The sequence below is a fragment of the Medicago truncatula genome, chromosome 3, assembly GCF_003473485.1.
Source record: "Medicago truncatula cultivar Jemalong A17 chromosome 3, MtrunA17r5.0-ANR, whole genome shotgun sequence".
Taxonomy (NCBI): domain Eukaryota; kingdom Viridiplantae; phylum Streptophyta; class Magnoliopsida; order Fabales; family Fabaceae; genus Medicago; species Medicago truncatula.
In genome coordinates, this window is record NC_053044.1 from 44,071,389 (window position 1) to 44,198,566 (window position 127,178).

General features: G+C 32.1%; 19 protein-coding genes, 1 non-coding gene and 1 pseudogene across 25 annotated transcripts; 14 read left to right on the forward strand and 7 right to left on the reverse strand.

The window, feature by feature from the left end:
* The first annotated feature begins 692 nt into the window (after positions 1–692).
* On the forward strand, positions 693–3,931 carry LOC25489732 (magnesium dechelatase SGRL, chloroplastic). The gene is made up of 5 exons (XM_013605887.3): positions 693–1,090; positions 1,542–1,718; positions 1,941–2,096; positions 2,852–2,998; positions 3,569–3,931. The coding sequence occupies exons 1-5, from the start codon at positions 926–928 to the stop codon at positions 3,731–3,733; spliced, it is 810 nt and encodes a 269-aa protein (XP_013461341.1). The 5' UTR covers positions 693–925; the 3' UTR covers positions 3,734–3,931.
* A 2,506-nt stretch (positions 3,932–6,437) lies between these two features.
* On the reverse strand, positions 6,438–12,583 carry LOC25489734 (TOM1-like protein 3). The gene is made up of 10 exons (XM_013605889.3): positions 12,397–12,583; positions 11,989–12,131; positions 10,955–11,033; positions 10,466–10,564; positions 10,235–10,348; positions 9,685–9,830; positions 8,589–8,670; positions 7,696–7,781; positions 7,426–7,617; positions 6,438–7,293 (listed from the first exon to the last, which is right to left on the reverse strand). Exons 2-10 carry the CDS (start codon positions 12,096–12,098, stop codon positions 6,678–6,680), a joined length of 1,524 nt encoding a protein of 507 aa, XP_013461343.1. The 5' UTR covers positions 12,099–12,131; positions 12,397–12,583; the 3' UTR covers positions 6,438–6,677.
* A 4,267-nt stretch (positions 12,584–16,850) lies between these two features.
* LOC25489735 (pentatricopeptide repeat-containing protein At3g61520, mitochondrial-like) lies at positions 16,851–17,698 on the forward strand. The gene is made up of 2 exons (XM_024778996.1): positions 16,851–17,087; positions 17,207–17,698. The coding sequence occupies exons 1-2, from the start codon at positions 16,851–16,853 to the stop codon at positions 17,696–17,698; spliced, it is 729 nt and encodes a 242-aa protein (XP_024634764.1).
* Positions 17,699–17,712: 14 nt separating this feature from the next.
* On the forward strand, positions 17,713–18,768 carry LOC112420245 (pentatricopeptide repeat-containing protein At5g28460). The gene has a single exon (XM_024778998.1). It carries the CDS (start codon positions 17,713–17,715, stop codon positions 18,766–18,768), a length of 1,056 nt encoding a protein of 351 aa, XP_024634766.1.
* A 1,729-nt stretch (positions 18,769–20,497) lies between these two features.
* LOC25489736 (uncharacterized) lies at positions 20,498–22,199 on the reverse strand. The gene is made up of 2 exons (XM_024779276.2): positions 21,375–22,199; positions 20,498–20,998 (listed from the first exon to the last, which is right to left on the reverse strand). Exons 1-2 carry the CDS (start codon positions 22,190–22,192, stop codon positions 20,932–20,934), a joined length of 885 nt encoding a protein of 294 aa, XP_024635044.1. The 5' UTR covers positions 22,193–22,199; the 3' UTR covers positions 20,498–20,931.
* Positions 22,200–31,250: 9,051 nt separating this feature from the next.
* LOC25489737 (pentatricopeptide repeat-containing protein At3g26540) lies at positions 31,251–33,844 on the forward strand. The gene has a single exon (XM_013605892.3). It carries the CDS (start codon positions 31,342–31,344, stop codon positions 33,478–33,480), a length of 2,139 nt encoding a protein of 712 aa, XP_013461346.2. The 5' UTR covers positions 31,251–31,341; the 3' UTR covers positions 33,481–33,844.
* Positions 33,845–36,045: 2,201 nt separating this feature from the next.
* LOC25489738 (putative pentatricopeptide repeat-containing protein At1g77010, mitochondrial) lies at positions 36,046–38,072 on the forward strand (annotated as a pseudogene).
* Positions 38,073–40,439: 2,367 nt separating this feature from the next.
* Positions 40,440–42,785, forward strand: LOC25489739 (pentatricopeptide repeat-containing protein At1g43980, mitochondrial). Its single transcript, XM_013605894.3, has one exon. The coding sequence runs from the start codon at positions 40,619–40,621 to the stop codon at positions 42,506–42,508; it is 1,890 nt and encodes a 629-aa protein (XP_013461348.1). The 5' UTR covers positions 40,440–40,618; the 3' UTR covers positions 42,509–42,785.
* Positions 42,786–45,075: 2,290 nt separating this feature from the next.
* On the forward strand, positions 45,076–50,167 carry LOC25489740 (2-oxoisovalerate dehydrogenase subunit alpha 1, mitochondrial). The gene is made up of 9 exons (XM_013605895.3): positions 45,076–45,440; positions 47,875–48,012; positions 48,093–48,275; positions 48,617–48,774; positions 48,878–48,977; positions 49,076–49,187; positions 49,365–49,504; positions 49,600–49,785; positions 49,898–50,167. Exons 1-9 carry the CDS (start codon positions 45,219–45,221, stop codon positions 50,063–50,065), a joined length of 1,407 nt encoding a protein of 468 aa, XP_013461349.1. The 5' UTR covers positions 45,076–45,218; the 3' UTR covers positions 50,066–50,167.
* Positions 50,168–51,571: 1,404 nt separating this feature from the next.
* Positions 51,572–53,726, forward strand: LOC25489741 (inactive protein kinase SELMODRAFT_444075). Its single transcript, XM_039832088.1, has 7 exons — positions 51,572–51,743; positions 51,954–52,090; positions 52,190–52,287; positions 52,378–52,706; positions 52,819–52,905; positions 53,016–53,468; positions 53,554–53,726. The coding sequence occupies exons 1-7, from the start codon at positions 51,572–51,574 to the stop codon at positions 53,724–53,726; spliced, it is 1,449 nt and encodes a 482-aa protein (XP_039688022.1).
* A 131-nt stretch (positions 53,727–53,857) lies between these two features.
* On the forward strand, positions 53,858–64,147 carry LOC25489743 (probable cyclic nucleotide-gated ion channel 16). Its single transcript, XM_039831655.1, is given in 7 exon segments — positions 53,858–53,900; positions 60,719–61,072; positions 61,641–61,849; positions 61,937–62,250; positions 62,635–62,746; positions 62,890–63,126; positions 63,350–64,147. Coding segments are annotated over 7 exon segments (2,019 nt in total). The 3' UTR covers positions 64,100–64,147.
* Positions 55,575–58,570, reverse strand: LOC25489742 (ribosome biogenesis protein NSA2 homolog). The gene is made up of 9 exons (XM_013605899.3): positions 58,346–58,570; positions 58,098–58,217; positions 57,932–57,999; positions 57,355–57,463; positions 57,198–57,266; positions 56,975–57,032; positions 56,337–56,572; positions 56,106–56,157; positions 55,575–56,011 (listed from the first exon to the last, which is right to left on the reverse strand). The coding sequence occupies exons 1-9, from the start codon at positions 58,346–58,348 to the stop codon at positions 55,944–55,946; spliced, it is 783 nt and encodes a 260-aa protein (XP_013461353.1). The 5' UTR covers positions 58,349–58,570; the 3' UTR covers positions 55,575–55,943.
* A 1,961-nt stretch (positions 64,148–66,108) lies between the features above and the next one.
* On the forward strand, positions 66,109–70,651 carry LOC25489744 (ACT domain-containing protein ACR3). 6 transcript variants are annotated; one of them, XM_024777934.2, is made up of 9 exons: positions 66,109–66,316; positions 66,421–66,524; positions 67,009–67,132; positions 67,519–67,564; positions 67,868–67,982; positions 68,528–68,595; positions 68,789–69,409; positions 69,785–69,889; positions 70,022–70,651. In XM_024777934.2, exons 3-9 carry the CDS (start codon positions 67,062–67,064, stop codon positions 70,340–70,342), a joined length of 1,347 nt encoding a protein of 448 aa, XP_024633702.1. In that variant the 5' UTR covers positions 66,109–66,316; positions 66,421–66,524; positions 67,009–67,061; the 3' UTR covers positions 70,343–70,651. The 6 variants fall into 6 exon arrangements, with proteins under 6 accessions (XP_024633702.1, XP_013461355.1, XP_024633701.1 ...); XM_013605901.3 differs by having other exon boundaries at positions 67,015–67,132; XM_024777933.2 differs by having other exon boundaries at positions 66,457–66,524.
* Positions 70,652–77,753: 7,102 nt separating this feature from the next.
* Positions 77,754–81,189, forward strand: LOC25489745 (F-box protein SKP2A). Its single transcript, XM_013605902.3, has 5 exons — positions 77,754–77,905; positions 78,507–78,795; positions 79,752–80,100; positions 80,204–80,345; positions 80,502–81,189. The coding sequence occupies exons 2-5, from the start codon at positions 78,545–78,547 to the stop codon at positions 80,864–80,866; spliced, it is 1,107 nt and encodes a 368-aa protein (XP_013461356.1). The 5' UTR covers positions 77,754–77,905; positions 78,507–78,544; the 3' UTR covers positions 80,867–81,189.
* Positions 81,190–82,369: 1,180 nt separating this feature from the next.
* Positions 82,370–82,441, reverse strand: TRNAQ-UUG (transfer RNA glutamine (anticodon UUG)). The gene has a single exon. It is a non-coding gene; the product is annotated as a tRNA-Gln (tRNA).
* Positions 82,442–90,304: 7,863 nt separating this feature from the next.
* Positions 90,305–92,477, forward strand: LOC25489747 (probable indole-3-pyruvate monooxygenase YUCCA10). The gene is made up of 4 exons (XM_013605903.2): positions 90,305–90,944; positions 91,281–91,514; positions 91,821–91,946; positions 92,049–92,477. The coding sequence occupies exons 1-4, from the start codon at positions 90,330–90,332 to the stop codon at positions 92,268–92,270; spliced, it is 1,197 nt and encodes a 398-aa protein (XP_013461357.2). The 5' UTR covers positions 90,305–90,329; the 3' UTR covers positions 92,271–92,477.
* A 4,689-nt stretch (positions 92,478–97,166) lies between these two features.
* LOC25489748 (probable indole-3-pyruvate monooxygenase YUCCA10) lies at positions 97,167–98,707 on the forward strand. The gene is made up of 3 exons (XM_039832089.1): positions 97,167–97,789; positions 98,189–98,422; positions 98,690–98,707. Exons 1-3 carry the CDS (start codon positions 97,175–97,177, stop codon positions 98,705–98,707), a joined length of 867 nt encoding a protein of 288 aa, XP_039688023.1. The 5' UTR covers positions 97,167–97,174.
* Positions 98,708–105,657: 6,950 nt separating this feature from the next.
* Positions 105,658–107,793, forward strand: LOC25489749 (probable indole-3-pyruvate monooxygenase YUCCA10). The gene is made up of 4 exons (XM_013605905.2): positions 105,658–106,307; positions 106,624–106,857; positions 107,130–107,255; positions 107,365–107,793. The coding sequence occupies exons 1-4, from the start codon at positions 105,693–105,695 to the stop codon at positions 107,584–107,586; spliced, it is 1,197 nt and encodes a 398-aa protein (XP_013461359.1). The 5' UTR covers positions 105,658–105,692; the 3' UTR covers positions 107,587–107,793.
* Positions 107,794–109,688: 1,895 nt separating this feature from the next.
* On the reverse strand, positions 109,689–110,789 carry LOC25489750 (uncharacterized). Its single transcript, XM_013605906.3, has one exon. It carries the CDS (start codon positions 110,732–110,734, stop codon positions 109,751–109,753), a length of 984 nt encoding a protein of 327 aa, XP_013461360.1. The 5' UTR covers positions 110,735–110,789; the 3' UTR covers positions 109,689–109,750.
* A 2,390-nt stretch (positions 110,790–113,179) lies between these two features.
* Positions 113,180–114,409, reverse strand: LOC25489751 (uncharacterized). The gene has a single exon (XM_013605907.3). The coding sequence runs from the start codon at positions 114,334–114,336 to the stop codon at positions 113,338–113,340; it is 999 nt and encodes a 332-aa protein (XP_013461361.1). The 5' UTR covers positions 114,337–114,409; the 3' UTR covers positions 113,180–113,337.
* Positions 114,410–123,671: 9,262 nt separating this feature from the next.
* LOC25489753 (basic blue protein) lies at positions 123,672–124,817 on the reverse strand. Its single transcript, XM_013605909.3, has 2 exons — positions 124,550–124,817; positions 123,672–124,159 (listed from the first exon to the last, which is right to left on the reverse strand). The coding sequence occupies exons 1-2, from the start codon at positions 124,728–124,730 to the stop codon at positions 123,960–123,962; spliced, it is 381 nt and encodes a 126-aa protein (XP_013461363.1). The 5' UTR covers positions 124,731–124,817; the 3' UTR covers positions 123,672–123,959.
* Between the last annotated feature and the right edge of the window lie 2,361 nt (positions 124,818–127,178).

The window sequence follows — 127,178 nt, forward strand, 5'->3', positions numbered from 1 at the left end:
AAAGATACTTATAAGATACTTCATAGATACGTATCTTAGAAAAGATGAAAGGTAAAAAAGTGAGACAATATTGTAAAAATTCATTAGAGATGTATATGGTTCAATTTTAGATATACATCATTAGAGTTGTTTCTCGATGAACCACTTAAATTTATTTACTGTGGATGAAAGTAATGAGAGAGAAGTGATCCAATTAATCAACATTATATAAAATTTGTGTTGCGTTCTTTTAATGATGTTTATCTCAATATTCCATATGAAAATATAATATGGTTTATATGAAAACTTTACATTTTTCTCAAAAAAAAAAAAAAACTTTAAGTTTATATTTTATTTTGATCACAAGTATTATTTTTAAGAAATTGCGACTTTTATAATAATATAATAATAATGAGTAATTAATGCTTAATTATTTTTTTAAAGTATTTTTCACTCATATGAATTTTAGTATAAGAAATTTGTCAACGTATCTTAGTTATATCGTATCCTCGTACCCGTATCGGTAGCCGGGCTTCATAAAAAAAAACACTTTAAGCATGTCCGGGCGGGTTGGGTGATTCGGAATCTGAAGTGCCGACCCAAGTGAAGCCACGTCATTACATTATCCATCCAAATGGTATTGTTGGATCAATCCGAAGTATGTTTTGGTGTGTGTGTTCAGATTCTAATTTGTACAATTTGAAATTAGAATAAAAGAGAGAGAAAGAAAATGTGTGGAAGAAATTGATTGATTGAGATTTTTGTAGTATTGTGGTTTGTGAAGCGAATGACACAGTCCACATGAACAAACCAAAACTAAGAACACTAAAATTCCACATCACATTTCTTTCTCTCAACAGAAGAAGGATAGAAGACAATGGTTGTGACCTGTGAAACATGAAAAAGAAGAGTGTATTATTATTATTATCATTATTATGCATCTTCAATGGCATCATCATTATGTTATAATGTTTACAATGCCTTTTCATTTTCACCAACAACTAGAGTATTCCCTTTTATGTTAAAGCCATCATCATCTTTCAGATGCTCCTCCTCTTCCTCCATCACTACTACTAATTCCACTCCATCCTACAATTCCCTTGTTTATGAGGTTTCTTCCCCCTTTCTCTGAATATGATGCTAGATTTATCATTTTCTTTCCTTACAGTAAAACAATATGCACCTATATGTGAGATTTGTCTTGTTTTAGAAAGGTTAAATTTTTACTTTTTTATTTAGAATTTCATGAATAAATATGCAAATCTGTGCTCAACTACTAAGACCCACCATTGTGCATAAGAAAGTCCATGTTTCCTCATATGTGAATGTATAGAACGAGTTATTCTTCCTCTATTTTATTAGATGATCTGTAGAGATATTATACTGTCCAAGATTTTCACTTTTGTTGGCTTGTTATAATTGCATTCTTTGAACTTTTGATGCATTGAAGTTATCACTGAACTAGGGATAATCAGCTTACTATGTGTGACTGGCGTCTGCAATTCAGTACGTTCTGAGAATCGTTAATATTCATTTTACAAGTTTACATTTTTGTATGTTAGACTGTTAGGCTCTTGGGTCCTCCAGCAAAATTTGAAGCTACAAAACTGAAGGTTGTTCTATTGGAAGATCAGATTAACAGATATGCAAGTATTATTCCAAGAACCTACATTCTATCCCACTGTGACTTAACAGCTAATCTCACTTTAGCTGTTTCCAATGTCATCAAATTAGAGCAGGTTTGTTTCTTTAGTCTTTTCCTTTTTCCTACTTGGTATTGAAACTAGTATTAACACATATTTTAAATGACCATGAATTGCATTAAAAATGCACAATTCATATGATACTAGGGTTCCTTAACCACTTAAGGTGTTCATTAGTAAGATCCTTTGCACAAAAATATATGTTTTCTCCTAATTTGTACATATTTGATGTCTTCCATTTCTTCTGTGAAATGGCAGTTGAGAGGGTGGTATGAGAAGGATGATGTTGTAGCTGAATGGAAGAAAGTGAAAAATGAAATGTGCCTGCATGTTCATTGCTTTGTCAGTGGTCCCACCTTCCTGGATCTAGCTGCTGAATTTCGATATCACATATTCTCCAAGGAAATGACTTTGGTATGTTCGCGTTTAATTTAATATTATCCCTTTAATGCATCCTATTCCTATCAATACAGAATTCATATGAAAACTAGGACTGATCTAAGAGGTACTCCTGTGGACTCAGAATAGGCTTTGTCCGAAACTTTTACTTAAGCCTCTTATGAAATGCTATATCTGATATATGTGTACATTGGTTTTCTAATTTCAAATTAGAGCATCCACATTGGTAGCTTCATTTCCCAAACCCGTTACGTACCCAGCTTATGAGGTACTTGGAGAGTGATGGAAAGGAGTACTATTGGGAATAAAGCCTTGCACCTACTGTCTCTTTTCTCTCTTGTGGGCTCCAGATAGTATCGGTGTGTTATAATTGGATTTATGGTTATTAGTGGTTCATTTAATAAGCCTTTTTGGAGGGTTTTACGTTGAAGAGATGTGGTGTTTATTAGATACCAAATTATAAAAAGTAAAAACGAGTAATATGTACACGCGAAGATTTGTTTGGTCTGTTAGGCCAAAGATTTGGTCACATCCACTTAAGTACTATAAAATGGGTTGCTGCATTGAGAGGATGCTCTTTGTAGTGAATTCTGAATGAGGTTTTGTTTCCTGAAGATAAATTCTAAATCACTCTTTAAAATTTTTGGCTTATTTTGTTCTTATATAAATTGCAATGATGAGTCTCTCGCAATTTCTTTGTTCTTGTAAAAATAAAGTTGTGCCTAAATGTATTATGACACGTGGTTGGGTTCTTGTTTTGAGCATGCCAGGTACTCAAAGCAATTCAATATGGAGATTCTGTACTTTTCCAAGAGCATCCAGAATTGCTGGATTCTATAGTCCGAGTATATTTCCATTCTAGCTCAAAAAAATACAATAGAATGGAATGTTGGGGGCCTCTAAAGGATGCAATGGAGGTAATATTAGGAAGTGCTGAAATGAGTAATTTCACTTTCTTTTTGACATAAGATTAGTAATTTTACTTGTTTGCTCAAACACAACTTTTTGCTGCTTTTCGCCTTTCATTTAGTCATTTTTGTGAAAATATATTGATAACATGTACTCTCTCTGTTCCATATCTCTTACTGTTTAAGATTATACAGTACACAGATCAGTAAATACTATTGCATTTGTGTAAAATTAGACTAAAATAGACTCCTTTCACTTTTGTCATCATGGTCAATGTCTCTTACAATAACATCCTCGTGAAACATCTTTGATTTCTAAAACATCTGAAGTTTTTGAAATATACTTCGTCTGATCTCAAATATAAGCGACAAAAAACCAAGTTGTTTCTTCAAAAAAACAAAAAAACCAAGTTGTTGAGGAACAAGCTAGTTCATGACACTCTTGTTGGTTATATAGTAAAATCTTAACTAATCTGACCCTGTTAAATTGGTGATTATAATGAATCTTTACTTTGCATTGTTTACCTTTGCTTGCCTTTTTTGTTTACTCAATTCTGATTAAGTTTCTTCTGTTTTCAGGGAAAACGAGCGGATCAGTTACAAGGGTTGATAAACAGAGATCGTCCTCCTGAAAAGTTGGGAAGCCCAATGTCCAACTTCCAGGCTCTTTTTGCTTTTCTTCTTTCAAATGTATTACTGGTAACTTGGTTGATTTGTTTATATCCCGATTCTTTCCTCAGCTAGAACTTTGGGTGGTTTAGACAAAGCAAAAGTCTGCTTGCAAGAATGACTCCAAGAGGACAGTGTAAAATTGCAAAAAAGCATATTTCTTGTGCACAAAGGAAATTTGCTTATTATGAGTTATGTAATTATCAAGTAAATGTTTTAACAGGTTCGATTAAATCCCACTCAATGATATGAGTTATCAAATTTGATCCTTAATTTTTAGTTTTTTAGTTTATTTTCTATAATCAATTTTGTTCTAAATATATGAATCCAATTTGGTCTAATATAATCAAAGAATTTTGGATGAAACAGTGTTTAGTTTATTTTAATTAAATAATAAACAAAATTAAATTTATTTATTCATAGTATCTGATATAGTCGATTTGGTCCTTGAATATGTAATGACTAGTCACAATAGTCTTCAAATGTATGAAAATTTTAAAATAATCCTTGATTGTGCAATTTGTTAGTCAAAATAGTATCTGATATTAAGTCACAATAGTCTCCAAATGTATAAAAATTCAAAATAATCCTTGACTGTGCAATTTGTTAGTCAAAAATAGTCTCTGTTATTAAATGATTTCATTAATATTGTCATGTTAACTTTTCAATATACTTTTCTTACATATTGTAGTCCTTATATGAAAATAGTTAATGTAAGCATTGAGAAATAATTTTAGCGTCAAAGACTATTTTGAATAACATAGTGCACAATCAGAGACTATTTTAAAATTTTGATACATTGAGGGATTAATATGACTACTCATTACACATTCAAGGATCAAAGTAACTATTATCCAAGAGATAATATAATAATCTATTGTCGTGTAGAATTCATTGCATGTTTTATTCCTCATTTATGATGGATATTATGAGTCTTATATTGGATTGAATGATATATGGTATGAACATATGTTTATAAATGTGCCAGTTTTACAAGTCAATTTTATAAGGTTGAGTTAGGTTCAACCTAAATTTTAAAATGACTTCAGAGTTTATAAGTGGGTCACTTGCTATCATATCACCATTATTATTAGGTCATGCTCTAGATGTTCAGTTTTGAGTACGATTTTTTTTTTTTTGAAGGACAGTTTTGAGTACGATGGAATGTGTTAAAAGTCTTATATTCGGTAAAATATGACCGGGCATATCTAACAAACTAGTTTTGTAAAGTTAAGTTAGGTTAAAATCAAATTAAGAATGGAGGTGACTCTGGCAAAAGGAAAAAAAAAAAAAAAAAAGGAAACATTTTTTTATCAATAACAGACTCACATGTTGCCTCCAAGAATCAAATATAAGCTAGGTACGTTTTTTGCATGGGGTAAACTTAATTTACCTTAGAAGTTGGAACCCTCACTCTCATGCACCACCAATAAATTTAGCTAGTACGGAAAATAGTTAGGTTTGCATGAACCTAGCAATATTGTCGTCAGCTGTTTGTAGGAACTAATTGCAAATTGTTAGAGATGATAGCACAAACACACGAAGGTTCCTACTCTAACTTTATACTTCACACACAGATCTTATTTTCCTATATAATGAATGTATATATATACACTACCTCGTAAATTATTATGCAATCTCACTACTCATCATCACATTAATTCTATCATCAGATCAAGCAAAACCCTCATTTGATCTTGATTGATCATGGAAAAGAAAACGGGAATGGGAATGGAAATGGCGCACCAATCTAAGTCAGCAGCAGACAAGAACTTCAGAAAATTTAGCTCATTCCCTCCGGTTAGAGGAAGCATCAAGAGGAGAATGTTCATGTCCATGTTTGGAAAAATAAAGTACACCCTCTGCCACCCCATCCTGTTCAGAAGTTAGGCATCCTCCTGATTTATTTATAAATTAATAACGATATGCCACATATATAAATTATGGTGTATCTATATATATCTATATGAAAAATAATAATATAGTGTACTAATTAGTAAATTTAACTACCTTCTGTTTTTTAGTCTTATGTAACAGATCCTCAAGAAAGATGTAATATTGTTGTTACTTATTAAATAAAGTTATGAATTATCAAAAATAAATAACAGTTACGATGCTTTTCATGTATTTTGAATTAGATTAGAAGTAATATACCTTCCTTCACATACATACCTTTTATGTTCATTGCAGTTAGCTTTTGTCGCCACTCATATTGTATCTTATATTATTGAAAAGCCTGCAACGAGACAGACAGTAAATTTTAATTTAATTTAGTTGTTTTTGTCACCACTTATGTGAAAGCATGGACTTCGACAGTACAGCAGACAAAGAAGTTTCCCTGCATCGTTGTGCAAGTGATTGAGATGCAAGGTACCTTCCATTCCCTAGGGCATGATTGGGTTAAATTGAAAAATAATTGAATGTTACAGAAATTAGAATTGAGGATGAGCCATGAAGAGACATGGGATGCGACACGGGTATTCAACTTCATGTTGTCTAGAGGTAGCACCAATTGTAGCTTCTTCAGTGAGTACAGCCTTCTGGGTGAGGAGGTAGACACTGATAAATGCATAATCCTGGTCCGGCAATCGTTGCAACTGGTTATCTTCCATTAATACTGACGGTTGAGCAACTTGCTACTCTTAGGCATGAACAGCCGTTCTAATTTGTTGATCAGCACACACTCTGAGTAGTTGAACCATAGAGCTATGCAAGAGCTGAAATTTTCCACGAGTAAAATCCACTCCCTGTTTGCAACCAGATTATTTGAAGAAAACACTGATGCTTAAGAGATAGGATATTATTGAAAACACAAGTCAATAAAATAGGTATGAACCATATACATATGGGTATATGCAATATATCTAACAGCGTTTTAAATGTGAACTAAGTACACACATGGATGGACATGTCCGAATGCTTCCTAAACACAACCACAAAATGGACGCCTCAAGCTAAACCAAATGAACATTCACAATTCATAAACTCCAACATAAGCAACAAGAAAAGGGTATTTATCTCAATATGACCTATTATTGGGTTTGGAGGATGAAGAGGTTTTCGATTTTGCAAAATCAACTAGATCTTTGAAAAGGGCATCTTCTGGCTTCTGTTCTTTGGTTGGGGTGGATGAATTCAGAGAGAGATTTTGAGTTTGTCCCAGCAAGCTGTCAGTAGACGAACTTGATCCATTACTTGAATGAGATGAACCTTGTTGCTCAAAAAACTGTTGTCTTTGATTATACTTTGAAGGTGGGGGTGGAATCACGACAGGAGCTTGTGTATCCCAGGGAGCTGGAGGCAGCGGTTCAGAAGTCTTCATGGGAGATGGCTCATCATATATAGGCTGTCTGCTATAAATTGGTGATGAGGTAGTAGTGGCATGAGGATGGGTTGAAGACTCTGTAGGAATAGCAGATGAGGTAGGATTAGGGCTAGAATGAAGAGGAGCTGCAAATGAAGTTGGTTCTGAGTTTTCAAGGGATCCTTCTGCCTTGTATGCATCACCACTAAGATAGTCAACCATGCTAGTACCAGAGTAGACTGGCATCCTTGATGCTGGTGGTGGGGGAATAAGCGAGTTCATCCTCACTGACTCTGGTTTCCGATTCTGTGTATGAGTATCTCGTGAAGACCTGAAATTACAGTATTGAAATCATTACAACTACTGTAAAATCGCTAAAGCTACGAAACCAAGAAGAAATAGCAAGATGAAGCAACAATAAACAGCATTTATTTTAATATAACACGAGAACTTTTGGGTTCACCTATGGGCTAATTGACCAAAATCATCTTCTGACTCATCATCTTCATGGTTTACATGTACAAGTGGCAAAACTGGAGTATCTACTTCTCTTGCACCTGAATTAGCAGTTCCTTTCGCAATATTGTCATGTTGAAGGAGTACTCGCTGAAGGCTGTCATTCAGTGCCAATCCCAGACCTAAAAGCTCCTCATCCCTAAAATAAAGCAACTCAATCAACCATTACTGGTGTTATTAATTACAAAGTATAGACTTTAGTCATTAAAAAACTTACGCAGTACTGTTCACAAGAAGCATGACACGTTTCTGGTAAGAACGGCACTGGTCAACAAGATCAACAATCACTTCCTCCTTCACGCCCTGACATATTTTGTCCAGAATATTGAGAAACAGCAACTTACAGTGACAGTTTTGTACTGGATAAAAACATTTAATATCAAGTTTGTATATATACTCATATCTTAGTCCTGCATTTTGCAAGGAACGTTTTCATAGATCGAATATTGTATTACGGGAAGATTGAAGGAACAGAATTTTACTAGAGAACTCCTTCATGTGTAGGAGCCAACAGGCATTAAGGGAAAGATTGAAGCAACATAATTTTATTAAAGAACTCCTTTGTGTGCAACTTTATCAAGATTCGAGAGTGGCCAACCTCTCCTAACAATTCTGAGTCACATAATTACATACTGATTACTTTAATTCCTAATTATAGACCTCACCTCCTAACCCCTTCACTTACTAAGGGTATGTTTAGGAGTTGGATTTTAGAGAGAACGACTTCGGAGAGAAGTCCTGACTAAAAAACAATCACTGAAACAAATAATTAAAGGCATATCTATCAAGAAACTCAAAGGAATCTAACCAAAAAGACACATTTCAGCAGAGCCAGCATAGAAAGAAAAAAAACATGATTCTTAAACTATTAACTAGAATCTCTCCAATCTCACACCAACCAGCTTACATTAATTTTGCTAAAATGGGATAAATCCCAGATCCAGAATTCCATAATGCACTGCACAACACATTGACTGGCAGAAAATGAAAACATGGATGCCAAACTACAGCAGCTTTAAAGTTCAAACATAAATTCCCTATAAACAATAAAAACTAAACTGAGGTATGCGATTGAACATAAATGGAACAATAATGAAAAGATGATATCACCTCGGGGTCTTTCGGATTCAAAGCACTGAGCATTTCCGTCAAAACATCAGCCAGCCCTTGAGCATTTTTAATCTCTAGTACACTGATAATAAAAGAAATAGTGTGAGAGAGACAGAGAGAGAGAGAGAGAGAGAGATAAAGTAAAACTGGTGGATCTTTTTTACAAATGAATAACTTCGACAGGAGGAAGAAGAGTACAAAAAACAAACTGGAAAAAAAATAACAAAGACAACATTAGCAAGCGCAAGGAAATTCCAAAAACCCTGTGCTAAATGAACCCTTAAGGTGGACCAATAACAAGGGGATTTAACACTGCTAAATGCACCATGCCGATATGAGGGTTGAACCCTTAAGATTACCCCATGTGGAACCTAAACACCCTTACTGTTCAACACATGAATCCAAAGAAGAAGAAGAAAAAACAATAACCACCATCACATGCCTAAGTAATTAATATGAACATTTTCTGGTTAGATCTTACTTTGAATTGATTAAAAAAAGCTTAGCTCCAAAATATCATTCTATTATTAGACAGGAGAAATATTGAAAGGCAGACACTCATAATTATGGAGGAAATGAAACATGGACATCATAATCAATCAAATATACAACAAATATGCTGCCTGTAGACAATTGTGAGAAATTCCAACTCTTCGAAGAAAAAATCAATTATGCTCTCCATTCAATATTTAACTTGGTAGGAAAACTTAAAAACAAAACAAAAAAGTAAAGGCAAAGAGATACATAATTGTAAACAATGTCTGATAAAATTCTATATGATTAAATACTGCAGATAAGCATGTAAACATGTAGGTTGTAACCGCTATGGAATCTGCATATTATATCTCATAGTAAATGGAAAATATGAAAACAAACAATTTAGAGAAACTAATGTTACAAAGCAGAGAACATGTGCAAGGACATGTAAGTGGAAAATATAAAAACCAACAGTTGATTATATCTGAGTTTTATAAAATGGGGGTCCTTAAATACCCTGTTATTATCAATATATAATGTGACATGCACAATAACACCATTAGCCCCACACAACAAACACAAAAATTTGAACAAGTGTATGATGGAGTGCAAAGAGCACCTAAGGTCAGATGCATCTGACTGAAGAGAAGCCTGAATAGCAGCATCATCAAATTCTGCAGCAGAATTAACAATCGGCTGAGTTTGAGGAGGTGTGAAGAATGGCACACTATTTTCTTCTCTTGGTGGAAATTCAACTCCAGCGGCCTGTTAATCCAAAAAGCAACAAATCAATGAGATGTCAGTTTTGAGTAGTAAATTTTCTATATTGTGTTTGGGGGGAAGGTTCGATTGTCATTTACCAAAAAGTCAATAATGCAAGTACACAATTGTATGCACTTGTACAATTAATGGTTAACCAGCTTACTAAAAATACCAGAAATACACAATGATGACCACAGGCTAAGCTGGTGATGGATAAATGCAATGCAACAAATACAAAAATCTGCTTCAGACTGGTAGAAAGTATTAACTTGACCAGTATGTAAACAGCAACATTTATCACAGGATAAATATACATCAATAGAAATGTCAGTGCAAATCATTTAAGAATATGATCAATGCATGTAAGTAATCTTAGAAAATAAATTAATGTAGATATGAGCCATCACCTTTAGTTCATTATATGCTGCATAGTATTGGGGGAAAACTCCGCTTGGGCCACCAAAAGCTTCTTGCCATGCATCAATTAAAATCAGTATCTTTTCCCTCACACTTAAGTCCGGCTGAGCAATTAGATTAAAATATTGCAGCGGTGATTAAGAAATTATTCCTCCTCAAAAATTTAGTTGCAGAAAGGCATTGGTGAAAATAAATATCTAGTGTCAAAAATCAATACATACCCGCTTCTTCACTATCTTAACCATTTCATGTAATATATCACGCTCAATGATCTGCTGAAATACACTTTCACCACAATTTTTAGTAAGGGTCTCCAGTACCTACATAAAATACGAAGTATACATGTCAGGTAATCACTATTTTTCAATACCTCCTGCACGAATATTTCCAAATTCACCTAATATTATTTATTAACCATTGAACAGTAAAAAAAATTACTATGAGGATTTTTAATAACACATGAATAAACCCAAGAGTAATTCTAGTAGTAGTAATACATCCTTCATTATTAGTTTATTCTCTAAAAATTCATTTTAGTTGCCTCGTAAAAAGATAATTTTTTAAAGAGTATTTTAACTTTGTAGAGAATGGACCAGTAATATAAAGTGTGTTAAAAGAGTAAATGTTTCTATTATTTCTCTTTAACCCATTATATCCAAATAGATGAAATATTTGATAATTATCCAAGATTAAAAGAATATAACACTGACAAAAAGAGCCAGCAGCTGTATTTTGGGATTTTTACTGCCTAAGCGCTTCTTAATTATCTTCAATGCATCCTTTGCTTGCCTGCAAATATAATTAGATCAGAAGAGATGATTAGGAAAATTTTGATAATTGAATACCCATGAGAAATATTAAAACAAGGATAAATCACATCAACATTACTTGAGATCCAAAACTACAAAGAAAAAAAAGAATAAATTCAAAAATGGTTTCATTTTACGTCTAGTCTTCCTATTTTCATAAAATTTAGGTTTTAGTCTCCCTATTTCTAAATGCAACAATATTATGTCCATAGTATTAAAATTGATGGAATTAAATTCCTCATCTACTGCTGACATGACTATTGGTGTTCAAGTGACATTACTGTTTAATATGATACAACAATCAAAGTATTTTTCCAACAGGCGGAGTTAGCTACATTGCTCCCACGCCGCCTTAATATCTTATCACTAAATCATGCCTAATGTAGATCATGTACTTTCAAAGCCTTCTTAATTGGTTTGACCCTTTTTTCAATCTCCCTCTACCTAACTATTGGATTACTCTCCACCTGACCTACCCTCCACAATCGTACTCCAATCTATCTTCTCCGCACATGTCCAAAAAAAAAGTACTCTCAAAATGTGATACATTAATAGTGGTCCCATCCCATCGATCCCCTTTTCAAGAATTTCAACAAAACCCCTAGGGCCTGTGCATATGGTAGTATAGTACTCCTTAAATGCAAAAGAAATGGGATATCAACAGTAAAGAAATTTTTTAATCACATATAGTTCAATCCATAACATAGCAAGCTTGAAAGTTGGAAAAACGATAAATGATGTACATATGCACATTAAAAGGATAGTTATGTCATATCTAGCATGGACACCTCTTATGAAAGCCGTGTCTGGTGTCCTACACCGAAACATGTGATTGCGTTCAAATGATTCATTTTTCTCAAGTTATTATTGGTGTCTGCATATAAATTTTTAAACAATCTAAGCAACAGAGAGCAAGCAATGTGAACTAACAATACCTAGGGTCCATGTTGATGATATCACATAATTCAATGTTGATAGCCCAATCAGGACCAATGAGCAAATCACTGGTTGCTCTCTCAGCACACGCAGCAGCATTATTAGCCATATCGTCTCCAATGAATCAAATCCTTTACAAAACCTAAATCAAAATCAAGAATATCAATTACAAAATCCACTCATAATTAAGCTATAAAAAAATATATATAAATTAATGAAGAATTAAAAATAGGAAAATAAACAGAGTCAACTCAATAAGAATAGAGGATCGTGTATGAATAGATCGAATTTGAGTGATGGATGAGAGAGTAAGTAAACCTAAAACCTCTTTCTTAACAACAATAGCAGAGAATGAACGATCGATGATAGAATAGAAGGGAACGAAGATGAGAGGGATGTTACTTTACCTTAGCTGTGAAAATAGAGAAAAAGAGGGAGAATTGAAAATCCGAATTGCGAAGCGATTTCGATCGAATTAGAAAGAAAGAAAACAAGTGAGATGAGAATTTTAGAGAAGAGAATAATGAAAAGCACTCAATTGAAGACCGACTTTTCTTTCTTTATTTGTTGCTTCTGGATACATTAGAACGCTTTTTCCTCGCAATCCCCTCCCTTTTTTATTTTTTGTAAAATTTTATTACCATCTACGTCTCCTCTTCGTATTTGTAAAAATCAAAATATACTAATATTTTTATTTAAAATAAATATTCAATTTATTTTCTCACAACTTTTTTAGGATCTAATTTAGTATCTAAAAAAAATACAATGTAATAAAAAATTATATATATATAATATTTAGATTAGTCTCCGACATTCTTATGTTAAGAACAAACTAGCTCTAACTCGTTATAATATAGTGACTAATTTGACCCCAAAATAAAAATGTCAATAATTAATTTGATAATATATTTTGTTGGATAGTAAATTTGGCCACTTTATAAAAAAATACCACGAAAATCTTATGATAGATTAAATTTAAATATTTAGTTTTTTATTTATTGTATTTCAATTTTATGTTAAATATTTTGTTTCAATTTACTTCCTCTAAAATCAAATATAACTGGTTCATCTTTTTGAAAATGAAATATTAGAAAGAGTTAAGTCCAAATTTTTGAAAATGAATATAAATCTTTTTATAATTGTTCTTTAAACTTTTAGGTTTTTTCTTCCTTGAATTCCGTGCATCATCTTTTCACTCTAAATCTTTTTCATCAAATATGATACTTAAAAGGAGATCATATTAAAGTAAGCATATAACAAGTAATTATTTCCATACAAACTTTGATTTTTTTTTTTAAAACTTAATTCTAAATTTTGCAGAGTCTTGATCAACACAGCCTATTTTTAGCTATTCAAGTCCTTGTAAAATTTTCCTTAATGTCATTTTATTCGATAGTAACAAGAATCATTTATTTTTTTGGTCATGTTAACAAATGTTTTTATGAGTGTAACAAAAAAAAAAAATCTTATGACAATTGTTAAGGAATAAAAAAAGAAAAAAATTCATTTAAATAGTTTTTTTATTACGTAACATATTTTTAAAGAGTTTTTTTTTTTTGAGAGAATATTTTTAAAGAGTTGATGACATCAATTCTTTGACATTTTCCATTATTTAAAAAAAGAATAAATAAGTAAAAAAAAAAAAAAAAACTCGTTGTTATTTGGGCAGGTTTCCTATTTTGACTTTGGTCACGGACGGAAGAAACTATACAAAGTCGCAAGCGCGTTTTGCATTCTTTGTTTTGTTTCTTTGGGGTCAAAGCCAAGACTCGATAGGATTGGCCATTTGGAATCACACGGGGCTTCCATTGCCATTTTGAAAGGTCAATGACAGTCGTACTTATTCTTGGCTCCGAATTTTTTAATGTCATCTAACTTCAAGAAACTCCCTCCGTTTTTAAATATACGCAAAAATTACTTTTTAAGTTCATTCAATTAACGATTTATGTGGTTCATATTATTGACCACATCATACATCATTAGTTGAATGAATCTAAAAAGTTATTTTTGCTTATATTTAAAAACGGAAGGAGTATTATATTTTGGTGTACATTTTTTATTCTGAAAACACACCGTAATAATTAGGGTCTTGTTATCAAATGTCCTGAAACACTCTTTAAACATTATAAATTAAATAATTATTTCATAAAATATAAAATTTTCAATTTTTAATGAATTTTATTATACAAACTTTCACAAAAAGTTGTTATTTAAAATCCTTAACTGGTACATTGGAGGCCTGGTTAAGATTTCCCTTTTGTTAATAACATACTAATATAGTTAAGGATTTTGCTAACGAGCATCCTAAGGACATTCTTTAAGGATTCTCAATTAAAAAAATATTTATTGAAAAAATCTAATGTTCTAATTTCTGATACATTAAATGCACAAGTTTTTATAAAATCTTATTATCTAAAGTTTTTAAAGAATGCCCTTAGAGCACTCATTAGCATTTCTCTATAGTTCCTTAAAAAAACATTTCCCTATAGTTTAATAAGGTTAATTTATTCGTTGTTAAATTCAAATTTGTTTAATTATTCTTAAATTTTTAAATGATTTTTTTAGTCAATAAGTTTTGAACATTAATAAAGTTCCTATGCAAAAAATAAACTCAAATTTCGATTTCTAAATTTAGATTTTTATTACTTTCATCTTGAAGCTTTGAGATACTAAAGTGTTCGTATTTAATTCACTCAATGTTAAAATATTCTTATTTTTTTAAAAGGGTTAAATATGTTTTTGGTCCCTATAAATATGTCAATTTTTCGTTTTAGTTCCTCTAAAATTTTCATTCAACTTTTAATCCCTATAAAATTTTCAATCACTACTTTTGGTCTCTATTTTTAATTTAATTTTTGTATTTTTTAATAAAATTGTGCAGAAATGTGTAAAATATTGTAAAAAAAATTAGAATTTTTTAAAAGAACACAAATTAAATATGAATTTTTAACTGTAAAAAATATAAAAATTTATATTAAATTCATGTTTGTTAAAAAATTCTAATTTTTTTTTTGAGTGATTCTTATAATATTTTGAATTATTCTGGAAAATTTTATTAAAAAATATGAATTCTACATATGAGTTTACTTTAAAAGAGGGACCAAAAGCGAAGATTGAAAATTTTATAGGGACTAAAAGTTGAAGGAAAATTTTAGAGGAACTAAAACGAAAAGTTGACATATTTATAGGGACTAAAAGCATATTTAACCCTTTTTAAAAAGAGTTTTTTATAATATTCTAAAGGCTAAAACGCACTTTTTACCCATTAAGTTTGCAAAAGTTGCAATTTTGGCACCTTATTAAAAAAAATGGCAAAAGTGATCCCCTATGTCTACCCCCTTTTGCAAAATGTCAATTTTGACTCAGTCAACCCTATGTGGCACGCCACCTGTGTATTTATTTTTATTTTTAATCATTTTTAATAACTATTTTCCACGCGTATTATTGCAGAATTAAAATAAATAAAAATGGAGCAAAAAGGGATTGGCACGTGCAAGCTTTCCAACGGTCCTTATACCAATTCCTTCATCTTCTCTTTCCAAACAAAATCAAATGGAGATTTGATTTTGTTTGGAGATGAAGGTTTGGAAGAGGAAGATGAAGATTTGATTTTGTTTGGAAAGAGAAGATGAAGGAATTGGTATAAGGACCGTTGGAAAGCTTGCACATGCCAATCCTTTTTTGCTCCATTTTTAATTTTTTTTTAATTCTGCAATAATACGCGTGGAAAATAGTTATTAAAAATAAAAATAAATACACAGGTGGCGTGCCACATAGGGTTGACTGAGTCAAAATTGACGTTTTGCAAAAGGGGGTAGACATAGGGGATCACTTTTGCTATTTTTTTTAATAGGGGGCCAAAATTGCAACTTTTGCAAACTTAGGGGGTAAAAAGTGCACTTTAGCCTATTCTAAACATGTTTTCAAAAATCTAAAAGTTTAAAGATAATTAAACAAACTTGAATTCAAAAAGACTAAAATTGTGTGCTAGAAAAATTTAGCAATACACAAACATACTTCTTTTTTATCAAACAACTTAGTCGCCTAGAACTTCCACCCATTAATATGAATAAATGGAGAATATGGAGTTTGAATTCAACCATTACATAATAATGTCCATATCAATTGAGTTATATGTAATACTTCATAAACACCTTTATCTTTTTGTGTTAGTAAGTAGCACATTGCTTAAAAAATTCACTCATTAGGTAAATAAATAAGGAATCTAATGTTCGAATATTTGTCTTTGCATACTACAACATTCATGTCAACTGAGTTATGTTAACGGAAATATAACATATTGTTTTTTATATATATTTTTGATCAAGTAGTCTGATGACTAAAAATTCACAATTAAGATGAATAATTAAAGTGTTTGAGATTCAAATTTCAATCTCTCTATATATTATACAAGAGTAATGCTAACAACACTCACTTTTCAACACACTCTCTAACACTTACATTTTTATTGGCTTAAATCATGGTGGATCCCATATTTTAGAAATGAGTTTAATTCAAAGTGGTAGGTCATACGATGGTTTCATCCAATAAAAAAATGAGTGTTGAAGTGAGTGTTAAAAAAAAGGATCTCCATAACATTGTCCATTATACAATGTTTCTTACCAACCGAGTTAATAACATTTTCTTTTTTCATTATTAGGGTGAAAAACTAAATATAATAAAAACTTATCTAATCATTTATTTTATTTAAAAATATTCAAATTTTCAAACAATGAAATGCAAGTGTTTTGATTCCCTCCGGTCCACATCACATCACTCTGTTCAACTTCAAACACCACTGTCCTTTTCTCCCTCACCGCTACACTTTTGTCTTCCATTCCCACCCAGTTCGATAACGACAATGCTTCGCCTCTTATCATCATCCTCAGCCGCTCTCAGACGCAGGACCTTTGCTCTACCCTTTTTGCACCAACAAACTCCCACTCATATCTCCACTAATGATTCCAACCTCAAATTCATCTCTTCTCACTCTCAACGACAATCTCTCACCAATGCACCACCACCCATGTCAGACGAATCACTTATTCTTTTCAACCGCTTCCTCCCATCGTTGAAAAGTACCGAGAGTTACAACTCGGTGTGACAGTCTTTGCTCCAACTTTCTTTGATTGAAGTTTTCCGCCACGTGCTCGACAGAATGCCTGAACCGGATTCCAACTTCCTCCTGATGGTGTCACTGGTGAAATTGTTTTTAAGGTGTTGGCGAGGAGTAGCAGCTCCAAAAGAGGGTTTACTGATGATGACATTGTGGGGTTGGTTACTAAACTTGGTGAACATGGAGTTTTCCCTGATATGTTTCAGCTTATGGATTTCATATCCGTACTGTGTTATAAGCGGAAGAATTGTGTAGCTTGGGAGCTTTTACGTGCTGTGAAGAAATTAGGTGGTACAGTTGAAGCTACATCTTGCAATGTCTTGTTGAGAGGGTTGGGAAGTCAAAACGATATTCGGAGCATGTATAAATTGTTGGCAGAAATGGATGAAATGGAAATAAGGCCCAATGTCTTAACGTTTGACATTCTTATTGATCATTTGTGCAAGGCTAGGAGGACCGATGAGGCATTGGGGGTGTTCGATAAATTGAGAGGTAAAGCAGAAAGAAATTGGGTTGGTGTTGAACCTCATGTCATCTTGTATAACACTTTGGTTAAGGGACTTTGCAAAGCTGGGAGGGAAGAAGATTGTTGAGTTTGTTGGAAGAGATGAAAGTTGAGAAGAAAAATTGGCCAAACATTGTTACATATAATTGCTTGATTGATTGGTTATGTAAAGCTGGTAATGTCGATAAAACACATGAGCTATTCAGTCGGATGAATGAGGAACAAGTAGAGCCAGATGTGGTCACACTCAATGCATTGGTTAATGGTATGTGCAAAATTGGAAGGGTCGATAGTGCAGTTGAGTTTTTTAACGAGATGAAAGGCAAAGGTCTGGAAGGAAACGCTGTTACTTATACTGCGTTGATATCTGGTTTCTGTGGTGTGAACAATATTGTTAAAGCCGTGCAATATTTTGATGAGATGTTGAGTTCTGGATGCTCACCAGATACAATTGTTTACTATAGTTTGATATCTAGTTTAACCATTGCTAGAAGGATGGATTTGTCACAGTTGAAACAAGTTGGGCTGGGTCTTGATAGAACTTGCTACTATGCTCTTTTAAGTGGATTCCGTAAGAAGAAGAAGCTAGAACAAGTATCTGAAATGCTCAACAAGATGGAAGAAATTGAAGTTAAGCCTGATACTGTCACTTACAATACTTTAGTTTCTTACCTTGGCAAAGCTGGAGATTCTGCAACCGCTACCAAGATGATGAAAGAGATGATTGAAGAGGGTTTTGAGCCATCTGTTTTCGCATATGGGGCAATTATACATGCATATTGTTTAAAGAAGAATGTTGGTGAGGCCATGAAGATTTTCGAGGAAATGTGTTCTACATCTATGGTTCGTCCCAACATTGTGATATACACCATTTTAATAGATGCTCTATGCAAAACTAACAATGTTGAAAAGGCTGTTTCTTTGATGGGTGACATGAAATTAAAAAGTGTCCGGCCTAATACAACTATATATAATGTTATTCTCAAGGGGCTTTGGGATAAGAGAATGTTGCACAAAGCATTTGAACTTATGGACAGGATGGTGGAAGATGCTTGCAGTCCCGACCATGTAACCATGGAGATTCTTACTGAATGGCTTTCTGCTGTTGGTGAAATAGAAAAACTGAAACTTTTTGTCGAAGGGTATCAGGTTGCCTGACTTCCTCTAATCCACCGTCACTTCAAATGTCACTCTTTTAGTAGTAGGCTTGAGCTGAGTCAAAATCCTTAGCATTTAATTGTCTAAGCTCCAAATTATTGTATTCCCTTTGAGCTCATTTTTAAATCATTATAGCTGATTTAAACTTGAATTGTACAAGTAAATTTATATTATGCCAGGTTAAATTAGTGTCATCATGATTTTGTTACATTTTCAAGCCGGTTCCTATTTTAATGGAGTACTCCTGAAAAATTGAAGTACTTCCCTGATGGTTACAGCATTAGACTATTAATGCTTGTTTATGGCCATTCATTGGTCATTGTGCATTGCTGTTACAGGTTTTAGGGATTTAATGTTAAAATTAGTGTAGGTACCCGTGCCATACACGGGTAGATTATCTACCTAAACTTAGATATTAGTTAACGAAAATTTGCATATGTCAGTTTTTAGAAGTGTGGATTTGTTAAAAGTATGGGAGTGATTTAAAATTAGTCTAGGTACCGCTGCATCATGTAGAACTCCGTAAATGCTGGTGTATCCAAAATTACATACCCATGGTTAATGTTTAATGAAAAAATTATAACGAATACATCTTAGGGATTCAACTGCCAGACCCGATTCCATGCTTCTCTTGTTTGCCAGGAACATATCTAATGGTGGACTAGTAAGTTCCTTCTCTGTTTTTTCTTCATGGTTTCCCTTGATCAGTTGTTCTTTATGTTACGTTAATATTGCTTCCTTTTGACTACTCATTGTCATTGTGCCGTGACACATGGTGAACATACAATTCTTTTGACAGGATGGTCGCCTGAAAATGTTGGGAGGGTAGAATTTTTCATGCAACCATAATTAGCCAAAACATACTCAACCTTGAAGAAGGAACCGGAAGAACTGATACAGAAAGAAGTAAGTTCAGTTTTATCGGCTATAACTTAAAACTTCAATACTTATCAAGGGGATTTTTAGTTGTGTAGCCATAGTTTTCCTTCAATTTCCAATATCTCTTCAAGTCCTTGACATAATTACCTTATGTTCTGCATGTTATGCCAACTTCTGGGTCTTATGTTCGATACACAAACCACACTATCCAACTCATCATAGATTCTCATTTTTTTTTTATTATAAAAGATTCATATTCAATTGACATTAACATAGAGTGTCATTTAATATAATCCATAACAAACCATAAACTTAGAATGAATTAGAGTGATTGCAAACTAAGTATAGATTATAATCGGTGACTGGTTAATTAGGAATTAACTAATAAAGTTCCACAACTAACTAAGTAATTGACGATTAATATATAGCTAACTGATAGATAGTCGCACAGAAAACATGGGAATATTGATGGTTTGTGTCAAGTAAGTGAGGCTCTTTCTTTAGGTCTCTCAAGAAAATAACTTGCTATCAATCATGGATGTCGGATTTAAAGTGGTGTGTTTCGAAAAACATATTTATAAAATGATTTGCTGAAAGTTTGCTTTAGACTTAACTAGATGTTCGACCTAAACTCAGTGTTTCTCAACCTCATTTCGTACCATTTGGGATAGATTCCATCAATTTTTTTATAATGCTTTCTCATGTTTTATACTCTCCATCCTTAAATCTTCCTTCCTCCTTTATTTTGTCATAAACTCTACTTTTAATTCTAATTGATGGAACATGGAGACTTAAAGGAACCATTATGTCACATGAGAAGATTCAGTCTAATGTTATTTCAAGAAGTGCATGAGGAAGCAAAGTTGTAGTGTTGCGAGAGCATGACACATTATATTACAGGAATAAAAAAAAAAATTACAATTTACACCGCCTTTTATATCCAGCAAAACTATAATTTATTTTGTTAGGACCTTCAAATAAACATATAAAGAAATATATGTCAAAAACTACAAAGTTGGGATTGGCATAGAACCTCTCATGCCCTGCCATTAAACATGATGATATTTGTACAAGCTTAATCCTTACACATTTTTCAGTAACTCCAGAAGCAAACTTGTCGAATTCAATGGAAGTTACAATGAAACAAGTAGTTCTCAGACTGCTTAAAAAAAAGTTGTTCTCAGATGGCTTGTAGCAGAGTTTATGTGAAAATAAAGCTTGCAAGTGCCATGACTATGATGAAATCACATAGTACTTTGTTTCATCAAAGGCATCGATTATCTTTTACTTTTTTATTTGGATTTTTGGTTTGCGAAACAAAGACCAGCACCGACCTCCACCATTCTCACGCCTGCATTTCATCCAAAAGTTAATTAGTACTCTATGCGACCTTAAATATAAGCAAAAAGGCATGTATGTTGTTCAAATGTCTCCAATAACAAGAATTATTTTCTTAAAATTCTCCAAATCCAACATGGGATTTGATTTGAAGTCCTCTAAAGAAGCATAAAAATGTAACACCAACAACCATGAACATGAAATTCGTATCTTACAGTTACAAACACATATACTGTCAAAAAATTAAAATACAGATACATGTATTTCCTAAGAAACAATTGAATGTTCTGATCTGAAACTATACATGCTATGTTAATAAATTTCACAAAAACAGTCATTTTTATTTTATTTTGAAGTGGTTAATTAATTTGAAGTTGGAAGATACATACCTGATGCTATTGCTTCTTAGTCTTCTGCTTCTGCTGCTGCTATTGCTTCTACTGCTACTGCTAATAGAGCTTTTCATGCTTCCATTACTGTTGCTACTGGATGCTGCACTAGTGTCGTCACTCTCTTTATAAACAGAAGGTGAAGGAGTCTTTTTCCACCACTCCTTTTCCTTATCAGCAGCACCTTTTACTGGTACATCAGAAATTGATGGTCTTGGTGAAACTTTTGACTCCTTTTTCTTCTTCTTTTTATCCTTAGATCCCAAAGAAAAAAAAGGTAACCCTACTTTCAGGTAGAAACCTCGATCACGATCAATTTTCCCATCATTTTTCTTCACATGTACCTTCTTATCATCAATCTTCTTGACACTAGAATTCTTCTTCACCTTATCCTCCTCCTCCTCCTCTGTATTTTCTTCTCTGGTCCTGTGGTGGTGTTCCACAAGATCCTTCAATGAAAGTTCATAGTTGTATTCAGGCATGTTCCGAACCATTTCCATGAGTTCTTTTTGTCCTCTCACTATGGCCTCTGTTCTTGAAACAGGGGAAAGGCTTCTGTAATGTGGAGAATTCATACTCCATCTAGGTTGTTCATCATCCAATTGAGGTTGTTGCGTTGAAGGCCAGAGATTATTAGAATTCGTGGCTTCCCATGTTTCATGTCTGGTTTCATCGTACAAATCAAAAGAATTCTTGGGTTGGTGGTGTTTTCTTGTTGGATCAAGCATGGTTCTGTTGTTTTCTTTTTTGCTCCGTTTCTTCTTGTAGAGGGTGAAAAATGAAATTTGTGTTGTTGGTTTGTTTTGTTTTGAAAGCATAGTTATGGTGATGTGTTCACCGACGTCATAAAGGGTGTTTGATTAAATTGTTGGAAATAGAGATTTTTAAAAGGGACATTAATTGATTGTGGTGAATATTAAATACCGATCTTTAATTTTTTATCCTTAAAGTCAAATTTTTCTAGATGGAATTGGATATGTAGGCCATTTCCTTTCACATTTCTTTGTTTTTTCTTGATTTTTTTTTTTTTTTTAATGTGCCCTTTCCTTCTGGTTTTCTTTTTCATTTATTTTTTTTCTTCCACAAATCAATAGATTTTAAAATACAAAAAAATCTTAGATTAAGGACTTAACTTTTTTGTTCATTATCTAAGGACTTGGCTCACACGGCAATAACCTTCACACGTCCTTTTGTAGGGATGACAATGGGAGGAAATGTCCGATTGGAGTATTTTATAATACTCATCCCCGTATTTGTACTAAAAAAAAAATTAGAAACTCAGATTTTAAGGATTTTGAAATTGAAAATTTATATTTTAAAAAAGAGGAGATGAATGGACAAATTTGATATGTCTATTTGAGTATTCTCAATATTAAAATTTATATGTGCATTTTTATCATTTTGGTTTTATATTTAGTGAAACTTGTTAAAAAGACCAAGAATGAAAATAAATTTAAAAAAATTAAAAGACTAATGCAAAGCAATGGTCAAACACAAAGGACCACAACAATAAATATATTTTAAAATTATGACTTTTTCTTATAATTAAGATAAAATATCCAAACTTTTTCGGTAAAATTATGATTGCAGTCGCTTAAGTTTGACCATTATTTTGAATTGAATTTATTTTTTTGAGTTGATTATTTATGCTACATTATATTTTTATTGTTAAGCCCCTCAATTTTTATTTTTCTTGTTAGTATTTTTAACAAATTTTGTTAAAAAGGTTCGTTTTTAAAAATAAAAAAAAAAGGTTCATGTTAGTAAGTGCACTACGAGCATTGTATAAGGAATGCATAAAAGGAAATCTTATCTTCAAAATATAAGTCAAACACTTTTTAAAATATTAATTACATCATTATCTATGTAAAAAAAATATATATTTTGGCTTTTTAAACAATGCCTTAAAAACAGTTTTTAGCATTTTTCTAAAGAAACTTTTATAAAAAAAATATATTAACTCTTAATGTACAGCGTTTTTTTCTACAATTTATCCTTAGCTTAAAAATGAAATAACTTTATTTGTATACAATTGAATAAAGTTTTACAACTTTTATTATTTTCACCAATAAAATGGAAAAACACTGGCATGACTCTAGTCTTATTTAAAAGGGACGCAGTGAGTATTTAAATGTAACGGCTATTTGTAATTATTTGTTTCTTCATTAAAAGTGTAAGATTCGGATGCTGTAATGTGCCACTGGGAATGTTAATGATTGAATCAAAGACCCACATCAAATGCTGCAATAGATTGATCGTTGAGTGAATCAATAAACTCCCATGAACCATATGATTGTAGTCCTTTACTCCTTTAGGAGTAGTATTGTATTTCTTAATGCACTAACAATCATAGCTATCTTCCCCATTACGAATCTCTCTATTCATCTATCATTATCTTCCTATTATTAAATTTTTCTAATTAGTGATCGCTTAGTAATGCTGCTAACAAATATTATTATTTCCACACACCTAAAAGTCTCACATTTTCTGAAAATTGAGATTAAGGATAGATTATGGAGTACTTTATATTGTACAAGACCCACACTGGAGGCGTTTTTAAATGTACTCCACATGTCATGATGGAAGTGCATCTCCAAAGAGAGAGATATGAGTAGTTTAGTAACTTTAGTTGGTATATGTAAGGCCGTATATGTAAATATCAGCTCTTAAAAGAGTGTCAATGAAGTTCTCATAGTACTTTACTTTGTCAAAAGAATGTTTTCACAGTAAGTAAAATTTGTTCTCATAGTTAGTTGTCCATCCTTTTAAAACACAATTGGTTGGTCTAGTGAGGTTTCTTTGGTCCCTAGTAGTAGTTATTGGCTTAATTTTAGTTTAGGCTTCTAATGTATATTTTATTCTTTTTATGGATAATGGTTGTTAAGACAAGACATCACCCACTACGTCTATGAGGAGATATATATATTTTTTTGTAAGATAGTTAGATAAAATAAAGGTTAAATTGCATTTTTAGTTCTTTAACTATTTAATTAGTATCGTTTTGGTCCCTTAATTAAAATTTGATTTATTTTGGTATCTTAACTTTCTCTCCTTACAAATTTTGGTCATTTCCGTTGGTTTTAATTCAAAAACGTTAGATTTTCTTCATCTTCTTCTCCTCTTCTTCATCTTTATATCATCTCTATCAACCTTCAACAACAAAAATCTGAGAAAAATTCCAGAAGAAAATGAAGAAAACCTAACGTTTTTGAATTAAAACACACGGAAATGACCAAAATATGTAACAGAGAGAAGTTAAGATACCAATATAAATCAAATTTTAATTAAGGGACCAAAGCGATACTAATTAAATAGTTAAAGGACCAAAAACATAATTTAGCCTAAAATAAAATAAAATTGGTGATAATAGTTAGATAAATTTTATTCCCGAATAAACGGATAAGGTGTCATTTATTAGACAATAAATAATATTTAATTGGTCCAGAAGTTCTAGCTCAACTGGTAAAATACCGAAATTGTTAGGCCGGACGCCTTGACGGGGGTTCGAACCCCCGCCCCTCCACTTGTGTGTGTGAGTTTATAATGGCTTTGTCATTTCGTCTATCTACCAAAAAAAAAAATATAATATTTAATTGAAATGAGACGACTACACCCTATAATAGACCACATACATCATTTAATGAATGAATTTAAAATGTTAATTTTTGCTTATAATAGTGACCGGAGGGTTTGGGGTTTAGGGTTATAGACCACATACATCATTTAATGAATAAATTTAAAATGTTGATTTTTGCTTATAATAGTGATCGAAAGGTGTATGAAATGGATGCAAGGGATGACTAATGCCTAGAAGAGGATGCTTGTAGATTCAAGATATATAAACTTGGGTTGGAAATAAGCATGATAGTTAAATTTGAGTACTCATTTCATATTGATTCTGATTTTGACAAGAAAATTTACACTAACTAGTTGATTTGGTTCGGATATACATACATCTTGTAACAAAAGTGAATGCATGTCAATTTTAAAGCTTCAAAGCATCTAAAATGATTTTGTTAAAAGCTATAACTTTGAAACTTTAAAAGTGATATGCGTTCAACCACCTTCCAAACATAGGCACCAATTATTAATGGTGGATTTGGTTAGAAAAATTGCAACTGCCTTTCATGTTAGGGGCTTCTACGGTTCAGTCAAAAAATTGACTTTTTTTGAAAAAGTTATTTTGTTTAGTCAATAGTATAAGTGCCTATGTCATGTCAACTGGTGCCCTGCTGGTAGATCACTCTAAAACTAAACTTTATTTTATTACAAATCAGTCCTCATACAAAATATTAAGGAGAATTTCAATTTTAGTGCACAAATGAGAATATATCTTTAATTTTGATTTAATCAAGGACACAATTGCAGCAATAAGTAAAAATATAATGACACATCTTATGGGCAAATGTGCAATACACCATATAATATGACGTGACATGGATTAAATACACAAATGCTCAATGATTGACCATTTAACTTCACCAGAAAAGTCATTCTCATGACTTCACCATAGAATTTTCCTTCATGTTAACCTTCAACAAAATCGTTTGTTTTAAAGATTAAAATAATTAATACACGGTTAAGTTAAATTTGGATTGTTTTATTAAAAACTTTAATGTGAATAAATTCATTTTGAATTTAATCAATTCATTACTTTACTTTTAATAATGTAAATATTAATCATTAGTATATTGTTAAAGGGGATGAAAATGTTAGCAGCAGAGATCGAACCATGGACCTCATTCTTAAACTCTTTTAGCTTCTCAATCTTATAACTATTGAGTTACACTTTCGGGAACATGATCAGTTCATTTGATTTCTAGAGCAACAAAGTGATACATGAGCTCCTATGCGAAACAAACAATCATGACTTCTGCAGTGTCGATTGATAAGGTGTCAACTTCACAATGACGCATACCGAAATAAGCTTGTATCCGACGGCAAGGCGACATCCGATGTAGGGAAGAGGCAAAGCAAACGGAGGTTGTAGGCCTAAATTTCTTCAAGGAGTAAACAAATGTGTGGTCAGAATTCATGTCCTTCCATAGAGCACGTGAGACATGAAGTCACCCTAGACAAACAACCTATTTTTCTGGAGGGTTAATAGTGCTTTTTACCCCTGTAATATAGGTCATTTATGGTTTTCGCCCCTATAAAATTTTGGTTTGATTTGCATCCTTGTAAAAAAAAAAATTCTTTCGGAAAACACCTCTCCCCCATATGACTGTGCATATTTGCTGACGTGGTACACTGTGTGGCATGCTGACTGTGCATATATGTTTATGTGGCGTGACGACCATATAATTAATTTTATTTTTTATTTTTTTAAGGGCACACGTGGCATTTGTGTTTATTTTTTTTTTTAAAAAAATTATAATATAAATTCATTTATATTAGTTTAGAAATAAAATTCAAAAAAATTGAAAATTAATTTTTGAAAATAAAAAAATTCAGGAAATTTTTTATTTATGGATTTTTTTTTTAAATTAAGGAATTTTTTTTATTACGAAAAATATTTTACAAATTTTATATTTTTTGTTTAAAAAATGAACTTTTTAATTTCAAAAAATATGAATTTTTTGAATTTTTTTTCGATTTTTAAATTTTTTAGGAAAAAATATGAATTTTTTTCTTATTTTTTTTATTTTTGAAAATTAATTGTCAGATTTTTTAAAAAATAAAATATGATGTGGACAATTAAAAAAAAAGCCAAGTCACCGCTACATATGTGCATTTGATGAGTTGGATGGAGGAGCGGTGTTTTTCGAAAAAAAAAAAGTTTTACAATGATGCAAATTTAATCGAAATGATCTATATTATAGAGATGAAAAACACTATTAACCCTTTTTTTTTGATAAATTTATCTATTAATTGACATATACCTTGACAATGACATGCATCCGATGAGATAATCAAACATGTGACTTGTTTGTAGCGGCCTCGTGTAGTTGTTTGTTTCTTCTTCCAGTTTTCATGCTTTCTATCTAGAAGTAATTAACAACATGTACGTTGTCATTTGTCAAAAATAACAACTGGAATTCCTCTCCAACGACAATATATTTTTATGGTATTTTAGAAAAAGAAAATTACAATAAAAATAATCTGCGTAGACTTTATGAAAGTATATAATCATCTTACGTATGCCTCAAGATACACAGATATTATATAGATCGACAAAAGTGTGCGTAGAGAAAAAAATTAGCAAAAGATTATTCACCTAATTAATTCTTTTTTAGTTGATGGAGACATAATGGGCAAGTGGCAACAAACAGAACCAAACGATTATGAAGAAATTTTGTACCAAAATAATACTAAACAAAAGCTATAAAGAAAATGTTAAAACTCATCTAGAAGGCAAATTTGCGGAATGTCAAAACGTCGTTATAAGTATCTTTCTCCACGAGTGGCACAAGGACTTCTCTTCAATACAAGTACGTCACACTAGGATATGTACAAATATAACAAACAATTTCTGTGCAATTGCTATTAAATTTTGTGGGATTTCTTACTTCACGACTCTTTATATTTCGTTTTTGATGGGGTGGTGACTGTTGTTCAAGGTTTATTGTCTGATGCACGCATATTAAGAATTCTTTCCCTAGATAAAAAAAAAATAATCTAATATAGTGTGAAACAAATGATATATAATTTACTCTCGAGGTTGATTATTAACCGGTGCGTATTGAAAACATTTGTTAGAAGATTTGAAATTGAATGAATCTCGATTATCTCAAACAATTAGTCTCTTGTTAGTGCTTGCATTTATGCGTGGGGATATTTTGATTTTAAAAGAACATGAAAAAGATATATACCTTGTGAAATAATGGATGAAGAACCTTCTTCAATCGGAACCTTAAAAGGAGAAGATGCCAAACTGGATGAAATATTGACAAATGAGTTGCAATTTCCGCCCACATGATAAAGCTCAAAAGAAGAAAAACATGACTTTAAAAATTAAAAACATTTTTCTATTTTCCACAATTCTAAAAAACACATCTAAAAGTTTTATTTCCCAATGAAACAAAACAAAACAACTGTACTTTTATTCGAAAGTACACATCTAAAAGTTATACTACATCAGAAGTAATTTTAAGGTGGGAAAAGTCCACCCCTTAGAATTTTACGGTAACCTAAAATTTGACTTGCTTAAGTGTTACTCCCTCCGTCCCAAATTGTATGTCATTTTAAAAAAAATATTTGTCCCAAATTGTATGTCACTTTAGAATACCAATAAAACATTAATGTTACTTTTCCTATTATATCCTTAACTATTTATTACTCTTTATTTTTTCAATTTTTTCATTTATCTTTCCGATATCATTTATTAAAGATAATTTTGTAAAACAACTCATAATATATCTTTCATACACAATATTAATTACATTTCTTAATATGTGTGAAATGCTCAAAACGTCATACAATTTGGGACAGAGGGAGTAGGCAAGAAGGACTACTGAAAGCAGAGGAAGTACTAAGGACATAACACTCCATTATTTCTATAAAGCATATAAATCTTTGGCGAATTTGATACCTAACAAAGCAGCCATAATAGGAGGGCTTATATCTAAACTAATATAAATAGAAAAACTGTAAACTAATTCCAAAAATTAAAAATGTCACCAGATCGAATATAATGGGGTTTTTTCTAAATTATCTTTGAAGAATGGTGGATAATTTACCCACCAACCAATGAAAATGAGCAATTTGTTGGTGGGGTCAAGATAGTTTATGGATATCATTTAAAAATGTGCTTATGTGGCTAATGTGTATTGGTTGGGGTAAATTACCCACCATTCTTCCATGGGTACCCTAGTTGTCACCATATAATGGATGTTTTTTTATGTCGTTTTGTGAAATTAAAAATTAAAGATATATAAATTTATTTTTAAAAATTATTTATTTTCTTATTAGTATTAGATGTTGTATTAATATGTCCATGTAAACTTAGTTCAGTTGATAAGAACAATGCATGTAAGGTTGAGGTTCGAACTCTGGACACCACAAAAAAAAATATTGTATTAATATAATATTTGTTTTAAAATTTCTTAATTAATACCAATTTTTTAAAGAACTGCTAAAAAAAGTTATTAGTTTAGTATGCACAAAAAAGAAATAACCGATACTTATTACCTATTAATGTTTTTTTTTAATCAAACTAGACCATCAAAATTGATACTGGGGAGAATCGAACATTATAAATACTTTAAGATGAGTACAATCCAAGATATTAAACTAACCCAAATAGGTTTTATTAGTAATATTAATAATGTTATATAGGTCAACGTCATTTGTTTGATATTACATACATATTGAAATATGGATCAATAAAATATAAATAAATCAAATTCAAATTACTCACGTAGTTGTTTTATTTATTCTTTGGGTTACAATGCTAAGAATAATATATATATATATATATATATATATATATATATATATATATATATATATATATATATATATATATATATATATATAAAATAAGCCTTTGTCCTCGTGAGTTTAACTCAGTTTGTAAGAACAACACATAATATATATAAGATCTGGGGTTCAAACCTCAACCACCACAAAAAATTATACAACCCTCTCCATAGTTTCTAGAGATCTGATAAGTTTGACAAAGAAAGAAGTGTGATCATTATAATTATTATTATTATTATTACAATTACTTTTATTTATTTATTTGATGTCAGATGAGTGTATACTTTTCTTTTTCTAATAATGAAATTGCATTAAATACCAAAAAATGATGGAATTCACGCCAGAGGAATTATTACAAATAAGAATGCCTAATAAAGGAAAAAGAAATTCCATTACAGTTAAGTTTAAAGAATTAGAATGAGCTCGATGTGAGAGCAAATTTGCACCTTTATTCGTGTCTCAAACAATATGATGCAACTCAAGTCAAGATTCATGTTAGGAGTTTAGAGAATGCAAAGGATGTTTGCAAGTACAAGTTGTAGATAAGAAATATTTGTGTAACCACGTGCAACTTTAGAATCGGAATCAATTAACACATGTTGCAAGTGTTGGGACCGAATAAGCCGAAGGCCAAAAGAAATGCTCACAATTCAGGTATAAGAGTATATGTAGAGATAATTTTACACATAAAACCCACCACAAATTTACTCGGTTGATCACAAATCAACCCCCTACAAGTCGAAGTTCTATTGCTGGTAAAATATAATCCATCAACATTGAGAAAATACGAGCATGTTCCTATGATCCTATCCTTCGAAAGATCCCACACCATGACTCCAAAGAAAATATACCAATCCCAAGTAAATTATCATTCTCCTTACACGTTAAGTTCCATTCAATCCAAACAAAAAGATCGAGCCTGGAGAACTAACTCCAATATTCTTCTTTTATGACCCTTGACCAAAGCTCCTTAGTGTCCTCACAATCTCTTAGAATATGTAAAGTCGATTTCGAATAAGTACTTAATATATTATGTGATACTTACAAAGACTAAGCCAAACTAATTCAAGTAAGTACTTACTCCCTATATCCCTTAATGTAGGCATCCATTGCCTTTTTCACATTTCTTAAGAAATGTTGTCTGTGTAATTAATGTGTCTGTTTTGTGTGTTAATATTACCAAATTGTCTTTTGTTTGTATGTGTATTAAACTTGGTTTTTCATATTTCAAGACAAGTTATTAGTATTAATTAGGGGTATGTTTAGGAAAAATAATAAATGCATCTAATAATTTGAAAGGAGGTTTATATTTAGGGATAAAAATAAAGTCAAACGAAGGCTTAGATATAGGGACGGATGAAATATTTTCCATGATGAAAGCTTCTCTCATTTTATCAAGAGTTCTGAATTAAGTTATGCAATTTGACCAAACATCAGCCTTTGTATAAGGATGACTTTTTTAGGTCAAAACACGTACAAATAGAAGGTCAAAGATTCGTCATTGGTGAAAAAATTGTACATTTTTGTTTGTTAAAACTACCCATCTATGAGTGATCGCCGATTACCCATTCGTTCCTATGGCAGTAAAATGTCGCTGCTTCTGCGTCGAACCAACTCCCCCACCACGAACCACCACCACCCACCCACCACCACCACCATCACCTTCACCACCGCCACCCAAGTTGAAGTAATCCAATCAATCCTCAACTGTCTAAAATCTGGCCACATCCAAAAAGCCGCATCCATTCTCTTTGACTTCCCACTACCCTTCCCTCACTCTCTCTACGCCCATTTCTTCCGTCACTGTCGCTCCCCAAAATCCATCGCCGCTGCCCATAAAGTCGAGTTCCACTTAGTTGCCACCACTCGCAATCCACCTATATTCCTCCGCAACCGTGCACTTGAAGCTTATGCGAAATGCTCCTCTCTTCATGATGCACAGGAACTGTTTGATGAAATGCCTCAACGAGATGGTGGGTCATGGAATGCTTTGATTACTGCTTATTCTCGATTGCGGTATCCAGATGAAGCGATTTCTTTGTTTCTTTGGATGAATAAGGATGGTGTTCGCGCCAATAACATCACATTTGCCAGTGTTCTTGGGTCGTGTGCTGATGTTTATGAGCTTTCTCTGTCACAACAGGTTCACGGGCTTGTTGTGAAATTTGGTTTTTCGAGCAATGTGATAATTGGGAGTGCTCTTGTTGATGTTTATGCTAAATGTGGGATTATGGTTTATGCTCGCAGGATGTTTCATGAAATTCCTCGTCCAAATGCTGTTACTTGGAATGTTATTGTAAGACGGTATCTTGATGTTGGTGATGCAAAGGAAGCTGTTTTGTTGTTCACGCGCATGTTTTCTGATGGAGTTAAGCCGTTGAATTTCACATTCTCTAATGCTCTTGTTGCTTGTTCTAGTATGCATGCACTTGAGGAAGGGATGCAAATTCATGGGGGGGTTGTGAAATGGGGACTTCATGAGGATACTGTTGTTTCGAGCTCGCTAATCAATATGTATGTCAAGTGTGGTGAATTGGAGAATGGTTTTCGGGTTTTTCATCAGCTTGGTTCGAAAGATTTAGTGTGTTGGACTTGCATTGTGTCAGGGTATGCAATGAGTGGGAAAACTTGGGACGCAAGAAAGCTTTTTGATCAGATGCCTGTACGAAATGTGATATCGTGGAATGCTATGTTGGCTGGATATACCCGATTCTTTAAATGGTCTGAGGCATTAGATTTTGTTTGTTTGATGCTTGACACTGTAAAGGACTTGGACCATGTCACTCTTGGTTTGATGATAAATGTGTCTGCTGGCCTTTTGGATCATGAAATGGGGAAACAGCTTCATGGATTTGTCTATCGACATGGTTTCCACTCAAACCTTATGGTTGGCAATGCCATTCTTGACATGTATGGTAAATGTGGGAACTTGAACAGTGCCCGAGTTTGGTTTAACCTGATGAGTAATTGGCGTGACAGGGTTTCTTGGAATGCTTTATTGGCCAGTTGTGGCCTTCATCATTCAAGCGAACAAACACTGACAATGTTTTCAGAGATGCAATGGGAGGCAAAACCAAGCAAGTATACTTTTGGAACCCTTTTGGCAGCATGTGCAAATACTTATTCGCTACACCTCGGCAAGCAAATTCATGGATTTATCATTAGACATGAATTTCAGATAGATAGTGTAATCAGGACTGCTTTGATTTACATGTACTGTAAATGCTACTGTCTTGAGTATGCTGTTGAGATTCTGAAAGGGGCGGTTTCTAGGGACGTGATAATGTGGAATACCTTAATTTTGGGATGTTGTCACAATCATAGGGGAAGAGATGCACTTGAACTTTTTGGGATAATGGAAGCAGAAGGCATCAAGCCAGACCGTGTGACCTTTGAGGGCATTCTTCTTGCTTGTGTTGAAGAAGGCCTTGTTGAGTTTGGCACTCAATGCTTCGAGTCTATGAGCAATGAATACGGTGTCCTGCCTTGGTTGGAGCATTATGGCTGCATGATTGAACTCTATAGTCGGCATGGATACATGGATGAGCTCGAGAGTTTTATGAAAACAATGACAATAGAGCCTACTCTTCCCATGTTGGAACGAGCCCTTGATGCTTGTCAGAAAAATGACTCCCCAATACTGGGAAAATGGATTGCAAAAAAAATTCATGAATTTGAACATTGATTGAATTCAACTTGCAGAATGCGTGCATCATAGCAGAGAGTTTATCTATGTCTTGGCATAAGGGTCATAAGTCAGACAGCAAGTATAAGAGAATCTTTTAGAAATATATCATATTTATCACAAACCAAACCCTGTGTTGATATACCATAAACTGATAGAAATTACATTACGTCATTAGGATTAGGCATGTTGATATTCGATAAACTAATATGGGTACACACTTAAATGACAAAATGATAACTAAGGTAGTGAACTCCTTCAATTTGTAATAGCTGATTTCACGGAGGGTTATTAAGACATAATTTGATCATAGTTCAAAGTATATAGCTAAATTTCATAACCATATTAGCTGTTCCTTCGTTTACTCTGTTATCAATATCATGGGTGCTTTGGCATTGTAGCTTATATTGGCTAAGCCATATCCTACTCTCAATAGGACGTGCTTAGAGAGGCTAAAAGAAATCAAGGGTACCATTAATTTAGTTTGTTTAGAACACCAAAAATCTTAAGACTTGTCTTTTATGTGCATGCGTGCGTGCAAATAAATCTTGTATAACCTATTATGAACATTATTATACATTTTTATATTATAAGAGTACACAAATTTGTTTATTTTGTAACATCGTTATTGATGTCATGCATAAACACATTACAGAAATTAAATATTGCGTAAATACAAAATATCAAAAATATATGGTAGCTCAAATAAAATATTCTATTTCATCTTTATCCTCTCATTTTCTTTGCTCCTACTGCCAACCTGCTTTGAGATGGGGTTCCACCTATAAATATTTTTCTTTCTATCTTCATCCTCCTTCAAACTTTGATAACCTCAAAATGCACATGCGATGATGAAGAGGATGAACAAAAAAGCAAAAAACATGACATCATTTCCTTTATATAGGTCTAACTTTCCTTGATTAGATCATATATATGAACTTCATCCTAGTTATTTTAACCAAGTAATCCGGTTGAACACTCTTTTATGCGATTGAATTCTTAGTATTATTTTGTTATTAATGTTTTTATACGTTAACGAATGTTAATAAATCAATGTATGTGTTGGACGATTATTAACTATATATTTTGATACATGATATAGATGAACGACACCCGTGCTTCTTTGTACTCTGTTTTTCTTCTTTGCTGACCAGGACGCATCTTGTGCAGGTTATACTAATAAATTTTGCCGACGTTAATATAATAGTTTTAGAGATATCGTTAACTTTCTTAAAAACCTTTAATGATTAGATACTCACCTAAACATTAGAAGATTGTGATCAGAAAAGAGAATTAAGCATCAAATACATCATGCTTAGCTATTTTTTTTTGAAAGGTGCTTAGCTATTTTGTTAAATAGGCGTAATACTAATGAATTTATTGTCGTAATTTAGACACGTTTACCAAATAGCGAAGAAGAAGGGATTAAAAAATGACTTAATCGCATTTCTTTAGTGATTGAAACAATCATTGTGTAGACAAATAAATTACTTATTTTATTACTTGCTAAACCAACCGTCATATATGGGTTTAAAATGATCTTAGTGGATCAAAATACATTTTGATACACTATATTTTCTATGATTTGATAAATAATTCAATTATACATTTAATTATATTAATATATCAATTGTAATAAAATAATCAATATGATAAATAAAATTATTTACCTTGAAAGAAAATTAAATCTTTGTCTGAAAAATAACAACCACATATTTTTTTAGTTGTACAAAATGATTTTTTAATTTTTTTTTTTGAAATTAATTCAAATTTTGTGGTTTTGGGAAAAAAAACTATTTATAATATTCTAAACAAGTCTAAAAAAAAGGCAAGTTCTATGGTACAACTAACAATTTGAGTGTATTGGTACACCAAATCCTTAAATTAATAGTTAAATGAGTTATTTTTTGTAGGAAAAAGTTATTTTCTATCACCTATAATTATAATAACTAAATCTTATTTACCAAAAATGTCAACACAATAAAATTTGATTTTTCTGAATTCTTATTACTTATAATAGAGAATTTTGAGTATTTTTTACAATAAAATGTAAAAAAATTAGTATGATTTTTATAAAAAATGAAATGATGTTTTTTTTCTTCATATAAAATGATATTTTCTAAAATATATATGTCAACAAACACCTATTTTCTTCATAAAAAATGATAGTTAATTTATAAAAATTGTAAGCGAGAGTACCGATACACCGTAATTTACGAGTGTACCATAGAAGTCCCCACAAAAAAATCATTCAAATTTTATAGGAACACAACTATCCCATGCTTTTTATACGGACTAAAATAGAAAAACTCAATATTCACATGAGACAAGAAAACTTATTTAATCTTATTTTCTTTCTAATTATATATAGAAAAATCATTCTATAACTCTAAATAGGATTATAACTTACGTACAAAAAATAAAATAAAATAAAGAGTCTGTGAACTTAACTCAATTGATAAGGACTATAATAAATAAGACTATAATATATGTGAGGTTCTCCGTTCGAACCCGGACACGATAAAAAAAATGCTGAAGAATGAAGAATAAGTTTAAATTATGAGAATGGAGTTACATGGCGTGTGCCGCACGCTTTGCGAAGCAAGACAACTCCAACTGTTCGACGAAATGCCGCAACCAAATCCTTTCTCATGGAACACCCTCATTGAAGCTCATATCAACTTGAGTCACAGAAAAAAGTCACTGGAATTGTTTCACGCTATGCCCCACAAAAGCCATTATTCGTGGAACCAACTTGTTTCGACATTTTCCAAATCGGGTGATCTTCAACAAGCTCATAATCTCTTCAATGCTATGCCTATGAAGAATCCTCTTGTTTGGAATTCGATGATTCATGGTTATTCTCGACATGGGTATCCCAGAAAAGCGATTTTACTATTTAAGGAGATGATTTTTGATCCTTTAGAAACGATGCACCGTGATGCGTTTGTGTTGTCAACTGTTTTTGGGGCGTGTGCTGATTTGTTTGTTCTTGATTGTGGGAAACAAGTTCATGCGCGTGTTTTTATTGATGGTTTTGAATTCAAACATGACAAGGTTCTGTGTAGTTCGATAGTTAATCTTTATGGGAAATGTGGTGATTTGGATATTGCTGTTTGGGTTGTTGGTTTTGTGATGGATGTTGATGATTTTTCTTTATCTGCTTTGGTATCGGGTTATGCAAATGCTGGTAGAATGAGTGATGCGAGAAGGGTTTTTGATAACAAGGTTGATCCTTGTTCTGTGCTGTGGAATTCGATTATTTCAGGTTATGTGTCCAATGGTGAGGAAATGGAAGCATTGGATTTATTCAACCAAATGCGTAGGAGTGGAGTTAGGGGAGAATTCCCTGCCGTTGCAAACATTTTGAGTGCTGCTAGTAGCTTGCTCAATTTTGAACTTGTGAAGCAAATGCATGATCATGCTTTTAAAATTGGGGCGACTCATGATATCGTGGTTGCTAGTACTCTGCTCGATGCATACTCCAAATGTCAACACTCCCATGAAGCTTGCGAGTTGTTTGATGAGCTCAAAGTTTACGATGCGATCTTGCTTAATACTATGATTACTGTGTATTGTAATTGTGGAAGAATTGAAGACGCAAAAGGGATTTTTCAAACAATGCCTAATAAAACCCTGATTTCATGGAATTCAATCTTGGTTGGCCTCACTCAGAATGCGTGTCCAAGTTAGGCTTTGGATACTTTCTCTAGGATGAATATGCTGGATGTGAAAATGGACAAGTTTAGCTTTGCCAGTGTTATAAGTGCTTGTGCTATTAAATCATCCCTTGAACTTGGTGAGCAGGTATTTGGTAAAGCTATTACATTGGGGCTTGAATCTGACCAAATAATTTATACCTCACTTGTTGATTTTTATTGTAAATGTGGTATTGTTGAGATGGGACGAAAAGTTTTTGATGGAATGATTAGAACTGATGAAGTTTCATGGAATACAATGCTGATGGGATATGCGACAAATGGATATGGAATAGAAGCACTGACCCTTTTTAATGAAATGGAGTATAGTGGTGTGAGGCCTTCGGCTATCACTTTTAACGGGGTTCTTTCAGCCTGTGATCACTGTGGTCTGGTAGAAGAAGGAAGAAATTTATTCCGTACTATGAAGCATGAGTATGATATAAATCCAGGGATTGAACATTACTCTTGCATGGTTGACCTTTTTGCCCGAGCTGGTTGTTTTGGGGAAGCAATGTATGTTATTGAAGAGATGCCTTTTCAGGCTGATGCATACATGTGATTATCAGTATTAAGAGGCTGCGTATCCCATGAAAACAAGATTACTGGAAAGATGGCGGCAGAGAAAATTATTCAGCTTGATCCTGAAAATTCAGGTGCTTATATACAGTTATCTAACATACTTGCAACTTATGAGGACTGGGAAGGATTGGCATAAGTAAGAGAGTTGATGAGAAATAAGAATGTTCAGAAGATTCCTGGTTGCAGTTGGATGGATTGTTAAATGAGAGACTCAGCTTCTCAATTCTAGGTGAAAATTAATCAAACCAAGGAGGACAACTCTGTGAAATATGCTTGGAACTGCTATTAAGCTTTGAAGTTTTCTGGGCTATTTTCAGCTCCGATTAACCAATTTAAAGAGAGTGAGGGCCTAAGGGGCATAAAGTGGCTTGAGTTGGGTTGACACTGTTTCTTGCGAACAGTAATGATGTAAAAGCTCTACCAGCTAGAATTAAAAGCACAAGATTTTACTCAAAATACATGCAATGCCTTGAGTGTAGGACAATAGGCGGCGGAAGTTGGAAAAGTGTATGGCGCTTATGCAGCATATTATTTGCGTAGGTGATAGAAATCTAGGCAACATAAAAAAATGTTATGCTGTCTACGCCAAGCCTGAAGTTTAGTGCGTGTATAGAGATCAATCCCAAGATTCATATCATGTAGTGAAGTTATTGACAGGAAGGTATTTTGAGGTTCAAAAATCTAGCTGATTGGAATTTGGAACAAAGCTTCAATTCTGACTCACAATGGTGCATTTGGAATTATCTGCAAATGCTGGATCCTTGCAGGTTGTGTCGCTTAGCACTACTGCTATCTAATATCTATATTATAATGAAGCAAAAGTTTGGGAACATTAAGCCTCCCTATGATTGCACCAGAAGTTGGGAGAAAATGTTGAAGTTAAGGAACAAGGATAAAACATTCTTGTTTGAAATTGCACGACTGCTTTAATTTTGCTATGCAATAATCAGTTTAATATTTGAAGGCTTGTAAGCTGTGATGGTTGGTTGGAACCTCAAGTTGATTGAGGCAGGTCTTATTAAGAAGGGAGGAGGCTCAACTGAGGGCGTCTTCTCCCTGATTTTGTCCACAGATTGTGAAAAATAGTAGAAAAATACCATATTAATTGACACAGGGTTACTAAGATACATCTCTTCTCATTTTCCACTCAAATAAGAGGAGATACTGTTTTCACTTTTCTTATGTTCATCTATACACTTGATTTGATGGTAAAGTAATACAAAAAGTATTGCTAGCTAGCATACATTTATTAGACTACCACTAACAAAAAATAATACTCAAATTATACTTGGGACAAATTAATTGAACATTAATTTAATATTGTTTTTTTCTTTGTTAGATTGAATTGACCCCCGAGTGGTTTGTGAATCAAATTATGTCTTTATTCAAAGTATTAAAAACATGTAATTACTCTTTAAACATCCCAAAAATCGAATGGTAATTAACTACTGTCCAAAAACACTTAAAAAGTGTCTCAACCGATCTCAAACATGTTCCCAAACGCTAGTTATCTATCGTTCTGTTTTTTCATCCGTCTAAAAAACAATTACCTAAAAACACCCTGTCATCCATGTTAGGGTGGTCATGGTTCAGTTCGGGATAAAAACTGTACCGAACTGAACTGTTTGTTAAATTTAAAATAACTGAACTGAACTGTTTCAAATCGGAACTGAACTGTTATTATTGATACCTTTGAAAAAAAATATGAAAAAACAAATGAAATTGAATTTTAGTTACCGAACTGAATTGTTTTGAACTGAACTAAACTGTTTCAGTTCAGTTTCAAAACTGTTAGTAATAGTTCAGTTTTTTTTTGGTTCAATTCAGTTTTTGGTTTTTTTTTTGTTCAATTCAGTTTTTGGTTTTTTTGCCCATCCGTAATCCATGTAATCTAAATCCACTTAGTTAGGGGTTTAATCTCTTACTACTCTTAGAGCAATCTTTGGCTTTCGGTGAAGGATGCATTGTTTTCACATGAAGATTTATATTTATTTTAAAAAGTTTGTCATTTTTAAGTATATGTTTTGTTTTTTTTTTTTACTAGATAAGTATATGTTTTGTTTTTACTGTTTTATTATGAAAAGACAATTTTAAAGTTAACAGACACAGTAAAATTAAAATACAATTTTATAAAGTATTATTTTAAACTAAAACCATTGATCATACATTACTTTTTATTTTTAATTTTTTTTTTTCATATATTGAAAACCTTTTGTGCATAATTATAGAGACTAATATCTCAAGTCGAATAAGATTACAATGAACGATAAAATTCTCCCTTAATCTTTTTTACATTGTTACGTTCGTAGAACTAGATTCGGATTCGAGATATGATCAAATACGAAGTCTTTTTACACTATCATTTATACAAATAATTAAAAGAAACCAAGACCAAAGATTTAATTTGTTTTATTAAAAAAAAGATTTAATTTGACCGATAACAGTTTTCTCATGGTTCAGTTGAGTTTACGGCAAAAAAATAATACCCAAATTAGTTTTTGATATTTTCATACAATGATATATTAATCTAAATGTTACCATGAATCAAAATTAAAAGAGATTAATTTATTTTCCATATAAAAAAACTAACCATTTTTTATCTCTCCCTCAAAAAAAAAAAAAAAAAAAAAAACTATTTTTTGATCTCGAAATGAATTGTGCCCGAAGCTACTTGTGGGACAAGGGTTTATATAGTTTAGGGTTTAAGTATCATAACTAACCGAAACAATAGTTGAAGATACTAAAAATTCAAACATTGCAATTTGCTTTCTCACTTCTAATTGAGAAACAGTGTTTGATTTTTGAATGTTATTACCAACTATGCCTCTGTGCCCTATGTGTATATAGCCACTATTTGCATGTACCCATTTTTCAAGCACACACAGTATCTTCACTCGACACTTTCTCATTGTTCTACTCTCCTAGATCACTGTTTATCTCATAAATCTTCAAACTTTCTCAATATCGTTCATGCCCACTTTCTCAAATTGGGTCTTAATTCATATACCTATCTGGGTAATCGCTGTATCGATCTTTATACTGAGTTCGGCAACATTAATGATGCATTGAAGGTGTTTGATGATATTTCTTACAAGAACTCAACGTCCTGGAACATTTGCTTAAAAGGGTTGTTTAAAAGTGGTCAAGTTGGTAAGGCATGTTACATGTTTGATGAAATGCCTGTTAGAGATGTTGTTAGTTGGAACACAATGATTTCGGGTTATGCTTCTTGTGGATTTTCTAGTCATGCCTTGGGGGTTTTTGTTGAAATGCAAGGTGCTGGTGTGAGACCAAGTGGGTTTACTTTTTCCATTTTGACATCGCTTGTGTCGAGTTCTTGTCGTGCTAAGGAGGTTCATGGTATGATGATTAGAAGTGGGATGGAATTGTCTAATGTGGTGATTGGAAATTCGTTGATAGCTATGTATGGGAAGTTTGATCTTGTTGATTATTGTTTTGGCGTGATTTTGAGTATGAAGCAGCTTGATTTTATATCTTGGAACTCTTTGATATGGGCTTGTCATAGAGCCGGGCGACAAGAGCTTGCTCTTGAGCAGTTTTGTTGCATGAAAGCTGCGGAGTTGTTGCCTGATGAGTTTACGTGTTCAACATTGATGAGTGTTTGTTCCAACTTGCGAGATTTGGAGAAGGGTAAGCAAGTTTTTGCCTTTTGTTTTAAGGTGGGATTTGTTTATAATAGCATTGTATCAAGTGCTGCTATTGACCTCTTTTCCAAATGCAACAGATTGGAGGATGCTGTGCGGCTCTTTGAAGAACAAGAGCAATGGGATTCAGCTCTATGCAATTCGATGATTTCATGCTATGCTAGACATGATTTGGGGGAAGACGCTCTGCAGCTCTTTATGCCAACCTTGAGGAAGAATATCAGACCAACGAAATACACGGTTAGCTGTCTTCTGAGTTCTGTTTCCATTTTCTTGCCAGTAGAAGTGGGAAATCAAATCCATGCCTTGGTTCATAAATTTGGTTTTGAGTCCGATTCAGTTGTTACCAATTCACTTGTTGATATGTATGCTAAATTTGGATTTATTGATAATGCATTGAATATCTTCAATGAAATAAAAACAAAAGATTTGGTATCATGGAATACTATAATGATGGGACTGTCTTACAATGGCAAAGTGTGTGTGACCATGGACCTCTTTGAGGAATTGAGAAGAGAAGGAATGCCACCTGATCGAATAACGTTGGCTGCAGTTCTACTAGCATGCAACTATGGGAACTTGGTTGATGAAGGAATTAAAATATTTTCCCAAATGGAGATGGAATTTGGAGTAAAACCAGAGGAAGAACATTATTCATATGTTGTGGAGATGTTATGTAGAGCTGGTAACCTCAAAGAAGCCGTTGACATTGTGGAAAAGATGCCGTATAAAACTACCACGGACATTTGGAGGTCAATTCTTTCTGCTTGTGCAGTGTCTGGAGACTTGCAAGATATTGAAGTAGTTGCGACAAAAATAATGGAGAGGGCACCACAAATATCCTTACCTTACTTGGTGTTGGCTCAGGTATATCAGATGAGTGGCAGATGGGAGAGCGCGGTTCGAGTGAGGAAGGCTATGGAAAATAGAGGTAGTAAAGAGTTCATAGGATGCAGTTGGGTTGGCATAAAAAACCATGTATATACTTTTGAATCAAATCAATTACAGCATTATGGTGGCAAAGATATTTATCTGCTGCTGAATTTGCTGGTATGGGAGATGGAGACAGAATGTGGTGTCTAAATATTGTATAGCAGTTTGTGGGGAATATGGATGGTGAATTGAAGTGGGGTTACAATTTACAAACTCTGATTGTGATATGTGAAAGTTAATGGGTTGGGGGATCATATTGGAGTTAATAGACTTGGACTATTTATTGCTGGGAACGAGATGAAATTTATAATGTAGCAGTTACCAAAATAAAGATTATAGGCTAATATTAGTTAGATAATTTGTTAGGGGAAGGAGGAAATGGCAGTAGCCAAGATCATAATCATACATCCTTCATAATATTCTTTCAGTATCCCATCTCAAACAACTTGACTAATCATCGGAGACCAATTTTTTATATTAGTACTGCAAAGGAAATTCTTCGATAGTATCTATAATGGTTGTGAAGTGAGATTTATTCGTGAATCGAATAATGCGGTTTGTAGCTGGTATACAATATAGCAGTAATTCTCAATTATTTAACGAGTGTTTAATTCCACAGCAGAAAAATTCTAAGAGTCTTGCTAATTAATGTCTTAAGAGCATTGTTTAAAGCATCCGTAAACATAAATTTTTGTCTTGAAAATACAAATTAAACACATGTAAAAGTATAACTATAAAATTTCCGGTGTAAAAAATTGCTAATTTTGAAAGCTTAATCAATGCCTTACGAACATTTGTTAGCATTTTTTTAACAGTAAATGTGAGTTTTATTTTAGCCACAATTAGTAGCTTTTTATTTTCACCACGTTAGAAAGTCCGTGGATTTGCGTTTTTCTTGAGTGGATGTGGAACTAAACACCCTATTGAATTATTTAATTTCAATGAGGGTTGGTCTAGGAGTGGGTGAGACCCAAAATATTTTGGATGTGAAAGAAGTTTAGATTGGAGCATTTTCCATTTTGTAGACGGATTTTTTTTTGAAGTCTAAAATAATCCACATCTATGACCCTTTACTTGACTTGAGATAACAACAATACATGGGTCTGACGTGGTCCCATATCCCATGAGATTATGAGAAGATAATAACAGATCTATAAAAGGTTTTCTATAAACTCACGACACAGCTCCACGTCCTTGCTGTCGCGACGTACCAAGATAAGAAATAATGGCTGAGTAATGTACCATTGCAGCTAGTCCTTTTCTCCATCCCAATCCAATCATAGTGATGGCAACGTTGTTATTGAGAAGGTCCAGGACAATATAGTTTCTAATCACCAGCACCTTAAAAATATAATTTGGCACTGTTGGTTAGGAATGGGAATTGGGAACAACATTTATTAACCAACAATCGGAGCCATTTGTTGCATCACCGGCTAATACTATTTCTTACTTCTCGCGTTATGATTCCACCAAAGCCTAGGACTTAGGGCCGGTTCAAGGACCAAGCATCCCAAACAAAAAAATTGCTCTTTAAGATTGCTTACTATCTTCATTGTTCATAAAATTTTGATTTTTCTCATTAAACTAATACATCAAATCATTCTCTCAGCCCTTTCATCTCTTTGATCCCTTGGAACACTAATTGTTCCAACAAATTGGTATAATAGAGCTTAGTTCAATTCATCCATTAACCTAATCAAGATTAATGGCAAACTCAAACACAACATCAAATCAATTCGCTTCTAATCTGCCTATGTTGAAAGGAGACAATTCTGATCGATGGTGTATGCAAATGAAAGTGATATTTAGTTAGTTTGTTGAGATATTTAGTTGGATTGTCTAAGATTTAAGTAATCCTATTGTGGACTTTGTAATATGATTCATATTTTCATGCAATTCATTCATTCCTTTCTTTGTTAATAAAATTTTGATTTTTCTCATTAGTCTAATTTGTCACATTTATTCTGCAACCCTCCATTCTCCTTGATCCATTCTCTTGATAGTGGAACCCTAATTGTTCCAACATAAAACTCCAAAAATATTGTACTTAACGTTCTTTGGAGTAGTTAAGAAACACATGACTCAATGACGTTTCTATTTGAAGAAAGAGAATCACTGTTGAAAATTAGTTGTTCTTACCTCATCAAACTTCTTAGTTCAACAATGAATTTTATAGTTAATTTAATTGAAACAAAGAAAGGAGATACTTATTAGATGTCTACAAACATAGATATTGATTTTTTTTTTTTTTATCAACAAATTTTCTTATTAATTTCAACAATAAGAAGCTAGCACACATGGATTTATATTGTTTTAAAGAGTTTAATAATAAAACTTACGATTCCCTAAAAAAAAAAAACTTACGATAAACAACAAATTCACTTTACAACGTATCAAATATTTGTCCTTTTCTGACCAAAAAAGAAAAAATATGTCCTTTCAGAAGGAAAAAAAAAATATCGAATATCTCTATAACCTTTAATTATTTGAGTTGCACTTACGAGACGTCCAAACAAATCCACGTGATTTGATAACACACTTAACTTGAAGGTGTAGATAAGTTCCTTACCCTAACTCTTGATGATCAAAATTATGTTAAGATAACAACAATACATGCATCTGACATGGTCCCATATATTCATGAGATTATGAGAAGATAATAATAACTGACATGACACCTATAAAAGGTTTTCAAAAAACTCACGACACAAGCTCTCCACGTCTTTGCTGTCGAGACAAGAGACAACGTACTCAGATAAGAAGAAAATAATGGCTGACTACTAGAATTTGTCCTTTTCCCATCATAAATTTTTCTATTATAGCATTTTCATTTCCCTGTGAAATTTTGACTGAATAGAATATGGCATCCTTGTTATTGAGAAGGTCTAAGACCTTATTAGTTCCTAATCACCAGCACCTTCAAAGTAAGCTAGCTAGCTTGTTACTAGGATCAGGATCAACATTCATCAACCGCCACTCTTCTTCTCAGCCATTTGTTGCATCATCATCGCGTTATGAATCCACAAAAGCCCAGGCACAGTTGGATTTGCAGCATGTCATCCACGATGACCATCATGATCAGGTGCATGCACTCAAAATATTTATCTGTTAATTAAGTATATTTTTTCATTATACCAACATTTTAAATTTACTATCAAAACCCGGGTGATAACCTCCTCTATAGGCTACAATCCGTTCATTTTTTTTTATTTTTGCACCGGTTTTCGACCCACCAAAGGTGAATGATTAATCCGGTTCATGCGTAGAGGCATGCGCACTGACCAAATGTTGTTCCTCCTAGGAATCGAATCCGGTATTTCCCGGATAACTCTTTAGAAGGAGCTTCTTGTCACTAGAGTCTGAACAATTTGGTTCTATTTCTTTACTTCTAATCAGCCTAGGGAGTGAAGAATTGCATGTTGTAACTTATGTTTTTCACATAACTTTTTTACCATCTGAATTCTATTGATGAGGCAACGTGACCTTATCTCATTTTATTCGCGGCTGAGAATTGGGATTTGAATATGGGACACCCCAATCTCTAGCCACCAGCAAGAAAAGATGAAGTGAAATACAAAATGTGGAGTGGAGTAAAAATTAGGGAGACTAGACTCAAATATGTAAAAAAAAATAGTAAATAAAATACTTAGACTATTTTTGTATTTTTCATTTTATAAAAGTTTCCCACGTGTTTTCTCTAATTGATTATGAGACAGCTAACCTAAATTTTATAAATTAAAATCGCGTGGGGTGTTTTTTTTTCTTTTAGAAAATTATTACAAGAATCATGTGGGGTATTTAATAAATAATCCTTCATGTTTTTTTAGAAGATGTTTATTGCATTTTATAAATGCTACAAGTACAACAACGAAGTTATATTCTTAACTAAAAATAATGTTTTAATTTGCTGATTTATAATATATTTTAGATACTATCTTGATTATTGAAGATGTAATTCTCACCCTAAATTTATATTAGCAAAAAATAATTATTTTTTTAATGGTTAAGTAAGATTTTTTATATTATAATTTGGATACAACATCGTTGACATCCTCTCAAAAAAAAAAACATTGATGACATTTTTAGTTGAAAGGACTAATATGACATGAAAAATAAAATAAATGACATCTGGTTCTGATTTTTTTTTTTAAGTATACAATATTTAATATTTTTTTGGTGATCATATTTAATATTTATTTTAACACAATTACCAAATATCCATTTAGCGTAAAATTAAATTAGAAACTTATCCAATTCAAACACGTGAACAAGGGTCTTATCTTTCTGGAATATAGAAAAAGGGATCTTTGCTAAAGATATGGGATTTGGTCTAATCCTTACTTACAATGATGGGCATTCCAATTTCATCAACAACTCCATCTCCATGCTATAATTCTTATTAAATGACAGAAACACCCCCTTTAGTTTTAAAATAGACATAAACCTCCCTTGAGTTCTCATCAAATACATAGAAACCTCCCTTCTCTCTTAACACTTAAAAATACAAAAAGATTGAAGTCCAAAAATGTAGGTAGCATTTCCTTTTTCCATTGTTTCCACCGAAAATCATTAATTATAGCGACTGAACTAAGCTTCCAGTATTGTTCAATTACATTGATTTTCCTCCATTTGTGACCTCTCCGCTTAAAACAAAATTTGGAAACCAAAACATGATTTCAAGCATAATAAACTTGTGATAAGTGTAAAATTAGAGGGTGTGTGTGTTACATTTAGATAAACCTTAGGGGAGTTTAGTGTATTTTCCCCAAAATAAAACTAAACAAGCTATACAAAAAGTTACATAGGAATCAAATCTTTAATATATATTTTCCTTTCTTTCTCAAAGTCGAGGCAACCTCGCCAATGAAGGTTGGTCCAACTAGTTAGGAGTTAATTCATATTATGCAAGGATGTGTATTCAACTCTTATTGGAGTTTGAAGACCTTTTTAATAAATAATATGTAAATACTAAATGAGCCTTGAGGTTTGGTCTGACCATAAGGCTTGGGGATGGAATCCAAGTCATCCAAACTTTTTTTTTTCTTCACAAAAATAGAGTCTAGGCAGCCTCCAATAATTGACCATTTTATCCCTCCTTAGACAATGATAATTATATATCTAAAAGCAATTCAGTGTTCTTTAGTTAAAACACAACTGGTGATAAACATATACATTTCTATTTTTTAAACTAAAAATAGAAAAGTATTTACAAACTTAATTTCATTTCAAATAATGATATGCACCACTAATATGTTAAAAATACCTCAAAAAAATTGTTAAAAATATAATACTTGGAACAAAGGCATTGCCAAAATATGTGTATGAGATCAACAGAATTAGGTTCTAAAATTATTTTGGCTTTGAAATCCCTATAATAAAGCAGGGTGGCTTTTATCAATAAGCTAAAAAATTGATTTCCAAATTATTCCTATAAATGTTGCATTATATTTATCTAAAAAAAAATGTTGCATTATTCATTCCCCAACATTATTTAATTCTGCCTCTCACTGTTTCAGTTCATCGATTTTCCTGGAGGGAAAGTTGGATTCACTTCTGAAATGAGATTCATTTCAGATGCTTCTCACAAAAGGGTTCCTTGTTATCGAGTCCTTGATGAAGATGGTGAGCCCATGAAACACACCAATCATGTTCAGGTATGTCATATCTCTGTATCAATGTCGTATCGTACTATGTAGTTGGACCTCTGAAAATATCGTTGAAGAAATATGTTTAGGTTAGCAAAGAAATGGCTGTGAGGATGTATTCTGAGATGGTCACTCTTCAAACTATGGACAGCATATTCTATGAGGTACAGAGACAAGGAAGAATTTCCTTCTACCTCACTTCAATGGGAGAAGAAGCAGTTAACATTGCATCAGCAGCTGCACTTTCTTCTGATGATATTATCTTGCCTCAGGTTTGCTTCTGCCCCAAGGCGTTGAAATTCCCTCGTGCTTTTTTTCAAATTCAACTCCCTTTTTTCATTTTTCTATATTACACTTTCTGCTATTATGGATCTATAATAACAAAATAGGACAATTGAAACTCCTAAATGTGAATCACCAATTTAAGACACTTATAATATAATTTAGTCTCTGAAATTATCAACATTTTAAAATAGTCCTATTGAGAATTTTCAAATTCAAGATTAATTTTGAAATTTCATTAACTAATAAGTGAACAATAGTCCTGTTTTATTGAACACTTATATTTGATTAATTATTTATAATTAAATGTACATAACATTGTGACTGCTAGTACCGTGAGCCTGGAGTTCTGCTATGGCGCGGTTTCACTCTGCAACAATTTGCTCATCAATTATTTGGAAACACAAATGATTTTGGTAAAGGAAGACAAATGCCTATACACTACGGCTCTAACAACCACAATTACTTCACAGTCTCATCCCCTATTGCGTAAGACATAGATACCGTATATTGTAACATGTTATAATAATTGCAATTGTTAATTTGTGACATTCAATCTGAATAAGTTAATGTTGTTTGGCAAGAAATTCAGAACACAACTTCCTCAAGCTGTAGGCGCTGCTTATTCGCTTAAAATGGACGGAAAAAGTGCTTGTGCAGTAACTTTTTGTGGGGATGGAGGTACTAGTGAGGTTAGTGATTATGAATATATGAACCATCTCTCTTAAGGAAGTAATAATAGAAAAAGATATCCCTATGTTCCTCATTGCTGATATTTGAAATACTGTAGGGAGATTTCCATGCTGGTATGAATTTTGCAGCAGTAATGGAGGCACCAGTTATTTTTATTTGTCGTAACAATGGATGGGCCATCAGTACCCCTGTCGAAGAACAATTTCGAAGTACTCTGCAAATTCTTCCTACTTTTTTTTCAGTATCAAGCTTTTTACATATGCATTTATTTGTTAAGCGCATAAGCCTTTAATTAAATGGCCTAGTTCATGTTCAAGTTTATGTGATGTCATTTACTTCCGAGATATTAGAAAAACTAGAAACTTACATGTTTGGTAATTGGTTAGGTGATGGTATTGTGGTGAAAGGTCAAGCTTATGGAATATGGAGTATTCGAGTAGATGGAAATGATGCACTTGCTGTTTATAGTGCAGTTCATACTGCACGTGAAATTGCTATAAAAGAACAAAGACCAGTCTTAATCGAGGTATGATTAACTTGAGCTCCTAATTTCACGTCAAGCTAAGATTATCATGATTCTAAATATTTTCACTAACTGATCTCATGGTGAATGATGTTTAGGCTCTTAGTTATAGAGTAGGACACCACTCTACATCTGACGATTCAACGAAGTACAGACCAATTGATGAGATCGAATATTGGAAGATGGAAAGAAATCCTGTGAATAGATTCAAAAAGTGGGTTGAAAGAAATGGTTGGTGGAGTGACAAGGATGAATTGGAGCTTAGAAGCAGTGTCAGGAAGCAGGTGAGTTCAAGTTGTTAATTTTGTTGCAATTTTAGTCCATAATATAAATCTTGGTATGCATGCACCAGCGTGTTTTGATTTTTGACATTTTGTTTTCTGATTTGTATTACAGTTAATGCAGGCTATTCAAGTGGCAGAGAAAGCACAAAAACCTCCACTTGAGGACATGTTTACTGATGTCTATGACAAACTTTCATCAAACCTTGAGGAACAAGAAAGAGAACTTAGAAAAGTCATTGAGAAGCATCCCAAAGATTACCCTTCTGATGTTCCTCTGTAGATATGATCAACTCAAAACCATATGTACTCAAATTCACATTTAGAATGTATAATAAAGTTGGAGGCTGCATGCATATTCTTCTGATTACTTTTTATTTCGAAATTCTTGTGCTACTCACTATTAAATTAATGTGTTCTACCATATAAATAGACTATAGAAACAATAGAATCAGAGATAAGCTCACAAATCAATAGAAAATGCATACAATGTTATGGGAGGACCGATCCAATGTGGTTATGGGACAAATCCAAGATTAAAATTCATTCATGAAGAAGCTGACCAAATGTGCTACATTATGTGATCTATCTCATAAATTTAATCAAATAATCTCATTAGGATTAGGACATCAAAATTAATTCAGGTATGTGAAGATGCATAAAATATTGATCTGTAGCTTCTGTTGCTCTTATGTCAATGCAATTAAAACCAAGGGAACCACTTCTACAATTTTAACTTTACAAAACACTTTACTTAGCAATGATTGAAAAACTTTAAACAACTTTTTTTGCAGCTTATAGCATAAGTTCTTATCATGATAAGCACTTCTGTACAAGCTATTTTTATAATAGAAGATAAACTAAAATAAAATTATTTTTGTGTAAGTTATAAGATGTTTTCATAAGTTATCTTGGAGAGCTTATAAAAATAAGCTGAAAACAGCTTATGAACATGTCATCATAAGCTATCTTAAACAATCTACTAAGTGTTTATGTTAGTAGATAAACTTAAATAAATCAATCCGAACTAGACCCAAATTAAATAATTTTCAAAGAATTCATTTGAGTTATTTTCATGATATGTAAATATACTTGCAAAGCATGTCCTAAGTTGATTTCAATACACTCGTAAGAACAATTTAAAAATAAAAATTTGATTAAATTTCTTAAAAGTATGTCATACACATAGTACTTAAATTAAATTATTTACTCAAATAATCTTTTATTCGAACTTTGAATTTTCATGACCCATTTCCCTAGTAGAATGAGATGATTAAGAACAAAAAAATCATTTGTTGTTTATATTTGTTGTTTATCTGGAATCAATTAACGTTGACTGTGCTAACGGCAATAAGGGTAAGGTAATATTGAATTAAATTGTTTAAAGCTGAAAAGGACAGATTGAATAGTTTAACACTGAACAGTAGAATAGAATCTAGTATCTTGGAAAGCATGTACGAGAATGCAGAGACTAAAACCTGTCTTCAAGTTCCTCGTACTTTTTCCCTTGTTAGCATGCATGTTCAAGGCGGCATATATATATACCACAACATTTGTACCAAGAATATTCTAAGCATCTTTTCTTGATGTTGTCACATCATCAAGAAACATGACCAGTGTTGTGACAAGGGAAGAAGAAAGCTTCTGTCATTGAATCATTGGTCCATGATTTCATTAATCAATGCCACTTCTACTTATCAGGACAATATATACCAATATTACACTTTCTGCTAGCAAAAAAGGAACCGTAATGAGCTTATGATTCACATTAATGTTGATTTGAATATATATGGACAGTCCTCCTTCTCCTTCTTGCATCATTGTTGCTTGTGATGCCACAAGGGACCGCAATGAGCACGATATTAAGCTCGTCATCGATCATGTTCATGCCAAGGATATCATTCTCTCTTCCGGTGACAGGTTGCTTGTGCTATGCATCTTGCATAAGGTGTCCCACCCTAGTAAGTGTTATATCATATTATCCCGTCTCTTATTACTCGCTCTGTTCATTTTTAGCTGTTGTTTTAAAATTATTTACGACAACTATCAAGAAAATCGATAAATTTTGACGAGACTATTTGTATTTTTATAATTTCTTGTATGGTTTTAGCATTCTATTTTTTACTTCAATAATTTTGTTACTTTTCTGTTCCTTCATTTTCGATTAACAGTGGGATACCAGACATTAGCATGTCCCGAGTCTTTTGCTGGCACCAACTTTCGTGCAATGGAGGAAGAAGTCAGAAAAAAAGTGCATGTATATGCAAATGAGCTTTTATCATGTCTTGAAGATTTTGAAATCCAAGGGGTATATTTTAGGTTCTCAAACCTTTGTAATAATGTGTGAGTATTATTTTTAACCTTGAAGTTGAAACTAATATAATAGCTATACTATGTTCATGTCCAGGTTACCATTGACATTCAAGTCACCGCAGGTTTTCCAATTAGACAGATTATCTTACAAGAGGTTAAAAACTATAATGCATCTTGGATTGTACTTGATAGGTATTATTAATTATGATTTCATTTTTTTTCTTAGTTTCCTTGTTATTTTTATCCAATGGTTTTCAATTTTATTGAGCAAAATTTGAACAGATACCTTCGGCGCGACATGAGATTCCACCTTAACAAGATACCATGTAATGTAGCATTGGTTAAAGATGACTTGTCTGTGGATATATGGAGATCTCAAAATGCACATGACAAAATTGCAGAAACAAAACCTGTGTATTCTTTGTCCAAGTTTGTATCATTATCAGATTGTCATAGCATGCAAGACATTGAGCAGTCTATCATCTCTTGTAAAAGTTATCCAAATTCCTTAGCTTCTTCTGATAGCTCTGGTACTATTAAGAGCTATTCAATGCATTCATATGCCACCAGTTCATTACATTCTAGGTCTTCTTCTAAGCATGAAAAATCAGGTTAGGATCCCTTTCTTAAATTTTTAACGTTCACAAAGCATTTTATATGTGCACTATTTTGGAATGTTATAAATAATTTGTGGGAGAAATTTCTAAAATATAAATTTGGAAGGTTATCCCTTTTGCATCCAGTTTGCACAAACTGATGAGAGCGAAGTGAACCTAAAACTTAGTGTCTACATACGATTTGGAGTAATTTGTGTGCAACCGTCTTTATCTTCATATTTCTTCCTGTTTAAGTTATTGCAGCATTCCCAAACACAAAATCTCACAAATTGTAATGAATGTGGGATCTAATTGTCATTCAAGGTATAAGCATCAAAGGAGAACATAGACATCTCATGACTTCTCAAATTGGCCAAAAGCAAAATCAATGTGTGTTTCTACCAAAATCTTCAGGTGCACCAATTCTATGTGTTGGTTGTGGAATAAGGACAGAGTTATCTATCAAGGAGTCAAATAGGTTCAGCTATTCTGAAATACAGCTTGCAACAAATGATTTTTCAAAGGATAACTTAATAGGTGAAGGTGGATATGGTCATGTATATAAGGGTGTTCTTAAAGATGGACAACAAATAGCTGCAAAAGTAAGGAAAGAAGAAAGTGCACAAGGGTTTTCTGAATTTCATTCTGAGGTTTATGTCTTGAGTTTTGCTAGACACAAGAATATAGTGATGCTGTTGGGGTATTGTTGCAAAGAAAATAAAAATATTCTCATATATGAATATATTTGCAATAAGTCTCTTCATTGGCATTTATTTGGTAAGTGCCTTATGTTGTTTTATCTTATCTTCAAGTCTAACAAAGTATACTTTAAAGGCACTCTAAGATTTTTATTTTGTTGTAGAAAATAGTGAAGCAGTTCTTGATTGGTCTCAAAGATATGGTATTGCACTTGGGATTGCAAAGGGATTGCGTTTTCTACATGAGGAATGTCGAGGTGGTCCTATTATTCATAGGGATATGAGACCAAGCAATATACTTCTCACTCATGATTTTGTTCCCATGGTAATAAAGTAGTAAAGTATATGTGTATGCTTCTTCATTCAACTCTAGTTATATTTATTTCATTCAATGTTTTCCTTAGATATATAATATAAGGTACTAGGCTTCATTTACGAAACTAGATCAGTTAATGTACAGAAATAAGTATGAACAAATTGATAAAGGAGGATTAGGAGAGAACTAAAACAAATACTATATAGTAGGTGAATGGTTGATTAAATTTGTCTAAATAATGCATGGTGCAGCTAGCTGACTTTGGCCTTGCCAAATGGAATACTGGTGATGATTCTCATCAAACAAGGATAATGGGAACATTTGGGTGAGAATTTGTTTGTTCAAGCTTTTCATTATTACAAACAACAAATACAAATGGTCTGATTATACCCATTAATGTTGTTGTTATTGTTTATGTAGATATCTTGCTCCTGAGTATGCTGAAGATGGTATTGTTTCTGAAGGGACAGATGTGTATTCTTATGGTGTTACTATGTTACAGTTGATATCAGGACGTCAAGTGGCCAATTTAAATAATCCAGATCAGCAACAACAATCTCTCCGACAATGGGTAATATAACCATCTAATCTAATATTTTATTACGAAACTCTTCCATGTTAATTCAATTTGAATACTATACATTGATATGCATTTAGGCTGAACCAATCATGGAGAAGTTGGCTTTACATGAACTGATTGATCCTCGTTTGGGTGAATCATATGACACTTATGAACTATACCTTATGGCTAAAGCAGCAAATTTCTGTATGCAAAGAAACCCTGAGATGCGTCCATCAATGAGAGAGGTAATTCATTCCTTGGTCCTTAATTTTACATCATTCATTTCATTATAATAATTAATAATAACTTGTTATTTCAGGTTGTGCGATTTCTTGAGGGAGAAAGTTACCATTTCCATACTCTAGACGGTCAATTTCAACCAAATCATAACACTTGATCAAGGAGCTTATTTGTAGTCATGAATCATTTTTATGTTTCTCCCTTTCAAGGATTTAGTTTTTGTTTCTCCCTTTTTTGTGTTTGGGAGATTATTTGTTTGTAAATAAGAAGGATATGAAAAAACATAGCTATTAAGAGGACAATCCAAGTTTGAATTTCTACGGGACGATTGTAAAATGAGTGAGTGTTACAACTGCGCAATAGCAAGTTGTCCATTGCTCAAATTTGGAAAGAAAAAAAATACACTTCTAGAAGTGTGATTCCGGTAATATGAGGGGGCAGATTGATAAATTATCAATGAAAAAAAAAAAGGATTATTACAGTTTTGTCTTGCTCCATATATCAAAATCCAAAGAGATTATCAAGATAGAGACGCACTTCTGATTTGTGTCGTGAACCATTATCAAGATAGATTTTCTACGTGGCCCTGAAAACGACATGATCTATACCACTTCTAATATACAGTATACACACATATCTCTTAAATATTTTGCTTAGCTGAATTAAATATTTCATGGAATGTTGTATTTCTTGCTGTAAATTATTGTTTTAAACAATACCACCGTTACTGCTTGGTCGCTTTCTAGGAAAATTTGGTAGATAATTCCACTCTATCAACACATTCTGGACCAAAGAAATGGAAATAGCTTTGTCCATATCCTTGTTTTAATGGTAAATAATATCATAGTTCACTTTGAAAACTCAATAATAACTAGGCATTTGATAAGATAATGGAATAGTAGTGGAAAGTATTCCTGAAGTGCGAACACACATGGGAAAGGGAAAGACACGTGACACATTTTCAAAATTCATTATATTACTGTGTCATGTTGTATGTGTAAGTATAGTACTTGATTGTCTAGGGTGTCATCATAGTTGGAATGTTAGACATCATACTGAATTAGTGATGCCATTGTGCTCTTTTTTAGCTTTAAAAAAGAGAGTCAAAGCACTTGTTTGAGTTAAAAAATGAGCTTATCAAAACATTGATTGTCCGTTGCATTGCCCCTTGGCCCATAGTTACTACCTTAAAGCGCTAGAAGTGATCACTATTGCTGTATTGCATTGATACAAAATAAAGAAGAATAATATACTAGAACATGTCAGTACCCAATCCAGTAACAAAAATCTCCGCCGTTTTCCCGCACAACATCTTCGGTATCAAAACCGATGTGTACAGCTATCATCAAACATTCTAGACTGGTGCTAGTCTTATCTATCAGACTACCAAAAACACAAATGTGAATGTGATTTTACCTCCAACCCTTGATCTGACCTTAAACAAGTAAAACAGCATTAATACAGCCATCATTTTCTGGGTTGTTTGTAACCTGGGCATATTTACCTGCATTCATGGCAAACAAAATCCAATGCATCAATATCAGTTGAAATTACAACCATGACGTGACACCCAAAATACAAGTAACAAATAATCTTACCCCACACAACTTTTCCTGCAGGTGTAACCAGACCAAGTTCGCTAACATTCACCTGAAATTACAGTAAGCAGGAAAATGACCAACATGTTTTGATAATAATTATTCATACTACATTTACATTATAAGAAAGTACATATCAGTAATTGAAAAGATCAAGTGGGGTGAACTTAGATGCCTTAAATTGTGAGTGTGAAGTGTAGCCTGAATTAGAAGAGCAGGAAATAAAAATACCTCAATTATAGATCCCCTGGTAATGACACCAAGAGAGGTGTACATAGGGCCATTAGGGTTTTTCTTCACTCCAATAATTTCTAGATTGAATGTGCATTTAAGTTCTGGATGAGTGACATGAGCTTTAGTGAACCTCAATCCAGTAGGACGAATGAACCGCTCATACTTTGGAGGTTTTCTGGTAAAACCAGGCCCAACGAATGTAGCTTTGGTAACCATCCTCTTCCATTGCTTGGCTGCAAAATGGTGAACCATATACTAAGAGATCTGCTTCTGAAAATGATCAATATGCATTTTCTGTATCCAATACCCTGTAACATGCTAACGATGAACTAAGAGACTAAAGAAACAAAAACAGCATGGCACCTTTACAAACCAATCATTTGATAAATCAAATTCCCGTGACTTAAGAGTTAGCGTTTTGAATTAACCACCCACAAAAATTCAAGCATCTCAACTTATAAAGAACAGAGTAAATATAAATTTTCCGGCTACATACATAAACAATAGGAGGGAGCAAAGAATGATAAAGAAGCATGATGAAACTAACATTAACCCATTTCAATCATGTGGCACCAAGACCATAATACATGTGACACCAAGATCATAATACCAGAAGCAATAAATGTGATACTTACTCTTTCTTTTACCAGTGCGGACCACTTTGAACATTTCATCTTCAGCCACAGGACGTACCTAAGGAAATAAAAAGCCAAACATAAAGTTAATTATAAATTTAAAAAGGAACACTCAACACCACTTCCTGCCTTCCGATGATCATTTCCTTTCTAAAAAGAAAAAAAAAAAAGCAACATAATGGGAATTAGCAGCAAATTAAAAAAGTATTGAACGCAATCTCACCTTAGGTAGAGGAACATCCCATTTCCCAGCCTTCTCCTTCCTCTTTTGCTTAATGGTATTGCTGAGAATCTAAAATAGAAATTACTCTCATTACTTACCAGAACATGCAAAAGAATCAAGAGTCAAAATTGCTTTTCAATTCTGCATGATAACATACCTTTGCTCGTGTTGTGTTCTCACGATCCAGAAGGTATGCAGGAACAGCTCCCTCCTGAACATTATCATCAGCCTTGCGCCTAGATGTTGACTCATCATGCATGGCCAAACTGTTGACAAAAGAAGATTAAAATCATTCTCTCTTGCATTTGACCAACAAATTCATATCGATCAAAACCTATTGTGCTAATCATTATCTAACACCAACCACCAACTCTTCAATAAAAATAAATAATCCATATTTAAGAAATATAACAACTATAACCAAGCCTTATCCCACTAAGTGAGGTCAGCTACATGGATCAAATTATGCCATAATGACCTATCAAAAACCTTTCCTAATAGTTTCCCTTATAATTTTTTTAGGTCTTCCTCTACCTCTTGTAATATGACTTACTGCATACATGTCCAAACCACCTTAGCCTATTTTCGACCATATCTAAGAAATCAAGCACACTTTTTTATTGGCATAAACACATGCAATATAACATCAATGTATGTGAATTATGTAAAAACATTCTTTCTGTTGAAGTCATTCTAAGATGCATTATGAAGATAAAAAAAAAAAAAAAACTCACGTCCTCTTCATCTGCGCTTTTTCGGCATAATTTTTCTTGGCAATCTGCTTACCCTTAATACCAATAGCCTGTTCCAGTGGAATTAAACAGAAACCCAGTTAGATTTATGACAATATACACAAACACATAACTTTGTTTAAATAAATAAAAGTGATTTAAATTAAACCTGCTGGGCCTGTTTAGAGTGCTTGTGAGCTTTACGAGCCTCTTTCTTGCGAATTCTTTCTTCGTGATCGAAACGGCGACCATGCTCTCTTCGGTGACGCTCCATATACTCATTTTGCGGCTAATAAAATAACACGGAAACACAAAAACAGAATCAGAAAAAGTATGTGAAATTAAACAAAGAAAAACATAAACAGGTTCAAAATAGTGACTTTGAATGAATTCAAAATAAAGGAAAAAGAAACGCACCATTGTGATTGTTGGAATTCAACTCCAATTAGCTTCGATTAAAAACACAAAATCGGTTCTTCGTATATGTAATGTAACTCTTTGGCTGAAAAACTCCGGCTGCGTTTACCGACCGGAGTTTGATTTTTGCGGCGAATTAGGGTTGGGTGCGAGTTGTTTCTGATACAAGGTTAGAGCGGTAGTGAACGATGGATTTTTTTTGTGGGACTATAATTTTTTATTTTTTATTTTTTTTAAATGGACTTTTGGTCATCACATTTAAAATATGGGTCTCGTTTTTTTTTTTTTTTAAATAATAGGGGTCTCGTTATCGAGTGTCTCCGGCCGGCACCCAATATCATAAATTTAATCATTATTCTTTTAAAAATTCAACTATTACAATTTCTAATATATTCAATACACTACTTTTCTTTAAAAACTTATCATTTAAAGTGCTTAACGTTAACATTTCCTTTAAAATAAAAAAATTAAAATATGCTTCTATAGTGCTCGTCGAAGAAATTTAAAATTATTCAACAAAAAAAAAGAAATTTAAAACCAAAAAAAATACAAACAAATGTGTCGCTGGTGTGAAAATGAGAAAATTAAATCTAAGGTTTTGTTTGCGAGTTTGAAGGGGAAAGAAATGAAAGATTTGAAAAAGAAGAAGGAGTAAGTGAAGAAATGGATGACATTAGAATGAGGGTTTTGGGGGGCTTATTTTTTTTCAAAATATAAATGATTAATTAAGTAAATGGTCTTTATAAATATTCAGAATTTTGTCCCCTACAAAATAAAATCACAGTTTTTAGTCCTGTAAATTTTTCACCAACAATTTTAATCCCTATAAAATTTTCCGTCAGCATTTTTAGTCCCTGTAAAATTTTTCCATCAGCATTTTTAGTGCCTAAAATGCTTAAGGAAAATGTCACAGGGACTAAAAAGTGTGATTTTATTTTGTATGAACTAAAAACAAAACTGTGAATATTTATAGCGACTAAAAGCATAATTAACCCAAATATAAAATCCTCCCTCATCTGGGGACTAAAAAGTTGTATTGGACGAGAGTTTTGGGGAGTTTGGGAGAGTTTATATGAATTCTTTAAATTTAATATATGTTGTTATAATATTCTTAAAATTAAAAATATATTAATCACAAGTATTGATTTATCACACTCTAAAAAAATTCTCTTTCAAAAAATGTGAAAGGTTTCTCAATTTTTCCATATATATCTCTCCTCCCAAAGTCTTTCCTTCCCATCCCCTACAAACTCTCAAACAAAACCTAAGTCTATTTTTTTTCTATATAGTTGTTATCGTCTCTCTAATGAAATCCTTTCTAATAATATCCCTTGGTCTTACCATTCATACAATGTAACATCTTCATCCTCGTTGCGCGTACTTGAAGCTCGTGTTGATTCTTATCAGTCCAACACTCCGTACTATACAACATTGTTGATCTGCCTGATATTCGATAGAATTTTCCTTTCAACTTAAGTGATACTTTCTTATCACATAAAACATCTCAGACTCTTCCCCACTTCAACCACCAACTTAAGATATGATATGATCTCCACCTTTTACCTCCAAAGTAGAACTACTCCTTCTCACCCGTGGACAATTTTTCTCAGAACCGGTGTAAAAGATAATAAACTAGGAAAAAACCATTTGGCATCAAGATATCCCTCCATTTGGCTATGACTATCGATATATAGTTTTTTAATTAAAAAAATGACCGTTAATTTATTAGTTTAGAAAGAAAATGTACTTAGTTTGTCAATGTACCGTTATAACTTCTCCCTTCCCTCAGCATAATAATTTTTTCTTTTTACAAAAATAAGACACCTTTACATTCTTGCTAAATGAATCGTTCGGACTTCGGACCATATAACACTGCTCAAACCTATAACAATTTCTCCAAAAATTAAGATTTGGTGTATGCATGTTAATCTTGTAATGAAAAATATTTCAGTTTAAAATTCTAATATTTTTAAAAAATCTCTAAAAAAAAAAGAAGATAATTTCAATAGTAGCAATTCTTTTAAAAATGTAACCATAACTTTATTTATATCTATTTGCATGAACAAATAATATCAGCTTCTCATTCCTAATTTAACGTTGAACCATAAGCTAGTTGGTCACATTTTTTGGAATCCTTTTACTTTCTCTCTCCTTCTCTTTGGTCTCCATGAATTTTGCAGCAACCATGAACATTAAGGTGACATTGCACATTTTCCGGTGATTTGAGACATGTAGTTAGAAAACAATTAATTAAGTAATTAAAAATAAAGATGAATAGAGAGTTACAACAATTTGCAGTATCATCTTCATCTCATTTTTATAGCCGTTTTCCAAAATCATTCTCTTTACGTAAGAAAGTGCCATGGTGGTACCAAATACTCCATCCACGTTCACCATTTGTGGCAAAATGGAACGTAACATTCCTCTATGCTTGTCTCTTTGCTTTGTTTTTAGACCCTCTTTATTTCTATATTCCTATTACAGGAGACAAAGCGTGCATGGAAACAGATTTGGTTCTTGGTTTGTTAGTCACGTTCTCGCGAACCGTCGCAGATCTCTTCTTCTTGTTTCACATAATTCTTAAGTTCAGAACTGCCTTCAATTCTCCTACCTCTTTCGTTTATGGTCGCAAAGAACTTATCACTGATCCGGGTCAGATCGCCCGCCGATATATCAAGCATGATTTCATTATTGATCTTCTTGCCACCCTTCCTTTGCCTCAGGTTAGTTACTGGGAAAAATCGTTGAAAGAATATATGTTAGTTACGATTTAGAATTTGTTGTGTATAGCTATGATTAAATATGCAAATTAGTTCTAGAATTTGTAAGCATTGGTTGAAATAGTGTCTTACTTTTGTGAATTGGTAAATACATCTTGAAATTGTAAATGTCATTCAAAACAGTCCATCTATTAATTTATTTATAACATTAGAGGTATAATTTGCCAATAACTAGTCACTAATTTGTCATTGATATAACCTAAATTTTATAGTCAAATTAGTTGATAGTGAACTGATAACATTATGTGAGATCGATGTGCAATATGACACGTCACACCCTCTTAATAACAAAAGCTAAGTGAGGGACATTTTGCGTGACATTTTACAATTTCTAAAATGTATATGCCAATTCGAAAAATTGAGAAATTATTTCAATCATACTTACAGTTTCGGTGACTAATCTGCTGATTCATTTTTTTAGGTATTGAGCAGCAAGAACATTTAACTGTAAATTAGTATATCACTGTAATAACAGTATAACATTTGATTTTGTTGGACCCTCCAATTTCAGATAGTCATTTGGGTTGTGATTCCAGCTACAAAGAACTCAAATGCAGCTCATGTAAACCACACATTGTCCCTAATAGTTCTCATTCAGTTCATTCCTAGATGTTTTCAGATTTTTCCTTTACAACGTCGAATCTTAAAGACTAGCGGCCTTATAGCCAAAACTGCTTTAGCAGGGGCATTGTACAATCTTGGTTTCTACATGCTGGCCAGCCATGTAATTATTTAACAGTATCAAATTTAATTACTACAATGTTTTGATAATAGTTAACTTGTGTGTTATGTGTTGTGTTTGTCAGTGCAGGTTTTAGGAGCAACATGGTATGTGTCATCTATTCAAAGACAATATGAGTGTTGGAGAATAATGTGCAAGAAGGAAATGAACAGAACACATTCTCCTTCTTGTGATCCTTCTTTTCTTGATTGTAGCACACTTGTTAATAATGAACGTCAAGTTTGGTTCAGACGCACTAGAGTCCTCACAGCTTGTGATGCATTCCAGGATAAAAATCACTTTCAGTTTGGAATGTTTGCTGATGCTTTTACTGATCACGTCTCTTCCTCAAGATTCTTCCAAAAATATTTTTATTGCCTCTGGTGGGGTTTGAAAAATCTAAGGTTTCTTCTACTCTCTACTCTTTACCTATTTTGATTTTATTTGATGTCATAACTTAGTGCAAATTTGAGAATACCTCTTTAATGAAGTAAGCATTTTCTCAATGTTATGCTGGTTATTTTGTAATAAAATCTGCATAAATTTTTGCACAAACTATTTTATCACAAGTAGCTTGAGTAGTTTATCAAAATAATGTATTTGCATATTATAAATAATTTTATTATAAGCTATTTTTTAGATAAGTTTAATTGTTTAAATCGATTGTTCTAAATGTCACCTAAATATTGTATCAAAGACATCAATACATGACAAGTCCATTTGATATTAGTAGTGAGTGAGCAGTCATCTCATAACTCATTCTAAACTATTTTTTTTACAATGTGCAGTTCATATGGACAAAATCTTAAGACTAGCACTTACAGTGGTGAAACATTATTTTCAAGTTTTATATGTATAGCAGGTCTTATACTGTTTGCACATCTCATTGGTAACATGCAGGTATAGTAATTGGAAAGTGAAACTGTAAAATCATATTCTTAGCATCACATATAGGGGAAGAAGTTTTTAAAAAATAAACTCTAGTCTTTTTACAGTAATATATTAACAATTTCTCTTGATTTGATCTTTCCTTAAATTTAAAGAATTATCTGCAATCTACAACTGCAAGACTTGAAGAGTGGAGACTTAAACAAAAAGATACAGAAGAATGGATGAATCATCGCCAACTTCCACCAGAACTACAAGAACGTGTTCGTCGCTTTGTTCAGTACAAATGGCTTGCTACTAGAGGTGTTGACGAAGAAGCCATTTTGAAATCCTTGCCTGTTGATCTTCGCCGCCAGATTCAGAGGCATCTCTGTCTTGACATTGTTCGCCGGGTAAGTCTCTTGTTATTAGTTGAAAATGTGTATACATCTTGAATACTATTACGATTTTTTATAGAAGCCGTAGATAATAGAAAAGTAATATGCAAATTGTATTGATAATGAGAACGTTAATTACACGAAGAGGTACAATAAGACTTATATAGCCAGTGCGAACAATTTAGTAGTATAACTAACTTTTACATCTAATCACATTAATAATTGTTGTCGTGTTCAGGTACCATTTTTCGGCCAAATGGATGATCAGCTTCTAGATGCTATATGCGAACGTTTAGTATCATCATTGAACACAAAAGGCTCATACATAGTTAGAGAAGGTGATCCAGTGAAAGAGATGCTTTTTATCATCAGAGGAAGTATAGACAGTTCTACAACAGATGGTGGTAGATCAGGATTCTTCAATTCAATCACACTAAAACCAGGTGATTTTTGTGGTGAAGAATTGCTAACATGGGCTTTAATGCCAGCATCTAGTCTAAACCTTCCATCATCTACAAGAACTGTTAAGACACTAAGTGAAGTAGAAGCATTTGCACTTAGAGCAGAAGATCTCAAATTTGTGTCAAGCCAGTTTAAGCGTCTTCATAGCAAGAAACTGCAACATGCTTTCAGATACTACTCTCATCAGTGGAGAGCTTGGGGGGCATCTTTTATACAAGCTGCGTGGCGGCGTCATAGGAAGAGACAATTGGCAATGGAGTTGTTAGAGAAAGAGAATTTGTATTATGAAAATGTGATGGAGCTAGAGGATTATGAAGAGAGTGGTGGAGGAGAGAGTTCTATGGGATTGGAGGAGGATAATGCTAGTCATGGTTTTGGTGCTACATTTTTGGCTTCAAAATTTGCTGCAAACACTAAGAAAGGAGCAGTTAAAAAGGTGACAATGATCCCTGATAGTAGCAGTTTAAAGATGCCCAAGATGTTTAAGCCAACTATGCCTGATTTCTCAACATTTCATGAAGATTAATTAATTAGTTTTGAAGTCTCATGAGGACTGAATTATGAATGAGGACAAAAGTAATGCTTGATTTGTGTTTCTTAATTTGTATCTAACTAGTTGTACAGAAGCAATGATATTTTGTCTCCCTATTCCTTTGATTCCCACCAATTATCATATATAGGAAACATATTTGGTATCATGGGTTTGAATCCAACCATGAGAATGCAGCAATGTTAAATCTCTTGAGTGAGAGATTTGTTATTTATTGTATTATCTAGTTCAATGATTTAGTCTTCACCGTTGTTCGTCGAAGATGTTCAATCCTCACATGGCATTGTCGACAAATTAGGCGATTAAAATACCTTGTAAAATTAGACAAAAGTGTATCCCTCACAAACAGTTCCATCACAAATTCTATCACTTGGTTTAAAACACTGGTTTAGTTACGGATAATAGAGATATATTTATCCATCACTAGAGTATTTCATCATTCTATCTCTATTTCTTACAACATTTTTTTGATTTTTTTTTAATAACTTTTTTTTTACCAAACTACCCTACTTAAAAACGATACAAGGGACTCGCTGATTCTAGCAGCGTGGTAGGACCTTTTAGATTTGTTAAACTATTTAACCGATCTAAGAATTCCTACCTCGTTATTTGGTATAATGATGCCCCTAACTCCGATGACCACTTATTAAATCGATTATTCTGCAAGCCGACCTAAAAAGTCTACAAGCTTGACAATAAGTAGGGCAATTATTGGGAAAAAATATATATTCAAGGTAGTTTGGAGAAGAAAAAAAATAAAAAGAGTTTATTTGAAAAAAAAATCTATTTCTCTATCACAAATTTCTATGGATAAAATTTTGCAAAACACTTTCATAGATAAAATATGGAATTTTTCGTTATTGACTTCCGTAGCACTTCTCTTTTAACAATGAGATTACGAAGATGTTGATATCAATTTAAAAACATGTTCGGACTCATAATAAATTTGATGAAATCATATTCACACGATTTTGTCAAAACAAAGTATATCTTTGTCAACATTAAGCACATGGTAATTTATAACTAAACTCGTTTTCAATCAATCATGCACTAAATCATCATCTAAAATTGACATTAAATAAGAGACAATAGCACATCATACTATCGTGAATTTGTGTTTGTTCCTCTAAAAATGGTGCATGTGTCTGCGTACGTGATATGATAGTCACACCTCGCCAAACTCTTGTGATATGGAGTCCTTTCAAAGCACGAGAGTACTGTACTGTACCTTACCTTAGGTTTATGTCCTTCCAACATATACGACAATACCTCGTCAGACATGCTACAACTGTCTATTCTTCTAGGACAATCCAAAAGCAAAAACAGAGTTATGTCACTAAGATATTTTCTTAAGGAAATTGTTTGATGGATGGACACCCATAAAAAAAAAAAAAAAGTTGTTAAATTAGATTTTTGTTTTTGTTTTTTGTTTTTAAGGACCTCTAACTTCTTATAGATACTCTCCAAGATCACTTAGAAAAAGGATTAAAGAAAACCCAATTTGTAACTATAACAACAAACTTGTAACCTACATGCTAAAATATCTATTCAACCCTCTTATATAAGAGAGGGTGATGATATAAATGTGATAAGTTGTTGATGTGATAAGACAAAAAAAAAAAATGAAATGTTGAATGAGCATAGAAAAAATTGAGATGTACACGTATCATTGTTGTTACTATAAAGTTAGAATTGATTTTAAAGATTTATAATTGATTTGATAGGTTGGGTTTACTCACGAGTATAATCAATTTTACTTTTAAAATTTATTATAATGGAACTTTTGATCATATGATTGATTCTTACTTTCAAATCTATTGTCTGATTTCAACTCTCTCTTTAATATTCATTTTTTTATTAGGTAAAATTCATGCAGGTGTCATAACCATAAGTGAGACCTGTTTCTAAAATGTGTGGTTCATGTAGATTTCGTTCACGAGTGAATGATATAGAGAGTGTTGATAACATCGTATCTCCAAACAAACATTGGAGTGTTTGATTTTGTTTTTGTAATTTTTTTTACTTAATAATGGGTTTCCACCATTAAGCCCACGCCCACAACACTTTGCAAGAGAAACAAGATATTTTTTTCTCAAAAGAGAGATGGAAAAGAAAGAACACAAGAGACAGAATTTGTTGAATTGAGTGGTATTCCAACGTCTAAAGTAGAGAATCTGCATCTGAGACACACAGGTTTCTCTTTTCTTTTCTCTAGTTTGTTGCTTTCTCTCTCTTTCCATATGTATATTTGTACACTCACATGTCACTACTCACTCACTACACTCTACCTCTATCAGTATCACTCTCCAAGCTTACATGTCCATCATTGACAGAATTTACAGCTGAATCTGTACATAAGCTTGTGTTGGAACATTGCAACAACTTCTTTCGAATAATCAAGGTATTTATGCATGTATATTGATGCAATTTTCTTCAACTTATGTGTTTGATTTCAGCTACTGTCTGTGTTACAAGTTTTTGCTGTTCTGTTTTTGTGACCTACCAGTAAAAGAAATCTCTTTTAATTATCTTCAGTCTTTGTATTAGAATGAGTAAAAGACATGCATAATATTGCAGTTGCGTTTTTCAATTGACATTGACAATATAATACATTACTATAGTGTCTAAGTTCCCATATTATAGAGTAAAATATACCAAAGTGGATACAGGAACAAAACATTGATTTGAGAGTTTTCAATTTTTAGTGTGTCATAACAGTAGTAACCAATACCATACTTACCTTTTTTTGAGGCAAGTATATTCTTACCAAACTCTATTTTTTTTTTCTTCTGTAGTACTGAATGTCAACGACTTGCAACATGCATTGTATTGTCTTCTTGTGACTACTTACACATATTAATTAGAATGTAATGTCACTTGGTAAGTTGCAGAAATAACAAAGCTCTAAAGTTCTCATTGACTAGAGAAGCTGTTTAGAATGGCTGAAGTTTGTTGGCCATATTTTGATCCTGAGTATGAGAATTTCAGCAACAGAATTAACCCTCCAAGGTTCACCTTAATCTTATCTTGATTTGTAATTATGTTTTTCAATGATTAGCAAGGTAAATAACCTATTCAATTGTGATTAATAAATCTCCTTTTAAACAAATGATTTCTCTATACTACGAAATTTAACCAAATATGGTAATATTCCTTTTGCCTAAAACCATCAAATTCACACATTTTATGCAAATATTTAAATTTCAGATCATGAGAGCAAAATCAAATCACCATGTACAGGGCCAAAATATTACTACACAAAGTGGTCACTTAATTGCTTCAATTTTTTAAAATTAAAATGTTTAATTGCTACAATTCAACCTTATTCAGCTTGAGTTTCTAAGAGACAAAAAGAAGTGTCCTCTTTGATGGTAAACTTTATTTGCACTTTGCAGGGTCTCCGTGGACAATGCTAGTTGTCGTAATTGTACACTAATCAAGGTACTTATAATTTCTCAAATTAAATTACTTATGACTTTTTTTCTATGGCCTCTAATTTGGCTACTTTAGAAGTCTAGGTTGTGTTGTTTTTGAAGTTTCTTGACCCCTAAAGTTTTTCTATTTTTTACAAATTATATTCAATTTTCAAACTTATAGGTTAAATGATACTCCACTTTGGAATTATTGATACTCCACTTGTTTGTCACATTGCTCCTTTACTGTTTCATAAAGAATCATTTATTTGGAGATTAGTATATGCAATTTTCCACTAATGCATTTTTATTGTACTTTTGAAATATGCAGTTTGATAGTGTTAACAAACCTGGAATTCTACTGGAAGTGGTGCAAATCTTGACAGACCTTGACTTCATAATCACCAAAGCTTACGTATCTTCTGATGGAGGATGGTTCATGGATGGTATGTTTGTCATTAATTTAATTTTCATTCCAAAGATATGTGTCCTGTTCAAATTTCATATGGGACGGTTGTAAAATGGTCATAAGTGTCGCCGTTATTAATAATATAATAGTTAAGAGGTGATATTGTGGTAATGATAACCACTGAAAACTTTGCCAATTATTAAGCTGTTCTTTATCTTTTTTTTTGAACCGGGACCGTTGTTTTAACACTTTGCAATGAGTACTTGAACAAAACTGCACTTGTATGCCTATCATAAAAATGAAAATGGCATGAGTTTTAGACGAAAAAGGAAGAGGTTAATACCATACTCTAACACTATTATTGTGTGAATGAACCAGTCTAGGTATTTTAGCGAGATTCATGAAATTACTCAATGTAAAAGTATGTTGGTAACATTAGTATACATTCGTATACCTGCTCTCTCTTTTCAAACAGACAGACAAACACACAATCACACACATTCATGGTTACGTGTTCTTGAATATTCCCTACCTGATACAAGTATTTAAGCTGCTAACTTATTCACCGATTGATATATACAGTATTTCATGTCACGGATCAACAAGGAAAAAAGATAACAGATAGCAAAACCATTGATCTCATTGAAAAGGTGTATATATCTTCTTTCTCTAACATATGCATCTGATATATTCATTTATCAAGATATGGTTTCTATCTAACTACCACGTGGAAGACTCAAATTCATTGCTGAAAAATTGAACTAACACAATTCTTTCAATATATGTATAAATACATTTTTCAAGGGAATAATTGCTACCTGTTAACAGTTTTTCATACAATAGGCTCTAGGACCGAAAAGCCAGAACAAAGATGAATTGAAGAATTGGTCAGGCAAACGGGTTGGGGTGCATTCTGTTGGTGATCATATAGTGATTGAGCTAATCGGGAGAGACCGGCCTGGTCTGTTGTCTGAGATATCTGCTGTTCTTGCTAGCCTCCATTTTAACGTGGTTGTAGCTGAAGTATGGACTCATAACAGGAGAACAGCTTGTGTCCTTTATGTCAATGATGGTGCGAGACAAGCCGTGGATGATCCAAAAAGAATATCTCTTATGGAGGAGCAGCTCAATAACATTTTACGTGGATATGAGGATGGAGAGAAAGTTGCTAGTAGGACCAGTTTGTCCATGAGTTTCACCCATATTGATAGGCGGCTCCACCAAATGTTGTTTGCTGATCGGGATTATGAAAGTTATGGAGTAACAACAACAGACGTGGAATGTCCTCCCTCTTTCCGGCCAAAAATTACGATAGAATGTTGTGAGGAAAAAGGATACTCGGTGGTTAATGTCAGATGCAAAGATCGCGCAAAACTCATGTTTGACATTGTTTGCACTCTTACTGATATGCAATATGTTGTTTCCCATGCCACAATCTCATCAGACCGCCCTTATGCATCGCAGGTATATCACATTAACACTCGTTTCTGCATGTTCATTTATCAGTCACACGTAGTACTTAAATGGTTCAAATGTTCGGGGTAAAACTAGTTAATTTGTCTGGTTTCTAAAGAACCTTTTCAATATGATAGAAGTCGTAAAAGGCTTGTGGAGGATTTGTGTATTCAAATGGCCTTACAATGAATCTTTGAAGATACATCTTTTCTCAATTTGGTTTTCCTACTAGTTTTATTTATTGGACCCTTGTTTGTTTGAAACTTCTTTAACATGATTATTCAAAAATGTTACAAGAAGAAATTCTCACTTGGATTAATTTAGGAAATTAGAAATATGAAGACTTGAGAAATGTGGACTACAATGTTGATCTTGTACCTTTAGGAATACTTTATACGCCACATGGACGGATGCACGCTTGATACTGAAGGGGAAAAAGAGAGGGTCATCAAATGCATTGAAGCTGCCATTCAAAGAAGAGTAAGCGAGGTAACTTACAGATTTAAATTGATTTCAGCTAGCAACTCTTCCACGCTTTGTGAAAGAACTTGTTTTTCTTCTTCTTCAAGAAACGAAGAATGTCTTAGTCTTAGTATTAAATTCTACGGATTTTGGACACAGGGTGTGAGCCTAGAGTTGTGTGCAAAGGATAGAGTGGGATTGCTCTCTGAAGTAACAAGAATTCTGAGAGAGAACGGCCTAACAGTTTGTAGAGCCGGTATATCAACCAGAGGGGAACAAGCTCTTAATGTCTTCTATGTGAGGGATGCATCAGGGAACTCAGTGGACATGAAGACTATAGAAGCACTTCGTAAAGAAATCGGCAAGACAATGATGGTAGATGTGAAGAAAGTACCAACACATGACAAAGAACAGGAGACACGAGGATGGGCTAAAACTAGCTTCTTCTTTGGTAACTTGTTGGAAAGGTTCTTGGCTTAACAATCATGCATATGGTTTGTTTATGTTATTAATAAAGACACATTATGATATGATGTATAGAAGAATAAATCTGCTTGGGAGCAACTTTGTCAATCCACACAGTGATATAAAACTACGCATGTTTTCGGAAGTGTACTTTTGGATGGACGTCGAGACAGCAAAAAATTTGCATTTTTTTTCTTCGAATGTGTACTTGTTAGAGTTGTGGAAAGTTTCTCCCAATCTATTTGTGTCTTAGGAAGTGCTTCGACTTCGACCTCGACCATTTTCATATCAGAATAATGTTTGTAACTTATATTTCGCCTTCTATATCTTTTTGTTCCTTATTTAATTTTCTAGTCCTGATCATGGATATGAATTATTATTTAGTCATTGTAGAAAGTGAAATTTAATTCAAAATTTTCATAATAAGAAGTCATTAAGCACGACTCTCATTTCATCAACAACCAATGCAATTGTAAGCAAATAATCATTATGGTATGTTCATTGCTGCAAAAATCTGCCCCCCATAATAACCCGTTAGAAAGCATTCATCAAGCTCTATAAACGGCCTACATTTCTTGACGTTCTCTACAACCATCGAGATACATGTACAACCTTTGAAAACATGGTAATAAAGGTCTATTCACATAATTAAACTTAAGGTCCACAAATGTAATTTAACATAACTTAAAGCTAACAATACAAATAAAATGTAATATAAAAGATCATTTGAAAAAAAAAAAAAATAACTAAAAGAATCAAACTTATAAGAGCGCAAACATAATTTTGCCTTCGATTTACTTTTAAATAGACTAATAGGCTAACGAGATTAGATTCTATTTGTAATAAACTATAAAATAAAATTACAACCATTTTTTTGGTTTGATGCCTAATAGTTGGAATTCACCTTTAAGGCAAATAAATAGGGTGTTACGGGATTAAAATTACAACCCTTATTTATTTGAGGTGAGACGCGAAGATATAAATAGTAGAATGAGCTACGTTTTATTAGCTTTGTTTGTTTGTTTTTTTTTTTTGAGCAAAATTAGCTTTGTTTCTTTGTATAATAATATAATAGTTTTATTTAAGGTGCAATGTGTACTTACATTATAGTCTATTTACATTTTATCTTTAAAAAACCTTTAAATATGTAAAAAAATATATAGGGAAATATACTTCAATCATTAAACCTTTAAAAAAAATACTAAAATTATTAAAAATGTTCGCAAATAAATGATTTGACACAATATACAAAATTGTGATCTATTAAGCCTAAAAGTCTTTTATGGTGTGTTTGGTAGAAGAGAGTTAGAGACGAGAGAGTTAGAGGAGAGATTGGAAATTGATCATGTTTGGTTTGGAGAGAAAGAGGGAAGAGAGACCCAAAATGTGTGGGCCCCATCTACTTTTTGTTTCTTCTCTTCATTGCCGAGAAAGAGGAGAGAAATGCCTTACTTTATCTTTTTTCCAACAATACCCTTGCTTTGTTTTATGAACTTGTATTTTTTTTTTTTACAAGTTGTGGTTCTTATTTTTTTTTTTACATGTTATGGTTTGTTGATATTCCAGCATTGCGTAATGAACCTGTGATGGTTTGCAAGATCTTTTTTTCCCCATCTTATAGGATATATATTTGGATAAAAAAGGATATATTACATCATAGTATTTCACTTTGGTGGTTATTATTATTATTATTATTGTTACTTTACAATCGTTAATTGACGTAATTCTTATTTTGGTGGAATAAATTATTTTCTTTTTTATACAGTGGAACATGAATTTTTTATCGGTGGAATGTAAATTTATTTGACCTTAATTAAATTAAAATAAAATAAAAATGACACATATATGTGTATATAGTATAGGGATATTTTTGTCATTGCAAAAATTAGACACTTCTTTCTCTTCTTTTTCTCTCTTCTTTCTCTTATACCAAACAATACATCAAATCTACTATATTTCTCACATATTTCTCTCTTCCCACACTCTCTCTCACCTATTTCTCTCTTCTTACTTTCTCCTCACAACCAAACACACTCTTAAGGTGTTCTAAACGTCCGACCTTATTTAACACTTAGGCTTCTAAAAAAATCCATTGACTTTATTTAAAAAAGTGGTATGGCCTAGGTTTGACGTGGGGAGGTAGAACCATAGCAAGCAGCAAGTTCTATTTTCACACCTAGATAAGAGAAGGCTCCAATATACTCCTTGTTCAATAAAATAGATGTTTAGTTCAAGAGTTGAAATCTTTCTATTTTTCTAAAATAAATGAGCATCTCCGTAAGTATAGTTTTAATGTATAAGTATTCATTAGATTTTTTTTAATTTTAAAAATATGTGTATTTATATCATTTATTTGCTTTAAAATTATAGTAACGAACATTTTCCTTCTATTAGAAAATGGAGAAGACTGTTCTCGTAAACTTAGCTCAGTCGATATAGACAATGCATAATATATGCAATGTTCGAAGTTCAAATCCAAAAAAAAAAAATGGAGAAGACTTAGCCCACTTGAAATGCTTGGAGGCTAGAGATTTGCAGATCATGGGTGAATAGATGACAAGGAAAGAGAGATAAGAAAAATGTTTCATTGTTAATGTTTTTTTTTTCTTTTCAAGAAAAGAATACTAATCCTTAATTTTTTTTTTTGACAAAACTAATCCTTAAGGTTGTTGTTACCTTAAAAACGATCTTTAGGGTTTACATTTTTCACCACAAATGTTTTATGATTGATACGAATGCGTTATTTTTGTATACAAATAGAGTGTTGAAAAATGTTCGAGTAATATTAAACTAAATCACAATGTCATTGTGAGCTTATCTCAGTTGGTAAGAGCAATGTATTATATATTAATGTTTATGGTTTAAACCCCGGATACCACCAAAGAAAAAAACTAACTCACAATAGACATATTTTTTTTGATAAAACTCACAATAGACATATTAGATTCCTGTATTTTCTTTCTCCCTTCACTTCTTCTTTTTAAATCTACATTTCCAAATTCAAAAATATTATAATCATATCATCTAATTTGTTTGCAACAATGACTTTATTCAAGCACAATGTTTCAAATTCATTAATACAAAATAGCGAGTAATTCAACTTTTGTGTGAGACGTGATGAATAGACAAAGTATAACTTAAAGTAAAAAATAGAGAGAATTTTTTGAATAAATTTAGTGGTGGAAATGTGAAAAGAGGGCAGTGTGGGTAGCATTTTGTTTTTTATTTTAAGAAATTCTCTATAAGATAACAAAAATCAAATGGGGTTAAGAGATAGCCGGAATTGAGCTTAGCCCCCCCCCCCCCCCCCCCCCCCCCGTTTACAGTAATTTAATATGGTTTTTTTTAAATTGGTTGGGGTAAATTATCCATCATTCTTTCATGGGTAGCCTAATTGTCACCTTATTTATTTGATGGTAGAATTTAAGAAATAAAATAGAAAAAAATTTCAAAACAAAATAGACCATTATTAATTAGTATTCATGTATTTTCTTGAATTTAGGTGTATAACACGTTCGGTATACATACTTGAGAGTGACACAGATCATATTTATTCAAAAAAAGGCAAATCATGAATATATGAGAATGTTTCCAAGTGGATTTATGTGATTAATGTAAGCTGCTGATTGTCAACGCTCAGTTGCTTTGAAACGAAAGCAAAGAGTTGTAAGATGTACTAATGTCAATGTCAAGTAACTCTACAAAAAATGGTTCTTCTCTTTCGTGTTTGCACACGCATGCATGCACAAACAAATAATAAATCTCGTCATTATTTTCCAGCATATGATGATAATGAACATATCACATATATACATATCCTAGCTTAATAACGAGTATAAAATGTGTGGTGCAAGTTTTGTTTCAGAATAAAATAACAAGCATTTATATTTAAATGGCTATGTTGTTGTATATTTTTAGAGCTGCTATCTAAACACATACGTTTCATAGTCATCATAGCCTGTAATTACTTGTTCATCATCATCATATATATGGAAAGAGACTTCCCTGATTACGAAAGTACTAGAGCAAGTATTCACGATACTTTTTTTTAAGGATGATATTCACGATACTTTTTTTGTAAAATATAAAATAATAATAAATTAAATCAATATTGCGTAATGACATAATCAATTTTTTGAAGTTGGTCATCTACGGACTGATATCAAAATAAATTTATCCTTTTCATCAAATTTTGTTTATCTTTATACTTTTGTTTAAAACAATTTGTCTTATACTCTGAAGTTGGTTATCCATGTATGTGTCTTAATTTTTTTTTTTACATCAAATTTTATTTAAAATTAAATCTTTGTTCAAGACGGACAGAGACCGGTGGTTAAGAGAGTACAAACTAAAAGTGTTGTATATAAGCGAAACACCCAAAAATAAATATCATAAAAGACATCCTTACACACAACTTCTAGGCCAAACCCTACCTTCAACACCCACAAAAATAAACATCACCACTTAAAAAAAATTTCTTCACAAAACGATCATTGAAAAACGATATTCATAACCATGGATCGCCAAATTCTATACGTTCATGATTCTATATATTCAATTAAATTGAATTTTATTCTGTTTTGGATATAAATAGATCTTTAACATGATTGTGCTAGGTTAGGCAATGGGAATGGTGATTTCAATTTTATTTATAGGTCTTCCTTTCATGAAATGATGTGATCCCACACCATGTAATCTTCGTGGATGATGTGATCTAACACCATGCAATTTGCACGAAATAAATTGAGTGGTGGGGTTAAGAGTGTCCAGTTGAACAATTAAAGTCATAAATTGAGTTAGCGACCGTCTTTGATCTTGACTGCTATATCGTTTGCCTGATGAAAAAACTTAAAAAAAAAAAAGGTTAATTATATTTTTGATCCCTATAAATATCTACAGTTTTGTTTTTAGTCCCTATAAAAATAAATCATGTTTTTTAGTCTCTACAAAATTTTCCGTTAGTGTTTTTAGTCCCTGTTAAATTAAAATTTGTTTAATTATGTTTAAAATTTTAAATTTTTTAATGATTTTTTAGATAGTTGTTTAGTCCCTATTAAATTAACGGTCTTGAACTACAAAGGTCTTGTTAACGCGTGTCTATGGGGCACTCTCTAATAATTTTAAATTAGGAAATTATTCTTTGAAAAATGTAGTTCAATTTTCAATACATTGAATACACAAGTTTTCATAAAAAGCTACCATTTAAGACTCTTTAAAGAGTATCTGTGGGCACTCGTTAATATTTCTCATCTACTAATATCATTCTCTAACATGGGAGTGTTTAAGTATCCAAAAATATCAACTTTTACATTGAAAATTATATTATTATGACTTTTACGTGTTTGACTTGTATTTATAAGACAAATTTTTGTGTGGATTCCTTAAACAATAGAGCATTTATAATGGTAGTACACAGGGCCGGCCCATAGCCCGTCGAGGCTGGGCGACGACACCGGACCTCCAATTTTTTGGGGCCCAATTTTTTTTTTTTTTTTTTTTATATGTAAGCCACGAAAATAATGGTTATATATCTATTAAAAGCAAATTAATTCAATTTGTACAGCTTACTTTTGTGGCGTGGCCACTTTTTGATGAGTGTGAGGTCATGTGTTCAAGACCTACAAAAGTGTGATTTTTAATATTTTTTGTTTAAAAATAACTTATTTATTTTTTTGGGGCCCAATTTTTTTTTTTTTTTTTTTTGCATCCCTTATAAAATTAAAATCGGGCCTATGAATTTGTTAAGACGGCCCTGGTAGTACATTAATATAGACTCTTTTATTTATAATTTTTTAATAAAAGTTTATATCGGACAATACATAAACGAGAACTCCAATGAAAAGTATGTTCCACTAACTTTACATTATTATATAAAAGCAATTTCTTTATTAAATTATAAATTATCTTATAAAATACTCCCTCCGGTCCTATTTATAAGAGAATTTTGGGTCAACAAAAGTTGATGTATCTAGTTAAAAATTCAGTCCAAATACATTCACTTTTGTTAACCTAAATTTCTCTTATAAATAGGACCGGAGTTAGTATTAATTATCCCTATCGGACACTTGCTACTAACACAGCACTCTTCTTTTTACATATCACATGCCATATGAGACAATTAACTCATAGAGCTACTCTAATGAGAGGTGATCTCCATGATAATTCTCTCTGATTTGACGTTTGTCCAAATACCTCCATTTTAATTCCATATTCGGTTAAAGAAGTGGTTGATTAGAGCCCATACATGCAATGCTCGTAATCAAAATAGCAGTGTTTGGTTGAATTCTCAATAATTTTTGATTTGATATTTTGGGATAACAATAAGTAACAAGATAACCATTAAAGGCACAAAATCCAAAATAAAAGCAATTGCTTTACAGCAAGCAACCACTTATTTTTGCTCAGGAATCCCAACATTTTACATTTTTTCTTCTTCTTTATTAAGCGGTTTCGGTTTTGAACAACTAGAAACTTCTACACACCACTCTCAACCTTTTTTCAATTTTTTCTAACTCACTCTCCTTCCTCCCACCCCCCATTCAGCCATTGTTATTATTATTATTATTATTATTATTATTTTTTTAAATTTTAAAATACATAAAGAGTAATGGTGGAATAAATAGGTCCGGACGGTCATAGGAATATACTTATATCAAATTTAAGTTTTTTTAGTAGATAAAGGCAAATACGTTTTTAAAAGACTAAGTAACTTTATATAAAAAAAATGCAATTTGACTAAAACAATTTCACGTTACGTATTAACAAATCAAGTTTTTTGGCATGTTGTTATATTAAACTTAATACATAAAATTCATATTTAATTCTCTCTCAAAAAAAAAAAAACTCATATTCAACATTTTTAACGCAAACTAAATCATATAAAACCCTGAAACATTTTCTTAATTATGAAACTCTAATCACTTCCATTAAAGCTAACTTAAGAATCTGGTATAAAAGTTTTTTAAACCATATTTTTATACGATCATCAATTTAATAATATTTTTTCTCTCATTTATAATTAAACTAATACTTATTTTATGTGTATTTTTCTACTATTGCTCCAAAAATTATACATGTTAATTATTCAAATATCATTTCTCTTTAAAGTATTTTCAGTTCCGCCTATTAGAAAGAAACAAAAAAAAAAGTCTCGGAACAATGCATTATTATATGCAGGGGCCGAGGTTCGAATCCCAGAAATCTCACTTATTCATCTTATAAGAAAAATTCTAACCACTGGATAACTTGAAAAAATAAAAAATAAAAAAATGGGTTTGCTTTATTTCCCTAATTTTGGTTTTCTTTTCCTTCTCTTTAGGCCACTGACCTCCATTCTCATCAAAGTAGAATACTTTACTTGGGACCCACTTAACCTGTCCATTCTCAATTGATCACCAATCCACGTGGCAGGCTTACGTTTCTTCCCCTCTTTCTCGTTTCTCTTCACGCTATATAGTCTTCTTTCCCCTCACTACACCAATTTCAGAGAAGCACGCTTCTCTGTATTCCAAACACCCTAAAAATTATTACAAAGAACCTAAATTAGAGGCCAAAAATTTGGCTTTATCTTCTAAACTGGTAATTGTCGCTTCCTTAACTATCATTTTTTGTTTTACTCTTTCATGGTTTCATCATCATGCATGTATCTGATTAATTAATTAACCAGAAAAAATTTAATAAAGGTTTGATTTTTATCTTGCCCAGTTTCATTTCTTGATGATTCTCAATTGCCCTCTTAATATTTTGGTTTTGTGATTCCTATTTTGTGTAAGTGCATGCTTAGTTTGATAAAAAAAAATAAAAATGCTTTTTATCACAATTTTCATAATATGTTGAACTGTGTTTGATCTTTCTGATGTACCACTTGTGCTGTGTTTAAAACTTTTTTGAAAGTCTTAATCTTGTAAAGATGTGATGTAATTGAGAAACTTGTGATGGGTATTTTTGTAATGTGTGAATAGTCCTTAAAAAAAATAGACCCTTTATTTTATGTTTTCCAATTATAATTGTAATTATCCTCATGTTGCTTTCTGCAAATTGCTCAGTCACATCAGTATTCTTTGATTTGTGGTGATTATTATTTATTTATTAATTGATTTAAGTTTTGGTAATTTCTGAAAGCAAAAGTTTTGGAATTTTGCTATGGCTAATTAGTAGTTATCTTATCCTTTTGTGACAGCTAGGAAAGTTGATGATTTTTGGTGAGGGGAAACTGAAATGGTTGGGAAGGATAATTTAAAGACTGAGGATTTGAATTTGTTTTTTGAGAATCTTATGATGGTTGCTGGTGGTGAGAAAGGAGGGAACATGAAGGTTGGTGTGATCACTGAATGGAAGGATATTCCTGTTGAGCTTTTGATGCAGATTCTGTCTCTTGTGGATGATCAGACTGTGATTCGAGTTTCTGGTGTTTGTCGTGGTTGGAGAGATTCTATTTACTTTGGCCTTGCTCGTTTATCACTCTCTTGGTATATATTGATTTCTCTCTTAACTTGTTTACATTCATATGTGTGTGGAACTATTTTTCTCAAATTGATGTATTTTTCTTGGTTTATGCTATTGTTTTTTTGTTTAAATTGAATTTGGTTCTTCAATTCCTGATCCTGGTGCCATGTTTTTAATATTATTCATCAATTCTTTTGGAGTTGAAATATTTGTTTCATATAACTTTTTTCTTTTCATTGAGATGAATTGCTTACTTTTGAAAGGGATTAAACAATATCTAAGTTTGATAACCATGTCAATAAAACTCACATATTTTGATGTTTTCAAAATCTGGTGGTATTTTCTAATTCATCAGAAAATGTATGTAGTGTACTTTAGCTGACACGGATCTGTTTGGATTGGATTGGCTTGTAAACAGTTTATTATTTATTTATTTGAAAACTATTTGACTTATTTTATCTGTTGTTTTAAAAGTAGCTTATACATATGCACAAATGCTTAAGCTGTTCATCCAAACAGGGCTAAGTCATAAGCATTAAACTGTATAATCAAACAGGGCTAAGTCAAGTTTATGAATGTCCTGTTGTTTTTTTGCTGTGGAAAGCATTGTTTGTTTATAATTAATAAGCTGTCTAAGCCCTGTAGCTTTTGTTTACTTTACTTTCTCTCTCACACACACAGACACACAATTGCTTCTGTAAGCTCCTCTTATAATTTCTGAAGTTGGTTTCCCCTGCATTCCTGGAATAAATCTGCAAGTCTTCTAACTTGAAAAGCTTAAGTTTGTTGACGTTATAATGTTTCTTGGAGATCATAGCACACTGGTTCCAATGTTGAATTCAATTTCTTAAAATCCGTTGATTTTCCCCCATCTTTTGCACTCTTCTCAGGAATGTTCATAAAAGTGGTTTCAAATAATACTTTATCGTGAAAGTGCATTGACTGTGGTATTAACAAGATTATGTAATTCCTCTTTCAGGTGTAACAAGAACATGAACAACTTGGTCCTATCTCTTGTTCCCAAGTTTGCAAAACTGCAAACTCTAATCCTTCGTCAAGATAAGCCACAACTGGACGACAATGTTGTTGGCACTATTGCAAATTTCTGTCATGACCTGCAGATTCTTGACCTCAGCAAAAGTTTCAAGCTCACTGATCGCTCACTGTACGCTATCGCTCATGGTTGCCGCGATCTTACAAAACTAAATATCAGTGGATGTTCAGCATTTAGTGACAATGCTCTGGCCTACCTTGCTGGTTTCTGTAGAAAACTGAAAGTTCTAAATCTCTGTGGATGTGTTAGAGCAGCTTCTGATACTGCACTTCAGGTATTATATTATATGGTATATTCTTATCTGCATTCACAATCATATTAAAACTAAGATGGATTTGAATTGTAACCCCCATGAGACATTACTGAATGAATAACAGGCTATTGGACACTACTGCAATCAGTTGCAGTCTTTGAACCTTGGATGGTGTGACAAAGTTGGTGATGTTGGAGTGATGAGTCTAGCATATGGTTGTCCTGATCTAAGGACAGTTGATTTGTGTGGCTGTGTCTATATAACAGGTATTTTACTTCAATATTTCATTTGTCATCAAAATTTGTAAAATATGTTGTGCTCCCACGGACACGACACTGATACTGACCCTTATTTTTCTACTTGTATTGCATGTATTTATTGTAATGTGTTAGTAACGAGGGTAATTTCGGCTTTGATTGTAGATGATAGTGTGATTGCTTTGGCAAACGGATGCCCTCACCTGAGGTCCCTTGGACTGTACTTCTGCAAGAACATAACAGACAATGCAATGTATTCATTGGCACAAAGCAAAGTGAAGAACAGGATGTGGGGATCTGTGAAAGGAGGAAATGATGAAGATGGACTAAGGACATTGAACATCAGCCAGTGCACTTCACTCACTCCTTCAGCTGTTCAGGCGGTTTGTGACTCATCTCCTGCTCTCCACACATGCTCAGGGAGGCATTCACTCATCATGAGTGGCTGTCTCAATTTGACCGAAGTCCATTGTGCGTGTGCTGGTCATGCACACCGTGCAATGAACGCTTTCCCCCATCCTGCTCATTAATAAACCACATGACTTCGAGGAAGTGCCCTTTGAAGGGCTCGGAGAAGTGATGCTGTTACCTTCCCCTCCCCTTCCCTTTGGTGTAGATATGTATGTGACTTTGTGTTGGAGACTTGAGCTACAGATGAACAGCCATTTGTTGTTGTGCTCATACTCTCTGTTTTAATTAATACCTCAACTTTGGACTTTTAAGATATTTTGAATGCAAAAAACTAGCTTGTTCCTGTTTAGCCGTATAAATTTATTGGAAGACATGGACTTGGACTTCTTCTAAACGTTGTTTGGTTTTTAGAAGAATATGCATATTATGTATTTGTCTGCCATGATGGGGTTGGCTTTAGAATGTGGGTTGAACAATGGTTAAACAGGTTTTTAATTCCTATAAAATCACTACCTTTTTAGTTTCTATAATATTTTTGGTCAAGAGTTGTTTAATTGAGATTCAAATTCGGGTATTTAAACGGTTCAATCACTTGGCCTCAAATAGTTAACCACTCATTAAGAAGCCTAAAGAAGAAATTTTGTCTTAAAATTGATACATTCGACATATTAAAACTTGAAAAAGTAATTCTCTACATAAAATTTACGAATTATTTCTATTTTAGAATCGTTAATGAGTGTCCTAAGGGCATTTGTTAACCAGAACCCTAACTATTTGAGGCCATTCACTTGGTTAAATTTTCGTTCTTCACATTTTACAAAAAAACGGCATGCTAACTGAATAGTAGTAGTTAGTACTTAGTACAATAATAAATCATGGTTAACTCTCACATGGGGTAACCTAGAGTAGGACACTTAAGTACAAATAATTTATTGAATTGTTAATTTGACTGGTCAAGCTTCCTAACATAGTGAACAGAATGCTTTGTATGTTCGAACTAGCTAAGAAATTCGGTTGCTTGGTCAATCTTCAGCCTTGTTTTGCAAAGCTTGTTGCAACCCACCCAATGAATTTTGTCCTCCATTTTTGCTCCTCACCAGAACTTGCTAATCAGGATTTTAGTTTTGTCACGAATGTACTTTGCAATGAGATAATTGCTCTGCTCATGAATGTAGTTTAATGAGAACTCCTCTACAAGCAAGTGATAGTAATTTCTCTTTTCAATCCTTCAATTTACACGTCTTCTGGATCTTCCTACAAAAATAGGAAACTTAGGCATTTGTTGATTCTATCCACAATCATAATCTTCATTCATTTTTGGAGTATGATTTTCCTTTTTTATACATAATTTTATAGGTGTCTGAAAATTCTTCTTTTAATATGATTCCACTTGTTTAAGATATAAAGGGATGGAGACGAATTGCTATGCTCTATATTGGAATTCTTTTTATTGTGTTGATACTTAAAATATGACGAAGACTCAAGAGATTGTTTCATATAATTCCTTACACGATAATTGACTAAAATAAATGGCTTTTGATATATTTTTTTGTTATGAACTGGGTATCTAAGTGTGTAATTGTTAAATAATCCTACATCAAACAAAAAGACTACTAAAAAAGAGGTCCTACCGGGAGTCGAACCCAGGTCGCTGGATTCAAAGTCCAGAGTGCTAACCACTACACCATAGAACCATTCGATGTCTATTTGTCAACTACATCTTATATGTTCTATTCCCGTTCTCGTATCTAATAATATTTTCATGATTTTTTTTCTTCCGATGCAAACAACAACACAATACAAAAAGGGTTGAAATGGAAGGAAAAAAAGGCTACCTTCCCGAGTTTTGTGGGTCAATCTAGGGTCGGGTTGCTCCAACCCATATACGAGCACAACCTGGTTTTTCTCATTTTGTTTTCCTTGTTCCATTTCTTACACTTTCGTCGCCGGAGCGGAAATGCAGCCTCGCCAGGTTAAATGTGAGCAGCCATGACGCCGGAAATGCCTCGCGAGGTTAAATGTGAACAGCCGTCGTCGCTGGAGAAGAAATCAAAACATTTTATGGTACTCATACCTTCCTCACCCATTCATGCAACTCAACTGGTAAGTTACAATCTCTCTCGTTTTAACCTACTATCACTCAAATAATAAAATGTGAGTATCTTTTTGCTATTGTTTTAGATGCTTTGTCTGTTACTCTTTTGCATGTTTTTAAATTTAGTCTGCCTTTAAGTCTTAACTTCTAAACATTGATTTTAAATATATGATGGAATACACTTTAATCACACACACACACACACACACACACACACACACATTGTGTCATAGGAAAGCAATGAAACACATACAAGACACCGACACCGACACATATGGTTAGATTGAATTATGTCATTTTCTCATATTATTATCTACGTCCGTGTTGTGTCCGTGCTTCATAGTAGGAAAGTAAGAAATGTTGCGAGAAAAATTGAATGAAACATTTTTTTCAGCAACAGATTTATTTATAGACATACTACTATCAAATGGATCTGAGATTGGAAAATTAACTTGGGGCAGAGCACCGGTGGGTTCAGGCCCGAAATCACCATAATAGATGAAACCGTAGGCACCAAATCAAGACCCACTTTTGACCATATCTTGTATTGGTTTTGGTGGGTCTCAGTGTTAGTTGGTTGTATGGGTACACGTGTGAGTTCAGGTGTGCTCCATCTAGTCTATTTAGATCATGGACGTGAGACATGTAGCAAAAAATTATCCTAAGGTTTAGATTTTTTTTTGATGAAGAGGAAATTAAAAGACAAGAAAATCAAACTACCCAATCCGCTGCCTAAATACCCCAGAGGTATTCGCAAGCATGATGATATCCAATTGAGGAGGAGTAGAAGTCCACATCTTCAAGGAGTCAGTATTAGTTGCACCAAATTTAGCCAACCAGTCAGCACATTCGTTCCCTTCTCTCAAAGTATGACTAAATGAGACCACCCATGGAAGAGAAGAAAGCTTCATAATGAGAGAAAGCAAAGTTGCATGAGGATGAAAATCCTTTTGTTTAGTATCAACAATAAGATCCAAAGCTACCTGAGAGTCAGATTCCATGATGATAGACCTATAACCAAGATCCCACGCCAACTGAAGACCCTTCCAAATAGCTGAAAGTTCAGCAAACAAATTATTAGCTCTTCCACAAGATCTAGAAAAACCATGAATCCAATTCCCTTTATTGTTTCTCAAAAGACCTCCAAAACCTGCATTATCAGGATTACCAAAAGAAGATCCGTCCACATTGATTTTAATAAAGTTTTTCGGTGGAGGATTCCAACGCACCTGGCGGGTCACATGGCGTTTATTTGTTAGGCCAAGAGCATGAACCATGGAAGAATGGTAGGATATTATGTAATTTACTGACTCCCAAGTAGCTTTCCTAACATTTTGAAAAATCTCTTCATTTCTATTCCTCCAAATTTCATAGCATGCTACTATGAACCTAGTACTTGTCTCTCTAACAGCATGACGTTTGAACCAAAGCTGACAATCTTGCACGTAGAAGTCGTTAGGATAAGTAGGACTAAGGTGCCTCCAAATTTTCTTTGCCATAGGACATTCACGAAAAGTATGTATATCACTTTCAACAAATGCACCACATCTTTGACAAGATGCAGCAGAGGTAAGATGTCGTGAACCACCAAAGGCATTGGTAGGGAGGCTATCATGCATCTTCATCCAACAAAAATGCCATAGATTTTCAGAAACTTGAAGCCTCCAGGTCCAACTCCAACAATTAATTAGCTCTACTTGTTGAGTTAGATTCTGATCTAACCACCTATATTCATAACTAGCTGAATATTGACCATTTGGAGAAGCACTCTACCTAAGGTTTAGATTTAAAATTAAAAAACAAGTATTTATTTAATAAAAAATCAAAGTAACCATCTTTCTTAAATTTCCCTATTCCTCCTCTGTTCCGACCTATATGACCTCCCCTCTCATCATTGTCTTGCCTTCGCCCTCGTCATAACATACTAATCCATTGCCACTGACGTCATTGCCATTGCTACTGCTATTGGTCAAGGTATTATGACTTTCAAAATTTTGGGACACTTAAAATCTCACTGTGTTGTTTTTTCAAGAAAAGGAGGTGCTTGTGTGATGTTTCTTTCATAAGCATCGTGATTTTGCAAATCTGCATGAAAGTGATATGTATTAAAATTGAATTTGGGATTAGTTATAATAATAACTGTGATTCCAATTGCGATTTTATTATATTAAATTCTACGATTTGGATATGGCTATTTAATCCACGTATTCTTGTATTTTTTTTATAGGTGTTGAACTATGCCTTGAAATCTCATGTGGAAGTTGAAAAATTTATGTGATATTCTGTCTCATGCGCTAGGTGCATGGTTTTGCAATTTTTGTTTGTTCCAGTTAAGTGGCTAGCGCCTAGCGCGGGGCATAGGGGTTTGGTGCACCGTGCATGAACCGAGGCAATTTTTACTGCATTAACCTTAGTCATGTGCTCGGCGCATACTGTAGTACAAAGATATATATATATATATATATATATATATATATATATATATATATATATATATATATATATATTTATAGATTTTGGAGTGTTTTAAACTTTTAATGGTCAAGACTAGTTCTTTTTGTGTAAAGGAGGATTTTTTTTTTGAACCTTAGAGACTAGGAGTTAAGGGTCTTTGGATGACATTCAAAGGGTTAGAAAAATGTGAATTATGGAGAACCAGAAGGTCATGAGACTCTTTGGAAAAATTTCTTGGTCATTTTTGTAACTCACTTGATCAAGGAATGATAGTGAAAAAAAGCGCAGAAATGGTTTGCTCCTAGAGAGATTGTTGAAGCTAATTTCTTATAAATTTTTATAATGACTATTTGATAGTGGATTGGAGAGATGTTTACTCCCTATGTGTAGGTCATTGTTGGAACAAATCAAGTAACCAAATTAGTGGTGTATTGTTTCTCCAGTCTCTACCCTCTTTATTTTTGTTCTTAATATGCATGTGATTTTATTTTACACTTGATTGTTAGATTAGATTTAGATCTATTGTTATTGCTCGAGATTGTTTTGATATTTTTTGAATCACAAATGTTAATATGTTAATTGTTATGTTAATTTTCTTCTTGCCAAGACTCTAACTCATTAGCTCTTTTAATCACTTAGCTCAAATCAGTTGATACCGTTTTGATTATTGCGTGTCACTAATATTTGCTCTAAACATTTAGGATCCGTTTGATGGTCAGGATATGATAAAGGCAAGATATGATATAAAGCTGGATAGAGATAGGATATGATAAGGACATGATAAACATTAATCCTATCATGTGTTTGATGCACACATGATAACAAACATGATATCATTATAATTAAATGAAAAAATTGCTCTCATAATTAATTAAATATTGTAAATATGACATGTTATTAATTATAATAGAAAATACATGCTATCATTAATTTAAAATGACAATATTTTTAAAATGTCATAATATCAAGATGATAAATAAGGAATGATCTTATAATCCTATCAGGATAATTTCTAACACAGCTTATACTCAGGATAAAAATTACAAAGGAAAGTCAGGATATGACAGAAAAATGGTTTATTTTATCATATACTTTTGGAGCATCAAACATGAGATTTAAGCAGGATATGATTAATGTATCATATCCTGTCTTTCTATCCTGACCATCAAACGGACCCTTAAAGTTTTAAGAAAATATTAACAAGTGCTCTTAGAAAATTATCTAGAAAGTGATGTAATTATTACGTTAAAATTACTTTGTTTATTAATGTGAATTGAAACTGAATTCACAACCCTAAGAGATAGTTAAAATGTTATATTATATGCTGTTTTCTTAAGCAAGAAACATGCGTGCATCATGTTGCATTCCCTCACTATTGATCATATCTGCATTTTCCTAATATTTATTCCCTCAATCCTTCAACCTTTATCATGCAAATTAAGTTCGTCATCCCTAGTCAAAAGTAATGATAGAAAAAGGGAATTAAAACTAAATCATTGGAGGAAAATAAGAACATCCGATGATGTCAGAGTATATAATTTAAAAACATTAAATATGTCTCACTTGTTTAATGACCTTATCTAAGGTCAAACTAATTAATAATGTACGTGTCTCGATTTCAGAGAATCGGAATGAGAAAGACATGTAAAGTGTGACTCAAGTAATCGCTAGGTGGGAAGCTCTCCCTTAACGGTGTAATAGTTTTGCATGCATAGTTTATTGATGTAAGCTCCCCCTAAACAATATTTACCCAAAATCTATGACAAAAATTCGCAAAGTAAATTGATTTATAAGCAGTATAATCGGATATTTCATCGATTTAAAAATAAAAAATATTAAGGCATGTCTATGGACACTTTTTAATGACTTCAAATGTGAGTTTTTATGTTCTCGTAAGTTTAACTCAGTTGATAATAAGAATGTATAATATAGTAGGATTTGTTAACTGAATTAGAAAGATAGTAGTATTAAAAAGCTTTTTAACATTTGATAAGGTTTGGCTCTTTAAAAAAAAATTGACAAGGGTTGGTTACTAGTAATTAATTTTACCTAAATTAAGAAATGAATAGTATTAACTAGCAACACTCTCTTTTGAATACATTCTCTAATATTCAAATTTTTAATGGTTTAAATTACTGTGGATCAAAACTTTAAAAATTGAACCCACATAAAGTGATGGATCATACATTAATTTCATCATATAAAAGAGTAAGTGCTAGAGAGTGTTGAAAAGTGAGTGTAGTTGACATTACTCATTAAGAAATACAGTGAATTATGTAAAAACTATGAGCTACTCCATCCAATTAAAAGGAGTTATCTCTTTTCTCCTTCTCAAACCCTAGCCGTCACCACCTTTCTTCTCCTTGATCTATCCAAGAGGGATGATTTATGATCAATTTTGATCCAAAACCACCCTATCGAATTGTTTTTCATCTTTTTTTTTAGTTGAATAAGTGATTTGCACATATTTCCAATCTTATTTTCTTTGTTTATGTGATTTCATCGTCTTTGCACGATTCTATTTGTTTTGACTTCACGTCTTTGTGCAATGTGATTTTGATTTTCCGTTTTAGTGCAGTGTTTATTTGATTCAGGTTGAGCAAGTGCATATTCTATCAATGACTTTGGCGTCGTCAATGTTGCAGATCCTGAGACATGAGTATTTCAGAGACTTGAATATAGTTATATTTGTATGGATATGTACTTTGTCATTTTATGCTCTTAACATGGATGATGTAAGTTTGTTCGCAGATTCATCCATTTTATTTTTGAGCGGTTTTGAATTTGTATTGTATCAGTGTATTCTATCAATATAAGTTACTCCATCCATATCAAATTACCCAACTTATTTGCAAAAAAAAAATTTCTAATCTAACAGAATCATTTTAATTTTCAATATAACACTCGTAATATTATTTTGGGTTAATAGTGTTTTTCACTCCAGTAATATATGTCATTTTTCAGATTTCGTCCCTATAAAATTTTCGGTTTGATTTGCACCCTCGTAAATTTCTTTTTTTTTTTTTTTTCCGGAATACCCCCCTCCTCCATCCAACTAATCAAATAAAGTTTTTGGCAGACTAACATGTCAGACTTAGGTTTTAATTTTTTCAATTAGACCTATCCTATTTAAGCAAAATCCGATTCGGACCGGCCTATTCCCACCCCTAGTTGTTGTGTCAGGTTTGAGACTAATTTTTTTTTTTCCGCAAACACTTCAGTATCTTGAAGTTTTATTTAATATTAATATGTATCTGTGTTCAAATCATTTCATGTCATATTCATATTTAATTTTTTAATTAAATTTAAAATTTGATTTAATTTTACCTAAAAAAAACATTTGACTAAAACTTCATGATATCAACCAATTTTTTTGACGATTTGACAGAGATTGTCCGTACGTATGGTTATGGACTTATTGCATGCATATATATGTTTGTATTTTAAATATGTTCTTTTTTGGGCGGATTTAATACTTTTTGTATTTTATTCTCTTTGGGGCGTGTATCCTTTTGTACTTAATTATGTTTATTAATAAAATATACCTTTGGAGTTAATTTTCTTTTTTGTTTTTTGGGTATGTACATTGCCTTACAGAAAATGTAAAAATAATTAAGACCTCTATTCAATGAATTGATATAAAATTCTTTAAAAAAATGAAAGAATTGATAAAATATACCTTTGAAATTAAAAATATTTGTTTCTTTTGGGTATGTACATATTGTTTTAAGCAGGGTATGTACATTGTCTTACAGAAAATGTAAAAATAATTAAGGCCTCTATTCAATGAATTGATATAACATTGTTTAGAAAAAAAATGATTTTTTTAGAGGAAAAGAAATAATTGATATAACATGTTAATTGTTAATAAAATATTTTCACTTTTAACTATTTCCTTAAAACTTCTAACCCTTGGTGCATTTTCCCGTACGTATCAGTTTCTGAGACATTGAACATATTAATCAAAGAGTTATCTCTCCAAAACATGTCATAAAAATATCTTTGATTAAAAAAAATGTAAGAAAATATATGATTTAAAAAAAATATAGTTTTTTTTAATGTTTGATTTGAACGATCTAACATCAGGTATGTACTTTGTTCATTTTGAACCCGTGCTAATGAGATTTTTTTTCCTTAAAATATTTAGATTTTTATTTAAACAAAAACTTGAAAAATGCGTAGAAATGTATATTTTTACTATTGAGGTGCTAGACGTATGAGTTTACCATTGCAAAGTTCAAATTCTTACCCTTGTAAAATGATCATTTATATCATTTTAATTAATAAATTAAAAAGTATCAAAATATTTATTTTGTATCCTTTGAAAAGATATATTCTAATTAATATATATATATTTTTAAATTATAGTAATTAATTTACAGAACATTCCAAACAAACTAAATGCTAAAAAAGTTAATTTAATACATTGTTCCAAATATAAAAATTGTACTTTTCAAAAAGAAAAACTTTACCTAATTAGTTGTAAGAAGGAAAAAATTACAATTAAATGGTGACGATGTAAAACAAAAAAAAAAAGACGACTGTTACAAAAAGTTATATAAAATTAGGGGTTTGTCTAATACGAGCCTCTCAAAAATGATATTAGAACAAATTTTGGTTAAAATCATATAAAATTATGGGTTTTTACAGAAGAATGACTTCATTATTAGGTTTAATTTTTAACCAAATTAATATTAGAACAAATTTTGGTTAAATTATCATAATATATATGGTTTTTCTCGTTGCATTAATGCTTGACAATAGAGAAATTATTATTTTTTCAACAAAAAAACAGAATAATCTGTAAAAAGAAAAACAAAAAAAATTACTATTATTATTTTGGCCAAATTCATTGTATTTAATTAGTTGTTGACCAAAGAAAAATACTAAAATAAGGTTCACACTCTCCTGTATGCAACTAACTAAAGCATACGTAGGTGGCTATAAATTCAGGTGCAAACCACATAAAACATAAAACATCTTCCCTAGAAAAAAAAATCACATAAAATAACATCAATAAGAAAAACAAAACCATGGAAGTTGAAATTCCTGTTGTGATTGTAGGTGCTGGGCCTGGTGGCTTAGCAACCTCAGCATGTCTTAACAAACATTCAATCTCAAACATTATCTTAGAGAAAGATGATTGTCATGCATCTCTTTGGAGGAAAAGAGCCTATGACCGTTTGAAACTTCACTTGGGCAAAGATTTTTGTAACCTACCTCACATGTCTTTCTCATCTGATTTCCCAACCTTTGTCCCTAGGGTTGATTTCCTTCGTTATTTGGACGATTATGTGACACATATGAAGATCTGCATCCGGTACAACCGGTATGTCAATGATGCTTCTTTTGATGCCACTCATGGGAAATGGAGGGTTTGTGTGCATGATACTACATTGAATCTTGATGAAATTTATGTTGCTGATTATCTAGTTGTTGCAACTGGAGAAAACTGTGATCCTTACATTCCCATGATAAATGGGCTTGAAAGCTTTGAAGGGGAATACCTTCATTGCAGCAAATATCTGAATGGAAGGCCTTGGTATGATAAAAATGTCTTGGTTGTTGGTAGTGGAAATTCTGGCATGGAGATCGCTTATGATGTCTCTACTTGGGGTGCAAATACCTCCATGGTTATAAGAAGTCCTGTAAGCCTTCTCTCTCTCTTCGAAAACCATAAAAAATTCGAGATAAAAATTATGAAATTAGTCTTTAATTTTGTCATCTCTAACGTCTAAAGACGGAATCAGAAATAAATTTTATTGTTTTTGTCACTAATTTTTATCAATAATTTAATTTATTTTTTTAACAATAGTGATAAGAGATTCTCTGTATTCACTCAAACACATATATATATTTTTTTTAAATCAATTTTTAATAATGGTGTGAATAAATAAATTCAATTTCTTGGTTACATTCAAATATACCAAATCATATGTTTTTGTATGTTTGTCTTCTAAGAAATCTGTATGTGGTTCATTTAGGTACATTATCTTACAAAAGAAATGGTGTACATTGGAATGTCTTTGCTGAAATACATAAGTATTGAAAAGATCGACAAGCTCATGGTGTTTATGAGCAAAATGGTGTACGGAGATATGTCTAAGTACGGTTTGGTCAGACCAAAGGATGGACCCTTTGCCATGAAAAAGAAGGGTGGCCGTACGCCTACCATTGATGTTGGCTGCGTCAAACAGATCAAAAAAGGCAAAGTTAAGGTATATACAATTAAGATTTAGATAATACATTTTAATATTGTATTATATCTGGAATGTTTTATCTAAGTTAATGGTAAAAATTGTTTATTTTGTTATTGTGTTGTTTAAGTCGTTTTATTTTATTGTTGTTGGTTTTGAAGTTGAGTCCATTGTTTTGTAAGATGATCTTTTTTGTGTACGGGTTTAGGGTTTACCAACAAAATACAAATACACTTGTTTGAGATTTTACTGCGTTTAAATGTGTGATTCTTTTATCACAGAAAATTCAGATCCATTGATTTTACTAAAGAAATATTATGTATTCAGGTGTACCCGGCTATTTCAAGCATAAAAAAGGGTAAGATCATTGAGTTTGCTGATGGAAAAAGTGGTCAATTTGACGTCATAGTCTTTGCGACTGGATACAGAAGCAGCGTTCAGAAGTGGCTTAAGGTGCAATATAATATAATCTTATATAATATAATGTGTAATTAATTGCACCAAAATGTAGATTTGAATTAATAATTCATTATTTGACATGCAAATATAATGCAGGATTACAAAGAGCTGTTCAATGAGAATGGAATGCCTAAAGCACGTTTTCCAGATCACTGGAAAGGAGAAAATGGAATCTATTGTGCTGGATTCTCACAAAATGGATTACAAGGCATTCATTTTGATGCTCTGAAAATTGCAAATGATATCAGTTTCACTGTTAATGCAATGAAGCATCATGATGCTGATGCCAATGCTGGAATCAAGTTATTGGATGAATGAGTTTTTATCACCTGAAAGTATTATACTACTTGTACTTTCTGCTGCTGGTTTACTTTTAAGTGTATGACTAAGTTATAGTTCCTTGGAAATTTGGTGCATGCATGAGTCATATGGTTTAGATTTATGTGAAAGACAATCAAATGTATCTAAGTTATGTCATGAAATAAAACGACTGTATTGTATCGAAAAAAAATGAATGTACTTTTCGTCTCAAAAATCAAATAAATGTAGTTTGTTTTATGTTTCTATGCCCTCATTTAATTTTTTTTCCTATGTGCTCAAACTCTTGTTTTTAATTCAATGCTTTTGCCGTTAAAAAAGAGAAATAGATGAAAATGGTAACCTAATTGCGAATTTACTATATAAGTGATGTTCATAATGCATAGTATCTACTTATATAGTAAATTCACAATTAATTTATCATTTTCACGTATTTCTCTTTTTTGTGACCTTTTTGAGATTTACACAAAAGAATTTTGAGCATAACTCTTATAAATAATGATGCGTTTAATTGACAAATCTATAATAAATCGTTCATTCACTTAGTGTCCAATCTTTAATAAAAAAACTAAATAATAATCTGTTTTGAATTTTTTTTTTGAAGAAGCTAAAATAAACTTTATAAAACCATCAAAAGAGTCGATCAGCACAAGGTGTGCTTAGGAAGACATAATGAACCTGTTTGGTTACAACAGTCTAAAAGAAAAGAGAAAAAACAAACATCATGAATATCATGAATAGCTGCTTCTTTGTTACGGAAAGCTAAAACAGTTGCCAACCAAATCATTTTGAAAGCTAAAACAGTAAATTTTGATCCACCCCCAAGCCGCAGAAATGACGCAGATACGACAAGAGGATCGGTGAAGAGGCGGCAGGAATACCAAGCCAGCCACTAATTAGGACCCAAATGTTACCATAAAAATCACACGCGACAAACAGATGGTCTATATCTTCGGTGCTCCCATACCTTCCTGTACACGGTTGGTCATTAACATAAATCACTTGATGTCGAACTAAGTTATCTTTAGTAGGAATCCGATTTTGAAGCAACCGTCACGCAGAATAAAGTGAAGGACATTATTATTATTATTATTAACCACCACTCCATTATCAACAACCTCGATCAACAACTGATAAGCAGTACTAACTATGTAACGGTTAGATGAATGAGGTCGCCATATCCACCTATCCGGTCTTGGAAATGATTTTTGACCAAGACAAACAAAGGTCATTGTCTTTTCTATGAATGATGTTTGACCCAATAAATTTTCACTTTAGGTTGTAGTTTAATTTCAATTAGTTGGAAGGTATATTATGTACTTGTTATATGGATCGTGTACCTCTTATACACTCTAATTTACTAGTGAATGAAATTTTTATAACCAATTAATTAGAGATAAATATTTGTCTCCACTATGGTTTCTATAATAAATTATAGTGAGGCAACAATATTCATTTGACAGCGTGAATGGGGAGACGTCAATGGCTCTGCTAGGGTTTCCAAAGCATCAGCTCCGTCCATCCATTTGAGTTTGACGATAATTGCTTTCATCTTTGGTGATTGTGATATAGCTTCATTTCATTCCAATATCCAATTGGTGGGATTAATTCGTTCACGTGATTAGATTACCATTGGTTTTCTTGTCACTTTTAATCTTCAAAGCTAATTGCCTTCAATTCTTATTCATTTGATATCACTATTTGAAGTTATTTGTTTTTTAGATTTTGTACCTATTAGGGAACGGCTGATTGCTGCACACTTTCCTCTCTTCTTGCTGTCAAACATTAGACCTGGTTCTTCACTTTGAGATTGTGCAGCTGCGCTAATGCTCTGTGGCATTACAAAGGCTGAATCATGCAAAGCTCGTAAATAGAATTGGGACTGGTGACGGGCAGGCAGGAATACGATGGCATACAAGTGCCCTTGACTGTGTGTGTAAGACACAGTGTCTTCAGCCATGGTACAGGTGCAGCCACCAACCAAATCGTTTGCTGTCGCTTTAGCAGGACATAATGTGACCGACGAACGGCCCTTCCAACACCTTGCATCAAAGGTGATGCGTTGAGCATACGTATTTGTCAGGACGAGTACACAAAGGGGGTTGATGATTGCAAGAATGCCTTACGAGCCAGGTTAACGTTAAACAAGGGGGATAAGGCCAGGCCGTGAGCCTATAGTCCGGCCTACTTAAAGTCCGACTCGACTTAGCTCATTTATTAAATAGGTTAGGCTCAAATTTTTTAAAAAGGTCATTAATTTAAATAGGTCAGACTAAGACTTATAAAAAAAGCCTACTAGGCCAACAAGCCGACCTGTATATTTGTAATTATATATACTACATTATATAATACACGTGTATTAGCCTCTACAAAATACATTATATAATACACGAGTATTAGCCTCTACAAAATCGATGTGCTAGCTCTACACGATTTTATTGGATATACATGCAATATACATATATGCTAATAAAGTGGGGGAGAAAATGAAAGTACAAGCTTTACAAATTTTATTGAACTATTAGCCTTTTTAAAAAATATATGTTTATTAGTCTTTTTTAAATAGGTCAAATGTTATATTTAAAATTGTCAGTACAAATTTGGCTTTTAAACAGGCTAATATAGGCTAGACCGGACTTTTAAGAAGGTCAGGCCAAACTTAAAATAAAGTTTTTGGCAGACTAACATGTCAGACTTAGGTTTTAATTTTTTCAATTAGACATATTCTATTTAAGCAAAACCTGGTTCGGACCGGCCTATTCTCACCCCTAGTTGTTGTGTCAGGTTTGAGACTAATTTTTATTTTCTTTTGGAAACACTTTAGTATCTTGAAGTTTTATTTAATATTAATATGTATCTGTGTTCAAATCATTTAATGTCATATTCATATTTAATTTTTTAATTAAATTTAAATTTTGATTTAATTTTACCTAAAAAAAACATTTGACTAAAACTTCAAGATATCAACCAATTTTTTTAACGATTTGACTGAGATTCTCCGTAGGTATGGTTATGGACTTATTGCATGCATATATATGTTTGTATTTTAAATATGTTCTTTTTTGGGCGGATTTAATACTTTTTGTATTTTATTCTCTTTGGGGCGTGTATCCTTTTGTACTTAATTATGTTTATTAATAAAATATGCCTTTGGAGTTAATTTTCTTTTTTGTTTTTTGGGTATGTACATTGCCTTACAGAAAATGTAAAAATAATTAAGACCTCTATTCAATGAATTGATATAACATTCTTTAAAAAAATGAAAGAATTGATAAAATATAACTTTGAAGTTAAAAATATTTGTTTTTTTTGGGTATGTACATTTTGTTTTAAGCAGGGTATGTACATTGTCTTACAGAAAATGTAAAAATAATTAAGGCCTCTATTCAATGAATTGATATAACATTTGATTTTTTTAGAGGAAAAGAAATAATTGATATAACATGTTAATTGTTAATAAAATATTTTCACTTTTAACTACTCCCTCCGTCCCAAATTGTATGACGTTTTGGGCATTTCACACATATTAAGAAATGCAATTAATATTGTGTAGAAAAGAGATATTATGAGTTGTTTTACAAAATTATCCTTAATAAATAACATGGGAAAGATAAATGAAAGAATTGAAAGAAAAGAGAGTAATAAATAGTTAAGGTTATAATAGGAAAAGTAAAATTAATGTTACATTGATATTGTAAAGCGACATATAATTTGGGACAAATATTTTTTCTAAAGCGACATACAATTTGGGACGGAGGGAGTATTTCCTTAAAGATTCTAACCCTTGGTGCATTTTCCCGTACGTATCAGTTTCTGAGACATTGAACATATTAATCAAAGAGTTCTCTCTCCAAAACATGTCATAAAACTATCCTTGATTAAAAAAAATGTAAGAAAATATATCATTTAAAAAAAATATAGCATTTTTTAATGTTTGATTTGAACGATCTTAGATCAGGTATGTACTTTGTTCATTTTGAACGCGTGCTAATGGGATTTTTTTTCCTAAAAATATTTAGATTTTTATTTAAACAAAAACTTGAAACAAGCGTAGAAATGTATATTTTTACTATTGAGGTGCTAGACGTAAGAGTTTACCATTGCAAAGTTCAAATTCTTACCCTTGTAAAATGATCATTTATATCTATTAATTAATAAATAAAAAAGTATCAAAATATTTATTTTGTATCCTTTGAAAAGATATATTCTAATTAAAATATATATATTTTTAAATTATAGTAAGTAATTTACAGAACATTCCAAACAAACTAAATGCTAAAAAAGTTATTTGAATACATTTTTCCAAATATATAAATTGTACTTTTCAAAAAGAAAAACTTTACCTAATTAGTTGAAAGAAGGAAAAAATTACAATTAAATGGTGACGATGTACAACAAAAAAAAAAGATGACTGTTACAAAAAGTTATATAAAATTATGGGTTTGTCTAATACGAGCCTCTCAAAAATGATATTAGAACAAATTTTGGTTAAAATCATATAAAATTATGGGTTTTTACAGAAGAATGACTTCATTATTAGGTTGAATTTTTAACCAAATTAATATTAGAACAAATTTTGGTTAAATTATCATAATATATATGGTTCTTCTCGTTGCATTAATGCTTGACAATAGAGAAATTATTATTTTTTCAACAAAAAAACAGAATAATCTGTAAAAAGAAAAACAAAAAAAATTACTATTATTATTTTGGCCAAATTCATTGTATTTAATTAGTTGTTGACCAAAGAAAAAAATACTAAAATAAGGTTCACACTCTCCTGTATGCAACTAACTAAAGCATACGTAGGTGGCTATAAATTCAGGTGCAAACCACATAAAACATAAAACATCTTCCCTAGAAAAAAAATTACATAAAATAACATCTATAAGAAAAACAAAACCATGGAAGTTGAAATTCCTGTTGTGATTGTAGGTGCTGGGCCTGGTGGCTTAGCAACCTCAGCATGTCTTAACAAACATTCAATCTCAAACATTATCTTAGAGAAAGATGATTGTCATGCATCTCTTTGGAGGAAAAGAGCCTATGACCGTTTGAAACTTCACTTGGGCAAAGATTTTTGTAACCTACCTCACATGCCTTTCCCATCTGATTTCCCAACCTTTGTCCCTAGGGTTGATTTCCTTCGTTATTTGGACGATTATGTGACTCATATGAAGATCTGCATCCGGTACAACCGGTATGTCAATGATGCTTCTTTTGATGCCACTAATGGGAAATGGAGGGTTTGTGTGCATGATACTACATTGAATCTTGATGAAATTTATGTTGCTGATTATCTAGTTGTTGCAACTGGAGAAAACTGTGATCCTTACATTCCCATGATAAATGGGCTTGAAAGCTTTGAAGGTGAATACCTTCATTGCAGCAAATATCTGAATGGAAGGCCATGGTATGATAAAAATGTCTTGGTTGTTGGTAGTGGAAATTTTGGCATGGAGATCGCTTATGATGTCTCTACTTGGGGTGCAAATACCTCCATGGTTATAAGAAGTCCCGTAAGCCTTCTCTCTCTCTCTTCGAAAACCATAAAAAATTCGAGATAAAAATTATGAAATTAGTCTTTAATTTTGTCATCTCTAACGTCTAAAAACGGAATCAGAAATAAATTTTATTGTTTTTGTCACTAATTTTTATCAATAATTTAATTAATTTTTTAAACAATAGTGATAAGAGATTCTCAGTATTCACTCAATCAGTATATTGATAGAGTCTATTTTTTATGAGATCGATAAGCGTAAGAGACATTAAAATCAAACACATACATTTTTTTTTAAATATCAATTTTTAATAATGGTGTGAATAAATAAATTCAATTTCTTGGTTAGATTCAAATATACCAAATCATATATTTTTGTACGTTTGCCTTCTAAGAAATCCATATGTGGTTCATTTAGGTACATTATCTTACAAAGGAAATGGTGTACATTGGAATGTCTTTGCTGAAATACATAAGTATTGAAAAGATCGACAAGCTCATGGTGTTTATGAGCAAAATGGTGTACGGAGATATGTCTAAGTACGGCTTGGTAAGACCAAAGGATGGACCCTTTGCCATGAAAAAGAAGGGTGGTCGTACGCCTACCATTGATGTTGGTTGCGTCAAACAGATCAAGAAAGGCAAAGTTAAGGTATATACAATTAAGATTTAGATAATACATTTTAATCTTGTATTATATCTGGAATATTTTATCTAAGTTAATTGTAAAAATTGTTTATTTTGTTATTGTGTTGTTTAAGTCGTTTTATTTTATTGTTGTTGGTTTTGAAGTTGAGTCCATTGTTTTGTAAGATTTTTTTTTTTTTTTTTTGTGTACGGGTTTAGGGTTTACCAACAAAAAACAAATACACTTGTTTGAGATTTTACTGCATTTAAATGTGTGATTCATTTATCACAGAAAATTCAGATCCATTGATTTTACTCAAGAAATATTATGTATTCAGGTGTATCCAGCTATTTCAAGCATAAAAAAGGGCAAGATCATTGAGTTTGCTGATGGAAAAAGTGGTCAATTTGACGTCATAGTCTTTGCTACTGGATACAGAAGCAGCGTTCAGAAGTGGCTTAAGGTGCAATATAATATAATCTTATATAATATAATGTGTAATTAATTGCACCAAAATGTAGATTTGAATTAATAATTCATTACTCATTATGTGACATGCAAATATAATGCAGGATTACAAAGAGCTCTTCAATGAGAATGGAATGCCTAAAGCACGTTTTCCAGATCACTGGAAAGGGGAAAATGGAATCTATTGTGTTGGATTCTCACGAAATGGATTACAAGGCATTCATTTTGATGCTCTGAAAATTACAAATGATATCAGTTTTACTGTTAATGCAATGAAGCATCATGATGCTGATGCCAATGCTTGAATCAAGTTATTGGATGAATGAGTTTTTATCAGTAATATGTTAGTTGCACCCTGAAAGTATTATACTGCTTTAATTTAGGATTGAGGGTATAGGGATTGGAGAGACGTTTACTTCCAATATGTAGGTCATTGTTGGACCAAATTAAGTAACCAAATTAATGGTGTATTGTTTCTTTAGTCTCTACCCTCTTTATTGTTGTTCTTGATATGCATGTGATTTTATTTTACATTGCATTGCTAGATTATATTTAGATATGTTGTTATTGCTCGAGATTATTTTGATATTTTTTTAATCATAAATGTTACTATGTTAATTATTATGTTAGTTTTATCCTTACCAAGACGCTAACTCTAAACTATAACTCATCAACTCTTTTAATCCCTTAACTCATATCAGTTGATACCGTTTTGATTATTGCGTGTCACTGATACTTGCTTTAAGTTTAAGAAAATGTTAACAATTGCTCTTAGAGAATTGCTTAAGCAACTAAAAAGGGTAACTTTTGTCAAGAAATTAATGTAATTATTACGTTATTTTGACTTATATTTTCAAAACAAATTTTCTATTTGTGTATTCTTTAAAGAAGAGCACCGCTATATGCAGCGAATGTTTTTCATCCCGAATTATTCCGAGATACAGGTGTCCATCTTTTATAGGTTGGTTAAAATTGAAAACAATTTCTTAGCGGAATTCAGGGGTGTGCGTGCTTATAACAACCAATGGTAGTTTCTCGCTATGCTTCACGAAGCTGTTTCTCGGGATAAACAACATTTTTCTTTAAAGAATACTCTTAGAACACTCGTTAACTTACTACCCTATGAGATAGTTAAAATGTTATATGCCGTTTTTTTAAGCAAGAAACATGCGTGCATCATGTTGAATTCCCTCACTGTTGATCATATCTGCATTTCCTAATCGTTATTCTCTGAATCCTTCAACCTTTATCATGCAAATTAAGTTCGTCATCCCTAGTCAAAAAGTAATGATAGAAAAGGGAATGAAAACTAAATCATCGGAGGGAAAATAAGAACATCCGATGATGTCAGAGTATATATAATTTAAAAACAATAAATATGTCTCACTTGTTTAATGACCTTCTCCAACATCAAACTAATCAATAACGTGTCTCGATTTCAGAGTCTTGGAATAAGAAAGACATGTAAAGTGTGACTCAAGTAATCGTTAGGTGGGGAGCTCTCCCTTAACAGTGTAAAAGTTTTGCATGCAGAGTTTATTGATGTCTAAACAATATTTACTCAAAATCTATGACAAAAATTCGCAAAGTAAATTGATTTGTAAGCAATATAATCGGACATTTCATCCATTTAAAAATAAAAAATATTAAGGCATGTCCATGGACACTTTTTAATGATTTTAATTATCAGTTTTTATGTTCTCTTGAGCTTAACTTAGTTGATAATGATAATGTATAATATATATAAGGTTTGATATTCAAACTCCGACCACGACAAAAAAATATATCAGTGATGCTCGTTCGCCAACCTTTTAAAAATAGATAAATTTTGCATGTACCTATGTTTTACTAATAAACTATACGTCGTGTTCACTTTATCAACCACATCTATCAAATTTGCAATTTTACATTGAATTTTATTTTCATTCTTCTCAAACCAAATACACCAAGGAATTGAAGGCCAAGAAGTTTTCCACAATCTGTTCCAAACAGTAAGCTAGGTGGTCAATTTCAATGTAGGATTTGTTAACTGAATTAGAAAGATAGTAGTATTAATAAGCTTGTTAACATTCGATAAGGTTCTTTAAAAAAAAACATTTGATAAGGTTGGCTCTTTCAGAAAAAAAATTGACAGGGGTTGGTTACAAAAAATAAGTGTGCCCAACGATGTAATGATAAAGAAATAAATACTACCGATGTCTCAGTATATAAACACCAGTAATTTTATCTAAGAAAGGTTAGTAAGACTCTCTTTTAAACATATTTTTTAATATTCAATCTCCTATTAGTTTAAATCATTGTATGTCAACATTTTAAAAATTGAACCCACACAAAGTGATGAGTCATACATTAATTTCACCATATAAAAGAGTGAGTGCTAGAGAGAGTGTTGAAAAGTGAGTGTTGCTAACATTTCTCGTTAAGAAATGCAGTGAGTTATGTAAAAACTATGAGTTACTCCATCCAATTAAAAAGAGTTCTCTCTTTTCTCCTTCTCAAACCCTAGTCGTCACCACCTTTCTTCACCTTGATCTATCCAAGAGGGATGATTTATGATTAATTTGATCCAAAATCATCCATCCAAATTGTTTTTTTATCTTTTTTTTAGTTGAATAAGCGATTTGCACGTATTTTCAATCTTATTTCCTTTGTTTTTGCGATTTCGTCGTCTTTGCACGACTCTATTAGTTTTGATTTCATGTCTTTGTTCAGTGTGATTTTGATTTCTCATTATTTTGATTTCATGTTTTTGTGCAGTGTGATTTTGATTTTCCGTCTTAGTGCAGTGTTTATTAGATTCAGGTTGAGCAAGTGCATATTCTATCAATGATTTTGGTGTCGTCAATGTTGCAAATCCTGAGACATGAATATTTACTGAATATAGTTATATTTGTAGGCATATGTACTTTGCCGCTCCCTCAAAAAAAAAAAATGTACTTTGCCGTTTTATGCTCCTAACATTGATGGTGTGAGTTTGTTCACAAATTCATCCATTTTATTTTTTAGCGGTTTTGAATTTGTATTGAATCAATGCATTCTATCAATATAAGTTACTCCATCCATATCAAATTACTTGACTTATTTGCACAAAAAAAAAAAAAAAAATCCTAATCTAACGGACTCATTTTAATTTTCAATACATCACTAATTATATTTTTTTTAACTGTATCCCTTAATTAATACTAATTGCATCACTCTGAATTCAATATTTATCAATTTTATATTTATTGTATGAGAAATTTTAATATAGACCACCTTCATAAGTGGTCCACCATGGATTTACACTTAAAAATGTTAAAACTTCAACAACAGTAGACGTCTTTTTTTTTTTTTTTTTTATAGTAGTAAATATTACTGGTTTTCTTCATTTTTACAATTGAAATAATGATTAATTGATACTAGTTTGATAAAAACAACAAAAACTAAATATGTAGTTCGTATTAAGTCGGACATCAATTTAGTTACCATCTTAGCTATAAATATGAGAAGGGTTGTGAATTTTATCTATGATAGTATCATCGACCGTCGTTAGAATTACAGATGATTTCAAATACCGATCCAGGGTAGACCACTTCATAAGTGGTCTACCAAAGCAATTTTCTTTATGGCAAACACACCATCGAAACAACTCGTTAGCATTTACCTTAAATATATTAGTCGCTCCATTTCCAAATGAACGTCGTTTAAGGTTTTTACACACATATTAAGAAATGCATTAATTTAAAGACGGGTTAATAGTGTTTCTCACCCTTGTAATATATGTTATTTCCGGTTTTCGCCCCTATAAATTTTTTTGTTTGATTAGCTCCCTCGTAAAAATTTTATTTTTCGGAAAACACCCTTAATAGGCCATTCAAAAACCAAAATTTCTTGAAAAAAAATTCTGAAAGTAGCCTATTACGGGTGTTTTTCAGAAAAAAAAATATATTTTACAAGGGTGCAAATCAAACCGAAAATTTTATAGGGACGAAAACCGAAAATAACATATATTACAGGGGTGAAAAACACTATTAACCCTTTAAAGAAATAGAGATGTTATTTTACCAAATTATCTTAATCAACTATTGGTTTGTTTTCATTAAAGAAAAAAAGAAAATATTTTGGAAGAGGTGTATATAATATTTTTGAAGGATATAATTGAAAAGAAAAAATTATTATTACATTGGGTTAATAGTACTTTTCACCCCTGTAATATTGACCATTTTCAGTTTTCACCCCTATAAAATTTTCGGTTTGATTTGGATCCTTGTGAATTTTTTTTTCTTCGGAAAACACCCCTCCTCCATCCAACTCATCAAATGCGCATATGTGGCGCAGACTTGTTTTTTTTTTTAATTTTTATTTATTTTTAATTGTCTACATCATATTTTATTTTTTAAAATATTTGAAAATTAATTTTCAAAAATAAAAAAAATCAGAAAAATATTCAGTTTATTTTCCAAAAAAAAATTAAAAATCGAAAAAAATAGTTTTTTTTTTCTTCAAATATTAAAAAAATCAGAAAAAATATTCGATTTTTTTTTAAAAGATTATGGAGTTTAATTTTCAAAATAAAAAAAAGTTAAAATAGAAAAAACAAATTTGAAATTTAAAAAAAAAAGTCATATTTTTTTCCCGAAAAAAAACAGCTTTAAAATTTTTTATTTTTAAAAATCTGGATACAAATTTTTAAAAATTTTTAGAAAAAATTCATTTTTTTTTTTTTTGAAAATTTTACTCCAGATTTTTATAAAATCATTTTCTAATTTAAACAAAAAATAAAAAATTTGGAAAATATTTTTTGTAATAAAAAAAAATTCTTAGAAAAATAAAATTAATTATATAGTCAGCACGCCACATAAGCATATATGCACAGTCAGCATGCCGCACAATGTACCACGTCAGCAAATATGCACAGTCATATGGCGAGGGGTGTTTTCCAGAAGAAAAAAAAAGTTTTACAAAGATGCAAATCAAACCGAAAATTTTATAGGGGCGAAAACAAGAAATAGCCTATATTACAGGGGTGAAAAACACTATTAATCCTATTACATTTGAAACTGAAAGTGACATTTATTTTGCCTAAAACGACATTCATTTTTAAACGGATGGACATCAATATTTGTTTTTAATATATATTTTCTCGAAGGAAAGTGTTTATAAAAATTTATTTTTTATTTTTTTATTATTATTTTTACTTCAAAAAAAATATTTTTTCTTTTTTGGTCTAAAATGTATTTTTTTTTTCTTTAACACGGTCAATTTATAGGTTTAAAAATATATACTGATTTAATTTTATCTAAAAAATATTTGCCTAAAACTTCAAGATACCAACCAATTTTTTTTAACGATTTGACTGAGATGCTCCGTACGTAACACACAATCTTCTTGATGGTCATTGGACTTATTGCATTTTAAATATGTATTTATGGGCGGATTTAATACTTTTTGTAGTTTATTCCCTTCGGGGGACTAGTATATCCTTTGTACTTAATTATGTTTATTAACAAATATATTCCTTTGAAGTCAATTTGTTTTTGTTTTTTTGGGTATGTACATTTTATTTTATTTTAAGCAGGGTATGTACATTGTCTTACAGAAAATGTAAAAATAATTAAGGCCTCTATTCAATGAATTGATATAACATTCTTTAAAAAAGAAAATAATTGATTTTTTTTTTTAGAGTAAAAGAAATAACTGATATAATATGTTAATTTTTAATAAAATATTTTCACTTTTAATTATTTGATTAACCCTTGGTGCATTTTCCCGTACGTGTCACTTTCTGATACATTGAACATATTGATCAAAGAGTTATCTCTCCAAAACATGCCATAAAAATATCCTTGATTAAAAAAAGGTATGAAAATATATCATTTAAAAAAAATATATAGCATTTTTTAATGATTGATTTGAACGATCTAACATCAGATATGACCTTTGTTCATTTTCATTTTGAACCCGTGCTCACAGGATATATTTTTCTTAAAATATTTAGATTTTTATTTAAACTAAAACTTAAAACAAGTGTAGAAATGTATATTTTTACCATTGTCCTAGGCGTAAGAGTTTAACCTTGTAAAGTTCAAATTCTTACTGTTGTAAAACGGTCATTTTAATTAATAAATATAAATGTCAAAATACTTATCTTGTATTCTTTAAAAAGATATTCTAATTAAAATATATATATTTTTAAATTATAGTAATTAATTTACAGAACATTCCAAAAAAATTAACGCTAAAAAAAATATTTTAATGCATTGTTCCAAATATAAAGATTCTACTTTTCAAAAAGTAAAACTTTACCTAATTAGTCAAAAGAAAAAAAAAATCAATTAATTGGTGACGATGTAAAACAAAAAAGAAGGTGACTGTTACAAAACAACTCAAAGTAATGTAAAATTATGGGTTTGTCTAATACGAGTCTGTCAAAAATGATTTAAAGATTGACCTTCACCGTTTTTACAGAAGAATGACTTTATTATTAGGTTTATTTTTTTTAACCAAATTCATATTAGACACATCTTAAAACAAATTTTGGTTAAAATCATATATATATAGTTCTTCTCGTTGCATTAATGCTTGACAATAGAGAAATTATTATTTTTTTCAACAAAAAAACAGAATAAATTTTATTATTATTATTTTGGTCAAATTCACTGTATTTAATTAGTTGTCGACCAAAGAATAGAAAATGAAAAGACTAAAATAAGGTTCACACTCTCCTGTATGCAACTAACTAAAGCATACGTACGTGGCTATAAATTTAGGTGCAAACCACATAAACCATAAAATATCTTCCTTAAAAAAAACCACATAAAATAACATCAATAAGAAAAACCAAACCATGGAAGTTGAAATTCCTGTTGTGATTGTAGGTGCTGGGCCTGGTGGCCTAGCAACCTCAGCATGTCTTAACAAACATTCAATCTCAAACATTATCTTAGAGAAAGATGATTGTCATGCATCTCTTTGGAGGAAAAGAGCCTATGACCGTTTGAAACTTCACTTGGGCAAAGATTTTTGTAACCTACCTCACATGCCTTTCCCATCTGATTTCCCAACCTTTGTCCCTAGGGTTGATTTCCTTCGTTATTTGGACGATTATGTGACTCAAATGAAGATATGCATCCAGTACAACCGGTATGTCAATGATGCTTCTTTTGATGTCACTGATGGGAAATGGAGGGTTTGTGTGCATGATACTACATTGAATGTTAATGAGATTTATGTTGCTGATTATCTAATTGTTGCAACTGGAGAAAACTGTGATCCTTACATTCCCATGATAAATGGGCTTGAAAGCTTTGAAGGTGAATATCTTCATTGCAGCAAATATCTGAATGGAAGGCTGTGGTATGATAAAAATGTCTTGGTTGTTGGTAGTGGAAATTCTGGCATGGAGATTGCTTATGATGTCTCTACTTGGGGTGCAAATACCTCCATGGTTATAAGAAGTCCCGTAAGCCTTCTCTCTCTCTTCGAAAACCATAAAAAATTCGAGATAAAAATTATGAAATTAGTCTTTAATTTTGTCATCTCTAACGTCTAAAGACGGAATCAAAAATAAACTTTATTGTTTTTGTCACTAATTTTTATCAACAATTCAATTTATTTTTTTTACCAATAGTGATCAGAGATTCTCTGTATTTACTCAATCAGTATATTGATAAAGTCTATTTTTTGTGAGATCGATAAGTGTAAGAGACAACAAAATATACCAAATCATATGTTTTTGTATGTTTGCCTTCTAAGAAATCTGTATGTGGTTCATTTAGGTACATTATCTTACAAAGGAAATGGTGTACATTGGAATGTCTTTGCTGAAATACATAAGTATTGAAAAGATCGACAAGCTTATGGTGTTTATGAGCAAAATGGTGAATGGAGATATGTCTAAGTACGGCTTGGTCAGACCAAAGGATGGACCCTTTGCCATGAAAAAGAAGGGTGGCCGTACGCCTACCATTGATGTTGGCTGCGTCAAACAGATCAAGAAAGGCAAAGTTAAGGTATATACAATCAAGATTTAGATAATACATTTTAATATTGTATTATATCTGGAATGTTTTATCTAAGTTAATGGTAAAAATTGTTTATTTTTTTATTGTGTTGTTTAAGTCGTTTTAATTTATTGTTGTTGGTTTTGAAGTTGAGTCCATTGTTTTGTAAGATGATCATTTTTGTGTACTTGTTTGAGATTTTACTGCGTTTAAATGTGTGATTCTTTTATCACAGAAAATTCAGATCCATTGATTTTACTCAAAAAATATTATGTATTCAGGTGTACCCCGCTATTTCAAGCATAAAAAAGGGTAAGATCATTGAGTTTGCTGATGGAAAAAGGGGTCAATTTGACGTCATAGTCTTTGCTACTGGATACAGAAGCAGCGTTCAGAAGTGGCTTAAGGTGCAATATAATATAATCTTATATAATATAATGTGTAATTAATTGCACCAAAATGTAGATTTGAATTAATAATTCATTATTCATTATTTGACATGCAAATATAATGCAGGATTACAAAGAGCTGTTCAATGAGAATGGAATGCCTAAAGCACGTTTTCCAGATCACTGGAAAGGAGAAAATGGAATCTATTGTGCTGGATTCTCACAAAATGGATTACAAGGCATTCATTTTGATGCTCTGAAAATTGCAAATGATATCAGTTTCACTGTTAATGCAATGAAGCATCATGATGCTGAGGCCAATGCTGAAATCAAGTTATTGGATGAATGAGTTTTTATCACCTGAAAGTATTATACTACTTGTACTTTCTGCTGCTGGTTTACTTTTAAGTGTATGATTAAGTTATAGTTCTTTGGAAATTTGGTGCATGCATGAGTCATATGGTTTAGATTTATATGAAAGACAATCAAATGTGTCTAAGTTATGTCATGAAATAAAACGACTGTATTGTATCGAAAAAAAATGAATGTACTTTTCGTCTCAAAAATCAAATAAATGTAGTTTGTTTTATGTTCCTGTGCCCGTTTTTTTTTTTTTTTCTTTTTCTTTCCTACGTGCTCAAACTCTTGTTTTTAATTCAATGCTTTTGCCCATAAAAAAGAGAAATATGTGAAAATGGTAAATCAATTGTGAATTTACTATATAAGTGATCATAATACATCGTATCTAACTTTTTGAGATTTACACAAAAGAATTTTGAACGTAACTTTTAGAAATAATGACGCTTTTAATTTACAAATATATAATAAAATGTTCATTCACTTAATACCCAATCTTTAATAAAAAAAAAAATATAATCGGTCTTGAAAATGGTTTTTGACCAAGATAAACAAAGGTTACTGTCTCTTTTATGAATGTGTTGACTCAATTAGTTGAAAGGTATCTTATGTATTTGTGATACTCCTTTTTTCCTTGCGTATTTGTCGGTGTATAGACCGAGTACCTCTTGTACGCTTAATTTACTCTTGAATGAAAATCTTATAACCAATTAATTAGAGACAAATATATGTCTCCATTGCGGTTTATATAATAAATTATAGCATAAAATATGGTTTTAGTCCTTGCAAATATTCCTCGATTTGGTTTTAGTCTATGTAATATTTTTTATAGTTTTTTGTCCCTGCAAAATATTAAATGTTTACAAAATCTGTCACTTTGAATTATCACCTTATTTGCTTCCTTCTAGATAATTATGTTCCCTTTAATATTTTTTTTTTCTAAATAAATGTTCCCTTTAATATTTATTTTCTCAAATAATTCTAAAACATATATAAACAAAAAATAGATTTTTTTTTTTTTTTTTGACAAATCGTACATTAGATAAAAGAAAAACTAATCTACCCTTGTTTGGATTTGACACATTTTTTTTTTTTTTTTATCAAAACATTAACTTATAATTTAATTCCTAAGTTATAAACATTGATTTCATGTTTGGATTAGTTCCTTAAAAAAAAAAAAGTTTGGATTAGACTCTTTTGTAAAATATCTTATATTACACAGTGAAAAACATTTGTCTCATGAATGACCATTTTTTTTTGTAGTGATTAGAGTTCACACATTTTAAATGTGGAGAAGTGAGGTGTCTAAGGTTCGAACCCCAGCCTCCGCATATAACATGCAATATCCCTACCAACTGAGTTAAGCTCTCGGGGATTGAATGACCATCTTTTAACTAAGTGATTAGGGACAAGTTAAATTTGTCTCTAATAATTTTTTTTTTAAACTATTTAAACTTTTATGTGATAAGTAATAATCAAAAATATTATAACCTTCTTTAAAAAAACAATATTATAACCTTTATCATACTTTTAATTAATAGAAATCAAATTTTTTTTTTTGAGGGAAGAAATCAAAATGTTATTATTTCATAAAATAAATACTAAATGTTTCAAAAAACAGTCAATTGGAATTATCACCATGCATATTTGCTTTTTTTTTTTTTGACAAGATTGACCCATTAGGGTTGTTTGTATTACTTGGGTTTCTTTTTCACACTTGATATTGTTCCGACTGAACGCCTTTATCCTTCAATATATAGCTCATATACTCTCCATGATAAACTTCAAGATAATCGAACAAAGCAGAATTGTTAATACTCTAATGATGGTAAGACTTGCAAACAAAACAAAAGCACCATTTAGATAACTAGTCCAAACAAAAAAAATGTGATAACAACAAGTAACATATATATTATTCTTGTACAACCAACTTTGTAAACAAAAATTGTATCCTAATGACTTGACAATATATCTATGACTGTATATGAAGTTTGTAACTAATTTAACTCGCAACATTTATTGAAAGTCTACATGAAAACATACATTTAGTGCATGCATTTTACATCTTTAATTTATTATATATTGTATCTTCTTTTATATCTATCACACACATACATAATGATACATATATATTTCTAATTATGGAACCAAAGACATTAAACCACAACTACATACTCTCCTTGATGCACTTTCACGTGTTCCAATGAAGGAGAGCACTTGTCGATGCTTTCATTTTGGTAGGACTTGCAAACAAAATAGAGCACAGTTTGCATAATAAGAATCAACAAGAACAAATGAGACAAAAATAAGAAACATACAAACCCAATTGTTATTCTGCTCATCAAGCTCAGTTCAAACCACTTCCATCCATTCACAACCAACATCCCAAACAAAAACCGTATCACAAAGAAGCAAAAATTGAATTGCAAAGTGATGAATATGGACAAACCCATCTTCCCTTTTATCAATTCCTTACTTTTCATCATTGCTTCAAATCCATATGAATCTTCTAACACGGTTACAACATTAGCCAATTGCCAAACAACATTAAGGTATACAAGTCCAACAAAATATAAGATTCCTATGATGATAAAACCGGCAACTGATCCACCATTTCGTACACCGAATGTAAGCGCAAATATAATCGCAATCACCATTGCTATAATGTTGTAAAAGAAACCGGCTGTAAGAGTGCACAAAAAAGTGACCATAAGTCTTTTTGAAAGGTTTGTGATAACACTCATGACTTTGTTGAAGGCTATGTCTTTGTTGCCGGTGTAGATGGAAGCGACGGTGTAAACAATAGCGGAGGTGGAGAAGAGATAGAGGCTAAAGATGAGAATGAAATATGCAATCTTGATGAGAAAGAAAATGGCCCATTCTTTGGTGATGATTTCAGTGAGATTTTGAGGTTGGGCTGTGTCAAGATGGTGATTGGTCATTTGATTTGAGTGGTGTAAAATCTTCCCTAAGACGAAATCGCTTAGTTCTATTTGAATAAGAAAATTGAAGGTGAGAGGAATGATGAGAATTAAGGTAATTTGGCTTAATAGCTTCCTCCATGAAAACATTAATTTGTAAGACTCTTTGTACACGCCGAAGAGGCCAAGAAACTGCATCTTTTCTTGCTCAATTGCCATATGGTTCCTTAATTAGTCAAGAGAGCTAGGTGGGAAGGAAAATGTATGTATGGGATTAGGTTATATTACAAGTGAATGTGAAGAAGATAATGCAGAAACATGTACATATATACAAAAAATAATCGATATCAACTATGATTTTAAAAAATTAATTAGTTTGGACTTTCCATGTGGACATTCGCATGACTCCAAAATTAAAATAAATCAACTGCCAATTGTTAAATTAAACCAATGGATGTTTTGTTTCTACTAATGATAGTTTGATAGGTAATGACAAATAGTATTTACAAGCAAAAATATAAATTATAAGTAAAAGAATGTTTTTACAAATTAGAGTCGTTTAAGACCTAAAAGAGTACATATAGATCATTTTAGGTGGTATGTACCACTTGTACATCCATATACAATTGTTACATGTGTTTATATGGTCCCCAAATACAAAAAAAAATCACATTCATACACTCTCACACATTCTCACATAGGAGTGATACATAGTGTGTATGAAAAAAAATGTGTCCATGAAACATTATCCGACCTAAAACTACACATGAATTTTTCAAGGAAATTAAACACTTAAAAAAAAATGCTTGTCACCGTTAACAATAGAAACTCGCTGAAAAAAAGAGTATAGAGGGAAGGAAAAGGAGTTTAGGATTTCAATAACGTGTCACAGTCAACTATTGTACGCATGCCAATACACAACTTTGACTATTAGTATCTTTAAATTTTGAAAATATTCAATGTGACAAATCAAACAACATGTTACGATGCTAACATGTGTATTTATATATGGACACTCTTTAAGGATCATAAATGTAGAAAGTATTTCCCTTTATATATTAGTTAAAAAAATATGATCAAAGTAAGTTATGTGAATAGTGCGTAGTAAAACTGCGATATGTATTTTGAAACTGAGGGACTCATCAAACTCACATTGCATTAACCTCAAACAGTCAAGTCTGTCACTAAAAAACAATTTTTATTTAATGAAATGCATTTTCTAATATTTATTATGTTCTCTTTTTTTAATTAATTTTATTTATCTTTTTCATATCATTAATCAAATCAAAGATTGGTTTCATAAAGTGATTTATAATTTTATTTTATTTTTCTATAGGATCGTCAGTATTAGAACATCTTATATCAAGATTTATTTTTGGTCATAAATAGAGTTGAACCGGTCATGATCAATCAAGTTAAGACCAAGGAGGCAAGGACAAATTTTATAAGCATTGTTGATAGGATAATGGCATATTCGAAGTTTCCATGAACCCGACGATGTCTCCGAAAAAGCGAAGACTTCAGTTTTGGCATGGAATTATTGGAAGAGAAAGAAAGACCAAGGATTCAAGACAAGTTTCACATAAGGTCAACAATTTTTTTGTTACAACATAAGGCCAAGAATGAATCAACATCTCAACTAAATTATTAAATAACGTCCTCTTTAAATCTATCATGCTTCTAACCATTTTTCTTCTTAATAAATCCTCTTTTGTTCCCTTCCCATGATCACCATAGTTAACAACGGCAAATGCCTTTAGCACGTTGATTAAAGTTCTAAAATAAATAAATTTATATTAAAAAAGTGATGTAATTATTGTTAAGGTAAAGATAAAAATTTATATTTTTATGACAAAGTTTTAATTAAAGGATTTCATAACAAATTCCCATAAAACACTTGTTAGAAAGACCCTTAAATTGTTATTGATTTCAACATGGAACAAGTCTTTTACCATCGTAAGACGATGGATAAAAGTCTTAGGCATACTCACTTAATTAAAGGAAAATTATATAATCAATTATTTGATTGTTTTTTAAATAACTAAAAAAATGTGTGATAATTGGACACTGATTAATGATAACAAAAAAGAAAGTTATAAATTGTAAAAGACATCTTTCTAACTTGTTTAGCTCAGTTGATTGGTATGGACAACACATAAAATATGCAAGGTTTAAGATTTGGGATTGAAACCCCGACCACCACCAAAAAATATTGATTACATAATTTTTAATATAATAACAACTATATTTGCTTCTTAACCCGTGTCCGGTGTACCGGTTAACATTTTCTTTTAAAGAATAAAAGGTAAAATTAGTATTATTTTTTTTTGGCATTTTTTATGAATAAGATTTAGTTATTATAATTATAAATGATAAAAAATAATATTTTTCCTCAAAAAACAACTTATTTAATTATTAATTTAAAGAGTGTGTGTACCGGTACACTCAAATATATTGAGTGTACAATAAAATTTGCCTTTTTGTTATTGTGCCTATGAAATTTATGTATGGTCTCGTAAGCATATTAGAATAATCCTTCAACATGTTAATATTATATTTACATATATCGGTATCTACGCCTGTGTTTTAGAAGGCAATTTAGAATATCAGAATGTTTTGTTCTAAAATGCCCTTATACAAATTAACAACAACCAATTACCAAAGTCAACGTGAACCAAACTCGAAGGATTCATTAAGAATATATGGTTACAGATAATCCTCGTAAATAATTCACCATTACTCATACATATCTGCTTGAATTATTCAATAAATTTCATAAAACAATAATTCACTTTTTTTTTTTTTTTTTTTATCAACCTACATCACACATGGTAATTCTCCAGCTGAACATCTTTATCCTTCAAAGGCTCATACTCTCCATGATAAACTTCAAGATGATCAGACAAAGCAGACTTGTCAATACTTTGATGATGATAAGACTTACAAACAAAATAAAGAACCGTTTGGATAACAAGCCCAAACAAAAACAAATGTGACAACAACACAAAACATAGTATTCCATATGCTGTTCTGTCCACCAAAGTCAACCCCCAAGCTTTCACAACCAACTTTGTAAACAAAAATTGTATCCCAAAAAATGAAACATTAAGCTTCAAAAATATAAGTGTTGACAAACCAATTTTCCCCTTTATCAAATTATTACTCTTCATCATGGCCTTAAATCCATATGAGTCTTCTAAAACGGTAACAACACTAGCTAATTGCCAAATTATTGTAAGATACAAAATCCCAACAAAGTATAAGATTCCAATAATAACTAAAATTGCAACACCCCCACTCTTATAATTAATTGAAAGTGCCCAAATAATGAAAACTAGTATTGCCAAAGTATTATACACAAAAAATGCAAAAAATGTGCATAAGAAAGTGACCATGAGTCTCTTCCAAACCTTTGGTACAACACCGAAGACCCTTTTGAATGTTACCTCTCTTGCAGTATAAATAGATGCTATTGTATAAACCACTGCAGAGGTTGATAGCAAAGAGAAGATTAGAAGAGAAGTGAAGTAAACAAGTTTAAAGAGCAAGAAAGTGGTCCATTCGGAAGTGATTATGTCGGAAAGTTTTTGGTATTGAGGTGTGCCTTGTTGTGTTTCCAAAATTTCATTTGTGTTGTTCATAATCTTTCTGAAGAGGATGTTGGATATTTGTATGTGAATAAGGAAGATGAAGGAAAGAGGGAGGATGAGAGTTAAGGTGATTTGGCTGAAGATTTTCCTCCATGAAATTATGATCTTGTAGGATTCTTTGTAGATTCCAAAGAGTCCTAGAAATTGCATCTCTTCTTGTTCTCTATCCATGGTTTTGTTTTTCTTCAATGGCTACCTATGTTTTGGCTTAACAATAATGTATCTAATGTTTGTGATGATAGGATTATAATGTAAGCAAATTTGACTCTGTTTTATTTTTATATTATGCCCCAAACTACCCCCTACTTATAAAATCAATATGATATTTATTAAAAATTATAGTTTAATTTTGTAACAACAAGAAAATTTATGGTCAACGGCTATCTTCTTATGATAATGTCTATTATAAGTTTAATTTTGATTGGTTGAAGGATTAAATATCGATCTTATATTTGCACTTGCAATGAAAATAAATATGTATACTAGTCCATTTTGTGGAAGCCAAGCCAAGTCAAACAACTAAAATGACCAAATCAAGGGAATGGGAAATATTCCAAACATTGATTATAACGAACATGCTGTATGCTGTGCTGGGAGAATATTTCATTCCTTTTCTTGGATAGACCACTTGCCACGTTGAATTAAAACCTACATTCTGCAACCTTTCAATCAAAAGTCCCTAGTTTATTCTCTCAATCTTATTTTATTTTTTTCTTGGGACAGGAAAAATAGAGGGAAAGTCTTTGGAGGGTTGAAATTAGAGGGTCAAGAAAAAAGTTTTTTTTTTAAAATTTTTTTTTAGGTTAAATTGTTCTTTTGATCCTTAACTATTTTTTGTTGGCATATTTAATGTTTCATAATTTTCTATAAAGTTATATTTGTAAAAATAAAAAGAGTTTTAATAATTAATGACTACTTTCCTTGGAGCGACTGTAGGCTAGAATCCTAGCTATATATGGTGTCGCATCCATAGTATTCAAAATTTAATACGCAAGGGTGCCCGAAGGTGTATTGGTACATGTTTTAGTATACTGATCACCCTTGGTTGTCAAGTGGGGGTACGATCTCGACCCAATAAACAGGGAGAGCACAGTTTCGTATAAGCTTTGTCCGTGATTTGATTGATCTTATAAATAATACATGGAAACAATCCCTTACCGATTATCTATTTGATCTGACTACTCCTATTAGGATTCTTAATACTCTGTTATTTCCCTAAGTGACAAACGATGTTCTAAGCTGAAGTGGTGATCATAATGGCAAATATTCAATTTGCAACGCTTATTATATCTACACTGAGACCATCAGAGTGACTTCTTATTTGTGTAGGCCGAGTCATTGGAATTCAATTTGGAAAATCAAAGCTCCATCTAAAGTTAAAATGTCTGGATAGTGTGTCATGAATGCTTCCCTACGAGGGCACACCTTCTTAGTAGAGGGCTCTCATGCCCCGCATATTGTGTTGTTTGTAACGAGAGTGTGGAGGATTCGGTACACTCATTGTTTACTTGTCCCAGAGCGATCCAGGTTTGGCAATCCGTACATCTATGGGATTTTGTGCATCAAGAAGTCAATGAGCATGATAGTCGCCATTATATTTAAGTTATTACAGACACTCTGCACTACAATGCAACCTCTTTGCCATAATGCTCTGGAGCTTATGTGGAAACGTCACAATTTAATGCTTTGGCAGCAAGTTGATGAAACCACAACTCAAGTTGCAGAATGCGCCAAGCAAGTGTTAGATGATTGGATATTAGCACAACTGTAGTAACAACATGCTTGACACCTTTGATGCCTTACGGTGTATACTCCCATTGATATCCAATGCCAGCGCCCAGCTCCAGGTAGATTAAAATGTAATATTAACGCATCTTTCTCTCAATCTCTTATGTGTATTCGGGATTTGGATGGTGGTTATGTGCTGGCAAAAACCATGTGTTTTACGCCGTTATGCCCGGTGGATGTGGGGGAAGCTCCAAGCCTTAGTCTTGCGCTTAAATGGGTCTCAAACTTAAGGTTGTCCATGAATTAGCTCAAGTGGCCCTATTAGAAGCTAGTCCCCAAATACTTGATGATGTTCCGCCTTGTATTTTTTATTTATTGGGTAATGAAATGCATTGATTTTCTTTCCTTAAAAAAAATTAATAACTGCATTGGTTTGGGTTTTGATGTTTTTTTGTTTTTCTTTTAGCTTAGAGGGCTAATTTCTTAGACTTTTCAAAGTGATAGGTTTTTAGATCCTATCACATTTTGTATAACAGTTTGCCAAACCAAGAAACTGCTGAAAATAAGTCTGAACGTCAATACGTACGGAAGAAAAATCAAACCCCTCAAACAAGCCATCTAGAATTTATAGGACAAAGAACATTTGAGAAAGAGATGATTTTAATCTTCATTAATTTTGTGAGGGACATATCAGACATGGAGTGTCTCCCAATTTAGTTATAGCAATCTTAGATCTTGCTTGTCGGAAATTATCACAGGTCAGTGTGGGAGTTGGGACGAACTATGCTTATAATTTACCTGACTCTAAGTTACGTTTATTTTACTTAATTGTAATTTTGCGATATTGTTGTGACTCTCCATGAGTGTATGTTTGACCATTTAACTTTAAGGAACGGATTTTAAATTTCATCAGAGGCGGTTAACGTTTTGAGATGATCATTAGTGTTACTTTAATTAATAATCATATGAAATTGATGCGACTCATGAAAGTGTGGTTCATCGACAACTTCAAACCAGATTATTTTAAATGCGATGGATATGTACATGACTACATGCATGGTAGTATAAACAAACAAAATGATCTTTACTGCAAAATACGGAGTATATATATAGTTGCGGATATAAGCTTAACTCCAAGAAGATAACTATTGTGGAAATGCTTTTGGCGCCATTCATAGTAAAGATAGAAGAAAATTTAGTTTATTGAGACCAATAGACAAACTAAATTTTGTTACTCCATTATTATTTTTTTGGTGCAAAAAATAGAGCAACTTGGTGCATTTGGCAGAACATAAATAATTGGGGCGGGATGTGAAACCAACAAAACATGAATGCTAGAATATTTTGCAGCAAGCTTCCAATGATGGGGTTGCCAATGACTACAATGGCTTAAAATTATTATTGAATCGTATTCAAACAACTTCTCAGTTATATAATTAATAATTAATTGATTCCACAATAAGTTCTTAGATAAATTCATAAACTAAAAGCCAATGCTAGCTCATCGATCCACTAACCTATAACATTGACAAGATAAGAATGTTGCCCACGATGGTTTAGATCTTCCAAGTCAAAACAAGAAAACAAATACTGTCAGAGAAAAGGAAATTAACATGTGAAGGATATGAGGGTACTGTCCCGTGAGGAGAAAAAAATACAGAAAGAGTTCAGTACCACTACATACTCCCTCCATCCCAAAATAAGTAAGTTATTTGATCATTTTCACATATATTAAGAAAAATATATAAGTGAAAGAGAGAGGAAAAATGAGTTTAAGTGTCTTTGTCATGTACTATTTGTGCAATCACTATTAACATAAATGCAAAGTAGAAGATATTGAATTGGGAGTGATGATGAGACTGATGAAATTAATATTAATTAGAATGTATAATTGGAAAAAAGTACTCCCTTCGTCCCAAAATAAACGATTTGATTTAACTATGTGCACTATTCATAACACACTTTGACCATATTTTATATAAAGACAAATGGAAGAATATAAGATGTTGGATTTGTCTCGATGAATATTTCAAAATATCAAATTTTAATAATTTTTGTTAATACATAATTCAAAATATTTAAGATCAAAGATGAGCATTGACATGTGTGAAATAGTCAACTAGATCACCTATTTTGGGACACATGGACTAGTTAATATTACATTGAAAGGTGAAATGTGTCGTTTATTTTGGAACAACTTTTTTTTTTTTTTTACAAATGAGTTTATTATTGTGGGAAGGAGGGAGTATGAAATATGTAATTTTAAATCTAACAACCTTCGAAAAAGCACCAAAGACAAGCATGTTATGCTAAACAACCCTGTCTAAAACCAGAGTTAAGGTTAAATGAGCCCCATTTAAAGACGAGGCCTGGATACACACAACAATACCTAATTGACAAAGTAGAGATGTGAAAGGAAAAACATGAAACAGAATCTAATAAAAACATCAAAAGTAGCAAAAAGATGCAAAATGGTGACAAAATATAGCTCAGAACCAAGTGTTTTCGAAGCATATATCTCCCACAATGAAGACAAACATCAAGAAATATAAAGTTATCGCATATAGTGTGTTTACAACGTACAAAGCCATACAGCATAAAAAATATCTATTTGTTAAGCCATGCCAAGCTGTATAAGCATAGTGATTAGCACACAAACCAGTCAAATGATAGAAAAAACATGTTATATGACCAAAAACAAAATAATTCTAATGATGATGACTTTATCGCACATGTAGCATATTTACTGCATAAGTCTAACATATAGCCATTGTAATAATAAGATAGGAAAGGAAAGCAAACCAAGATGAAGAAGAAATAGAGAACAAAAAAGGATGAAAATGATAGGTCTTACACTATTATAGGGTTTCCGTCATTATACAGATACATGGTGCCCGGTGGAATATGGGGTTTAGGGGGTTCACAATTGTGACAGGCGCCATGAAATCCAAGGGATGAGAGGAGCCATTGGGGTGATCAATAGCACCATATTCATTGAGGAAAGCCAGACAAAGGTAACTTTTGTCTGGCGCCTTAACTGGATAGTTGTCCTTGAATACTTTGAAGCTGTAGCGTTTCTCTTCCTCTGAGTATGTTTTGCCATATTTCTCACACCAACTTTCAAACAGTTCAAAGAAGTTCGCATCCTAGAAATAAGCCCTTGATCATGTGATCCATTGCATTCCAAACAATTATAGATCCATTATCGCAACAAGATTAACCTAAAAAGAGTTTTTGCCATAAAAATGCATACAAATTAACACGAGTTAATTAAGTAAAACCTACCCCATGGACAAATGCTTCCTTCATTTCGGAAGAATTTGGATTTGTTTCAGAATTGTCGCTTGGCGACAGTGATGCTGAAAGGGGAAAATTAAAGTCATGGACATGCAAAGAAAGGACAATAATAATAATAAACCTTTGCGTATGTCTTCAAATTTGTGGTTTGGAAGAACAGAGAAATCGTGACACGATTTCATCAACATGTCACGATTTCCAAGCAGTGAGCATGGTTTGCAGGGTGCTCAATCGTGTCACGATTTTGGGAAAACGTGACACGATTTTCAAACTTGTTGGCTACATTTTTCAGGATAAGGTTGGTCGTACCTTGGATCGTACGCATCAATCGTGTCACGATTTGGACAAACGTGACACAATTTTGACAGCTGAAGACTGCTATATAAGTGTTCTTTGCAGATTTTGAAGGAGAGCTTGAAGAGACAGAAACTTGGAAAATCAAAGGAGATAACTTTAGGGTTGAGGGTCTTTGATTAGAGTTCTCTTGGGTTGGGAAACATTGTAAACACCTTGGGTGAGTGAAAATCATTGAGTGTCTTGTTCATTGGTGAGATTGGGAAAATGGGTAGAAATTAGGGTTGTTCTTTGTGAGCTTGTTGAACCTAATTTCTTGTAACACATTTGTATCCCTTTGTAAGAACTCATTGATAGTGGATTGGAGAGATCAATCTCTCCCCCAAATTAGGTCAAGTTGGACCGAACTGGGTCAACAATCTTTGGAGTGTTTGTTCCTCTCTTCTCTCCTTTATCTTTTGCTTGTGGATTTGTGCTTTGCACTTTGATTCCTAGATTAGATCTAGGTGCTGTTATTTTTTATTATTTCTTGTGTTCACTTTGATATTGGTTACTACTTTCCTTTGCTCCACACATCATAGTTTGTATTGGTGTGATTTTGAGACCGAATTCACAACAATTGGCGTTCCGTGGTTGAAGATGGTTTCGTGTATACTTGTGGAGCTACTTGGTGTAGTTGGATGCAAGGAAAAGAAAAAGAGGATTGGTGATTGATGGTTAAAGTGGCATCATCATCAATTTGAAGTCAAGGTGGAGAATGTTGTGTATGTCTTCAAATTTGTGGTTTGGATGAACAGATAAATCGTGACACGATTTCATCAACGTGTCACGATTTCCAAGCAGTGAGCATGGTTTGCAGGGTGCTCAATCGTGTCACGATTTTGGGAAAACGTGACACGATTTTCAAACTTGCTGGCTACATTTTTCAGGATAAGGTTGGTCGTACCTTGGGTCGTACGCACCAATCGTGTTATGATTTGGACAAACGTGACACGATTTTGACAGCTGAAGAGAGAGAAACTTGGGAAATCAAAGGAGGTAACTTTAGGGTTGAGGGTCTTTGATTAAAGTTCTCTTGGGTTAGGAAACATTGTAAACACCTTGGAAAAGTGAAAATCATTGAGTGTCTTGTTCATTGGTGAGATTGAGAAAATGGGTAGAAATTAGGGTTGTTCTTTGTGAGCTTGTTGAAGCTAATTTATTGTAACCAGTTTGTATCTCTTTGTAAGAACTCATTGATAGTGGATTGGAGAGATCAATCTCTCCCCCAGATTAGGTCAAGTTGGACCGAACTGGGTCAGCAATCTTTGGTGTATTTGTTCCTCTCTTCTCTCCTTTATCTTTTGCTTGTGGATTTGTGCTTTTCACTTTGGTTCCTATATTAGATCTAGGTGCTGTTATTGTTGATTATTGTTTGTGTTCACTTTGATATTGGTTACTACTTTCCTTTGCTCCACACATCATAATTTGTATTGGTGTGATTTTGATACCGAATTCACAACAAAACATATATGGGAAATGTCAATTACTAAAAGAAACATGAACTTCAAATCCTTACTCTTTCTAAGGCATCGGATTGGTAGCACCGTGTTATTTAGCTTAAACCATGTCCAACTGCAAATGTAAAAAAAAAGGTGAGAAAAGATTAGCACGATAAATCTTAATATGATTTTGTTTAGAAAATGAAAATGAATATGTCATAGTCATATAACCTCCTCCTTCGATAACTCTGAAAACTCCGTAATCCAATGTCCTGTGGAACACTCCTACATCAAGTATCTGAAATTTGCAGCGATGAGATGATGAGCGAATCATTCTCAATGATGAAGGAAGCCTCACGCCATTGGAGAGATTCATTCTGGAGTAAGCGTTGATTAACATAACCTTGAATTGAATTCAATTTGATAACCCTAATCTCTGAACAACAAAGACACGGGTTTGCCTTGTTAAAAGATTTTTTAGTAAACAAATTTTTGAAACTTCTCTTTAAATACTCTCTTTATTTTTGTCATTCTCTTTTTTCTTTTTTAAACCAACTATCTTTCGCGCGCAACTTGCGGAGACTAATCCATCGAACTTTCTAAGGCGTAAATGGGCGACAAACTCTCTTTATTTTTGTCAATCCTTCCTCAAATATCCTCTTTGTTTTCCTCCATCTTATATGCTTGACTGTGTGTGTGTGTTTGTTTGTGAGTTTGGGGAATTGATTTTGATATAGTTGATTCTATAGAGTTGATTTTGGTTAAAAACAATTTTAATTAAAAATGATTTGTGTTTGAATACATATTAATATAAAAATTAATTGAATTATAAATTTGTGTGTGAAAATTAATCTAGAATCAAAAGCGACAAATTATAGTTTCAAGTAGAATCAATTTCGGATGCAAAATCAATTTTACTCGACAACAATCAAACACGTCAAAATCAATTACGTTCACTTTAGAAGTACAACCAAACATACACTATATTTAAAATAAAAAATAAATAAAAATCTTCAATGATAACATTTGCACCCACCTTATTTTTTTTATCTCAACGGAATTGTGAAGTTGTCACTCTCCAACCTTATCTATACTCTAAATATGAAACTTAATGTCTAACAAAAATACAATCTTACTCCTTCTTAATTTTTTGACACATCGTCAAAATTATATCGTCTTTTGGTTCAACTTCCTTCTATTTTCATGGGGTTCGTCTAATTAGCACTTATCGGTTGGTCTTATCTGAAGATGATTATTAGAATATAAAGCTATTGTTAAATATAGAAGATATTGTTATATTCTAATATACATATTCTAATAATGACTATTCTTGAAGGAGAGACAATGGGATTGCTGAATGTGGTTTAATGGACTCATACCCTAGCATGCAAAACATAATTTTTAGGAGTGATTCTCAATTTATTTATTTTTGACACATGAGTGATTTGACGTTGTGTCCCTATTTTTGAGTTCAATATTTAATATCAGACGCATATCAATGTTAAATTTCAAATTTGTGGTTAAGTTTGTTAGCCACAAGTAAGATTGAAGCTTAATTTTGTCAAAAAATTGTTGTATCGATTCTTCTTGATTACATAAAATTCGAGCATTTCTTTTAAATCAAATGATCCAAACACAAGCTAATCATATAAGTTGAAAAGTTATTCGGATGTTTTTTGGAAACCCACCTAAATTTTCAAATTGAAGGAAATGGTTTGCCGCATGTTTTGGATGCACCGTAGTAAAGCCAAGCCAATTAGAGATACCAATCCAGAAATTTTCAAAAAATCACGAGAGAAATAGATGGTCTATATCTTCCATTACATCATAGCCACCCACACAAAGTTGAGCATTATGATGAAGAATGTGCCTTCTTATTAAATTGTTTGTTGTTGGTAATCGGTTACGGAGCAAACGCCAAGCAAAAAGACTAACATTCAGAGGAACCTCGTTATTCCAAATTGCATTTGAGTGATCAGCTGCCACAATGTTAACCGAGGACATCATGTAATTATAAGCACTTGTTACATTGTACTTGTTGGAAGCATGTAAGTGCAAAAACCACCTACAAATACTATTTTGCTGCAAAACAATATTGATTGAGATCTCACAACACTCCCTAATAACCTACGCCGCGACTTCCAAGCTTCACCATCCTCCCCCTAAGAGAAAACATTTCAGCCACCGTTGTAATTTTTTTTTTTGTTGTTAACAGCTAGATCAAAAAACCGGCTAAAATTATTCTTCAAGATCATACCATCAATCAACAGGTCCCACCAAAATAGAGTTTCGGTGCCATCTTCAATCTCCTTTTATAATTTATTAAATTTAAACCCCCTTTTTTTCTCATGAATTTGTTTGTTTGTTTTATGCCCTCTATTTTTCTCTCATTCATGTCAATAATTCAGCATTCTATTTTTTATCTCAAATTTTATTATTTTCTTTATTCTTTGTATATCAATTTTTTTCTCAATTTTTTCCCTCCTTTTATTATTTATCTATTAATTATTTTTTTTAAGACAATCTTAGTAGTATTTAAAATACAATCTAATTTATTTTTGTGCTTAGATGACATAAATACCACGATTTTAATGTAATACATGACACAGTTTCTAAAGTTCCATATATCTTTTTTATTTTATTTTTTTTAAATAGAACTAACTATCTTTTTTTTTAGGAAGTATAGAATTAATTATCTGTTAACAATATATAAAATCAATCTTATTATTCTTTGTATTTTGGTGAACTAATTTCCATTTATTTCTCTTTTCTTAGAACTATTTATATAATAGTATATAAATTTTACTTTGCATACAAACTTATTTAAAACATACAAAAAAACAGAAGTGTTTCCTTCTCCCATGTACGTTGCTAGTTAACACACAATAACCAGTATTCATGCTATTATTTTTTATAATAATTAAAGAGATCGAAATAACCACTAGCTAATTGACCATCAATTAACTAATCAATGTAGTCACTTAGCTTTGAACACTAAGCTGCATTGATGTAAATCTTCATCCCAGATTGGCAGTGACCTGGAAGGTTGCATATGAAGTAGTTGTCTCCCTTTACTAGCTCGATTTGGTCACTCCCTGTTCTGAACACTTTAGAACCTTCTGGTGTCTTGCATTTGTCGTATCCAGTTTGGTCCACCAAAACCACATTGTGCATCTTTGGATTATAGCCAAAATCTGCAGCAATCAATTAGTTATTATATATAAATAACTCTAATATTAACCATCACTAACAACATTTTTTTTTTGACAAAATTTTCCTTAACAATTTAGTGTTTTTCAAATATGCCATATTGTATTGTACCATTAATCTTTTGAAACTCAAAAACTAATTACAAGTTTTTTGTTGTAATTTTTATGCACAAATATACCCGCAACATAGTATTTTTTTCTCCTTGTTTTTTATTTTTTGGTCAAGTAGTCTAGTGGCTAGAGCTCACACATTTTAAACATGGAGAAGTGAGGTGTCCGAAGTTCGAACCCAAACCCCTGCATATAATATGTAATACCCCTGCACATTTTTAAAGTTGCAACTCGCTTTCATGGAAAAATTCAATTTAAACTTACCAAGCACATCACCAGCAACAAACGATTTTCCATTAGGCCACTTCTTAATGCCGAAGGTCCATCCCTTAGGTCCTCCAACGGTGTAAGTTTCTGCGTTAGTACTTTTTGCCAGAACCATAAGGCACAGCAGTGAAATCACAATGACCATGTTCATAGCTGCACTGCCTCTTCCCTTAGACATATTTGATATTTTCTATCTTAGTATAAAAACTATATGTTTCTAGAGCAAATTTATAAGTGAAATGGTCGAGTTGGCTTGTAAGTATGAGACCTATCGGTTTTTATAATAGAATTTGGTTGATCAATCTGTTGAGCTATGGGGCCATAAGTGTTTTTAATTATTATATAATGTAGATGGAATATTGAGAACATAATACAAGCAGGGACAGGTAGGTGGCTTTTCGTCAATATTTAAGGTCGATTATTACTTAAATATTTCTTAATTAAATTAGTTTGATGTTGTTACTGTTGGTTGAAAAGCTAAACACTAAGTGTGAGATGAATAACAATTTAGAAGAAGAATGAGTGAATGAAAACTATGTAAAGTATCCAATGGAGAAGTTGTGAAAACACTTGATGAAATACACAGTACAATAACCCCTTTATATAGACTTGGGTATGGTTACTTGACTACCAAGTTAACTCTATGATTAAGTTAATCTCTAATTAACTCAATCTTATCAAACTAACTTCTAACCAGTGTCAGCTGGTTAGTAATTGTCTAAACTCTAACAAACTTGTGATAATCTACAGTATATAGATCATAACACTGTAGACTAGACTAATGAACCAACACATCCTATAGGGCGATCCTCTAGGGTTCCTTTGTGATGATCCTCCAGGGTTCTTCTGAGGTGCATCCTCTGGGAGCAATTCTCTAGGGTACATAGCGTAACTAATAGGGTCGGTCCTTGGGGGTGCAAACAGCTCTACTGAGTTGGGCCTCCTAAATTTTGAGGCCCAAAATATTTTTTTTAATGTATAATACATGTAAAAAGCCAATATATATTAAAAACGCGCTAATATAATAGAAATGATAAGCTGACCTGGTGGTGGAGTAGCACGCTTGCATTATGGATGTCATGGATTCAACTCCAACAACTATTCTAAATTAAATTTTTGCTTTAATTATTTTTTTCAACATGATTGGGCCTCACTTAAGCCTAATTTATCATGGATTTGAGTTTTAAATATCCTCAATGTTTTCTTTTTCCTTAAAAACAAAACATAACTTTTTTTTTCTTTTTTTTTTTTAGAACACTTGTAACTTTTGGTTCATAGTTTTTATGTAAAATAGTAAACCTCAAATTATAAAATAAAATCCTTTAAAAAAAATTTGTGTTTTTTTTTATTAGGAGCCTATTGTTAGTATCAGAGCCGAGCCTATAATTTTATAGGAACGGCACTGGTAACTAACAATCTATAGTTTAAATTATACAACCAATACTCTCTTAAATCAAAATATTAAAATTCACCACTCCTATTTCATTTCTTAGCTTCAAAAACTAGCCTGTCTTCATAACTTTTGTGAATAAGTATGTTAATTGTTTTTGTGTAAGACAAAACTCAACACTTAGCTTGTTCTTATTGACTTGATCCTTAAGAAAATGGAACTCGTTTCTATGTGTTTAATCTTGCCATGGCAGATGGGATTCTTAACTAAGTTGATTGCAGACTTGTTATCAATCTTTAGTCTGACTGGAACCTCATCACATATCCTCAGTTCAATCATCAATGACTGCAGCCAGTTTGCTTGACAATCTGCCAATGACACCGTAACATGTTCAGCCTCACTGCTAGTTAGAGCAATCACTGATTGCTTCTTGGAACACCAAGAGATATGTGCACCTTGAAGCTTGAATAAGTGAACCACATATGCTCCTTCTGTCTACTAAGAGATATGTGCACCGGAATGTTGATTTACAAATATCACCTTATATAGGTGAGACACTCATTACTTTAAATTGTCAACTTCTCTTGGGAACTAGAAACACAAAAGTTACTGGATTGAAGAACCTTCTGAATCTTCAATGTATAGTCATAATGATTTTTTTCAACTAGTTTCTGCATCATAATAGATCCGGGATAAACCCAATCGATGTTGGCAACAATAAATTAATATTTAGGTGGTTAAGAAATTTAGGGGAAAATTCTTAATTGTCTTTCATTAATATATGGGGGTACAAATAGAGCGGTGGGAAAGGGAAAACCATTGACTTTTACTTTTTATTAATAAATATATAGAGTAAGGCAAATTTTCATTAACCCATCAACAAAATAAAAATAATTTACTTTTTATTAGCAAACTTGGTCCCCCTTTTTCTTAGCAAGAAACCATCTCCAAGATGTTACTTAGATATTATTGTCCTTTTTTAATATATTATTGAAAATATGATATTAATTAATAATAACACATTATTATTAATATAATTAATATAAAAATATATTAATATAGATTGAATAAAGATTTACATATCTCCTTTATATTGAACTTCAATTTTTGAAAAGTATAGAAAAATTTCTACACCAAAAAGATTTGGTCTACTATAGTTTAGAAAAGAGTGTATGTGCCAAAATTCAAGAACATAAAATAGGATAATCTAAGTGTCAAACACGTTCTTTGTCAAAA

Bases quoted from the DNA above. Each gene is read 5' to 3' on its own strand.
- LOC25489732 (XM_013605887.3), top strand. From the start codon at position 926: ATGGCATCATCATTATGTTATAATGTTTACAATGCCTTTTCATTTTCA. The intron at 1,719-1,940 runs GTTTGTTTCTTT...GTGAAATGGCAG, and splicing joins ATGTCATCAAATTAGAGCAG to TTGAGAGGGTGGTATGAGAA. The intron at 2,097-2,851 runs GTATGTTCGCGT...TGAGCATGCCAG, and splicing joins TCTCCAAGGAAATGACTTTG to GTACTCAAAGCAATTCAATA.
- LOC25489734 (XM_013605889.3), bottom strand. From the start codon at position 12,098: ATGGCTAATAATGCTGCTGCGTGTGCTGAGAGAGCAACCAGTGATTTG. The intron at 9,831-10,234 runs GTGATGGCTCAT...TTGGATTAACAG, and splicing joins CAGCATATAATGAACTAAAG to GCCGCTGGAGTTGAATTTCC. The intron at 7,782-8,588 runs GTGATATCATCT...AAAATATGTCAG, and splicing joins TGAATCCGAAAGACCCCGAG to GGCGTGAAGGAGGAAGTGAT.
- LOC25489735 (XM_024778996.1), top strand. From the start codon at position 16,851: ATGCTTCGCCTCTTATCATCATCCTCAGCCGCTCTCAGACGCAGGACC. The intron at 17,088-17,206 runs GTGTGACAGTCT...ATTGTTTTTAAG, and splicing joins GTACCGAGAGTTACAACTCG to GTGTTGGCGAGGAGTAGCAG.
- LOC112420245 (XM_024778998.1), top strand. From the start codon at position 17,713: ATGAAAGTTGAGAAGAAAAATTGGCCAAACATTGTTACATATAATTGC.
- LOC25489736 (XM_024779276.2), bottom strand. From the start codon at position 22,192: ATGCTTTCAAAACAAAACAAACCAACAACACAAATTTCATTTTTCACC. The intron at 20,999-21,374 runs GTATGTATCTTC...GATGAAATGCAG, and splicing joins CTAAGAAGCAATAGCATCAG to GCGTGAGAATGGTGGAGGTC.
- LOC25489737 (XM_013605892.3), top strand. From the start codon at position 31,342: ATGAGTGATCGCCGATTACCCATTCGTTCCTATGGCAGTAAAATGTCG.
- LOC25489739 (XM_013605894.3), top strand. From the start codon at position 40,619: ATGTACCCATTTTTCAAGCACACACAGTATCTTCACTCGACACTTTCT.
- LOC25489740 (XM_013605895.3), top strand. From the start codon at position 45,219: ATGGCATCCTTGTTATTGAGAAGGTCTAAGACCTTATTAGTTCCTAAT. The intron at 48,013-48,092 runs GTATGTCATATC...AAATATGTTTAG, and splicing joins AACACACCAATCATGTTCAG to GTTAGCAAAGAAATGGCTGT. The intron at 48,978-49,075 runs GTTAGTGATTAT...GAAATACTGTAG, and splicing joins GGGATGGAGGTACTAGTGAG to GGAGATTTCCATGCTGGTAT.
- LOC25489741 (XM_039832088.1), top strand. From the start codon at position 51,572: ATGGACAGTCCTCCTTCTCCTTCTTGCATCATTGTTGCTTGTGATGCC. The intron at 52,906-53,015 runs GTGTGCAACCGT...TTGTCATTCAAG, and splicing joins CATACGATTTGGAGTAATTT to GTATAAGCATCAAAGGAGAA. The intron at 53,469-53,553 runs GTAAGTGCCTTA...ATTTTGTTGTAG, and splicing joins TCTTCATTGGCATTTATTTG to AAAATAGTGAAGCAGTTCTT.
- LOC25489742 (XM_013605899.3), bottom strand. The intron at 57,464-57,931 runs GTGAGTTTTTTT...TTTTGTCAACAG, and splicing joins AAAGCGCAGATGAAGAGGAC to TTTGGCCATGCATGATGAGT. The intron at 57,267-57,354 runs GTATGTTATCAT...TTTCTATTTTAG, and splicing joins AGAACACAACACGAGCAAAG to ATTCTCAGCAATACCATTAA.
- LOC25489744 (XM_024777934.2), top strand. From the start codon at position 67,062: ATGGCTGAAGTTTGTTGGCCATATTTTGATCCTGAGTATGAGAATTTC. The intron at 68,596-68,788 runs GTGTATATATCT...TTCATACAATAG, and splicing joins CCATTGATCTCATTGAAAAG to GCTCTAGGACCGAAAAGCCA. The intron at 69,410-69,784 runs GTATATCACATT...TTGTACCTTTAG, and splicing joins ACCGCCCTTATGCATCGCAG to GAATACTTTATACGCCACAT.
- LOC25489745 (XM_013605902.3), top strand. From the start codon at position 78,545: ATGGTTGGGAAGGATAATTTAAAGACTGAGGATTTGAATTTGTTTTTT. The intron at 78,796-79,751 runs GTATATATTGAT...TTCCTCTTTCAG, and splicing joins GCTCGTTTATCACTCTCTTG to GTGTAACAAGAACATGAACA. The intron at 80,101-80,203 runs GTATTATATTAT...AATGAATAACAG, and splicing joins CTTCTGATACTGCACTTCAG to GCTATTGGACACTACTGCAA.
- LOC25489747 (XM_013605903.2), top strand. From the start codon at position 90,330: ATGGAAGTTGAAATTCCTGTTGTGATTGTAGGTGCTGGGCCTGGTGGC. The intron at 91,515-91,820 runs GTATATACAATT...TTATGTATTCAG, and splicing joins TCAAAAAAGGCAAAGTTAAG to GTGTACCCGGCTATTTCAAG. The intron at 91,947-92,048 runs GTGCAATATAAT...AATATAATGCAG, and splicing joins GCGTTCAGAAGTGGCTTAAG to GATTACAAAGAGCTGTTCAA.
- LOC25489748 (XM_039832089.1), top strand. From the start codon at position 97,175: ATGGAAGTTGAAATTCCTGTTGTGATTGTAGGTGCTGGGCCTGGTGGC. The intron at 97,790-98,188 runs GTAAGCCTTCTC...TGGTTCATTTAG, and splicing joins CCATGGTTATAAGAAGTCCC to GTACATTATCTTACAAAGGA.
- LOC25489749 (XM_013605905.2), top strand. From the start codon at position 105,693: ATGGAAGTTGAAATTCCTGTTGTGATTGTAGGTGCTGGGCCTGGTGGC. The intron at 106,858-107,129 runs GTATATACAATC...TTATGTATTCAG, and splicing joins TCAAGAAAGGCAAAGTTAAG to GTGTACCCCGCTATTTCAAG. The intron at 107,256-107,364 runs GTGCAATATAAT...AATATAATGCAG, and splicing joins GCGTTCAGAAGTGGCTTAAG to GATTACAAAGAGCTGTTCAA.
- LOC25489750 (XM_013605906.3), bottom strand. From the start codon at position 110,734: ATGGCAATTGAGCAAGAAAAGATGCAGTTTCTTGGCCTCTTCGGCGTG.
- LOC25489751 (XM_013605907.3), bottom strand. From the start codon at position 114,336: ATGGATAGAGAACAAGAAGAGATGCAATTTCTAGGACTCTTTGGAATC.
- LOC25489753 (XM_013605909.3), bottom strand. From the start codon at position 124,730: ATGTCTAAGGGAAGAGGCAGTGCAGCTATGAACATGGTCATTGTGATT. The intron at 124,160-124,549 runs GTAAGTTTAAAT...TGATTGCTGCAG, and splicing joins TGTTGCTGGTGATGTGCTTG to ATTTTGGCTATAATCCAAAG.